Source organism: Bufo bufo, chromosome 2, assembly GCF_905171765.1.
Source record: "Bufo bufo chromosome 2, aBufBuf1.1, whole genome shotgun sequence".
NCBI lineage: Eukaryota > Metazoa > Chordata > Amphibia > Anura > Bufonidae > Bufo > Bufo bufo.
This window is the reverse complement of record NC_053390.1, coordinates 67,572,078-67,716,256: the sequence shown is the minus strand read 5'-3', so window position 1 is coordinate 67,716,256 and position 144,179 is coordinate 67,572,078.

The window sequence follows — 144,179 nt, the reverse complement described above, 5'->3', positions numbered from 1 at the left end:
GCTTACTGGTCCACGTATCTGTGGTTAGGTGGACCTTGCCACAGATGGCGTTGCGCAGTGCACACTTGATTTTATCCGATACTTGGTTGTGCAGGGAGGGCACGGCTCTCCTGGAGAAGTAGTGGTGGCTGGGAACGACGTACTGTGGGACAGCAAGCGACATGAGCTGTTTGAAGCTGTCCGTCTCCACCAGCCTGAATGACAGCATTTCAAAGGCCAGTAGTTTAGAAATGCTGGCATTCAGGGCCAGGGATCGAGGGTGGCTAGGTGGGAATTTACGCTTTCTATCAAAGGTTTGTGAGATGGAGAGCTGAATGCTTCCGTGTGACATGGTGGAGATGCTTGGTGACGCAGGTGGTGTTGTTGGTGGCACATCCTCTGTTTTCTGGGCGGCAGGTGCCAACGTTCCTCCAGAGGCGGAGAACGAGGCCGAGGCAGCAGCAGAAGAGGGAGCAGGAGAGGCCTGAGCCCTTTTTTGGTTTTGAAGGTGCTTGCTCCACTGCAGCCCATGTCTCGCATGTAGATGCCTGGTCATGCAGGTTGTGCTAAGGTTCAGAACGTTAATGCCTCGCTTCAGGCTCTAATGGCACAGCGTGCAAACCACTCCTTGAAGCTGCCTTTGGTGTGCTCGGTCACTGGTGACGGTGGCCAGTAGCAGGAGAACTGTTTTGGCGACGGCTGCTCTGCTTTTGCACCCTGCTCCCGCTTTTGCTACGCTGTTGGCTCGGTCTCACCACTGCCTCTTCCTCCGAACTCTGAAAGTCAGTGGCACGACCTTCATTCCATGTGGGGTCTAGGACCTCATCATCAACTGCATCGTCTTCCACCCAGTCGTCCTCCCTGACCTCCTTTTCTGTCTGCACACTGCAGAAAGATGCAGCAGTTGGCACCTGTGTTTCGTTATCATCAGAGACGTGCTGAGGTGGTATTCCCATGTCCTCATCAGGAAACATAATTGGTTGTGCGTCAGTGCATTCTATGTCTTCCACCCCTGGGAAAGGGCTAGGTGGATGCCCTTGGGAAACCCTGCCAGCAGAGTCTTCAAACAGCATAAGAGACTGCTACATGACTTGAGGCTCAGACAGGTTCCCCGATATGCACGGGGGTGATGTGACAGACGGATGGGCATGGGTTTCAGGCGCCACCTGTGCGCTTTCTGCAGAAGACTGGGTAGGGGGTAATGTGAACATGCTGGATCCACTGTCGGCCACCCAATTGACTAGCGCCTGTACTTAATCATGCCTTACCATCCTTAGAACGGCATTAAGCCCGACCAAATATCACTGTAGATTCTGGCAGCTACTGGGACCTGAAGTAGAAGATTCAGTAGGACGTGTAGCTGTGGCAGAACGGCCACGTCCTCTCCCTGCACCAGAGGCTCCACCAACACCACCACCACGACCATGACCGTGTCCCTTATTAGATGTTTGCCTCATTTTCATTCACAAAGCAAAGTAAAAAGTGGTTAAGTCTTAACCGCCAATAAAAACCCTGATGTAGGGTATTGCACTCAATATATTTTTTTTTAACTCTATATGACAGCGGTATTTGTGGCCTAAATTCCACAGTAACTTATGCACGTCTAATCCCAGATGTGCAGTATATTAGAGGGTTTTCTCACCCCAGTAACCAAAAAGCCGTATTACTTGCCTAAATGTGACAGTCACTTATGCACGTCTAATCCCAGATGTGCAGTATAATAGAGGGTTTTTTCACCCCAGTAACCAAAAAGCCATATTTCTGGCCTAAATGTGACACTCACTTATGCACGTCTAATCCTAGATGTGCAGTATATCAGAGGGTTTTTTCACCTCAGTAACCAAAAAGCTGTATTTCTGGCCTAAATGTGACAGTCACTTATGCACGTCTTATCCCAGATGTGCAGTATATTAGAGGGTATTTTTCATCCCAGTAAGCACAAAGCCGTATTTCTGGCCTAAATGTGACACTCACTTATGCACATCTAATCCCATATGTGCACTATATGAAACAGATGTATTTTCTTTACCCCAGTAAGCACAAAGCCGTATTTCTGGCCTAAATGTGACAGTCACTTATGCACGTCTAATCCCAGATGTGCACTATATGAAACAGATGTATTTTTTTCACCCCACTAAACAAAAAGCTGTATTTCTGGCCTAAATGTGAATATCACTTATGCACGTCTAATCCCAGATGTGCACTATATGAAACAGATGTATTTTTTTCACCCCACTAAGCACAAAGCCGTATTTATGGCCTAAATGTGACAGTCACTTATGCACGTCTAATCCCAGATGTGCACTATATGAAACAGATGTATTTTTTTCACCCCAGTAAGCACAAAGCTGTATTTCTGGCCCAAATGTGACACTCACTTATGCACGTCTAATCCCAGATGTGCACTATATGAAACAGATGTATTTTTTTCACCCCAGTAAGCACAAAGCCGTATTTCTGGCCTAAATGTGACACTCACTTATGCACTTCTACTCCCAGATGTGCAGTATATGAAAAAGATGTATTTTTTTCACCCCAGTAAGCAAAAAGCTGTATTTCTGGCCAAAATGTGACACTCCCTTATGCACGTCTAATCCTAGATGTGCACTATATGAAACAGATGTATTTTTTTCACCCCAGTAAGCACAAAGCCGTATTTCTGGCCTAAATGTGACACTCACTTATGCACATCTAATCCCATATGTGCACTATATGAAACAGATGTATTTTTTTCACCCCAGTAAGCACAAAGCCGTATTTCTGGCCTAAATGTGACAGTCACTTATGCACGTCTAATCCCAGATGTGCACTATATGAAACAGATGTATTTTTTTCACCCCACTAAACAAAAAGCTGTATTTCTGGCCTAAATGTGACAGTCACTTATGCACTTCTACTCCCAGATGTGCAGTATATGAAACAGATGTATTTTTTTCACCCCAGTAAGCAAAAAGCTGTATTTCTGGTCAAAATGTGACACTCCCTTATGCACGTCTAATCCTAGATGTGCACTATATGAAACAGATGTATTTTTTTCACCCCAGTAAGCACAAAGCCGTATTTCTGGCCTAAATGTGACACTCACTTATGCACATCTAGTCCCATATGTGCACTATATGAAACAGATGTATTTTTTTCACCCCAGTAAGCACAAAGCCGTATTTCTGGCCTAAATGTGACAGTCACTTATGCACGTCTAATCCCAGATGTGCAGTATATGAAAAAGATGTATTTTTTTCACCCCAGTAAGCAAAAAGCTGTATTTCTGGCCAAAATGTGACACTCCCTTATGCACGTCTAATCCTAGATGTGCACTATATGAAACAGATGTATTTTTTTCACCCCAGTAAGCACAAAGCCGTATTTCTGGCCTAAATGTGACACTCACTTATGCACATCTAATCCCATATGTGCACTATATGAAACAGATGTATTTTTTTCACCCCAGTAAGCACAAAGCCGTATTTCTGGCCTAAATGTGACAGTCACTTATGCACGTCTAATCCCAGATGTGCACTATATGAAACAGATGTATTTTTTTCACCCCACTAAACAAAAAGCTGTATTTCTGGCCTAAATGTGACAGTCACTTATGCACTTCTACTCCCAGATGTGCAGTATATGAAACAGATGTATTTTTTTCACCCCAGTAAGCAAAAAGCTGTATTTCTGGTCAAAATGTGACACTCCCTTATGCACGTCTAATCCTAGATGTGCACTATATGAAACAGATGTATTTTTTTCACCCCAGTAAGCACAAAGCCGTATTTCTGGCCTAAATGTGACACTCACTTATGCACATCTAGTCCCATATGTGCACTATATGAAACAGATGTATTTTTTTCACCCCAGTAAGCACAAAGCCGTATTTCTGGCCTAAATGTGACAGTCACTTATGCACGTCTAATCCCAGATGTGCACTATATGAAACAGATGTATTTTTTTCACCCCACTAAACAAAAAGCTATATTTCTGGCCTAAATGTGACAATCACTGATGCACGTTTAATCCCAGATGTGCACTATACGAACCAGATGTATTTTTTTTCACCCCACTAAACAAAAAGCTGTATTTCTGGCCTAAATGTGACAATCACTTATGCACGTCTAATCCCAGATGTGCACCATATGAAACAGATGTATTTTTTTCACCCCACTAAACAAAAAGCTGTATTTCTGGCCTAAATGTGACAATCACTGATGCACGTCTAATCCCAGATGTGCACTATATGAAACAGATGTATTTTTTTCACCCCAGTAAGCACAAAGCCGTATTTCTGGCCTAAATGTGACACGCACTTATGCACGTCTAATCCCAGATGTGCACTATATGAAACAGATGTATTTTTTTCACCCCAGTAAGCACAAAGCCGTATTTCTGGCCTAAATGTGACACTCACTTATGCACGTCTAATCCCAGATGTGCACTATATGAAACAGATGTATTTTTTTCACCCCAGTAAGCACAAAGCCGTATTTCTGGCCTAAATGTGACAGTCACTTATGCACGTCTAATCCCAGATGTGCACTATATGAAACAGATGTATTTTTTTCACCCCACTAAACAAAAAGCTATATTTCTGGCCTAAATGTGACAATCACTGATGCACGTTTAATCCCAGATGTGCACTATACGAACCAGATGTATTTTTTTCACCCCACTAAACAAAAAGCTGTATTTCTGGCCTAAATGTGACAATCACTTATGCACGTCTAATCCCAGATGTGCACTATATGAAACAGATGTATTTTTTTCACCCCAGTAAGCACAAAGCTGTATTTCTGGCCTAAATGTGACAGTCACTTATGCACGTCTAATCCCATATGTGCACTATATGAAACAGATGTATTTTTTTCACCCCAGTAAGCACAAAGCCGTATTTCTGGCCTAAATGTGACAGTCACTTATGCACGTCTAATCCCAGATGTGCACTATATGAAACAGATGTATTTTTTTCACCCCAGTAAGCACAAAGCCGTATTTCTGGCCTAAATGTGACACTCACTTATGCACGTCTAATCCCAGATGTGCACTATATGAAACAGATGTATTTTTTTTACCCCAGTAAGCACAAAGCCTTATTTCTGGCCTAAATGTGACAGTCACTTATGCACGTCTAATCCCAGATGTGCACTATATGAAACAGATGTATTTTTTTCACCCCAGTAAGCACAAAGCCGTATTTCTGGCCTAAATGTGACACGCACTTATGCACGTCTAATCCCAGATGTGCACTATATGAAACAGATGTATTTTTTTCACCCCAGTAAGTACAAAGCCGTATTTCTGGCCTAAATGTGACAGTCACTTATGCACGTCTAATCCCAGATGTGCACTATATGAAACAGATGTATTTTTTTCACCCCACTAAGCAAAAAACTGCATTTCTGGCCTAAATGTGACAATCACTTATGCACGTCTAATCCCAGATGTGTACTATATAAAACAGATGTATTTTTTTCACCCCAGTAAGCACAAAGCCGTATTTCTGGCCTAAATGTGACAGTCACTTATGCACGTCTAATCCCAGATGTGCACTATATGAAACAGATGTATTTTTTTCACCCCAGTAAGCACAAAGCCGTATTTCTGGCCTAAATGTGACAGTCACTTATGCACGTCTAATCCCAGAAGTGCAGTATATGAAACAGATGTATTTTTTTTCACCCCAGTGAGTAAAAAGCTGTATTTCTGGCCTAAATGTGACACTCACTTATGCACGTCTAATCCCATATGTGCACCTTATGAAACAGATGTATTTTTTTCACCCCACTAAACAAAAAGCTGTATTTCTGGCCTAAATGTGACAATCACTGATGCACGTCTAATCCCATATGTGCACTATATGAAACAGATGTATTTTTTTCACCCCAGTAAGCACAAAGCCGTATTTCTGGCCTAAATGTGACAGTCACTTATGCACGTCTAATCCCAGATGTGCACTATATGAAACAGATGTATTTTTTTCACCCCAGTAAGCACAAAGCCGTATTTCTGGCCTAAATGTGACACTCACTTATGCACGTCTAATCCCGGATGTGCACTATATGAAACAGATGTATTTTTTTCACCCCAGTAAGCACAAAGCCGTATTTCTGGCCTAAATGTGACACGCACTTAGGCACGTCTAATCCCAGATGTGCACTATATGAAACAGATGTATTTTTTTCACCCCAGTAAGTACAAAGCCGTATTTCTGGCCTAAATGTGACAGTCACTTATGCACGTCTAATCCCAGATGTGCACTATATGAAACAGATGTATTTTTTTCACCCCACTAAGCAAAAAACTGCATTTCTGGCCTAAATGTGACAATCACTTATGCACGTCTAATCCCAGATGTGTACTATATAAAACAGATGTATTTTTTTCACCCCAGTAAGCACAAAGCCGTATTTCTGGCCTAAATGTGACAGTCACTTATGCACGTCTAATCCCAGATGTGCACTATATGAAACAGATGTATTTTTTTCACCCCACTAAACAAAAAGCTGTATTTCTGGCCTAAATGTGACAATCACTGATGCACGTCTAATCCCAGATGAGCACTATATGAAACAGATGTATTTTTTTCACCCCAGTAAGCACAAAGCCGTATTTCTGGCCTAAATGTGACAGTCACTTATGCACGTCTAATCCCAGATGTGCACTATATGAAACAGATGTATTTTTTTCACCCCACTAAACAAAAAGCTGTATTTCTGGCCTAAATGTGACAATCACTGATGCACGTCTAATCCCAGATGTGCACTATATGAAACAGATGTATTTTTTTCACCCCAGTAAGCACAAAGCCGTATTTCTGGCCTAAATGTGACAGTCACTTATGCACGTCTAATCCCAGAAGTGCAGTATATGAAACAGATGTATTTTTTTTCACCCCAGTGAGTAAAAAGCTGTATTTCTGGCCAAAATGTGACGCTCACTTATGCATGTCTAATCCTAGATGTGCACAATATGAAACAGATGTATTTTTTTCACCCCAGTAAGCACAAAGCCGTATTTATGGCCTAAATGTGACGCTCACTTATGCACGTCTAATCACATATGTGCACTATATGAAACAGATGTATTTTTTTCACCCCACTAAACAAAAAGCTGTATTTCTGGCCTAAATGTGACAATCACTTATGCACGTCTAATCCCAGATGTGCACCATATGAAACAGATGTATTTTTTTCACCCCACTAAACAAAAAGCTGTATTTCTGGCCTAAATTTGACAATCACTGATGCACGTCTAATCCCAGATGTGCACTATATGAAACAGATGTATTTTTTTCACCCCAGTAAGCACAAAGCCGTATTTCTGGCCTAAATGTGACAGTCACTTATGCACGTCTAATCCCAGAAGTGCAGTATATGAAACAGATGTATTTATTTTCACACCAGTAAGTAAAAAGCTGTATTTCTGGCCAAAATGTGACGCTCACTTATGCATGTCTAATCCTAGATGTGCACAATATGAAACAGATGTATTTTTTTTTTACCCCAGTAAGCACAAAGCCGTATTTCTGGCCTAAATGTGACGCTCACTTATGCACGTCTAATCCCATATGTGCACTATATGAAACAGATGTATTTTTTTCACGCCAGTAAGCACAAAGCCGTATTTCTGGCCTAAATGTGACACTTACTTATGCACGTCTAATCCCAGATGTGCACTATATGAAACAGATGTATTTTTTTCACCCCACTAAACAAAAAGCTGTATTTCTGGCCTAAATGTGACAATCACTTATGCACGTCTAATCCAGATGTGCACTATATGAAACAGATGTATTTTTTTCACCCCAGTAAGCACAAAGCTGTATTTCTGGCCTAAATGTGACAATCACTTATGCACGTCTAATCCCAGATGTGCACTATATGATACAGATGTATTTTTTTCACCCCAGTAAGCACAAAGCTTTATTTCTGGCCTAAATGTGACAATCACTTATGCACGTCTAATCCCAGATGTGCACTATATGAAACAGATGTATTTTTTTCACCCCACTAAGCAAAAAACTGCATTTCTGGCCTAAATGTGACAATCACTGATGCACGTCTAATCCCAGATGTGCACTATATGAAACAGATGTATTTTTTTCACCCCAGTAAGCGCAAAGCCGTATTTCTGGCCTAAATGTGACAATCACTTATGCACGTCTAATCCCAGATGTGTACTATATGAAACAGATGTATTTTTTTCACCCCACTAAGCAAAGAACTGTATTTCTGGCCTAAATGTGACAATCACTTATGCACGTCTAATCTCAGATGTGCACTATATGAAATAGATGTATTTTTTTTTCACCCCAGTAAGCAAAAAGCTGTATTCCTGGACTTGCAGACATGCAGATAGCCTGTGCTGGTGCACTATCGTTGCATAAAATGGCTGTCGATTATGTATTGATATTGGCTAACTAAAGGAAAAAAAGTTTGTTTTCAGTAGTAGTTGGCTCAGGACAGGCTTAAAAAAATTGTGCACTGCACCCACAAAACACATTTGCTGTAGATCGCTGAGTAAAGAATCAGTTCTGAATCTTCATAAGATTTCTCCCTGATCTCTCCCTCACAGCAGCTGCAGCCTCTCCCTACACTAATCCGAGCAGAGTGACGGGCGGCGCTACGTGACTCCAGGTTAAATAGAGGCTGGGTCACATGCTGCAGTTGGCTAATCACAGCCATGCCAATAGTAGGCATGGCTGTGATGGCCTTTTGGGGCAAGTAGTATGACGCTGGTTGATTGGCTGCTTTGCAGCCTTTCAAAAAGCGCCATAAAAATCGCCGAACACCGACCCCGAACTTTTACGTAAATGTTCGGGTTCGGGTCCGGGTGCCAAAAACCCTAAAGTTCGGTACGAGCCCGAACTTTACAGTTCGGGTTCGCTCAACTCTAGCCATCCGCTCTAGGACTGCACATCACATTTGGTTTTTACAGAGAAACATTGATGAGTTTCATGCCTTTGGTCAATTGGGGAGAGACTTGAGAGTAGCACCATCGTAGCCACCTCCTATACATAGCCTCTTGGAAGAGGCTACTCTGTGAAATACATGCCTACTGCTAGTATTTGTATTGTGAACCTTAACATCTATTCAGTATATCAGATACTTTTTTTTATTTTAACAAAGTTGGCCTGGTCATTGGTCTCCCTACCCGAATCGGGTTTTTATTTCCTGTTATCCTGTCTCAAACCCTGCTGCTCACCTAACATCAAGGGCACTCCAGCCATCACCAGGCAGGTAACCCTGAAGTCCAGGGTGTGCCCTGAGAGGAAGAAGGGTTGTGCCCTTCCACTTTATGGCATATGCAGCCTGTGAGAGCAATGGAGCAGGGTTAGACTAAAACCACCCTCACCACCACTACCACTTCCATCCTCTCCACTACTCCCTATGTCCTTACACTGCTGGGCCGGGCCCTGCATCTGCCATGCAGTTATGACCTGTAAAGGTCATCATGCACCCTAGACATAGCAATAAAAATACTTAGAATGCATACTATCATTAATATCCCCAGTGCTATACAAGCATTATAAACAGAACAGACGAGCAGAAAGGATTTTTAATTTTTCAATAAGTGACATTTTCATAGTTAAACACTTGTTTCTTTTACAACTTCCATAGACAGCACAATGTAACCATTTCCATTTAATATGCATTAGTCCAGGGACGCTGGCGTTAAACTAATACACAATTGTTTGAATTAGAATATATTACATTGCATTGTTTGTATTGCTTTAGGCCTCCTGCACACGAACGTATTTTTTTGCGGTCCGCAAAAACGGGTCCCGTTTTTCCGTGATCCGTGACCGTTTTTTCGTCCGTGGGTCTTCCTTGATTTTTGGAGGATCCACGGACATGAAAAAAAAGTCGTTTTGGTGTCCGCCTGGCCGTGCGGAGCCAAACGGATCCGTCCTGAATTACAATGCAAGTCAATGGGGACGGATCCGTTTGACGTTGACACAATATGGTGCCATTTCAAACGGATCCGTCCCCATTGACTTTCAATGTAAAGTCTGGAGTCCCTTTTATACCATCGGATCGGAGTTTTCTCCAATCCGATGGTATATTTTAACTTGAAGCGTCCCCATCACCATGGGAACGCCTCTATGTTAGAATATACTGTCGGATATGAGTTAGATCGTGAAACCTCATTTCCGACAGTATATTCTAACACAGAGGCGTTCCCATGGTGATGGGGACGCTTCTAGTTAGAATATACTACAAACTGTGTACATGACTGCCCCCTGCTGCCTAGCAGCATCCGATCTCTTACAGGGGGCTGTGATTAGCACAATTGACCCTTCAGGTGCCGCACCTGAAGGGGTTAATTGTGCTATCATATCCCCCTGTAAGAGATCAGGGCTGCCAGGCAGCAGGGGGCAGACCCCCCCCCCTCCCCCCTCCCCAGTTTGAATATCATTGGTGGCCAGTGCGGCCCCCCCCCTTCCTCCCTCTATTGTAATAATTCCTTGGTGGCACAGTGTGCGCCCCCCCGCCCCCCCCCCCCTTCCTCCCTCTATTGTAATAAATCGTTGGTGGCACAGTGTGCGCCCCCCCCCCTTCCTCCCTCTATTGTAATAATTCGTTGGTGGCACAGTGTGCGCCCCCCCCCCCTTCCTCCCTCTATTGTAATAATTCGTTGGTGGCACAGTGTGCGCCCCCCCCCCCCTTCCTCCCTCTATTGTAATAATTCGTTGGTGGCACAGTGTGCGCCCCCCCCCCGTTCCTCCCTCTATTGTAATCGTTGGTGGCACAGTGTGCGCCCCCCATTGACCCCCCTCCCTCTATAGCATTAACAACATTGGTGGCCAGTGTGCGGCCTCCCATCTACCCCCCCGATCATTGGTGGCAGCGGGTTACTAGCAATAGTACAATAGTAAAAGATTCATACTTACCTGGGAGCTGCGATGTCTGCTTCCGGCCGGGAGCTCCTCCTACTGGTAAGTGACAGTTCATTTAGCAATGACACTTACCAGTAGGTGGAGCTCCCGGCCGGACACGAACATCGCAGCAGCCGGTAAGTATGAATCTTCTACTATTGTACTATTGCTAAGTAACCATGGCAACCAGCGTCCTGGTTGCCATGATTACCGATCGGAGCCCCAGCGATTAAACTGGGACTCCGATCGGAACTCCGCTGCCACCAATGATGGGGGGGGGGGAGATGGGAGGTCGCACACTGGCCACCAATGTTGTTAATGCTATAGAGGGAGGGGGGGCCGATGGGGGGCGCACACTGTGCCACCAACTAATTATTACAATAGAGGGAGGAAGGGGGGGGGCGGGGGGGCGCACACTGTGCCACCAAGGAATTATTACAATAGAGGGAGGAAGGGGGGGGGGGCCGCACTGGCCACCAATGATATTCAAGGGGTTAATTGTGCTGATCACGGCCCCCTGTAAGAGATCGGGTGCTGCCAGGCAGCAGGGGGCAGTCTTGTACAAAGTTTGTAGTGTATTCTAACTTGAAGCGTCCCCATCACCATGGGAACGCTTCTGTGTTAGAATATACTGTCGGTTCTGAGTTTTCACGAAGTGAAAACTCAGCTTTGAAAAAGCTTTTATACAGACGGATCTTCGGATCCGTCTGTATAAAAACTAACCTACGGCCACGGATCACGGACACGGATGCCAATCTTGTGTGCATCCGTGTTCTTTCACGGACTCATTGACTTGAATGGGTCCGTGAACCGTTGGCCGTGAAAAAAATAGGACAGGTCATATTTTTTTCACGGCCAGGAAACACGGATCACGGATGCGGCTGCAAAACGGTGCATTTTCCGATTTTTCCACGGACCCATTGAAAGTCAATGGGTCCGCGAAAAAAAGCGGAAAACGGCACAACGGCCACGGGTGCACACAACGTTCGTGTGCAGGAGGCCTTACACAGATGTTTTCCACTGAACAAAAGTAAAAGGTTGGCAGAGGTTGGCATACATTTTCCTGGCTGAGAACATATTGCTTTTTATCAAAACAGATTCAGTTCAGAATTATAATCTGTCAAAAAAAGGAATAGCATTGAGATTTAATGAAGGCATAGCTAAAATAAAAGATAGTGCTGCAATCCTGCTAGAGTGGTCTCACATTGCAAGTGGTCCTCGAGAACAGACTGCATGGTCCATTTTTGGAGATGAGTGAATTGTTTTGAGATTCTTTGCAAAGTGAGTGGTTGATAGAAATGCAATTTGTTTCACTTTGCTGGCAATAGATTGGGAATATCATCAACCAATCAGATGAATAAGGATTAGACATTCGAAATGATTAAGCATACTCACCTACTTGATGTCAGTGATGGATGTATTTTAAATATGCTCTAAGAAAACCTGGATTTATCTGGATCTTCTACATGTGCTGGGTTACGTTTTTGAATTTAGATATATCGTAGTGATGAGCAAATTTCTGGATAGTCGATTCAGGTCCGATTCTCCCAAATTGGGCGTACAATATGATTTGGACTTGAATCGATTCACCATTATTCAAAAAGTGCCTCAATATCTCCCTGAAAAGCTGTGAATATATTTTTTATTTTCTTTTTTTCTTTCTCTCCTCCTTTCATTTCCTTTCTTTCCTTTTTTTTTTTTATCGGGCCAAACAAAAACCACGTTTTTAGAACATATGATGCATAATGCAAAAGCACTATATAATACATTGCAATGTGGCTCAGGTACCACTGTATTTCCCCATGACATGACAAGACAAGACAAGAATCAGAGTCAGGCAGATTCCAGAATTTAGACCCTTCAATGTTCCCAAAGATCTCAGTCTCACATGCTGATCTTGCATACAGGACAAACAGCATATGAATTAGCATTTCATTTTTTTGCTAATAGAAATGCCCTTATGGCCAAATAGATTAAAGGAGTTGTCCCATCTGGGACATTGATGTCATATCGCTAGGCTATGCCATTAAAGGGAACCTGTCACGTCCAAAAACCATCTGAAGCCGCCAGCAGTACCTGAGAGTAGCGAGCAGTGCGTTTATGACGATTGTTTTGTTCCTGAAGGCAGATGCCGCAAAAGCTCTGAAAATGTTCTTTTATCCCCTGCCGGCGCGCTTCTCTAGTCATGCTCGAAGTCAAGGGGGCATCGGCCTCCTAGCTTCAAGTCAAGATAACCACGCCCCCTTTTTATGCAGAGTGTTCGGCAAAACCAGCCAAACTGACGGCTGTCAGTCACAGGGAAGGGGGCGTGGTTACCTTGACTTAAAGCAAGGAGGCCGCTGCACCCTTGACTTCAAGCATGTCTAGAGAAGCGCGCCGGCAGGGGATAAAAGAAAATTTTCAGAGCTTTTGCGGCATCTGCCTTCAGGAACAAAACAATCGTCAGAAACACACTGCTCGCATACTCTCAGGTACTCCTGCCGGGTTCAGATAGTTTTTTGAGGTGACAGGTTCCTGTTAATGTTAGATAGATAGAGGTCCCACCTCAGGGACCCGCTCCTATCTCTAGAAAAGGACCCCTGAAGTAAATAGGGAGCAGCGTCACATTCACAGCCACCCTCTATTCACTGCAATAGGAGTTCTAAAAATAGCTGAGCACTAGCTTAGCTATAGTCGGCAGGCTCAAAGCAGTCAATGGAGCAGCAGCTATGCTTGCATGGTGAACTCTCCATTTACTACTATAGTCACACTATGTCGACTATATTTTCAGAACTCCCATAGCAATGAATGGAGAGCACACCATGCATGCCTGATGTGTTTTCCTTTACTTCAGGGGCCAGTTCTGGAGATAGAAGTGTGTCCCAGAGGTGGGACTTACCTCTATCTGACATTGATGACATATCTTAGAAATATGCCATGAATGTTCCAGATGATGAACCCCTTTAAAAGTAAGTCTCATAAAGACATGTGTAAGAGGCGCATGGGAATTTATTGTCCTGTGCACCATGGGGAAGGGGAAGCGGGGTTGTTTTTCTACTGCGGGGTCCAACCTAGAATTTGGGAGAGGGACGGGAGGGCCTGGCCATTCGCCATAATTCTGTAAATGTCACGTATACTAACATGGAATGTCCGCGGATTGGCGGACAAACTTAAACGGAGGGTGGTATATGATATCATTTCTAGACATTTACCTGCTATCGTGGGGTTGATTGAGACGCATTTTACTGCTGAAAAATTTAAATATATGCGAAAACCTTGGACGCAGTACGAATACTACTACGGCCTATTCACGAGGTGTCAGTGTTTATATACATAGGAATGTGGACTATGAGCCATATGATCAATGGATTGATAAAGAGGGAAGATTTGTATTCCTATATGGCCGGTGGAAGGGACTGGTATGCGTGCTTGCGTTTGTATATATTCCTCCCCCTTTCTCCTTGGAAGTACTTAGGAAACTTGCAGAGTATTTATGTAAGTGGGATCCGTGTCCTATATTAGTGTCGGGAGATTTTAACTCTATTATGGATAATAGGGACAGGGTATCCGAGTATAGTGGAAGGGGGAGTATTAATGATCAACTTACGATCCTCAGCGGGATCTGCCAGGAGATGGGTCTTATAGCTTGTACGGGAAAAAAACAGCCTTTTCCTGCTTTAGTAGATCTTGCAGGGCCATGTCTAGGATAGATCTATTTCTAGCAAGTGCAGAATTTTTGGAATTGATTAAAAAAATGAAGTACGAACCACATGGTATATCTGATCACACTCCGATGTTAATTTCGAGGGCTGACTCTCTACCCTCTGTGGGGAAAAAACCCTTTAGGTTAAACCCACATTGGATACAGGTGGTCGGTGACCAAGAAAAAATTGGGAAAGATATTACAGAATTCTGGGCACTAAATTATGGATCCACACACATACATTATGTGTGGGATTCCTTGAAGGCCATGATAAGAGGGGCATATAGTATGAGGATTACGTGGAAAAGGGCGGAATATGCTAATACTGAAAAGGGATTGGTAGAGAGGGTCGGGGCGCTTGAGGCGGACTTTGTCCAAACAAAATGAGAACGGCACTCGATCATTACTATGAAAAGGCGCAACATAGACGCTTTTTCGCTGGACAGCAAGATTTTTTTGAGAAAGGCAAGACTGGTAGAATGTTGGCATCAGTGATTTCTAGTCAAAGGGCCCAAATCCCAATAAAGCAAATAAAACTTCCAACAGGTGTACTAACTAATGACAGCTTTAAAATCAAAACTGTAATCGTAGAACACTTCACTAAAGTATATCGGTCGGACCTCGGGGTGGATGACGGGGCCCAGGCTCTTTTCTTTGAAGGTATGGCACTCCCTTGCCTCTCCGGGCAGGATAGTGCCAAACTAAATTTGCCACTCTCTCTTGAAGAGGTGGAGAAATCTGTTGACAGCATAAAGGACAATACGGCTCCGGGAAGGGATGGCATACCCTTTGAATTTTACAGAGTATAGGCATACCCTTTGAATTTTACAGAGTATATCGTAAAACCGTATTGCCTCTTCTTTTGCAAATGTTTAATGAATCTTGGAGGAGTGGTTCACTCCCCCCCTCCTTGAGGGAAGCCTCCATTTCCTTAATCCTGAAGAAAGATAAAGATAAGACAGAGGTGGGGGCGTATCGCCCTATTTCGCTACTTAACGGCGATTACAAAATACTAGCGAAAGTGCTCGCAAATAGACTAAGGGGGGTTGTTCACCGTCTGATCCATCCGGATCAGACGGGTTTTATCCCAAAACGAGACATACAATCTAATATCCACAGGGCCTTTCTAAATGTATATGTTGGGGAGGGGGAGGATCGCTCCATCCTGTCTTTGGATGCCGAGAAGGCCTTTGACAGGGTGGAGTGGCCCTTCCTGTGGGCGACTTTGGATAAAATGAACTTGGGCGAACATTTCATTAAATGGATACAGTTACTTTATTCAGATTCTAGGGCCAGGGTTAAGATAAATGGGATTGACTCGGAACAGCTCCCCCTACAGCGAGGTACTCGACAGGGTTGTCACCTTTCACCTCTGATATTTGCCCTAGCTCTGGAACCTCTCGCCTGTAAAATCCGGCAGTCTAGTCAGATTGTAGGATTTGGAGGGAGAGGAGAGGAAGATAGGATTAGTCTATATGCGGACGACATTCTCGTATTTCTGAGGCAGGGATGAAAGGCCGTTACACCTGTAATGAATATCTTGAGAGAATATGGGGCGATATCGGGGTATAAAGTAAACTGGGATAAATCTGAACTTCTCCCTCTGGTTCGAGTGCCCCCTGATAGGTCATTAGGCATTAAGGTTCTTGGATTAAATGACTCCATCAGATACCTGGGTATCAGCATAAGCGCGGACTTGTCCCGATATAACTCCTTAAATATAACTCCTATGATTAATAAGATCAGGGAGAAGATCCGGTCCTGGCAGAAGCTGTCACAGGAGGAAAGGATTGCATTGATTAAGATGGTGGTCCTCCCTATTGCATTATACCCTTTGACAGCATGCCCGATATGGATTGATGACTCCACTTTTGGGTTAGTGGACAAATTGATGAACGACTTAATCTGGGGGAGGGGAAGGGTTAGGATTAAGCAAACATATCTTTGTATATCGGAGAGAAGGGGTAGCCTTTCCCTTCCATTCCTCCAGGGATATTATATTGCAGCACAGATAAAGTGGTGTTTGGGAGGGCAGAAAGTCAGGCCGCTTTGCTGTTGGGTATCCTTTCAAGGGATTTCCAGGGGCCATATGGGGACATTTTTTCTGTCTTGGAGACTGGCCATTTGGACATGAGGAAAAAACAATGTTTGATTAGTGATACACAAAAACAAGGTTTGGAATAAGATAAAAAAATTATTGGGTGAGATATTCCCTACACACTTTACTCCACTTTGGCACAATTATAATTTAAAAGAATTTAAGTCAATTGTAGACTATAAATATTGGAATTCACGCGGAATTAACCGCTTAACTCATATAATATCACATGGTAATATTATTCCCTTAGATGCACTAATAAAAGGTATACCGTCCTTTGTAGATAGATATAGGTATGCACAAATTAGTCACGCATATATGAGCACTCAGGACAAAAAATTATTGGCCATTAGGACAAGCCCCTTTTTGGACTATTGTTTTAGATTTAAGGATACTCAACTTACACTCTCTCAAATATATCATAAACTCCGGGACTGTTTGGGTGAAATAACCACATTTAAAAGTGAGGGAGGCTGGGAAGCTGAATTGGGCGAGGGGAACAGCTTGGAATGGGATATCGTATATCAAAACATAAAAAAAGTATCGATCTTTCAGAAATACAGATTGATACAGTTCAAGATTGTTCACCGCCTATACTACTCCCCCTCCTTCCTCGCCAAGATATACAAGGAAAGGAAGGACCTGTGCTGGAAATGTTCATCAGAAAATGCGGAGTTAAGTCGCCTACTATGGGATTGCCCGGAAGTGTGGGGGTATTGGACTAGCATCTATGAGGAACTATATAAAAGATATAAGATCAAATTGAAGCGAAGTTTTACGCAGGCAATATTGGGTCTTTTCCCCCGCTCTGAACTGACCCCCTACCAACTACGAGTTAGCATGGAAAGTTTTATGGTCACAAAGGCCTTGATAATTAAATATTGGGGTACGAAGAATAGTCCTAGCTTTAATGAATGAAGGGCTCGGCTAGATACTTTTGAGGCCTATAGAAGAATGACAAGGAAATTGGAGTGATTGCTCCTGCGGGGGCAGGCTCCCTTACTCGCTTCAGGCCCCCAGGATCCCTTATATTTGGAATTTCTGGAAACAGAAGTTAAGGTAGTTATTAAAATGCGGATGGACCCCGCAGCAGGGAAGCAAAAGGGATGGGGTGAGTTAAAAGGAACAAGTGTATTAACTTGTATAAAGTATATTTGTAAATTTTAACTGGTTGATATGAAAATTTGTATATTTGTTCCAGAAAATAATAAAGGATTTAAAAAAAAAAAAAAAAAAGTCTCATAAAGACAACTCTTTTATACTCGTATCATGTCTGATTTTCCAAATCTGTCAAAAAATGTGAATCGGGTCCAAACGGAATTTCCATAAAATCAAAAGTTCTCAGACTTGCCTGAAATTTGGTTTATAACATTCTGAGGTCTCCTAGGACTCATATTTTTCTCTCTTGTCTTTCTCTGTTTTTGTTTTATTTTGTGTGGGTTTTTTTATCCCTGCCAACACACACACACACACACACACACACTCTTTAGAGAAATGACAACAATGTGACACTCAAAGTCCAAATCAGACAGCCCACGATCCTCGTATTTACGTTCCACGGGAAAGGGGCAATCCCCACAAGAAACTTGAAGATGATAATCCCAGCAAATGCTGAGGAAGGCTGAACGGGCCAAAACGCGTCCTGTAAATTGATGATGTATTTGGAATAAAGTATACTATAAAAAATGGATACGTTTGCTGGGATTATCGTCTTCAAACAATATAACACTGACATCTATAGCTACTGTCTCTTGTCAGGGAACAGTGTCTTTTTAATCAGCAAGAAGCCATAATGGGAGCAGGTGCTTTCCCATGTTTATCCACTCAGAAGAAGCAGTCTCTTGGTCTCAACAAGTGTTCAAAAAGTTTGTCTTAACGGAGGCAGATTCCTGTCCCTGTTTATGTACATACAAGTGTTAATGTCAGAAGAAACAGTTGCTTGTTGTTAACAAGCCTAGAAAAACAATCTCTTTAATTTGGGAGCAGAAGCAGTATGGTGTGGATGTGACAGGGGAAAGGTGTGTATATTTACTAGTCGCATGTGGCAGCAATAGTAGTGGCAGCAGTAGCAGCACAGCATGGGGCAGACAAGGCAGTATAATTGTGTATGCAATTGTATAGTTTGTATAATAAATAAAAACAGAAGGTAATAATTTTTTAATCTCATGTACCCATATTTTAGTCATGATAGAACACAGAACACATATCAAATGTGAGACATTTTGCCATTTCACCCAAAAACTTTTTAAAACTTGATGGCAGCAATGTATCTCAAAAAAGTTGGGACAGGGGCAACAACAAAAGGCTGAAAAATGGTAGTCACATGACTGGATATAAAAAGAACACATTAGAGAGGCAGAATCTCGCTGAAGCAAAGATGGGCAGAGGTTCATCAGTCAGAGAAAAAGTGTGTCTAAAGGTTTGAGAACAATTTTAAAAAAATGTTCCTCAATGTAAAATTGCGAAGACTTTGAATATCCCACCATCTACAGTACATAATATCATCAAAATATTTATGGAATCTGCAGAAATTCATGTGTTCAAGAGAAAATGCTGGTCAAAATATTGGATGTTCGTGATCTATGGGCCCTTAGGTGCCAAAAAATTAACAAATTGCATAATTATGTACTGGAAATCATTGTCTGTGAACAGTTTGCCGTGCAATACACAAATGCAAATTAAAGCTGTATCATGCAAAGAAGTCAGATTTTAATGCGATCCAGAAATGACACCATCTTCTCTGGGTCGAAGCTCATTTTAAGGGTCCATTCACAAGACCGTATTTTTGATCCTCATCAGATACATATTTTTTGCGGATAGGATGCGGACCCATTCATTTCAATGGGTCCACAAAACATCTTTAACGCCAAGACACCATTAGTAATGTTAAAGTGACAGTGACATATATGGCTATGGGTGAACGAATGGTAGCCGGTGGTAACAAACAACCTGCACTGTCAGAATTTATTTTGAACCCTTTCATTACCGGGCCTAAAAAAAGACTGAATGTCCAGGTAATTTTTGTGATTTTGTGCGCGCGTTTGTTTAGTGACCCTAACTTTTTTATTTGTTTGACTGCTCAAATCATTTTTGAGATGTTTTTTGCTTGAAACTTAGGACTTTTTTTTAGCATGGTTATTCTTTAGATTTTTTTTCCTTTTTTAAAAGGAACCTGTCATCGGGATTTTGTGTATAGAGCTGAGGACATGGGTTGCTAGATGGCCGCTAGCACATCCGCAATACCCAGTCCCCATTGCTCTGTGTGCTTTTATTGTGTAAAAAAACTATTTGATACATATGCAAATTAACTTGAGATGAGTCCTGTCCCTGAGATGAGTCAGGGACAGGACTCATCTCAGGTTAATTTGCATATGTATCAAATTGGTTTTTTTACACAAAAAAATCACACAGAGCTATGAGGACTGGGTATTGCGGATGTGCTAGCGGCCATCTAGCAACCCATGTCCTCAGCTCTATGCACAAAATCCCGGTGACAGGTTCCCTTTAAGGTTTAATTTGGGGGAAAACCTCTTATTCTTTTTAAAAATACATTTTTTTTAATTATAGCATTTTATTTCTTAAATATTAAAACTGAAACAAAAATTATTATCATAATGGGTTCCATATTTTGTGGCGATCATTTTGATATGAAGCATGTATAGGTTTGAGTGAACAGGGTGACTATGGTGATGTTTTTTTAAACATTTTTTATTAGTATTTTTTTAACTTATATTTTAATTTATTTTTGGCACATAATATATCCCCCAGGAGGTCATTAAAAGACCCCTGGAGGACACTGACTAATAAACCGCTCCTGTCTTCTCCTCAGAGTCCCCCTGTGTCTGACAGCCAGGACCCGACCTGCTCCTGCTAAATTTCAGGAGCAGGAGCTTTAATCCGGTCGCTGTACAGCGTTGGGATTAAAGGGCTGCCTGACCGTTTATATATGTGCTCTCTGCACGGGGTATGTGCAGATAGGATATATACAGCCAGTGGGCAGTCGGGAAGGCGTTAATTAAAACCATGGTCCATAAATTAAGGAATAGCAGTGTAAAGAACAAAGCATCAACCTCTAATTGACACAGGAAGGATACCAATCCCCCTATCTTTCTTCATTTGTTTATGCTCCATTCATACGAAAGAACCGCCTTCCCAGAGCCCAGACATTAGGACCTGACAGAAACCAACCTACCCGTATCACGTGGGACGCCACGTGGGAGGTTTGGATCACGTTGGACGCCAAGTCGGATCTTGTAAAGAGAAGCAAGCGGGCACGGTTACAAGCGGCATGGACGGTGAATATACATGGGACTGGTAAAGTACCAATACCCTTCTAAGCCATAATAGAAAAGTGTATATATGTATAAATATAGAGGTTGATTGAGACATTAATAGAAAGTGTTATACACACTGGATGAAGGGCCCTCAGCATTTTTTTGCGACTTGAAACACTAAGTACCTTATACTATCTCTATGAACTGGACTTATCAATAACCTATAAACAGCGTCTCTTTGAGGCCGCTGAACATCAACAAAAAATAGAGACTATATATCGCCAAGACGCCAACTCCAAGGGTCCAAGTTATATATAACGTCTAATTAGGGAGGCTAGATAACACATATCCTTTACATTCTACTGTATGATTTGAGCCCGTCTCTATGTGTATTTTATTATCTATTTTATGTTTGCAATTTTACTGTATATATTTTTAGTGGTATTATCCAGGAACTACCAAATGGGTGGGGTGGATGTTTGATTGACGTGGCTGCGTCATCTAGCACCCACTTATCACGTGGAGGAGATCTCTGTATGTATTTGTCTTGTCGATAAATTGTTTTGGATTTTTTATCAGGTTTTAGCAACACACTATCTTAAAATTGCTATTGTTCAGCTATATCCAGAAGTTAGAGTGCCCCTCAAATTATTTTATAATGGTCCACAAATTATCCTTTTTTGGTGGCAGATGCCTTCTTCTCTGTCTTCTGACCTGTACATTGAGCGATTTGTCGAATTTGAGTCAAATTGCAAAAGACTGGGAGTTTATGGGAAATTCAAGACCAATTTGTATTGTTTAGAAACGACTTGCTAATCTCTAGATTTAACGAAAAACAATCCATATGGAGTGGGTATAATTTCATCTGAATTTGAGGCCATACTGCAGGTTTTCAAGTTTGCTGCATGCCCAATCCTTGACAGATTTCTTTACCCATTTTAACAGCCTCAGATTTTACTGCCCATTTCAGGCCATGTGCAAAGTAGAAATTCTCAATTGCCCGGGTACTGGTCTTCTCTTCGGCATATAAATGAGGGCCCTCAATAAGAATCCCCCTTTATTAGCACAGTTTCCTTGGACTTTCAGAGAGGAGTGTCAATCTATCTGCACCAATACAAAAACTCACATTGTACTGGAATCGTTATGGTATGCAGTCTGCATTCTACGAGTTGATCCTCAGCCAAGCATGAGGGTTTGACAAAAAGTGCCTGAAAATAATATCCCATCTTCCTAGAAAATGTCTAGCGTTATATATTGCGATCGTCGAGGTCATTTCTAGAATATATCTACGGCAATATTCCATATAAATGAATTATTTACATTAGTGCTGTTTTTCTTGGTTAGCTCGACTCAGTGCCCCGTTCACAGATACCTTCTCTAATGGGAGTAAAATAGGATTTAGCACATAGCGAATAATGTTTCTGTCTGCTTTATACTATAGATAAATTGGAGGAATTGACACATAAAGCTTCAGTTACAGTTTCATTCCATTGCCCTTTGAAAAGTAGCACAAGAGATGACTGGAGATGTAATAGTGTGCCTTTCTTTTAATTCCCTTGGAATTTAACACCTGATTCAGCAAAGCCTTCATTTGAAGAGTTTAAAGTGGAGCTAAACACAAAAAAATGAAAGCACTTATATTAATACACCTTGTAGTGGAGGAAGAATTTATTAATGGCTCTAAAAATGACAATGAGTAATACTGTATATGGTGATATACAGACAATGACTATGGCAGTAGATGGTTCAATGCTATGTGGTCGTAATCTAGGAAAATTCCTCTGACTATAAAATTAAAGCCTCTTTCCCTTTCAAGCTTCCAATGTAATTTACAGATAGCATAATGATACTCAACCAAGCACTGTTTCATTCTGGCGGGCACACCATATTTTTTACAGTCACTGGCACTATCAGGCCTTCACTTCCAGGATTTGTATGGTAGTACTCTATAACCGCCATGGTGATGGCTTTTCTGGGTAACATTATGCCACTATACTGTTTTAACCTTCTATTATCTTCTCTATATCTGAGGGTTTTCATTTTTTGCTATTTTGTAGCTTGTTAGGCCCCTTGCAGATGAGTGTGTCCGGATTAGGCCCCTTGCGTCTGCGATCAGGGAAAATCGTGCAAGTGCGTACACAATTTCCGCATACGCACTGCGATTGCATTGCTCAGTTTTTTCCGCGCGAGTGCAATGCATTTTGCACTCGCGTGAAAAAAAAAACTGATTGTGGTACCCAGACCCGAACCCGGACTTCTTCACTCAAGTTCGAGTTTGGGTTAGTGGTTCTATTCATTTTATTATTTTCCCTTATAACATAGTTATAAGGGAAAACAATAGCATTCTTAATACAGAATGCTTACTAAAATGTGGCATGAGGGGTTAAAAAAGAAAAAAATTAACTCACCTAATCCACTTGTTCGCGCAGCCAGCATCTTCTTCTTTCTGGACCTGCCAAAGGACCTTTGATGACGTAATCACGCTCACCACATGGTGAGCGCATTGACGTCAGCGCAGGTCCTGTTGAATGAAGATAGAAGATTTCTATCTTAATTCAGCAGGACCACATGGTGATCACAATTATGTCATCAAAGGTCCTTTGGCAGGTCCTGAAAGAAGAAGAAAGAAAACGATGCCGGCTGCGCGAACAAGCTGATGAGGTGAGTTAATTATTAAATTTATTTTTTAACTCCTCAAGCCACATTTTAGTAAGAATTCAGGATTAAGAATGCTATTATTTTCCATTATAACCATGTTATAAGGGAAAATAATACAGTAAATTGACTTTAATGGGGTTGCTCATCCCTATCATCTCCTAGCAACCATGCATGAAAATCGCACCGCATCCACACTTGCTTGCGGATGCTTGCGATTTTCACGCATCCCCATTCATTTCTATAGGGCCTGCGTTGGGTGATGGTAGTGATGATAAATAACAATACAGGACTCTTAAGATGCCCTGTTATTGGAATGTATAGGGAATGTCACTGTGGTATTTTGGATTTGGAAACGTTAGCCAGGAGAGGCCCTGCTGCTGCTTTTTTGACTCTAGATAACTTCTGCCTGATCGCACGTCCCTGTGACGTCCACGATTCATTTGGATATCTTCTCTATCAACTTTTGATGTTCTTTTCTGAGCCTACCATGTGGATCACGGTTATCGGCGAATCAGGGTTCCACGCCGGAGAGGGAGCGTGAGAAAGGGAGACCTCATCTAAGGGAGGTCAATGGTCAATGGCTGCAATGGGATAAAGCGGAAATGTGGGACAAGTTATTAAAGCAGATGGATCGAATGAAAGGGCCAATTAAAGACAAATTTTGGAAATTTAAGTCGCTGTCACCTATGCAGAGCAGGGCTTTTTCATCGCCAGAAATGGGTTAATGTCACCCAACAATGGAACAGATTATTTAAAAAAAATTTCGGGCTGTGTCACCTATGCAGAGCAGGGGTTTATTCAAGGCAAAAATTGTAAAATGTCAACCCAAGAATGTTACAGAAAAATTTGTGAAATTTATTAACCTGTCTACTAACTAGAGCAGGGGTCTATCACAGCCAAAAATTGTTGAATGTCTCCCAAAAATGTAACAGACAAATTAGTGATTTTTTTTTACCGGTCTACTAGGTAGAGCAGTGGTATATCACACTCAAAAATTGGTGAATTTCACCCGAAAATGTAATAGACAAATTAGTGAATTTTTTTTACCTGTCTACTAGGTAGAGCAGTGGTATATCACACCCAAAAATTGGTGAATTTCACCCAAAAAATTAACAGACAAATAAGTGAAATGACATAAAATAAAATTAAATATGTACAAAATAAAAAATAAAAATTGATTGATGAGGTTGAGATCCATATGGAATAGGAGTTTGAGGAGGCAGTGGACATAGTGGTGGAGGAGGACGAGGTAGCCAACACTGGTTTTTGGTTTTAATTTTTTAATTTTAATTATTTTTAATTAGGGTACACTGCAAAAGAGTGTGAAATATCCAAAATACAAGAATGAACAATTGCTCTGTAGTATAACAATGGCTGGTTAAGGCCAGTATACATGTTTATTCTGCACAAGGTACGGACAAGTCCTGTGGGATCCATGCCTGGTTCATTTTAACGAACGTGAGCTTGTCCACATTGGCTGAGGACAGGCGGATGCACTTGTCTGTGATAACGCCCCAGGCCGTGCTGAACACAAATTCAGATAATACACTGGCTGCAGGGCAGGCCAGCACCTCCAAGGCGTAAAGGGCAAGCTCAGGCCATGTGCCCAATTTGGAGACCCAGAAGTTAAAGGGGACAGACCCGTCATTCAGTACGTGTAGGCGTGTGTACACATACTGCTCCACCATGTTCGTGAAATGCTGCCTCCTGCTAAGACGTTCCATATCAGCTGGTTGTGCTGTGGCGTGTTGTCAAAGCTTATCCACATTTTGGCCGTGCTAACCCTGCCTTCTGAGGTGCTGGCGGTGCCCCAGCTGCGTTGGCGACCTCTTACTGCTCCTCTGCCTTTGCCTTGTGCTTCCACTGTGCCCCCGCTGTCAGGTGGGAATGCTACCAGCAGCGTGACTACGAGCGTGCGCTTGTACTCGCGCATCTTACGATCACGCTCCAGTAAGAGAGTTAAAGGGACACTGACAGGCCAAAACAGCATATATAGTTAGATATATCACATTACAGGTCTTATACAGTCTTTTAAAAGCATATAAGTATCCCCCCTGTCCACCTTATAAAGAGCGAAATATAAAGTTTTATAACCTGCTTCTCCTGTCAGCAATCTGCCCAAGGGGCGGCGTTTCATGTGAAAATGCGCCCAGCCAGCCTTCCCAACTGCCGTTCTTAAGCTGCAGCTGCCTCGAAGACGAAGGCTGGTGTGTGTACGCAGGCGCGATCTAACGGCACGGCGGAGCGCAGGCGCAGAAGATTGGGCATGAACGATGCCCGGAGTATTGAATTGCGCAGGCGCAGGATCGGGACTGGGGAGAGTTCTAGCCGCCGCCCAGCGAAGTGAATAATGATGAGCTGGGCGGGGCTTAAGAACGGCAGTTGGGAAGGCTGGCTGGGCGCATTTTCACATGAAACGCCGCCCCTTGGGCAGATTGCTGACAGGAGAAGCAGGTTATAAAACTTTATATTTCGCTCTTTATAAGGTGGACAGGGGGGATACTTATATGCTTTTAAAAGACTGTATAAGACCTGTAATGTGATATATCTAACTATATATGCTGTTTTGGCCTGTCAGTGTCCCTTTAAGGATGGTACGTTGTCCTTGTAATGGGGATACTGCAGCGTGGCCACCCAGTAATCAGCACAACTTAGAATGTGGGCAACTCGGCGGTCTTTGCGGAGACACTGCAGCATGTAATCGCTCATGTGTGCCAGGCTGCCCAGAGGCAACAAAAAGCTGTCCTCTGTGGGAGGTGTATCGTCTGTGTCCTCTGTATCCCCCCAGCCATGCACCAGTGATGGCCATGAGCTGGTCTGGGTGCCACCCTGCTGTGAACATGGTTCCCCCTCCTCCATCTCCTCCTCCTCATCATCCACCTCGTCATCCTCCAGAACTGTGCCCTGGCTGGACAATTGTATACCTGGCGTTTGTGGGTGCAGGAAGCCACTTGTGAATGACTAGCCCGAAACCCTATGAAATGATCCCTCTTCCTCCTGCTCCTGTGCCACATCCTCTTCCATCATCGCCAGCAGCGTTTTTTCAAGGAGGCATAGAAGTGGGATAGTAACGCTGAGAACTGCGTTATCGGCACTGGCCTGCTGTCGTTTACCCCTGGCTGTGCTGAAGTTGGTGGTGAAGGTGTTACGCTGACCGGATGAGGAGCAGGTAGAGGATGAGGAAGCAGAGTAGGAGGAGGAAGAAACAGGAGGCAAACTGAAGCGTCCTGCGACCCTCGGTGGTGGAGGGAAATGCGCCAAACTGCTATCCGACTCAGGCCCAGCCGCAACTGCATTTACCCAGTGTGCTGTTAGGAAAATATAACGTCCCTGACCGTGCTTACTGGTCCATTTTTTCTGTAGTGAGGTGCAACTTGCCACAGATGGCGTTGCGTAGAACACACCTGATTTTGTCCCCCACTTGGTTGTGCAGGGAAGGGATGGCTCGCCTGGAAAAGTAGTGTCGGCTGGGCACGACGTACTGTGGGACAGCCACCGCCATAGTAACATAGTATATAAGGCCGAAAAAAGACTTTTGTCCATCCAGTTCGGCCTGTCATCCTGCAAGTTGAACCAGAGGAAGGCAAAAAAAAATAAAAAAATGTGAGGTAGAAGCCAATTTTTCCCACTTTAGGGGAATAAAAAATTCCTTCCCGACTCCAATCAGGCAATCAGAATAACTCCCTGGATCAACGACCCCTCTCTAGTAGCTATAGCCTGTAATATTATTACACTCCAGAAATACATCCAGGCCCCTCTTGAATTCCTTTATTGTACTCACCATCACCACCTCCTCAGGCAGAGAGTTCCACAGTCTCACTGCTCTTACCGTAAAGAATCCTCTTCTATGTATGTGTACAAACCTTCTTTCCTCCAGACGCAGAGGATGTCCCCTCGTCACAGTCCTGGGGATAAATATATGATGGGATAGATCTCTGTACTGACCCCTGATATATTTATACATAGTAATTAGATCTCCCCTAAGTCGTCTTTTTTCTAAAGTGAATAACCCTAATTTTGTTAATCTTTCAGGGTACATAAGGCTTTTAAAACTCTCTGTCTCCACCAGACGGAATGACAGCATTTCAAAGGGCAGTAATTTTGAAATGCTGGCATTCAAGGCCAGAGATCGCGGGTGGGTAGGGGGGTACTTCCTCTTCCGCTCCAGTGTTTGGGAGATGGAGAGCTGAACGCTTCCGTGGGACATTGTGGAGATGCTTGGTGACTCAGGTGGTGGTGTTGCTGGCAGATCCTCTGTTTGCAGGGTGGCAGGTGGCACTGTCACTCCAGGGGTGGATGAAGAGGCCGAGAACTGCAGCAGAAGAGGAAGCAGGTGGAACCAGAGACCTTTCTTGGTTTTTGAGGTGTCTACTCCACTGCAGCTCGTGCTTTGCACTTAGATGCCTGGTCATGCAGGTTGTGCTCAGGTTGAAAACGTTTAGGCCTCGCTTCAGGTTCTGATTGCACAGCGTGCAAACCACTAGTGTCTTGTCGTCAGCACATTGTCTGTAGAACTGCCATGCCAGGCAACTCCTTGGGCAGTAGCAGGCGTACTGTCTAGGGGACGGCTGCTTCGCTTTTGCACCCTGCCCTCCTTGTCGGTCTGCACACTTTCGAAAGCCCCAGCAGTTGGCACCTGTGTTTCGTCATTATCCGAGATGTGCTGCGATGGTCCTCCCATGTACTCATCTTGAAACATAACTTGTTGGGCATTGGTGCACTCAATCTCTTCCACTTCTGGGGCAGGGATAGAGGGATGGCCCTGTGAAATCCTGCTTACAGAATCATCAAAAAGCAGAAGAGACTGCTGCATGACTTGGGGCTCAGACTGCTTGGCTGATTTGCAAGGGGGTCAGGTGAAAGACTGATGGACATCGGCTGCAGATGCCAACTCTGATCTTTCAGCAGGAGACTGGGTGGGAGACAATGTGAAGGAACTGGAGGCACTGTCAGCAACCCAATCTACTATCGCCTGTACTTGTTCTGGCCTCACCATTTGTAGAGCCGCTGTCACGAACCGGCAGGACAGGTAGTGAATCCTCTGCACCAGAGAGGCGATGGCACGGGTTGTACTAGAGGACCGGTTCTAAGCAGTTACTGGTCTTCACCAGAGCCCGCCGCAAAGCGGGATGAATTTGCCGCGGCGGTAACTACCAGGTCGTGTCCCCTAGTAACAACTCGACCTCTCTGGCAACTGATAAGGCGTGGTACACAGGGAGAAGGCAAGAGCGTAGTCGGACGAAGCAGCGGTCAGGGCAGGCGGCAAAGGTTCAAAGGCGAGTGGACGGTAGCAACGGGTACGGCAACAGGTAAGGCAAACTAACATCATAGGGAACGCTTTCTCTGAGGCACAAGGCACAAAGATCCGGCAGAAGGCTGTGGGAGGAGAAGGTATAAATGGGCAGTGCACAGGTGCAGCCTAATTAAGTCAGCACTGCCTCTCACAACCTTAACCCTTAATAACCCCTTTGGACCAGGCACCAATCACTGGTGCACTGGTTCTTTGAATCTAAGTGTCCCGGCGCGCGCGCGCCCTAGAGAGCGAGGACGCACACGCCGAGACGCTGCAGTGCTGCCTGGGGACATACGCTGTGAGCGCTCCGAGACCAGCAGGGGACCCGGAGCGCTCAGTTTAACAGCCGCATTAGGCCCAACCAAATACCGCTGAAGGTTCTGTCGCCTACTCGCACCTGAGGAAGGGGTTTCACTTGTGCGTGTAGCTGTCACAGATCGACCACGTCCTCCCCCTGCAACGGGAGCTCCACCAGCAGCACCACGACCGGGGCCACGTCCCTTATTTGACGTTCTCCTTATATTTCTCAAATTTAGGATCTTGCCCAAAATGGGTGTTTTTTTAATAGCAGAATAGAACAACAGTATCTAACGCGTGTATTTCACAATGACACATGCAGCAAAGGCTGCAAACTTAAGATTTTTACCCTAAATGGGTGTTTTTTTAATACCAGAATAGCACAGCACTATCTAAAGCGTGTATCTCACACGTACAGATGCAGACAAGGCCACAAATTAAGATTTTTGGCCAAAATGGATGTTTTTTTTATACCAAAATAGCACAGGAGTATGTAAAGGGTGTATCTCACAATGACAGATGCAGCAAAGGCTGCAAAATTACGTTTTTTCCCCTAAATAGTTTTTTTTTTTATAGCAGAATAGAACAACAGTATCTAAAGTGTGTATCTCACAATGACAGATGCAGACAAGGCTGCAAAATTAAGATTTTTGCCCTAAATGTGTGTTTTTTTTTAATACCAGACTATGACAGCAGTATATAAAGCTTGAATTTCACATGTACAGATGCAGACAAGACCGCAAATTAAGCATTTTGCCCAAAATAGGTGTTTATTTAATTCCAGAATAGCACAGCAGTATGTAAAGGGTGTATCTTACAATGACAGATGCAGCAAAGGCTGCAAAATTATTTTTTTTGCCTAAAATGAGTGTTTTTTTAATAGCAGAATAGAACAACAGTATATAAAGGGTATATCTTACACGTACAGATGCAGACAAGGCTTCAAAATTAAGATTTTTGCCCTAAATGTGTGTTTTTTTAATTCCAAGAATATGAGAGCAGTATATAACACTTGAATTTCACACGTACAGATGCAGACAAGGCCGCAAATTAAGTATTTTGCCCTAAATGGGTGTTTATTTAATACCAGAATAGAACAACAGTATCTAAAGGATGTATTTCACAATGACATATGCAGCAAAGGCTGCAAAATTATAATTTTTGCCCTAAATGGGTGTTTTTTTAATAGCAGAATAGAACAACAGTATCTAAAGGGTGTGTGTCACACGTACAGATGCAGACAAGGCTGTAAAATTAAGATTTTTGCCCTAAATGTGTGTTTTTTTAATACCAGAATATGAGAGCAGTATATAACGCTTAAATTTCACACGTAGAGATTAAGACAAGGCCGCAAATTAAGTATTTTGCCCAAAATGGGTGTTTTTTTAATACCAGAATAGCACAGCAGTATCTAAAGCGTGTATCTCACACTGACAGATGCAGACAAGGCCGCAAATTAAGTATTTTGCCCAAAATGTTTTTTTTTTAAAACCCAGAAAATTATAGCTGCAATTCTAGCTTAAATTGCACACTGACTAATGCGACAGAGGCCCCAGATGGAGAGTATTGCCCAAAATTTGTGTTTTTTCAAAGCCAGAAAATTATTTAAGTATTTCAAGATTGTTTTTAACAATCACAGATGCAGCAAATTAAGTATTTTGCCTAAAATGGGTGTTTTTTGAATAACAGAATATGACAGCAGTATATAACGCTTGAATTTCACATGTAAAGATGCAGCAAGGGTTGTAAAATTTAGTATTTTTCCCAAAAAGGGTGTTTTTTTTTAAACCCAGAAAACTAAAACTGTATTTCTAGCCTAAATTGCACACTGACTAATGCGGCAGAGGCTCAAGATGGAGGGTATTGCCAAAAATTGGTGTTTTTTCAAACCCAGAAAATTATTGAAGTATTTTAAGCTTGTTTTAACAATAACAGATGCAGCAAAGACTGCAATATTAAGTACTGTGCCCAAAATGGGTGTTTTTTTTTTACTAACAGAATATGACAGCAGTATATAACGCTTGAATTTCACACTGACAGATGCAGCAAGGGCTGTAGAATTGAGTATTTTGCCTAAAAAGGGTATTTTTTCAAAGCCCAGAAAAATAAAACTGTATTTCTAGCTTGAATTGCACACTGACTAATGCGGCAGAGGCCCAAGATGGAGGGCATTGCCAAAATGGGTGTTTTTTCAAAGCCAGAATTTTATTTAAGAATTTCAAGCTTGTTTTAACAATAACAGATGCAGCAAAGGCTGCAATATTAAGTACTTTGCCCAAAATGGGTGTTTTTTTATAACAGAATATAACAGCAGTATATAACGCTTGAATTTCACACGTACAGATGCAGCAAGGGCTGTAAAATTGTTTTTTTTTTGCCCAAAAAGGGTGTTTTTTAAAGCCCAGAAAAATAAAACTGTATTTCTAGCTTAAATTGCACACTGACTAATGCGGCAGAGGCCCAAGATGGAGGTTATTGACAAAAATTTGTGTTTTTTAAAAGCCAGAAAATTATTGAAGTATTTCAAGCTTGATTTTAACAATTACAGAAGCAACAAAGGCTGCAATATTAAGTATTTTGCCCAAAATGGGTGTTTGTAACTAACAGAATATGACAGCAGTATAGAACGCTTGAATTTCACACGTACAGATGCAGCAAGGGCTGTAAAATTGAGTATTTTGCCCAAAAAGGGTGTTTTTTAAAACCCAGAAAATTATAGCTGTATTTCTAGCTTAAATTGCACACTGACTAAGGCTACTTTCACACCTGCGTTCGGGTGTCCGCTCGTGAGCTCTGTTTGAAGGGGCTCACAAGCGGCCCCGAACGCAGCCGTCCAGCCCTAATGCATTCTCAGTGGATGCGGATCCGCTCAGAATGCATCAGTCTGCCAGCGTTCAGCCTCCGCTCCGCTCAGTGAGCGGACACCTGAACGCTGCTTGCAGCGTTCGGGTGTCCGCCTGGCCGTGCGGAGGCAAGCGGATCCGTCCAGACTTACAATGTAAGTCAATGGGGACGGATCCGTTTGAAGATGACACTATATTGCTCAATCTTCAAACGGATCCGCCCCCATTGACTTTCAATGTAAAGTCTGGACGGATCCGTTCAGGCTACTTTCACACTTAGAAATTTTTCTAAGTTATAATGCAGACGGATCCGTTCTGAACGGATGCAAACGTCTGCATTATAGGAGCGGATCCGTCTGATGCTCCGAACGCTAGTGTGAAAGTAGCCTCATGCTGAAAAAGCACCAGATGTAGGATATTGCCAAAAATTATTGCAGTATTTCAAGCTTGGATTTCAATGTCACAAAAGCACAGATGCAGTGCTGGTGCACTGAGCTTGAATAAAACGTCCGCCGCCACCCACCTAACTAACAGACGGATAAAAGATACTTTTCTTTGTCACTGGGCTCAGGGCTGGGTAAAAAGATTGTGCACTGCACCCACACAACAAAATCTAGGTAGATCGCTGAGTTCAATTGGAGTTCTGATTAAAGTTTCTTTCCTATTCTCTCCCTCACAGCAGCAGCATCCTCTCCCTACACTAGTAACAGCAGAGTGACGTGCAGCACTACGTGACTCCAGCTTATATAGAGGCTGGGTCACATGCTGCACTGGCCAATCACTGCCATGCCATTAGTAGGCATGGCTGTGATGGCTTTTAAGGGCACAGAGTTAAACGCTTGTTGATTGGCTGCTGTGCATCCATTCAAAAAGCGCTAAGAAATCGACGAACACCAAACCCGAACCCAAACTTTTACTGAAATGTTCGGGTTCGGGTCCGGGGTCCAAAAACTCTGAAGTTCGGTGCGAACCCGAACTTTACAGTTCAGGTTCGCTCAACCCTACTCATCTATCCATAAGCCTGTGGAAACTGTCAGTGATCCCTATGGTTGTACGCTCTAGGTCTACCAAATCATAACAGCCATGAATGCTTGTCGAAGGATGTAATGTAACTATAGTAAGAGGTCCATTTTATAGCTGCTTTTCCTAGCCCCTTCCCCTAAGTGATCTACACATTATAGAATCCACGTTTGATCTAATCATGGTTCAGTAGAAACCAGAGATATGGGAAACGGTAATTTTAGAGCAATGAATGTTGAAAGAATGCAGACATACACAGTCGAGTCACATTATTATGATCACCAGCACAGACAGCAGCTAGATGGCTGGGTGTGACTCAATAAGGTCCTGGTAAATTGTCAGAGGTATCTGGAGCCAGGCTGATTGCAGTGTATCCCACAGCTGCTGGAGAAGGCGTGGGGGAGGATTCATGGAGCGAACACGGCGATTGAGGTGGTCCCACAGATGCTGAATTGGGTTCAAGTCTGGGGAATTAGTGGGGCAGGGTAATACTTGGAAGTCTTGGTCATTATTTTCCAAGCAATGTCAGATATTTCTAACCATGTGACATATTGTCTTACTGGAAGATCCCATTCACTCCAGAAAAGATAATTAGCATTCATGGGTGTAAATGATTAAGGATGCAAGGATGGATTCATACCTAAATCGGTTGATTCTTCCACAGTGGGCACAGAGAATGCTTCAAAAACCTTCTCCTTTCCCAGACCATAACACTGCCGTGGGGGCAGCTTGTGTTCTTCCAGCAATGGTTGCATGGTTTTTCTTCGCTAATGTTTCTTGCCTTACACACCAACGTCCATCTGTTTGATGAAGCAGAAAATGTAACTCATTAGAGAAGGCAACCCTTTGCCATAAGCAGAGGTCCAATTCCGATACTAGAGTGAAAATGAAAGTCTTTTATGCTGATGCAACTTCATTAGCAGAGGTGCATTGACCATCAGTCTGCTTTGGAGTAGGATTCGCTGAACTGTTGTTTTAAACACGTCTTGTAGCCCCCTGATTTATTTTGGAGGTGTGCTGCTTGACTGTAGCATGTCAGTCCATCTTACGCCACCTTTGTAGCTGATATTCACTTCTCACGTCAATGGCACGTGGTACTCCACAGTTTCTATGTTGCTTCCTTGTTATGGTCCGATTTGTCCTCTCATGATACACTTGCTCCTCAGCAGCATACAAACAGTTCACAAACTGCACAGTTTAAGAAATATTGCCACCCTTGGCCCAAAAGCTGATCTCTTTTTGCAACTCTGATAAATCTCCCCTTTTTCCCATGACAGCAATAAGGAATATGTGGCAGACAGTCAATCACACCTTATATACCCACGAGCCAGCTCTGCACACCTTATATACCCACGAGCCAGCTCTGCACACCTTATATACCCACGAGCCAGCTCTGCACACCTTATATACCCACCAAACCAGCTCACCACGCATGACTTCCTTCATTAGCTACCCGCTGCCAATGTCGAAAGTAGGAAGTGGTCATCATAATTGGACTCGACTGTGTGTATGTTTTTAAAGATATAAAAAAATAAAAATAAAAATAAAACAAGCACAAAACCATTATAGCAAATCTACAATTATTTGGAGAATGAAGACCTTATCTGTATCCCGGTTTTGTCACAGTTTTAGTAAAGGAGCTTTTCGTTCCTGTCTGTTGGAAATTCTGCACATATTTACAGTGTGTCAATAGAGAACTCTCACTCCGATCTTAAAATCAGCATGAATTAATTTATTCATTTAATAAAGTTTTAATTTGCCTTTTGATCCCTCCGGATGATTATTGCTGTGTTTAATTAGTAGTTGAGTTGTTGAGCTTCTGTGATCTGAAATGAAATACAGTTGCATATATTTCAGGCATTTGGACTTTAGATTGACTTTATGCATAGAGGACCAGTCAAGCATTTAATATACTAGTAATGAAAGTAATTGTGATACATAAAATTCTAGAAAAATATACTGTGATTTATTGCACTCTTCTATGTTCATCAAATCTTCGATGCATACAAATGGAAATTATGTGTGTGGAGAGAAAGAGGCATAAGGTCCAAGCTATAAAAATACCTTGTGCTTCTTGCATACTTAAACCACTTTAAAGCAAATCTCTGTTTATAAGTAAGCTATCCTATGGATTTTACAGTATATGAGTTCCTTAAAAGGGTTTTCTGGGATTTTAATATTGATGACACAACCAAAGATACCTTTTTCAAATCAGCTATGACTGTCAAGTCAATGGTGCTGACTGAGCTACAGAAGATCTGCTAAACCAAGCACAACCCTTGCCTAAGATTGCTATGGTGCATTTGTAACATATACAGTCAGGTCCATAAATATTAGGACATCTACACAATTCTAACATTTTTGGCTCTATACAACACCACAATGGATTTGAAATGAAACAAACAAGATGTGCTTTAACTGCAGACTGTCAGCTTTGATTTGAGGGTATTTACATCTAAATATGGTGAACGGTGTAGGAATTACAACAGTTTGCATATGTGCCTCCCACTTGTTAGGGGACCAAAAGTAACATGGGACATAATAATCATAAATCAAACTTTCATTTTTTAATACTTGGTTGCAAATCCTTTGCAGTCAATTACAGCTTGAAGTCTGGAACGCATAGACATCACCAGATGCAGGGTTTCATCCCTGTTAATGCTCTGCCAGGCCTCTAATGCAACTGTCTTCAGTTCCTGCTTGTTTTTGGGACATTTTCCCTTCAGTTTTGTCTTCAGCAAGTGAAATGCATTCTCAATCGGATTCAGGTCAGGTGATTGACTTGGCCATTGCATAACATTCCACTTCTTTCCCTTAAATAACTCTTTGGTTGCTTTTGCAGTATGCTTTGGGTCATTGTCCACCTGCACTGTGAAGCGCCGTCCAATGAGTTCTGAAGCATTTGGCTGAATATAAGCAGATAATTTTGCCCGAAACACTTCAGAATTAAACCTGCTGCTTTTGTCAGCAGTCACATCATCAATAAATACAAGAGAACCAGTTCCATTGGCAGCCATACATGCCCACGCCATGACACTACCACCACCAAGCTTCACTGATGAGGTGGTATGCTTAGGATTATGAGCAGTTCCTTTCCTTCTCCATACTCTTCTCTTCCCATCACTCTGGTACAAGTTGATCTTGGTCTCATCTGTCCATAGGATGTTGTTCAAGAACTGTGAAGGTTTTTTAGATGTGGTTTGGCAAACTCTAATCTGGCCTTCCTGTTTTTAAGGCTCACCAATGGTTTACATCTTGTGGTGAACCCTCTGTATTCACTCTGGGGAAGTCTTCTCTTGATTGTTGACTTTGACACACATACACCTACCTCCTGTAGAGTGTTCTTGATCTGGCCAACTGTTGTGAAGGGTGTTTTCTTCACCAGTGAAAGAATTCTTCGGTCATCCACCACAGTTGTTTTCCGTGGTCTTCCAGGTCTTTTGGTGTTGCTGAGCTCACGGTGCGTTCCTTCTTTTTAAGAATGTTCCAAACAGTTGTTTTGGCCACGCCTAATGTTTTTGCTATCTCTCTGATGGGTTTGTTTTGTTTTTTCAGCCTAATGATGGCTTGCTTCACTGATAGTGACAGCTCTTTGGATCTCATCTTGAGAGTTGACAGCAACAGATTCCAAATGCAAATAGCACACTTGAAATGAACTCTGGACCTTTAATCTGCTCATTGTAATTGGGATAATGGGGGAATAACACACACCTGGCCATGGAACAGCTGAGAAGCCAATTTTCCCATTACATTTAGTCCCTAAACAAGTGGGAGGCACATATGCAAACTGTTGTAATTCCTACACCATTCACCTGATTTGGATGTAAATACCCTCAATTAAAGCACTTAAAGCACATCGTGTTTGTTTAATTTCAAATCCATTGTGGTGGTGTATAGAGCCAAAAATGTTAGAATTGTGTCGATGTCCAAATATTTATGGGCCTGACTGTAGGATTAGTTGTGGTTTGCCTCTAGAGGGAGCTCCACATGCCTGTAATTAGAGATGGTCTTGCGGTTCGCCCGGCGGTCGTTTTGCGGCGAACTTTGCTTGTTCGCTGTTCACCAAATGGGCGAACATATGGCAATATTCACGCCCGACATATTCTTTTACATTGTGAAGAACTTTACCCATGACACATCCATCAGGTGGTACAGGGCAGCCAATTGAGACATTTCAGCACATGGACATACCCCCTACCTTATAAATAAACCTGATCTGGGCGCCATTTTACATTCAGTCTTTTGCCAGTGTAGAGAGAGGTTGCTGTGTGGAGCAGGGACAGACTGATAGGGCCACAAAAGTCATTTTAAGGACTGGTATAGGTGTGCTATCGATAGGTGTGACTTACTGAGGGGTGTAAAATACTTATAATATACTTTCTAGCATAGAAAGTATATTATAGTGCATTTGTATTGTGCAGCAGTTGTGTGCGGTTCTGCTGCGATACTGCAGCCTCACAGAGTGCCAAACGCTATTGGAACTAATAATTTCTACTGGTGTGATTTAACAGTTGACCACCCAAAAAACTGATTGAAGCAGGGGTGTGATATACCAATAATATACTTTCTATGTATTGCATTTGGGTAATGCAGCATTTGTTTGCTGTTTTGCTGCGTTTCCGCATCTACACAGAGTGACAAACACTATTGGAACAAATAATTTCTACTGGTGTGATTTACCAGTTGCCCCCCCAAAAAACTGATTGAAGCAGGGGTGTTATTTACGCTAAAATCATTTGCAGTCATTTCTTATTAAAGAGCATAGAGCGGTATTTCAGTAATACACAAAACATTTAAACACACTGCACAGTTGCATTCATTTTTGGTAAAAGAGTATAGGGGTTTATTTAAAAAAATATATATATATATATATATACACACTGCTGGTGAAAGCGTAAAGTGGCCATAAAAAAAATACATTTTCAGTTCACTTCTGCAGTTATTTCTGTTGAAAGCGTTTAGTGGCCTATTTGAGTCCAACAAGAAATATATATTTTCAGGTCACTTCTGCAGTTATTTCTGGTGAAAGTGTATAGGGGCGTATTTCAGTAATAATAATAATATTAATAATAATAATAATAATAATAAAATGTATTTATATAGCGCCACCATATTCCGCAGCGCTTTACAAATTCATAGGGTTCATGTACGAAACAAAACTAACTGGCAAATATGCAACTGAAACACTAGGAGTCAGGGCCCTGCTCGCAAGAGCTTACAATCTATGATGAATTGGGGATGACACATAAGGTAGTTGATTGTGATAAGGCCAGAGGAGTTGGTGGGGGGGAGGTTTAGTCGGGGAATAGTCAGTTTAGGTAGCTTGATAAGCCTGCCTGAAAATATGTGTTTTTAAGGCACGTTTGAAGGTGAAGTTGTGATTTGACCTAGTATTCCGGGGCAGAGTATTCCAGAGAGTAGGTGCAGCTCGAGAAAAATCTTGAAGACAGGAGTGAGAGGTACGAATTATGGAGGTTATTAATCTTAGGTCGCTAACAGAACGGCAGAGAACACAAGTAGGGTGGTAGATGGAGATGAGGGAGGAGATATATGGAGGTGCAGCACTGTGGAGAGCTTTGTGGGTGAGGGTGAGAAGTTTGAACTGTATTCTGTGGTGGATGGGCAACCAGTGAAGTGACTGGCACAGACTAGTAGCATCAGTGTAGCGGTTGGATGGATAGATGAGCCTAGCTGCAGCCTTTAGAACAGACTGAAGGGGGGAGAGTTTAGTGAGAGGGAGACCGATTTAGTAATGTGTTGCAGTAGTCAAGACGAGAAAGAATCAAGGCAACAACAAGAGTTTTTGCCGTTTCCACCAGGGCCGGCGCCACCAGTAAGGCGACCTAGGCAGTCGCCTAGGGCGCCATTTAGCAGGGGGCGCCCGTTGCGGTGTAAAAAAAAAAAAAGTTGGTTATATAAGTTCGGCCGGCGGCGCCCCTCATGCTGCCCCTCCTGAATCTCCGGCCGCCGGCTCATTGCTGCGCAGCCTGCGCCTGCTGTGTGTCTGCTCTGTGCTTTTGTTAATGTAGCGTGGCCGAGCTCTGTTCGGTCCGCGGTACTGGAGCTTTTGTTTCCTGTACCCGGCCGGACTGACAGGAAGTGCTCACTTAGTGTACACTTCCTGTCAGTCCGGCCGGGTACAGGAAACAAATGCTCCTGTACTGCGGACCGAAGAGAGCTCGGCCACGCTACATTAGAGGTGTGTGTGTGGGGGGAATAATGAGATTGACAAGGGAGGGGGAGGACTAATGAGATTGACAAGGGGGGGGATAATGACATTGACAAGGGAGGGGGGGAATAATGACTGACAAGGGAGGGGGGGGAATAATGACATTGACAAGGGAGGGGGGAGGAGAATAATGAGAGTGACAAGGGAGGGGGGAGGGGGGGAATAATGAGAGTGACAAGGGAGGGGGGGTGGAATAATGAGAGTGGGGGGGAATAATGACTGACAAGGGAGGGGGGGGAATAATGACATTGACAAGGGAGGGGGGGAATAATGACATTGACAAGGGAGCGGGGGAATAATGACATTGACAAGGGAGGGGGGGGAGAATAATGAGAGTGACAAGGGAGGGGGGAGGGGGGGAATAATGAGAGTGACAAGGGAGGGGGAGTGGAATAATGAGAGTGACAAGGAAGGGGGGGTGGAATAATGAGAGTGGGGGGGAATAATGACTGACAAGGGAGGGGGGGAATAATGACATTGACAAGGGAGGGGGGGAATAATGACATTGACAAGGGAGGAGGGGGAGAATAATGAGAGTGACAAGGGAGGGGGGGAATAATGAGAGTGACAGGGGGGGGGGGGGCGGGGTGGAATAATGAGAATGACAAGGGAGGGGGGGTATAATGAGATTGACAAGGGAGGGGGGGGAATAATGAGATTGACAAGGGAGGGGGGGGATAATGACATTGACAAGGGAGGGGGGGAATAATGACATTGACAAGGGAGGGGGGGAAATAATGAGAGTGACAAGGGAGGGGGGAGGGGGGGAAATAATGAGAGGGACAAGGGAGGGGGGTCCCGGGGTGGAATAATGAGAGTGACAAGGGAGGGGGGGTATAATGAGATTGACAAGGGAGGGGGGGGGAATAATGACATTGACAAGGGAGGGGGGGAATAATGAGAGTGACAAGGGAGGGGGGAGGGGGGAATAATGAGAGTGACAAGGGAGGGGGGGTGGAATAATGAGAGTGACAAGGGAGGGGGGTGCCGGGGTGGAATAATGAGATTGACAAGGGAGGAAGTGGGGGAGAAGAGAGTGACAAGGGAGTCCCCAGAGCCAGACCAAGAGCCAGACTGCAGCCAGAGACCAGATCATCTTATTGTCCTGATGGTAAGTAGACAATGCAATATGTTTATTATGTAATTGTTTAGTTATTAATACTACATTGGAAACTAATTTACCTCACATTTAGGGTCCATTCACACATCCATGTGTGTTTTGCGGATCCACAGATCCGCAAAACACGGACAGCAGCAATGTGCGTTCCACATTTTGCGGACCGCACATTGCCGGCACTAACAGAATATGCCTATTCTTGTCCGCTATTGCAGACAAGAATAGGACATGTTCTATTTTTTTCCGGATCGGAATTGCGGATCCGCAATTCCGGATCGGGGCCGCACGTCATGCGGCCCCATAGAAATGTATGGGTCCGCAATTCCGTTCCGCAAAAAAAGACAGCTACAAGAAGCTGGATTAACCCTAAGGGAAACCTAGCAGTTCTTTTTATTTAAAAGCTGAGAAAGGGGTGGAACATATGTGATGTCATGATATGGGCAGATCATCTGATAAGGGGGGGCGGCAATTTTTATCTTGCCTAGGGCGGCAAAAATCCTTGCACCGGCCCTGGTTTCCACCATAAAAAAAGGGCGGATTCTGGTGATTTTCTTGAGGTGCAGACGACAAGAGTGTGTAAGTGATTGAATATGGGGAGCAAAGGAAAGATCAGAGTCAAATGTGGCCCCAAGACAGAGGGCATGTTGCACAGGAGTTATAATAGTGCTGCAGACCGAAATTGAAATATCAAATTTAGGTGAGTTAGTAGATCGGGGAAAGACAAGAAGTTCAGTTTTTGAGAGGTTCAGTTTTAGATACAGAGAGGACATGATGTTAGAGACAGCTGCCAGACAATTACTGGTGTTTTGGAGTAAAGCAAGGGTGATATCAGGGGATGAAGTGTACAGTTGGGTGTCATCAGCATAGAGATGGCATTGAAAGCCTGCAAGTGCTTCCCCTTAGACTGGGTCTATATTTATAGGAAGTGTGATCAGAGAACTAGGGGTAATTTAGCTCATTAATCAATTAATCACTGAAGTAAGGCACATGAGAAGAGATGCTATATGTAGGTAAACAAACAAAAGCTAAGGATCTGGATGGGCCATAAAATCACTACAGATCACAAGCATTACAACAGTCACGTAAATTACAGGTCAATTGGAAGAACATATCTAGGACTAATCGCAAGGATATCACACTTGCAGAAAATAGTATGCATTGATGAATATGCAGTTCTATACCAGGGGAGATGAAAGCTGCACTATTAGGCCCCTTTCACACGGGCGAGTATTCCGCGCGGATGCGATGCGTGAGTTGAACGCATTGCACCCGCACTGAATACCGACCCATTCATTTATATTAGGCTGTTCACATGAGCGGTGATTTTCACGCATCACTTGTGCGTTGCGTGAAAATCGCAGCATGCTCTATATTCAGCGTTTTTCACGCAACGCAGGCCCCATAGAAGTGAATGGGGTTGCGTGAAAATCGCAAGCATCCGCAAGCAAGTGCGGATGCGGTGCGATTTTCACGCACGGTTGCTAGGAGACGATTGGGATGGAAACCCGATCATTATTATTTTCCCTTATAACATGGTTATAAGGGAAAATAATAGCATTCTGAATACAGAATGCATAGTAAAATAGCGCTGGAGGGGTTAAAAAAATAAATAAAAAATGTAACTCACCTTAATCCACTTGCTGGCGCTGCCGACATCTCGTCTGTCTCCTTCTTTGCTGAACAGGACCTGTGGTGAGCATTCATTCCAGGACCTGTGGTGACGTCACTCCGGTCATCACATAATCCATCACATGATCTTTTACCATGGTGATGGGTCATGTGATGGATCATGTGATGACCGGAGTGACATCACCACAGGTCCTGGAATGAATGCTCACCACAGGTCCTGTTCAGCAAAGAAGGAGACAGACGAGATGCCGGCAGCGCCAGCAAGTGGATTAAGGTGAATTAAATTATTATTATTATTTTTTTAACCCCTCCAGCGCTATTGTACTATGCATTCTGTATTCAGAATGCTATTATTTTCCCTTATAACCATGTTATAAGGGAAAATAATACAATCTACAGAACACCGATCCCAAGCCCGAACTTCTGTGAAGAAGTTCGGGTTTGGGTACCAAACATGCACGATTTTTCTCACGCGAGTGCAAAACGCATTACAATGTTTTGCACTCGCGCTGAAAAATCGCGGGTGTTCCCGTAACGCACTCGCACATTTTCCTGCAACGCCCGTGTGAAAGAGGCCTTGGGCTTGTGGAAAGTTGGGTGAAGCAATATTGTCCAAATGCAGAGCAGACATACCAGGGGAGATGAAAGCTGCACTATTAGGGTCCATTCACACGTCCGTGTGTGTTTTGCGGATCCGCACATTGCCGGCACTTAATAAAAAATGCCTAATCTTGTCCGCAATTGCGGACAAGAATAGGACATATTCTATTTTTTTCGGGAACGGAATTGCGGACCCGGAAGTGCGGCCCCATAGAAATAAGTGGGTCCGCAATTCCGTTCTGCAAAATGCGGAACAGAATTGCGGACGTGTGAATGGACCCTTAGGCTTGTGAAAAGCTGGGTGAAGCAATATTGTCCAAATGCAGAGCAGACATACCTGTGTGAAGAGAGGAGAGAAGCATGTTATATAACTGCCATAATTAACTGCCAAGCGCTTAGACAAAATGGCGCTTTGGCAGGGATGGTGCTTTTGGCTAGTGCTGACCTCCTGCGAGTACTACAAGAAAAATATATTCTCACTTCACTGTTGCAGTTATATCTGGTAAAGCCTTTACTGGCGTATAGCAGTAGAAAAAGAAATATACATTCGCCATTTGCTGCTGCACTTATAGCTTGAAAAACATTTATTGACGTATATCAGTAGAAAAATATAAATATATTCAGCTTTCACTGTTGCAGTTATATGAGGTAAAGCCTTTATATGAGGTAAAGCCTTGTACAAAAATCAAGATATATTCAGCGTTAAGCACTGTAGTTATATGTGGGAAAGTCCTTTTTGCAGTATGGACTAAATTGCGTTGTGTTAATATTTTGTATTTACGTTTCATACACTGCGCACTTACGTTACGACGTCCATAAGAGCGGCGCACCAATACAGGTGAATATACTATGCACTAACCCTGAACAAAAATGCGAAATAATTCACACCAGCCCGCATCTATCTATGGTATTGCTAACTGGACACTACGGGGACTTTTCTGCAGCACAGAAACTGCACGAGGTCCGCGTCTCGCTCTTCCCGCGCGGACCTACTTCCTCCGCTACGTTCCGTTCACTTCAGAAAAAATCTTGTATTCAGCGTTAAGCGCTGCACTGATATTTTCGCTAAAATCTCTTTACAAATATTTGGGTGGCAAAAAAAACTTGTATTCGGCGTTAAGCGTTGCACTTATATGCGGTAAAATCTTTTGTGAATTATTTCAGTGGAAATAAAAATTTCCACCTCCTCCATTAACTTCCTCATCTCTTAACCCTTTCATGACCAAGGGTCATTGATGCCCCAGTGTCCAGGTCAAAATTTACAAATCTGACATGCGTCACTTTATGTGGTAATTGCTTTGGAACACTTTTATTTATCCAAGCCATTCTGAGATTGTTTTCTCGTGACATATTGTACTTCATGATAGTCATAAATTTGAGTCAATATATTTCACCTTTATTTATGAAAAAATCCCAAATTTACCCAAAAATTTTAAAAATTCACAATTTTCAGAATTTCAATTTCTCTGCTTCTAAAACAGAAAGTCATACCTAATAAAATATTTATTACTTAACATTTCCCATATGTCTACTTTATGTTGGCATCATTTTGGAAATGTCATTTTATTTTTTTAGGACGTTAGAAGGCTCAGAAGTTTAGAAGCAATTCTTCAAATTTTTAAGAAAATTTCCAAAACCCACTTTTTAAGGACCAATTCAGGTCTGAAGTCACTTTGTGGTACTTACAAAGTGGAAACCCCCCATAAATGACCCCATTGTAGAAACTACACCCCTCAAGTTACTCAAAACTGATTTTTACAAACTTTGTTAACCCTTTAGGTGTTCCACAAGAATTAAAGGAAAATGGAGATGAAATTAAAAAATTTCCCTTTTTTGGCAGATTTTCAATTTTATTAAATTTTTTTCTTTAACACACAATATTTATTACCCTGATTCTGCGGTTTACACAAACACCCCACATGTGGTTGTAAACTGATGTAAGGGCGCACGGCAGGGCGCAGAAGGAAAGGAATGCGGTATGGTTTTTGGAAGGCAGATTTTGCTGGACTGGTTTTAGATGCCATGTCCCATTTAAAGCCCCCCTGATGCACCCATACAGTAGAAACTCCCAAAAAGTGACCCTATTTTGGAAACTAGGGGATAAGGTGCCAGTTTTATTGGTACTATTTTGGGGTGCATATGATTTTTAATTGCTCTATATTAAGTTTTTTGTGAGGCAAGGTAACTGAAAAATGGCTGTTTTGGCACAGTTTTTTTTTACAAGATTCATCTGACAGGGTAGATCATGTGCTATTTTTATAGAGCAGGTTGTTACGGACGCAATGATATCAAATATGTCTACTTTCTTTGTTTGTTTGTTTCAGTTTTACATAATAAAGCATTTTTGAAAAAGAAATTATGTTTTTGTGTGTCCATTTTCTGAACGCCATATGTTTTTTATTTTTCTGCCGATCGTCTTGTGCAGGGGCTCGTTTTTTGCAGAAAGAGTTGAGGTTTTTATTGGTACCATTTTTGGGTACATAGGATTTTTTGATCATTCATTATTACACTTTATGGGGCAAGGAGATCAAAAAATTGGCTGTTTTGTAACAGTTTTTATTTATTTATTTTTACAGCATTTATCTGAGGGGTTAGGTCATGTGACAATTTTATAGAGCAGATCGTTACGGATGTGGCAATACCTAATATGTTTTCTTTTTCTTATTTATTTAAGTTTTACACAATAATAGCATTTCTGAAACCAAAAAAAATGATGTTTTAGTGTCTCCATAGTCTGAGAGCTATAGCTTTTTTATTTTTTGGGAGATTGTCTTAAATAGTGTATCATTTTATGCGGGATGAGGTGACGGTTTAATTGGTACTATTTTGGGGGTCATAAGCCTTTTTGATCACTTGCTGTTGCACTTTTTGCGATGTAAGGTGACAAAAATGGCTTTTTTGGCACCGTTTTTTTTACGGTGTTCACCTGAGGAGTTAGGTCATGTGAGATTTTTATCGAGCAGGTTATTACGGATGCGACGATACCTTATATGTACACTTTTTTTTCATTTCACTTTAACACAATAATAGCATATTTGAAATAAAAAAATTATGTTTTAGTGTCTCAATGTTCTAAGAACTATAGTTTTTTTTATTTTTTGAGCGATTTTCTTATGTAGGGTCTCATTTTTTGCGGGATGAGGTGACTGTTTTATTGGTACCATTTTGTTTGATATACACCTTTTTGATCACTTGGTGTTGCACTTTTTGTGATGTAAGGTGACAAAAATGGCTTTTTTTACACAGTTTTTATTTTATTTTTTTATGGTGTTTATCGGACGAGGTCTATCATGTGATATATTTATAGAGATGGTCGTTATGGACGTGGTGATACCTAATTTGTGTATTTTTATTTTTATTTTTATTTTTTATAGGAAAAGGCAATTTATTTTTTTAATTTTACATTTTTATTTATTTATTTTTACTTGTATTATTTTCACATTTTTTTTATCAAGTCCCTCTTGGATCTTGAAGATACAGTGGGGATGATGGCTGTACTATACTTTGCAATTCTCTTGCATTGCAAAGTATAATACTATCAGATGCCCTGTAGGTGGCAACACTGGACGCTTTTGCAGCGCGGCAGCCCCGATGGTGGAGAGAGGGAGCCCCCTCCCTCTATTAACCGCATGGATGCCGCTGCCGCTGTCGCGGATTCTATGGGGTTACAGCAGAGTGTCAGCATAGAGATGACACTCGCTGCTGATGGCGGCGGCTCAGGAATGGATCCGCCGCCATCAAACACAGTAGGGGGACCGCATCGGAGGCAGGGGGCAGCGCTGGAAAGGGGGGTGTACGGGCAGCATTGAGGGAGGCAGCACAAATGGGGGCAGGAGGAATGTATGGGGCGGGGAGGGGGTGGACCGCATCAGGGTAGGCTGCATGAATATGGAGTTGAGCGGGGGAAACTGCATCAGTGGCAGGCGGAGACAAGGGGGGGCTTGGAGGCGCACAGGAAGGGGGCACAGATCGGGGGGCACAATGACACTCCCTGATTTCAGGCTCTGATCTGCAGAGCGCAGATCAGAGCCTGAAACCGGCATTTTTTCACTGCCGCGATTCGATTGGTTAGTCTGCATAGACTAACCAATCGGATCGATTGCCGGCAAGGGGCCACTCTGATTGGTCCCTTGCTGGCATTACTGAACTGTATGCTGTCCGTGACAGCAGCAGGACAGGGGCAGAAGCTTTAATACAAGCGCTTTGCAGTGCTTGGATTAAAGAGCTGGCTTGATGTTTATACACGTGGTAGCTGCACGGGGCATGTGCAAATATCACGTATATAAACGGATTACAGTTGGGAAGGGGGTTATTACCATCGGACACACTAACTTTACACCACCTAGGAGAGAATAAAGGTAAATGACACTGCCAGCCTGTTAAAGGTAACTACAGCATGATACCACAATACATTTGATATGACATTTATCAAGAGTTTTAAGTGCCCACATATAGCACATAGTGGGACACTGCATCAAGATGAAATAAGGGGTGGATCAGCCAGGACACCAACATAACAATGCCTGATGCATCAGACTAGATCATCCATGGTGCCACACCAACAATTTGACAAAAGAGACCTTTTTCTTCTGGCTACCTGCCTCAGCTACTATTCTGATGCTGTTAGCCGCCTGATGCCAAACATCTGATGCCATGTGCTCCTTCTTTTACCCACCATCTTCAGCGAGTACTAGTATTGCCACCCACCTCCACACTGTCACTTACTGATGCTGCCATGTCCACACTATGTCACCTTGCCCCTCTGTGGCCTCCTTGTGCTGCCACATCTACACTATGTCACTGTGCCACTCTGCTGTATCATGCTGCTGCTGCTGCCATGTCCACACTATGTCACAGTGCCACTCTGTTGTATCATGCTGATGCTGCTGCCGTCTCCACACTATGTAACCTACCCACTCGCTAGCCTCCTCATACTGCTGCCACCTCCACACTGTCATTGTGCCACTCTGTGGCCTTCTGATGCTGCCGCCACCTCCAGACTTTGTCATTAGGCCACTGTGTGGTCTCCTCATGCTGCTTCCACCTCACCACTCTGTCATAGGGACTTCACATGTTGTTCACACCCTCCCCACTTCATGACTGGGCCACTATTTTGGCTTTCGGCCTGGGTTATTGTTCTGACGGATCAGAGGAAGGGCAAATTAATCAGTGATGTCAACAAAAAATTATTGCTGACACCCTCTCTACTCTGTCAGGGGGGCTCTACTTGTATAAGCATGTATTAGAACATGTTCTGTAGACATCTATGTGGAATTAGCTGACAACGGTGTAAAAGGAGTGCGCTTCTTCTTGGTGCTAACATCAAACTATAAGGCAGAGTTCTTAGTTGAGTTATTAGTAGAGTTGAGCAGACACCTGGATGTTCGGGTTCGACGGGTTCGGCCGAACTTCACAAAAAAGTTCGAGTTTGGGACCCGAACTTGACCTGAACTTGACCCCGAACCCCATTGAAGTCAATGGGGACCCGAACTTTTGAGCACTAAAATGGCTGTAAAAATGTCATGGAAAGGGCTAGAGGGCTGCAAATGGCATCAAAATGTAGTTAAGAGCATGGCAAGTGCTCTGAAAACAAAAGTGGATGACTTTAAATAACATAAAATACGTAAAAATAAAAAATAATAATCTTGATCTAGGAGGATGAGGTCCATATGGAGTAGGAGGTTAAGGAGGCGGTGGATGTGGCGGTGTATGTGGAAGCGGCGGTGGAGGAGGAGGAGGAGGTAGCCTACACTGCTTTTTGGTTTTAAATTTATTTTATTTTTTTAAATTAGGGTACACCCCAAAACATTGGGAAATATAACCTGTGATAACCCCCTCCAGTCGTGCTAAACACACGTTCAGACAATACACTGGCTGCAGGGCAGGCCAGCACTTCCAAGGGGTAAAGGGCAAGCTCAGGCCATGTGCCCAATTTGGAGGCCCAGAAGTTGCAGGGGCTGACCCCTGTCAGTCAGTTTGTGTAGGCGTGTGCACACTTACTGCCCCACCATGTCACACGTCCCCATGATGTTCACAATCCAATTGGATATCTGCTCTATCAACTTTCAATGTTCTTTTATGCGCCTACCATGGTGATCACAGGTGGCGGGGAATCGGGGAGAGGGAGCCTGAGAAAAGGATACCACATGCAAGGGAGGTCAATGGATGAAATTAAATGTAATTGAGCGAAAATGTGGGACAAAGTATTGAAGCATAAGCTTCCAAGTTAAGGAGGGGGTGCGCAGCAATTACCCACTCCCGACTCGGGGAGCTAGTGACGATAAATAACAATACAGGACTCTTAAGATGCCCTGTTATTGGAATGATTAATAAAAAATTATAGGGAATGTCACTGTGGTATTTTGGATTTGGAAATGTTAGCCAGGAGAGGCCCTGCTACAGCTTTGTTGACTGTAGATAACTTCTGCCTGATCGCACGTCCCTGTGACATTCACCATCCATTTGGATATCTTCTCTATTAACTTTCGATGTTCTTTTCGGAGCCTACCATGTTGATCACAGTTATCGGCGAATCAGCTTTCCAGGCCGGAGAGGGAGCGTATGAAAGAGAGACCACATCCAAGGGAGGATTAATTGTTTCAAATTAAAAATGATAGAGTGGAAATATGGGACAAAGTATTAAAGCGTAAATGTGGGACAACTTTTTAAAGTTTAAGCATTGAATGAAAGGATGTGGCGCGCATCAATTAATAAAGAATTTCGTAAATTTTATTCCCTATCAACTATGCAGAGCAGGGGTTTCTATCCAGCAAAATTTGAAAAATGTCACCTGACAATGTAACAGATGATTTTTTTTAATTTATGTTCCTGTCACCCATGCAGAGGTGCCCCAGTGACATCCACCATCCATTTGGATATCTTCTCTATCAACTTTCGATGTTCTTTTCTGAGCTTACCATGTTGATCACTGTTATGGGCGAATCAGGGTTCCACGTCGGAGAGTGGGAGTGAGAAAGAGAGACCACATCCAAGGGACATAAATGGATTACATTTTTTTGGGATCAAGCAGAAATATGGGAAAAGTTATTGAGGCGCAAATGTGGGACAAAATACTGAAGCGCAAATGTGGGAAAAGTTATTGAAGCGCAAATGTGGGACAACTTGTTAAAGTTTAAGCATTGAATGAAAGGAGGTGGCACGCATCAATTAATGAAGAATTTCTGAAATTTTATTCCCTGTCACCTATGCAGAGCAGGGGTTTATTCATGTCCAAAATTGTAAAATGTCAACCTAATAATGTAACAGAAAAATTACAGAAATTTATTAACCTGTCTACTTGATAAAGCAGGGGTCTATGAAAGAAAAAAAATAGGTGAATTTCACCTGAAAATGAAACAGACAAATTTTATTTTATTTTTTACCTGTCTACTAGGTATAGCAGTGGTACATCACACCCAAAAATGTGTTAATTTCACCCGAAAATGTAAAAGACAATTATTATTTTTTTTTAAAACATGTCTACTAGGTAGAGCAGTGGTACATCACACCCAAAAATTTGTGAATTTCACCAGAAAATGTAACTGACAATTATTTTTTTTTTTACCTGTCTACTAGGTATAGCAGTGGTACATCACACCCAAAAATTGGTAAATCTCACCTGAAAATGCAACAGACAAAGTAGTGAAATTACATAAAATAAAATAAACTTTGTACAAAAAAAAAAAAAAAATTATTTATGAGGTGGAGCTCCATATGGAGTAGAAGTTTGAGGAGGCGGTGGACGTAGCTGTGTAGGTGGAAGCGGCGGTGGAGGAGGACGAGGTAGCCAACACTGGATTTTGGTTTTAAGTTTTTTTATTATTTTTTTATTAGGGTACACCTCAAAAGAGTGTGAAATATCCAAAACAATGGCTGGTTAAGGCCAGTATACATGTCTATTCTGCACAAGGTACGGACAAGTCCTGTGGGACCCATGCCTGGTTCATTTTAATGAACGTGAGCTTGTCCACATTGGCTGTGGACAGGCGGCTGCGCTTGTCTGTGATGACGCCCCCTGCCTTGCTAAACACACGTTCAGATAATACACTGGCTGCAGGGCAGGCCAGCACCTCCAAGGCGTAAAGGGCAAGCTCAGGCCATGTGCCCAATTTGGAGACCCAGAAGTTGAAGGGGGCAGACCCGTCATTCAGTACGTGTAGGCGTGTGCACACATACTGCTCCACCATGTTGGTGAAATGCTGCCTCCTGCTAAGACGTTCCATATCAGCTGGTGGTTCTGGTTGTTGTGGTGTGCTGACAAAGCTTTTCCACATTTCGGCCATGCTAACCCTGAGGTGCTGGCGGCGCCCCAGCTGCGTTGGCGACCTCTTCCTCTGCTTCGCCTTGTGCTTCTACTGTGTCCCGCTGTCAGGTGGGAATGCCACCAGCTGCGCGTCTACCAGTGTGCACTTGTACTCGTGCATCTTACGATCACGCTCCAGTGACGGAATTAAGGACGATACATTGTCCTTGTAACGGGGATCCAGCAGCGTGGCCACCCAGTAATCAGCACAAGTTAGAATGTGGACAACTCGGCAGTCGTTGCGGAGACACTGCAGCACATAATCGCCCAATTTGGGGACCCAGAAGTTAAAGGGGACAGACCGGTCATTCAGTACGTGTAGGCGTGTGCACACATACTGCTCCACCATGTTCGTGAAATGCTGCCTCCTGCTAAGACGTTCCATATCAGCTGGTTGTTCTGTGGCATGTTGACAAAGCTTATCCACATTTTGGCCATGCTAACCCTGCCTTCTGAGGTGCTGGCGGTGCCCCAGCTGCGTTGGCGAACTCTTACTGCTCCTCTGCCTTCGCCTTGTGCTTCCACTGTGTCCCCGCTGTCAGGTGGGAATTCCACCAGCAGCGCGTCTACCAGTGTGCGCTTGTACTCGTGCATCTTACGATCACGCTCCAGTGACGGAATTAAGGACGGTACATTGTCCTTGTAACGGGGATCCAGCAGCGTGGCCACCCAGTAATCAGCACAAGTTAGAATGTGGGCAACTTGCCGGTCGTTGCGGAGACACTGCAGCATATAATCGCTCATGTGTGCCAGGCTGCCCAGAGGCAACAAAAAGCTGTCCTCTGTGGGAGGTGTATCGTCTGTGTCCTCTGTATCCCCCCAGCCACGCACCAGTGATGGCCATGAGCTGGTTTGGGTGCCACCCTGCTATGAACATGGTTCCTCCTCCTCCCTCTTCTCTTCCTCATCATCCACCTCATCATCCTCCAGAACTGTGCCCTGGCTGGACAATTGTGTACTTGGCGTTTGTGGGTGCAGGAACACACCCTCGGAGCCACTTGTGAATGACTGGCCGGAAACCCTACGATCCCTCTTCCTCCTCCTCCTGTGCCACGTCCTCTTCCATCATCACCAGCAGTGTTTTTTCAAGGAGGCATAGAAGTGGGATAGTTACGCTGAGAACGGCGTTATCGGCACTGGCCATGTTGGTGGAGTACTCGAAACAGCACAACAAGGAACACAGGTCTCGCGTGGAGGCCCAGTCATTGGTGGTGAAGTGGTGCTGTTCTGCCGAACGACTCACCCGTGCGTGCTGCAGTTGATACTCCACTATCGCCTGCTGCTGCTCGCACAGTCTGGCCAGCATGTGCAAGGTTGAGTTCCACCATTTGGGCACATCGCATATGAGGTGGTGAGCGGGAAGGCCGAAGTTACGCTGCATCGCTGACAGGCGAGCAGCAGCAGGGTGAGAACGCAGAAAGCGCTCACAGATGGTCCGCACTTTATGCAGCAGCTTTGACATATTGGGGTAATTTTTAAGGAATCTCTGCACCACCAAATTCAGCACATGCGCCAGGCAAGGGATGTGCATCAAACTGGCTAGTCCCAGAGCTGCTACGAGATTTCGCCCATTATCGCACACCACCAGGCCGGGCTTGAGGCTCACTGGCACCAACCACTCATCGGTCTGTTGTGCAAGGCCCGTCCACAGCTCCTGCGTGGTGTAGGGTTTGTCCCCCAAACAGATACGTTTTAAAACTGCCTGCTGTCGTTTACCCCTGGCTATGCTGAAGTTGGTGGTGAAGGTGTTACTCTGACCGGATGAGGAAGCGGAGTAGGAGGAGGAAGCAACAGGAGGCAAACTGAAGCACCCTGCAATCCTTGGTGGTGGAAGGACATGCGCCAAACTGCTATACGCCTCAGGCCCAGCCGCCACTGCATTTACCCAGTGTGCTGTTATGGAGATATAATGTCCCTGACCGTGCTTACTGGTCCACGTATCCGTAGTGAGGAGCAGCTTGCCACAGATGGCGTTGCGCAGTGCACACCTGATTTTGTCCCCCACTTGGTTGTGCAGGGAAGGGATGGCTCACCTGGAAATGTAGTGGCAGCTGGGCACAACGTCCTGAGGGACAGCCACCGCCATAAGGCCTTTAAAACTATCTGTCTCCACCAGACGGAATGACAGCATTTCAAAGGACACTAATTTAGAAATGCTGGCATTTCGGGCTAGGGATCGCGGGTGGGTAGGGGGGTACTTCCTCTTCCTCTCCAGTGTTTGGGAGATGCAGAGCTGAAGGCTTCCGTGGGACATTGTGGAGATGCTTGGTGACCCAGGTGGTGGTGTTGCTGGCAGATCCTCTGTTTGCGGGGTGGCAGGTGGCACTGTCACTCCAGAGGTGGATGCAGAGGCCGAGACTGCAGCAGAAGAGTAAGTAGGAGGAGCCAGAGACCTTTCTTGGTTTTTGAGGTGTCTACTCCACTGCAGCTCGTGCTTAGCACTTAGAAGCCTGGTCATGCAGGTTGTGCTCAGGTTGAAAACGTTTAGGCCTCGCCTCAGGCTCTGATTGCACAGCGTTCAAACCACTTGTGTCTTGTCTGAAGAACTGCCACGCCAGGGAACTCCTTGGAGCTGGCTTTGGTGTGCTTGGTCCCTTGCTGCGGTGGGCAGTAGCAGGCGTACTGTCTAGGGGACGGCTGCTCCGCTTTTGCACCCTGCTCCCTCTTCTGCTGTTCTGGTGGCTCTATGCGACCACCGCCTCTTCTTCTGAACTACATAAGTCACTCGCATGACCTTGATTCCATGTGGGGTCGAGGACCTCATCGTCCTCCACATCATCTTCCACCCAGTATTCACCCCTGCTTCCTTGTCGGTCTGCACACTTTTGAAAGCCCCAGCAGTTGGCACCTGTGTTTCATCATCATCCGAGACGTGCTGCGATGGTCCTCCCATGTACTCATCTTGAAACATAAGTTGTTGGGTATTGGTGCACTCAATCTCTTCCACTTCTGGGGCAGGGATAGATGGATGGCCCTGGTAAACCCTGCTAACAGAGTCATCAAAAAGCAGAAGAGACTGCTGCATGACTTGGGGCTCAGACTGCTTGGCTGATTTGCAAGGGGGTGAGGTGAAAGACTGATGGACATCGGCTGCAGGTGCCAACTCTGATCTTTCAGCAGGAGTCTGGGTCGGAGACAATGTGAAGGAACTGGAGGCACTGTCAGCCACCCAATCTACTATCGCCTGTACTTGTTCAGGCCTCACCATTCGTAGAGCCGCATTAAGCCCGACCAGCAGGTTCTGTCGCCTACTCGCACCTGAGGAAGGGGTTTGACTTGTGCGTGTAGCTGGCACAGATTGACCAAGACCTGTGCCACGTCCCTTATTTGATGCTCTCCTCATATTTCTCAAATTTAGGATCTTGCCCTAAATGGGTGTTTAATTGATAGCAGAATAGAACCACAGTATGTAAAGGGTGTACCTCACACTCCCTGATCCAGACTAGGCCGCAATGAAAGATTTGTGCCCAAAATGGATGTTTGTTAAATAACTGAATAGAACCACATTATGTAAAGGGTGTTTCTGACACGCCCTGATCCAGACTAGGCAGCAATTAAAGATTTGTGCCCAAAATGGCTGTATTTCAAATAACTGAATAGAACCACAGTATGTAAAGGGTGTATCTCACAATGACATATGCAGCAAAGGCTGCAAAATAACCTTTTTTGCCCAAAATGGGTGTTTTTTTAAAGGGCTTCTGTCAGCCCACTAAACTGTTTTCTTTTTTTTTTTTGTTTACTAATAATCCCTATACTGCGAGCTCTGCATACATAAGTTAAATAATCATTTTGGTTCAGTAGAATTTGATAAAAAGCTATTTTTAAAATATGCAAATTACCTTGCTACCAGCAGGTAGGGCGGCTACTTGCTGGTAGCAGCCGCATCCTCCGATCCTAATGACGCCCCCTCTGCATTGTGATTGACAGGGCCAGGGAACGGAATCGTTCTCTGCTGGCCCTGCCTGTTAGTATTCAAAATCTGGCGCCTGCGCCGCGGCCGTACCTATCTTCAATCTGCGCAGGCGCACTGAGAGGCGGCCACTCGCTCGGCCGCTCCATCCTCAATGCGCCTGCGCCGATGACGTCACATCTACACCCGGCGCAGGCGCATTGAAGAGCGAGCGGCCGCCTCTCAGTGCGCCTGCGCAGATTGAAGATAGGTACGGCCGCGGCGCAGGCGCCAGATTTTGAATGCTAACAGGCAGGGCCAGCAGAGAACGATTCCGTTCGCTGACCCTGTCAATTACAATGCGGAGGGGGCGTCATTAGGATCGGAGGATGCGGCTGCTACCAGCAAGTAGCCGCCCTACTTGCTGGTAGCAAGGTAATTTGCATATTTTAAAAATAGCTTTTTATCAAATTCTACTGAACCAAAATGATTATTTAAGTTATGTATGCAGAGCTCGCAGTATAGGGATTATTAGTAAACAAAAAATATAAACAGTTTAGTGGGCTGACAGAAGCCCTTTAATGACTGAATATGACAGAAATATATTGAATTTCACACGTGCTGATGCTGCAAGGCCAGAAAAATTGTGTATTTTGCCCAAAAAAGGGTGTTTTATTAATAGAAGAATATTACCACAGTATCTAAATGGTGTATCTCACACCGACTGATCCAGACTAGGCCGCAATTAAATTTGTTTGCGCAAAACGGCTGTATTTCAAATAACTGAATAGAACCACAGTATGTAAAGGGTGTATCTCACAATGACATATGCAGCAAAGGCTGCAAAATAAACTTTTTTGCCCAAAACGGGTGTTTGTTTAATGACTGAATATGACAGCAGTATATAACCCTTGAATTTCACACGTGCTGATGCTGCAAGGGCAGAAAAATTGTGTATTTTGCCCAAAAAAGGGTGTTTTATTAATAGAAAAATATAACCACAGTATATAAATGGTGTATCTCACACCGGCTGATCCAGACTAGGCCGCAATAAAATTTGTTTGCCCAAAATGGCTGTATTTCAAATAACTGAATAGAACCACAGTATGTAAAGGGTGTATCTCACACGTACTGATCCAGACTAGGCCGCAATCATGGGTGTAGGAACCCCCAAAAATCTGGGGGGGACAGCATTTTTGCTCGCCGGGTATATTCTTATTCAGTAAACTGTGAGTTGTTTATATCGTTAAATTTTAAGTGTGTGTGTGTGTGTGTGTGTGAACCCCCCCCCCCCCCCCACACACTTACAGTTCTGAAGACTCAGGGGTGCTGGCTGGCTTGGCCGGGCAGAAGGAGTGTGGGAGACTGTGAGGCCTTTTTCTCCAAGCTGCTCCGGATCAGTGCTCTGGGCAGCTGGGCTCCGGGCTGGAAGTGGGCACAATAAGAAAAAAATATTTTTCATTACACCTCAGGTCAGACCATCAATCAGACCCCCAATGTTAATCAGACCTCAGCTAACAGTCCCAATAAGATCCCCAATGTTAATAAGACCTCAGATGACACCTCAGCTCAGACCCCAATATGAATGACCCCCAATCAGACCTCAGATAAGAGCCCCAGTGCCTCTCATCAGCCCCCCAGTGCCTCTTATCAGCCAGTAATAACAGCCGCCCCAATCATGTGCCAGTAATAACAGCCTCCCAATCATGTGCCAGTAATAACAGCCCCCCCAATCATGTGCCAGTAATAACAGCCACCCCAATCATGTGCCAGTAATAACAGCCCCCCAATCATGTGCCAGTAATAACAGCCCCCCATCATGTGCCAGTAATAACAGCCCCCCCAATCATGTGCCAGTAATAACAGCCCCCCCAATCAGGTGCCAGTAATAGCCCCCCCAATCAAGTGCCAGTAATAGCCCCCCCAATCAAGTGCCAGTAATAGCCCCCCCAATCAAGTGCCAGTAAAACAAAGTGTTGTATACAGTATATATAAAAAAAAAAATTAACACTTATACTTACCTCTTTGGAGCGATGCAGGCCTCTTCCGGCCTGTCACTGTGTCCTGACTCCAGAGCTGTACGGCTCAGGCGGCGTGATGACGTCATCGCGCCGCCTACGCCGGCCTCTGATAGGCTGCCGGCCTAGGAGTGCCGGCAGCCTATCAGAGGAACAGGAAAGGGACACACCTCCCTGCCCTGCTCCTCCGCAGCCTTCTGTTTGTATCGCTGTCCTGAGGACAGCGATACAAACAGATCACTATGGAGATGAGCGCTTCGCTTCCACAATGGAAGCGCTCATCTCAGTGCCTGCCCCGCCGCCGCCGCACACATTGCCCTGCTGCCGCTGGGGGGGATTTGACCATACCTGTACCCCCCGCACTATTTCCTGGGGGGGATCCGTCGTCCCCCGCTTCCTGCGCCCATGGCCGCAATTTAATTTTTTTGCCCAAACTGGGTGTTTGTTTGATAACTGAATATGACAGCAGTATATAACCCTTGAATTTCACACATGCTGATGCTGCAAGGGCTGTAAAATTGGGTATTTTGGCAAAAAAGTGTGTTTTTAAAAACCCAGAAAATTAGGGCTGTATTTCTAGCTTAAATTGCGCACTGACTAATCCAGATGTTGGATATTGCCAAAAAAAAAAAGTTTTTCTACTAACTGTATATGAAAGCTGTATATAAACCTTGAATTTAAAACGTGCTGATGCTGCAAGGGCTGTAAAATAGTGGATTTTGCCAAAAACGGGTGTTTTTAAAAACCCAGAAAATTATGGCTGTATTTCTCGCTCAAATTGCACACTGACTAATCCAGATGTTGTATATTGCCAAAAAAGTGTCTTTTTTTAGTAACAGAATATGAAAGCTGTATATCTTAAATTTGAATTTCACATGTGCAGATCTGTAAAATAGCAGATTTTGCCCAAAAAGGGTGTTTTTAAAAACCAAGAAAATTATGGCAGTATTTCTAGCTTAAAATGCACACTGACTAATCCAGATGTGAGATATTGCCAAAAAAGTGTGTTTTTTTACTAACTGAATATGAAAGCTGTATATAACCCTTGAATTTCACACGTGCTGATGCTGCAAGGGCTGTAAAATTGTGTATTTTTGCAAAAAAGTGTGTTTTTAAAAACCCAGAAAATTATGGCTGTATTTCTAGCTTAAATTGCACACTGATTAATCCTGTAAATGCACCAGATGTTGGATATTGCCAAAAAAGGGTGATTTATTTAAAACCAGATTATTAGTGCAGTATTTCAAGCTTGGATTTGAATGTCACAAAAGCTCAGATGCAGTGCTGGTGCACTGAGCTTGCATAAAATGGCTGCCGCTGCCGCCCACCTACCTAACAGACGGATAAATGTAATTTTTTTCTGTCACTGGGCTCAGGGCAGGGTAAAAAGATTGTGCCCTGCACCCACACAACTAAATGTATGTAGATCGCTGAGTTAGATTCGAGTTCTGATCACAGATTCTGTCCTATTCTCTCCCTAAAATCACCAGCAGCATCCTCTCCCTACACTAGTAACAGCAGAGTGACGTGCAGCTCTACGTGACTCCAGCTTATATAGAGGCTGGGTCACATGCTGCACTGGCCAATCACAGCCATGCCATTAGTAGGCATGGCTGTGGTGGCTTCTAAGGTCAGACAGTTAAACGCTTGTTGATTGGCTGCTCTGCAGCCTTTCAAAAAGCGCTAAGAAATCGCCGAACACCGAACCCGAACTTTTACTGAAATGTTCGGGTCCGGGCCCTAAAAATCCTACAGTTCAGGTTCGCTCAACCCTAGTTATTAGGCCAGGTTTGGCAAATTTAAGTATACTTTCTTATAATTTTAATGAAATTTTTGGTTTGACAAAAAATAATGTTAAGATATTTAATAAATCTAATAATAAAAATTAAATGTTGCGTAAAACAGGAGAGAATCGGCCAGTCTTCTGTTTATTCAACGACGTGGTGTTGCGATGGAGAAAGCAGTCCAAAAAAAAAGGACTCTTCACCTCTAGCCGAATCCTGTCAAGATTGATGAAAGTGCAGCATTGGCTGCTCATCCAGCAAGATACTTCTGGGGGAACCTGCCTGCCATGCTTAGGCCTCTTTCACATGGGCGTCGTGTGTGAGGGCTATATAGGATGCGGGTGGGTCGCGGGAAAATGCACGATTTTCCGCTCGAGTGCAAAGCTTTTAAATGCGTTTTGCACGCGCGTGAGAAAAATCGGCATATTGGTACCCAGACCCGAACCCAGACTTCTTCACAGAAGTTCGGGTTTGGGTTAGGTGTTGTGTAGATTTTATTATTTTCCCTTATAACATGGTTATAAAAAATTTAAAATTAAACTCACCTCATCCACTTGTTCGCGCAGCCTGGCTTCTCTTCTTTCTTCTTCTTTGATGACCTAGGAGGAAAAGGACCTTTGGTGACATCACTGTGCTCATCCCATGGTCCATCACATGATCCATCACCATGGTGATGGATCATGTGATGAGCACAGTGACATCACCAAAGGTCCTTTTCCTCCTAGGTCATCAAAGAAGAAGAAAGAAGAGAAGCCGGGCTGAGCGAAAAAGTGGATGAGGTGAGTTAAATTTTTTATTTTAAATTTTTAACCCCCCCATCCCTAATTTATTTAGCATTCAGTATTAAGAATGTTATTATTTTCCCTTACAACCATGTTATAAGTAGAGATGTCCCGAACTATTCGCCGGCGAACAGTTCCCGGCGAACATAGCTTGTTCACGTTCGCCGCGGCGGGGGCGAACATATGCGATGTTCGGTCCGCCCCCTCTCCGTCATCATTGAGTAAACTTTGACCCTGTACCTCACAGTCAGCAGACACATTCCAGCCAATCAGCATCATACCCTCCCTCCCAGACCCTCCCACCTCCTGGACAGCATCCATTTTAGATTCATTCAGAAGCTGCATTCTTAGTGAGAGGAGGGACAGTGTAGCTGCTGCTGATTTAATAGGGAAATCGATAGCTAGGCTAGTGTATTCAGTGTCCACTACAAAAAAAAAAAACAATATTGACTGTAAAATAATAGCAGTCATTTGCCTGCACGCGTTTTTTTTTACAGGCCCTGCAAGTGCAGAGTGTCACCAGCGCAACTCATATCTGGTGTCAAAGTAGATTACATTTTTTTAAAAACAACAATTTTGACTGTGAAATAATAGCAGTCAGTTGCCTCTACGCGTGTGTGTGTTTCAGGCCCTGCAAGTGCATAGTGTCACCAGCGCAACTCATATCTGGTGTCACAGTAGATTACATTTAAAAAATATATATAATTTGGACTGTGAAATAATAGCAGTCAGTTGCCTGCACGCGTGTGTGTGTTTCAGGCCCTGCAAGTGCATAGTGTCACCAGCGCAACTCATATCTGGTGTCACAGTAGATTACACATAAAAAAAAAAATAATAATTTTGACTGTGAAATAATAGCAGTCAGTTGCCTGCACGCGTGTGTGTGTTTCAGGCCCTGCAAGTGCATAGTGTCACCAGCACAACTCATATCTGGTGTCACAGTAGATTACATATAAAAAAAAAAAAAAACTATTTTGACTGTGAAATAATAGCAGTCAGTTGCCTGCACACGTGTGTGTGTTTCAGGCCCTGCAAGTGCATAGTGTCACCAGCGCAACTCATATCTGGTGTCAAAGTAGATTACATTTAAAAAATATATAAAATTTGCACTGTGAAATAATAGCAGTCAGTTGCCTGCACACGTGTGTGTGTTTCAGGCCCTGCAAGTGCATAGTGTCACCAGCACAACTCATATCTGGTGTCAAAGTAGATTACATTTTTTTAAAAACAACAATTTTGACTGTGAAATAATAGCAGTCAGTTGCCTGCACGCGTGTGTGTTTATTTTTGTGCCCTGCAAGTGCATAGTGTCACCAGCGCAACTCAAATCTTGTGTCACAGTAGATTACATTTTTAAAAAAACAACAATTTTGACTGTGAAATAATAGCAGTCAGTTGCCTGCACGTGTGTATGTGTTTTGTGCCCTGCAAGTGCATAGTGTCACCAGTGCAACTCAAATCTTGTGTCACAGTAGATTACACTTAAAAAAAAATAAAAAATTTGACTGTGAAATAATAGCAGTCAGTTGCCTGCACGCGTGTGTGTGTTTCAGGCCCTGCAAGTGCATAGTGTCACCAGCGCAACTCAAATCTTGTGCCACAGTAGATTACATTTAAAAAATAATAATATTTTGACTGTAATAGATTGAATAGCAGTTAGTTGTCTGCAAGCGTGTGTGTCAGACCTACAGCGTCTACTCTGCCAACTTCTTCCAGTGCACAGTGCCACTAATATCTGGTGTCACAGTAGCTTGCACGCATAGTACAACTATACTAATCTAAAAAAAATGACAGGTAGAGGCAGGCCACCCCGCAGGGGCTGTCGTGATTGTGGTGCTGTGATTCCCTTTGGCCCTAGAATAATGCCCAGTGTTCAGAGGCCACGTACCCTGAACTCGAAAAGTTCTGAGGACATAGTTGACTGGCTAACACAGGACACCCAATCTTCTACAGCTTCCGTCTATGGGATCAACACATGAGTACAAGCAGAACACAAACTCAAAGCTGCCATCCTCCTCCTGGTCCAGCATCTTCAGCCACGTCAACCACTGCTGTCCTCCTTGCCCCCTCTCAACCATCCGCCACTCCGTCTCTCGCCTTGAGCAGTTCCTGCTCATCTGCCCACAGTCAGGTGTCTGTTAAGGACATGTTTGAGCATAAGAAGACAATGTCACAAAGTTACCCCCTTGCCCGGTGTCTGACAGCTGGCTTCTCGGAACTCTTAGACCGCCAGCTTTTACCATACAAGCTGGTGGAGTCTGAGGCCTTCCAAAAATTTGTAGCTATTGGGACACCGCAGTGGAAGGTACCCAGCCGAAATTTCTTTGCACAAAAGGCAATCCCCAACCTGTACTCGATTCTGCAAAAGGAAGTGATGGCATGTCTGGCACACAGTGTTGGGGCAAGGGTCCATCTGACCACTGATACCTGGTCTGCAGAGCACGGTCAGGGCAGGTATATCACCTACACTGCGCATTGGGTAAACCTGCTGACGGCTGCCAAGCATGTAATGCGTGGCTCTGCAGAGGAGTTGGTGACACCGTCACGACTTGCAGGCAGGTCTGCTGCCACCTCCTCTACTCCTCCTACTCCATCCTCTTCCATAACCTCCTCGGCTGAGTCCTCTTCTTCTGCTGCGTCTTGCTCCACATCAACTGCACCCCCCCAGCTCCCCAGGGGCTATTCCACATCCCGGATACGACAGTGTCACGCCTTCTTGGGGTTGACTTACCTGAAAGCAGAGAGTCACACTGGACCAGCACTCCTGTCCGCCCTGAACGCACAGGTGGATCAGTGGCTGACTCCGCACCAACTGGAGATCGACAAAGTGGTGTGTGACAACGGAAGCAATTTGTTGGCGGCATTGAATTTGGGCAAGTTGACACATGTGCAGTGCATGGCAAATGTGTTGAATCTGATTGTACAACACTTTGTGCAAAAGTACCCAGGCTTACAGGACGTCCTCAAGCAGGCCAGGAAGGTGTGTGGCCATTTCAGGCGTTCCTACATGGCCATGGCGCACTTTTCCGATATCCAGCGGCGAAACAACATGCCAGTGAGGCGCTTGATTTGCGACAGCCCGACGCGTTGGAATTCAACACTCCTAATGTTTGACCACCTGCTCCAACAAGAAAAAGCCGTCAACGAGTATTTGTATGACCGGGGTGCTAGGAAAGCCTCTGCGGAGCTGGGTATTTTTTTGCCACGTTACTGGACGCTCATGCGCAATGCCTGTAGGCTCATGCGTCTTTTTGAGGAGTTGACAACCCTAGTCAGTCGCACCGAAGGCACCATCAGCGACATCATCCCATTTGTTTTCTTCCTGGAGCGTGCCCTGCGAAGAGTGCTGGATCAGGCCATAGATGATCGTGAAGAGAAAGAGTTGTGGTCACCATCACCACCAGAAACAGCCTTATCAGCATCTCTTGCTGGACCTGTGGCAACGCTGGAAGAGGAGTGTGAGGAAGAGGAGTCAGAGGAGGAATGTGGCTTTGAGGAGGAGGAGGAAGACCAACCACAGCAGGGATCCCAGGGTTGTCACCTATCTGGTACCCGTGGTGTTGTACGTGGCTGGAAGGAAGAATAGACTTTCAGTGAGATCACTGAGGGGGACATGAGTAGCTCGGCATCCAACCTTGTGCAAATGGGGTCTTTCATGCTGTCGTGCCTGTTGAGGGACCCTCGTATAAAAAGGCTGAAGGAGAACGACCTGTACTGGGTGGCCACGCTACTAGACCCCCGGTATAAGCAGAAAATGCCTGAAATGTTACCGAATTACCGCAAGTCGGAAAGGATGCAGCAGTTCCAAAATAAATTTAAAAGTATGCTTTACACAGTGTATATGTGTGATGTCACAGCACAACGGGAATCTAACAGTGGAAGAGGTGAAAGTAATCCTCCTACCACGACCACGCCGGCAAGGACAGGATGCTTTACAGACATGATGTTGATGGAGGACATGCAGAGCTTTTTACGCATCGCCACAGCCCTTCGGGGTCAACCCACAGAGAACGACTCGACCGACAGGTAGCAGACTACCTCGCCTTAACTGCAGATATCGACACTCTGAGGAGCCATGAACCCCTTGACTACTGGGTGTGCAGGCTTGACCTGTGGCCTGAGCTATACCAATTTGTGATAGAACTTCTGGCCTGCCCCACTTCAAGTGTCCTGTCAGAAAGGACCTTCAGTGCAGCAGGAGGTATTGTCACTGAGAAGAGAAGTCGCCTAGGTCAAAAAAGTCTAGATTACCTCACCTTTATTAAGGTAAATGAGGCATGGATCCTGAAGGGACTGACAGTGGGCGAGTCATTTGACTAATAAAGGCCTGGTGATGAGATGAGCTGCCTTGGGCTAAAAATGGTCCACACGCTGCTGTATTTTATCTCTGCATGCCGAAAGACTTGCGTGACTTATCTGTCACCAACTAGGGTTCAAGCCAAAATGTTTTAGTGCACTTTCTGCCTGGAAAACATAAATTTTTCTGGCCGCAGCTACAGCAGCGGCTGCAACAATGCCTAATTTTTCAGGCATGTGCACATGCCTAATTTTTCTGGCCTCTGGTGCTGCACTATGGCTGCAAAAACAAAACAAAAAAGGCACATACATGTGTCAATTCCCCTTCGTGATCGTTACCTTGTTGTGGTCAAGGGGCTTGCGTATCACAATAAAGTGACCACCTCTATGAGTGTGTTGGCAATGGCAATGTTGGCACACCCCAGATGATAAGGTGGTTGCTTCATTGTGAACAGACCAAAAGTGATCGGCTGGATAATTTTGCATAGAAAAAACATTAATTTTCTTTGTGATCATCTAAGGTGATCATTAAAGCCTACTAGGCCAACAATGCGCCCACACTGCAGAATCATTGTTTTCTGGTTCACTTAACTGTCACTGAACTACCTCAGTCAGCACGACCATAGGCTTTGAAAAAACCCCATCGCCTGCAATCTCCCAAACGTGCGCATGAGAACAGTCATCACTACACCAAGATTGACGCATAGAGGAATAAAATTTATGTCATGAGTGTGTCAACTATTGACAACTCTTTGCGGTTGTCTAAAATCTATTCCATACACGTCCCATGATAGGGGACGTAACAGGGATTAAACTGATAGGAATAGTACTACTTAACACACCACTCATATCTGGTGGCACAGTACATTGCACGGCCACGCTCAGTGCCCCAAATTGGAAGTAGGAGGACCAACCAAGCATCTTTTTCCATCTCCCAGTTCCTAAAATCTATTTCATACACCGGCCCCTGATAGGGGACGTAACAGGGATTAAACTGATAGGAATAGTACTACTTAACACACCTTATAATAATAATAATAATAATAATACTAGTGGACGTAACAGGGATTAAACTGATAGGAATAGTACTACTTAACACACCACTCATATCTGGTAGCACGGTACATTGCAAGGCGTACGCGCAGTGCCCCAAATTGGAAGTAAGAGGACCGACCAAGCATCTTTTTCCATCTATTCCATACACCGGCCCCTGATAGGAGACAAAACCGAGATTAAACTGTTAAGAACAGATTTTTTTTAATTAAAAAAAAAGAGGACCACCTATTCGGAGCTGGGTATTTTTTGGCCGCTCATGCACAATGGCTGTAGGCTCATGCGTCCTCTTGCGGAGGTGACAAACCTGGTCAGTCAAACCCAAGGCAACATCATCGACCTTATCCCATATGCGTTTTTTCTGGAGCGTGCCCTGCGAAGAGTGCTGGATCAGGCCGTAGATGAGCATGAAGAGGAAGAGTTGTGGTCACCATCACCACCAGAAGCAGCCTTGTCGTCGTTGATTGCTGGACCTGCGACAATGCAGAGAGAGGAGTCTGAAGAAGAGGAGTCAGAGGAGGAAGGTGGCTTTGAGGAGGTGGAAGACCAACCACAGCAGGCGTCCCAGGGGGCTTGTTGTTACCTTTCAGGGACCCTTGGTGTTGTACGTGGCTGGGTGGAGGAAGAGACCTTCAATGACGTCAGTGAGGACAAGGAACGGGACATGACTAGCTTGGTATCCAACCTTGTGCAAATGGGGAGTTTGTGGTTGTGCAAATGGACTGTTTGCGGTTGTTTGCAGTGTGTTAAACGGGGAGTTTGGTCTGTCACTGTGAAGCGGGCGTAACCCTTACACTACCTGATCGATACAACATCATACCTGATGTTTTAAAGCACATTATTCCAAACAATTTAGGAATGTTAGGTGATTTATGCCCTTTATGGATTAAAACCCGACTCTGCGTCAACTATGTAATTTTCCATGGGAGTTTTGCCATGGATCCCCCTCCGGCATGCCACAGTCCAGGTGTTAGTCCCCTTGAAACAACTTTTCCATCACTATTGTGGCCAGAAAGAGTCCCTGTGGGTTTTAAAATTCGCCTGCCTATTGAAGTCTATGGCGGTTCGCCCGTTCGCGAACATTTGCGAAAATTCGCGTTCGCCGCTCGCGAACAGAAAATGTTATGTTCGCGACATCTCTAGTTATAAGGGAAAATAATAAAATCTACACAACACCTAACCCAAACCCGAACTTCTGTGAAGAAGTCTGAGTTCGGGTCTGGGTACCAACATGCCGATTTTTCCATCACACGATCCATCACCATGGTGATGGATCATGTGATGGACCATGTGATGAGCACAGTGACGTCACCAAAGGTCCTTTTCCTCCCAGGTCATCAAAGAAGAAGACAGAAGACGAGCCGGGCAGCGCGAACAGGTGGATGAGGTGAGTTTAATTTTTAATTTTTAACCTCTCCATCCCTAATTTACTTAGCATTTTGTATTAAGAATGCTATTATTTTCCCTTATAACCATGTTATAAGGGAAAATAGTAAAGATCGGGTCCCCATCCCAATCGTCACCTAGCAACCATGCGTGAAAATCGCACCTCATACGCACTTGCTTGCGGATGCTTGCGATTCTCTTGCAGCCCCATTCACTTGGGGCCTGCGGTGCGTGAAAAACAATATAGAGCATGCTGCGATTTTCATGCAACACACAAGTGATGCGTGAAAATCACTGCTCATGTGCACAGCCCCATAGAAATGAATGGGTCCGGATTGAGTGCGGGTGCAAAGCATTCACCTCACGCATTGCACCCGCACGGAAAACTCGCCCGTGTGAAAGAGGCCTTAGGCCTCTACTAGCGACAGACAATGAGAAGAAGACAAAGCTTCAAGATTGCTTGGAGCCTGGAAGAGTTGCGAATTTAATCAAGATTCAAACCAACAAGGGCCTAGTCTCTTCGTCAGGGGTTCCCAGTCATCATGAAATGGAAAGGAGGGCATCCTTATTATATTTAATAAATTTAATAATAAAATGTTTAATACATTTTATAATAAAAATTACATTTTTCCTAACACAGGAGGAGGAGGACATCCTGTGGTGCACGGAGATGGAGATGGTCTTCGGATTCCCACACGGATGTCTCAGAAATGAACCTCGGCTTCCAAAAGCAGCTCCTTGGAAGATCATGGAGCGTCCCGATCATTCATCATCTATTCGTCCCACTTTATTTTGGAAGTGTGTAGAACCCATGTGTGGGACCCCAACGCTGCAGATTGATCATGGAGACACCGAATTTTATAATATATATGGAATGAATTTCATAATAAAATGTTTAATGAATTTAATAATAACATTTCATTTTTTAAATCGGCGAGTATTCAGTTTATTCAACAACGTGGAGGGTGTTGTGATGGAGAAAGCATTCCAAAAAAACAATTCCTCTAAACCTGAAGCCGAATCCTGTCAAGATTGATGCAAGACTGGCTGCTCATCCAGCAAGATACTTTTGGGGGAACCTGCCTGCCATGCTTAGGCCTCTACTAGCGACAGACAATGGGAAGAAGACAAAGCTTGTTCTTTTCTATACATTGAATGAATAATTTTTGCGGCCTGTACTCCACTGTCCTGCAATAAAATTGATATCTAATGACCGTCTAATATACCTCCAGCCACATAATCACTTGATGTTTTCTGTCCGGTGAATGCCTAATGTTTGGGGCCTGTACTCCCATGGCCTAAAATCTAATTTTTAAAGGCTCCAGCATGGCATATTTTTGAGAGTTTCAATTTAAGACGCATAAAAATGGCTCCTGATTAAAATACATATTTTTTGTGGGAATTTTTGACATTGATCCCCCTCTGGTATGTCACTGTCCATGTTGTGGGACGATTTGTGCACTTCTTGTAGTTATTTGTTGACTGCAAATATGAGCTGAAGGTTTTTCAGGTTCTCCTGCCATTAAAGTGAATGGGGCCCGCCGCGAACTTGAGGTTTGCAAACATTCGATCGCGTTTGCGAACCGTCCCGGCCGATGTTCGTCCATCACTACCTGTAAATACTGGTATACCTGTAACATATGGTAATGGTAATTTTACACGTGCCAGAATTTTTTCCACCATAAAGTCACTTCAAAATTCACTGGAAAAAACAAGCAAAAACACAGCATGCCCAAAAAATAGCACAAAGGGGCACATTTATTAAGACGCTATTATTTTAGTAACTGGTCTTAATAAATGCCCTGTGCTAGTGGTGGATCCGTCGAAGTTATGAAGAGGTGCCGGCCTGTACATAACTTCGCCGCATCCAGAGCCAGTTCTAAATGTATTAATTAATGTATTAAATTAATAAAGGTACAATTTTTGAGTTTCTTTTGAAAAGTTATACTTTATTACGCAAGGACAGTCACAGATGCACCAAATTTATTAAATGGGACTGGTCATATTCATAGAGAAATACAACTGGCTGAATTCCTTTGCAGTTATATCTTCCATGGCTGTTATCTCTTAGCCTCTTCCATATGGCCGTTATTGGTGTTGCAGCGTCCCACTACGTGTGTGTGGGCACTGCTTAAAAGCACTTTTTACCTTGTCAATTGCATTATGTTGTATTGTGGTACTTTGTATTAATGTATCTACAAAATCCCTGTTACCAGGCAGATTAGGTGTAATTTATACATCCCACCACTAGATGGGGATATAGCTTAGGTCTTATATATATACCTAGTTCAGGCCTAGTAAGATAGGATAGGGACAGGTCAGTGGTTGTTGACTGATTATTCAGTCTGCTGAGAGTGAGAGAGTACAGATCTAGCACTTCTGCTCTAATGAAAGTTTAGTCCAGAAAGGGACAAGGGAAAAGGACTTATCTATCCAAAGGATAAAAGCCACAAGTCAGGCATCAAGGACTTTTGGGATATTCAGGTGAAGGATACCATAGCCTCCGGCCACCTCACCAAATTACACTGATATAGAAAATATCCGGCTAAGCTCCAAGTCAAACCTGAAAAGCCTAGAAACAGTGGATTTGCAGACCTACTCTGTTAACATCAAGAGACTGGATTTTTGTACTGCTGCAACCAAAGACATCAACAGTAAAAGTTGTGAGTTGCATCTTACCACTGTCTACCTCATTATTACTACTAATGGTTGTACCACCATTAATGGTACTGGCATCATGACAAAAACCATCAAGGGACTCAGCCGCAACAAGCACCCTAAGCACCCCTAACATCAAGGGCACCTCAACCACCATCTTGGCTGATGCTTCCTACCACAGAGCGTGCCCCGGAGGATTTCGTGCTGTCTACCTCAACACTGTGCTGCCAGCCCAGGGAGGCTATCTGCTAACCGTGAGTAAACTGATGAACTGTGTGTTATATTATTTGGCCCCTCATCGTTCCACCATGCACCTTACGTGTTGCCCCTGCGCTACTGGCTGGCTGCAGTGTCATAAGTTTTGGCGCCTGATGGCAGTGTATTTTCAGGTGGGTATTCTACAGTGCTCAGTGTCATTGGCTAAGTGTTTTGGACAGTCCACTTGTCAATTCACTGCTTAAAGGATAACTGTCGTTTTTTTTTTTTTTTTGGAGTATTGGATTGTGGTGATTAATATCACCTTGGTGGCCCTATTTCATCTTTTCACTGTGTATTCAATTACCCCATAATCCCACATTTTTGTTCCCTGTACTGCCTATTTTTACCTGTGCTTAAAATAGGGTTGCTAGGCATGGTCCGTCTATCTGTTGAAGGATGGAGCATGCTGCGTGCAAGGTCACATTACTGACAGCCAGGGACTGTATGTAAATAGGGATGAGCGAACCCGAACTGTATAGTTTGGGTTCGTACCGAATTTTGGGGTGTCCGTGACACGGACCCGAAACCGAACATTTTCGTAAAAGTCCGGGTTCGGTGTTCGGCGCTTTCTTGGCGCTTTTTTGAAAGGCTGCAAAGCAGCCAATCAACAAGCGTCATACTACTTGCCCCAAGAGGCCATCACAGCCTTGCCTACTATTGGCATGATTGTGATTGGCCAGTGCAGAATGTGACCCAGCCTCTATATAAGCATAGGGAGAGGTTGCTGCTGCGACGCTAGGGCGAGATTAGGCAGATTAACTCCTCCAAAAGACTTCATTCTGTGATCGATCTCCAGCTGTGGATCATTGAAGTGCTAATATCGACTTGCTAACTCTTTTTAGGCTGCCCAGAGCGTTTTTAGATCACTTTTTTCTGGGGTGATCGGCGGCCATTTTGTGCTTTTAACCATCAATAGTGTGGTTATTTTTTGCTATATCCTACATCAGCTGCAGGCTGAGCCTGTGTCACCGAAGTGCATTTAACCATCAACAGTCTGGTTATTTTTTGGCCATATACTACATCAGGTGCAGGCTGAGCCTGTGTCACCCAAGTGCATTTAACCATTAACAGTGTGGTTATTTTTTGGCCATATACTACATCAGGTGCAGGCTGAGCCTGTGTCACCCAAGTGCATTTAACCATCAACAGTGTGGTTAATTTTTGGCCATATACTACATCAGGGGCAAGTTGAGCGTGTCACCCAGCGCCTAAAAAAATAGACCTGACATTTCTATTCAACCAAATCTGTACTGTTTTAGCTGGTCAAGTTATTTGTAGTGACCGTAAAAGCACAGTTTTTGTTCTGGGTTGAAAAACTATTCCCAAATTTGCCATTCTCAAAATAACAAAGTAGTTTATGTTATATGAGGCCTACTTGAAATCTATCCCAAAAAGAATATCTTACATTGAAGGTGCTGATAGTGTCATTCAGAAAAACTTAACACACACGCTACCGTGCAGATACACGTCTAATTCTGTGATTAAACGTATACCTGTCACACAGCGCAAAAAAAAATAGGCCTCACATTTCTATTCAACCAAATCTGTACTGTTTGAGCTGGTCAAGTTATTTGTAGTGACCGTAAAAGCACAGTTTTTGTTCTGGGGTGAAAAACTATTCCCAAATTTGCCATTCTCAAAATTGTGGTGAACGGGAACAATGAGGAAAACATCTAATAAGGGACGCGGACGCGGACGTGGACATGGTCGTGGTGGTGTTAGTGGACCCTCTGGTGCTGGGAGAGGACGTGGCCGTTCTGCCACAGCCACACATCCTAGTGAACCAACTACCTCAGGTCCCAGTAGCCAGCAGAATTTACAGCGATATTTGGTGGGGCCCAATGCCGTTCTAAGGATGGTAAGGCCTGAGCAGGTACAGGCATTAGTCAATTGGGTGGCCGACAGTGGATCCAGCACGTTCACATTATCTCCCACCCAGTCTTTTGCAGAAAGCGCACAGATGGCGCATGAAAACCAAGCCCATCGGTCTGTCACATCACCCCCATGCATATCAGGGAAACGGTCTGAGCCTCAAGTTATGCAGCAGTCTCTTATGCTGTTTGAAGACTCTGCTGCCAGGTTTTCCCAAGGGCATCCACCTAGCCCTTCCCCAGGGGTGGAAGAGATAGAATGCACTAACGCACAACCACTTATTTTTCATGATGATGAGGACATGGGAATACCACCTCAGCACGTCTCTGATGATGACGAAACACAGGTGCCAACTGCTGCGTCTTTCTGCAGTGTGCAGACTAAACAGGAGGTCAGGGATCAAGACTGGGTGGAAGACGATGCAGGGGACGATGAGGTCCTAGACCCCACATGGAATGAAGGTCGTGCCACTGACTTTCACAGTTCGGAGGAAGAGGCAGTGGTGAGACCGAGCCAACAGCGTAGCAAAAGAGGGAGCAGTGGGCAAAATCAGAACACCCGCCGCCAAGAGACTCCGCCTGCTACTGACCGCCGCCATCTGGGACCGAGCACCCCAAAGGCAGCTTCAAGGAGTTCCCTGGCATGGCACTTCTTCAAACAATGTGCTGACGACAAGACCCGAGTGGTTTGCACGCTGTGCCATCAGAGCCTGAAGCGAGGCATTAACGTTCTGAACCTTAGCACAACCTGCATGACCAGGCACCTGCATGCAAAGCATGAACTGCAGTGGAGTAAACACCTTAAAAACAAGGAAGTCACTCAGGCTCCCCCTGCTACCTCTTCTGCTGCTGCCGCCTCGGCCTCTTCTGCTGCTGCCGCCGCCTCGGCCTCTTCCTCCGCCTCTGGAGGAACGTTGGCACCTGCCGCCCAGCAAACATGGGTTGTACCACCAACACCACCACCTGCGTCACCAAGCATCTCAACCATGTCACACGGCAGCGTTCAGCTCTCCATCTCACAAACATTTGAGAGAAAGCGTAAATTCCCACCTAGCCACCCTCGATCCCTGGCCCTGAATGCCAGCATTTATAAACTACTGGCCTATGAAATGCTGTCATTTATGCTGGTGGACACAGACAGCTTCAAACAGCTCATGTCGCTTGCTGTCCCACAGTATGTTGTTCCCAGCCGGCACTACTTCTCCAAGAGAGCCGTGCCTTCCCTGCACAACCAAGTGTCCGATAAAATCAAGTGTGCACTGCGCAACGCCATCTGTGGCAAGGTCCACCTAACCACAGATACGTGGACCAGTAAGCCCGGCCAGGGACGCTATATCTCCCTAACTGCACACTGGGTAAATGTAGTGGCGGCTGGGTCCCAGGCGGAGAGCTGTTTGGCGCACGTCCATTCGCCGCCAAGGATCGCAGGGCAACATTCTTTGCCTCCTGTCTCCTCCTCCTCCTACTCAGCTTCCTCCTCCTCTTCTTCCACCTGCTCATCCAGTCAGCCACACACCTTCACCACCAACTTCAGCACAGCCCGGGGTAAACGTCAGCAGGCCGTTCTGAAACTCATATGTTTGGGGGACAGGCCCCACACCGCACAGGAGTTGTGGCGGGGTATAGAACAACAGACCGACGAGTGGTTGCTGCCGGTGAGCCTCAAGCCCGGCCTGGTGGTGTGCGATAATGGGCGAAATCTCGTTGCAGCTCTGGGACTAGCCGGTTTGACGCACATCCCTTGCCTGGCGCATGTGCTGAATTTGGTGGTGCAGAAGTTCATTCGCAACTACCCCGACATGTCAGAGCTGCTGCATAAAGTGCGGGCCGTCTGTTCGCGCTTCCGGCGTTCACACCCTGCTGCTGCACGCCTGTCTGCGCTACAGCGTAACTTCGGCCTTCCTGCTCACCGCCTCATATGCGATGTGCCCACCAGGTGGAACTCCACCTTGCACATGCTGGACAGACTGTGCGAGCAGCAGCAGGCCATAATGGAGTTTCAGCTGCTGCACGCACGGGTCAGTCGCACTGCGGAACAGCACCACTTCACCACCAATGACTGGGCCTCCATGCGAGACCTGTGTGCCCTGTTGCGCTGTTTCGAGTACTCCACCAACATGGCCAGTGGCGATGACGCCGTTATCAGCGTTACAATACCACTTCTATGTCTCCTTGAGAAAACACTTAGGGCGATGATGGAAGAAGAGGTGGCCCAGGAGGAAAAGGAGGAATAAGGGTCATTTTTAGCACTTTCAGGCCAGTCTCTTCGAAGTGACTCAGAGGGAGGTTTTTTGCAACACCAGAGGCCAGGTACAAATGTGGCCAGACAGGGCCCACTACTGGAGGACGAGGAGGACGAGGATGAGGAGGAGGTGTAGGAGGATGAGGGTGAAGCATGTTCACAGCGGGGTGGCACCAGAAGCAGCTCGGGCCCATCACTGGTGCGTGGCTGGGGGGAAACACAGGACGATGACGATACGCCTCCCACAGAGGACAGCTTGTCCTTACCTCTGGGCAGCCTGGCACACATGAGCGACTACATGCTGCAGTGCCTGCGCAACGACAGCAGAGTTGCCCACATTTTAACGTGTGCGGACTACTGGAACACGGGAGCGTGATAGGAAGATGCGCGAGTACAAGCGCACATTGGTAGACGCGCTACTGAGAGCATTCCCAAATGTCACAGGGGAACCAATGGAAGCCCAAGGCGAAGGCAGAGGAGGAGCAAGAGGTCGCCAACGCAGCTGTGTCACGGCCAGCTCCTCTGAGGGCAGGGTTAGCATGGCAGAGATGTGTAAAAGTTTTGTCACCACGCCACAGCTAACTGCACCACCACCTGATACGGAATGTGTTAGCAGGAGGCAACATTCCACTAACATGGTGGAACAGTACCTGTGCACACCCCTCCACGTACTGACTGATGGTTCGGCCCCATTCAACTTCTGGGTCTCCAAATTGTCCACGTGGCCAGAGCTAGCCTTTTATGCCTTGGAGGTGCTGGCCTGCCCGGCGGCCAGCGTTTTGTCTGAACGTGTATTCAGCACGGCAGGGGGCGTCATTACAGACAAACGCAGCCGCCTGTCTACAGCCAATGTGGACAAGCTGACGTTCATAAAAATGAACCAGGCATGGATCCCACAGGACCTGTCCATCCCTTGTGCAGATTAGATATTAACTACCTCCTCTTAACAATATATTATTCTACTCCAGGGCACTTCCTCATTCAATTCTATTTTTATTTTCATTTTACCATTATATTGCGGGGCAACCCAAAGTTGAATGAACCTCTCCTCTGTCTTGGTGCCGGGGCCTAAATGTGTGACAGTGGCCTGTTCCAGTGGTGGGTGACGTGAAGCCTGATTCTCTGCTATGACATGAAGACTGATTCTGTGCTGACATAAGGCCAGATTCTCTGTTACGGGACCTCTCTCCTCTGCCTGGGTGCCTGGGCCTAAATATGTGACAGTGGCCTGTTCCAGTGGTGGGTGACGTGAAGCCTGATTCTCTGCTATGACATGAAGACTGATTCTGCGCTGACATAAGGCCATATTCTCTGTTACGGGACCTCTCTCCTCTGCCTGGGTGCCTGGGCCTGAATATGTGACAGTGGCCTGTTCCAGTGGTGGGTGACGTGATGCCTGATTCTCTGCTATGACATGAAGACTGATTCTGCGCTGACATAAGGCCAGATTCTCTGTTACGGGACCTCTCTCCTCTGTCTGGGTGCCGGGGCCTAAATATGTGACAGTGGCCTGTTCCAGTGGTGGGTGACGTGAAGCCTGATTCTCTGCTATGACATGAAGACTGATTCTGTGCTGACATGAAGCCAGATTCTCTGTTACGGGACCTCTCTCCTCTGTCTGGGTGCCGGGGCCTAAATATGTGACAGTGGCCTGTTCCAGTGGTGGGTGACGTGAAGCCTGATTCTCTGCTATGACATGAAGACTGATTCTGTGCTGACATGAAGCCAGATTCTCTGCTATGGCATGAAGAGACTGATTCTCTGCTGACATGAAGCCAGATTCTTTGCTATGGCATGAAGAGACTGATTCTCTGCTGACGTGAAGCCAGATTCTCTGCTATGGGACCTCTAATTTTAATTCATTTCCCTATCCACATTTGTTTGCAGGGGATTTACCTACATGTTGCTGCCTTTTGCAGCCCTCTAGCTCTTTCCTGGGCTGTTTTATAGCCTTTTTAGTGCCCAAAAGTTCGGGTCCGCATTGACTTCAATGGGGTTCGGGATGAAGTTCGGGTCGGGTTCGGATCCTGAACCCGAACATTTCCGGGAAGTTCGGCCGAACTTCTCGAACCCGAACATCCAGGTGTTCGCTCAACTCTATATGTAAATGATTAAAGCCAGGTCCTCCCCAGCAGCTGATAACAGTGCCTGGGCTGTGTGCACTTCTCTCTGTCCCTGCGCTTGGCAGACGCTCCTTCACTCAGCAGAGCTGGAGGATGCAGAGTTGAACCAGCGCACAACAGGGAAGGGAGATCTGCCATCTGCTCAGTGTATAAATGAAAGCAACATGTGGTAAGAGGACCCCTTTGTGCTGCAGGAGATTAACCCTTTAGGGGGGAGGGCTCTGGTTACTGACACTTTTGGGGGGCTATTGTTACTGGCTAGTGAGGGCAGGCGGGATTAGCCTCAGGGTGAGGGCAGTGGCGGCCATCTTAACTGAATAGTCAAATTGCAGTTTTATGCAGACTGGTTGCTAAGGGCTGAATCTTATTAAATATGGGGTAATTCAGTCTAATAGTAACTGATTCTGGAATATCATGTTATTACTAACTATATATATGAAAATTGAAATTAGGGTCTAAATGTGACAGTTATCCTTTAAGGTGTGGGAGCTATTCTTAAAGGAGCTGACTCATCTGGGATATTTAACAAATATTGCTAGGATATGCAATCAATGTCAGCTAGTCTCCCAAATGGGGCTCCCGAAGTGAACATAGAGCAGGCTCCCTCTGTTCACTGTTAATGGATTTCTGAAAATAGCCAAGAGCTCGCTCGACTCCCATTGCACTGAAAGGAAAGCACACCACAATTGCATGGCATGCTCTCCTCCACTTTGCACGCCCCGTTCTGGACATAGGAGCGGGTCTTAGAGGTGCGACCCAGACCTATCTGATGTTTATGTCATATCCTAGATTTTATGTGCCACGTAAAAATCAGTAACAAGCTTTTTTTTTTTCATTTGTTGAGTGATTATGACATTTTTGGACTGGCCAAATATCAGGAATGAACATCATTTGAAAATTCATCTAAGTTAAAAGCTTAGAAGTGGAAGACCCAACAACAGTATCAAAAAAGTTACCCATACTGTACATACAACATACATTTTTAAATGCTTTTTCCATGCATTTTTCAGTAGCATAGTGAAACCTATAGGAAAATGTGGGGAAAAAGCACCTATCACATGCTGCATTTTGAAAAAGAATGCCAGTATTCAAAAAACACATCCAAATGTTAATCTAACATCTGGCAACAGTCTTTTTTAATAATGCAAGAAAAAGTCTAGGAAAAACGTATTTTTCCCCCAAAAATACTTTGTCTGAAACCACCAGTAGGATAGGTTCACCTAGACAAATATATAAAATTGCTTCAGAACTGAATTTCTTTGGCAAAATGTTTTGAAAATCAAGGCAAAGTCTACAGGTAGACAGTGCCATGTCAATGCAGCCATATAGTAGAGGTCTCCAACTTGAGGTGCAAAACTACAACTCTCAACATGCCTAAACAGCTTGTAGAAGCATTGCTTTTAGGGGATCATATTCAGTGTTCAGTCTGCATGACTATTCAGCTGACCTCCTCATAATCTTCTCTACAGGCTTCATGCCTATGTTTGTAGACAAGCCCTTAGATACTTGGCACACTATTGCTCACATCAACTGAACCCACCCCATTGTATAACTTGTACAGCATTCATTTTTTCCCAAATTGTTGACTTGAATTTAATCATATTCTTTGCTTTTTCTATACATCAAAGCATCTATTTTCATTTCTGTAAACCAAGCTAAATCAAGTAAATCCTTCAATACCGATAAAAAATTACACTTCTAAATGAAAAAAGGAGGAATTCCATAATATATGTGCGGCTGGATGGAGGCCAAGGTTATCCGCAAGGTAAAACATTGTGTTGTAGCTGCTTTGATCTGTTATTGTACTTAACTATATTCTCAATATTCATTATATGGAGCAGCTACAACGTAAAGATTGACTCCATGACCTTGTGTGATGGAATATTTACAAATAACATGATGAAGTTGTAGACATGACAATTAATTTTACATAAATTTCTCATTCCCTCTTGGCTACAGAATGTTTCGAGACCACAAGTTAAATGAAAAGAAATTGGAGTTTATATATATATACACACAGTATTAGCCTTGATACATGTTAGCCTCAGTGTATTTAAAACGTGGAGGAAGTCAATTTCAGAATTGGATTGTCTTCTAAGAAAAAGAAAAGGAGTTGGAAATGGATGCATTATAGCTATGCACTATATATATTGTTTTTTATGAGTTTTTTTCAAAACGTTCTGATTCTACCAAACCAAATTTGGAAGGATTCAATTTGGTAGAATCAAGGAGAGAGAGAGAGAGAGAAGCGAAAGAGAGAAATACTTTTCCAGGCAATCAGAACACTTTTGATTTGGGTTGAATTTATTTGGAACAAAAGGAAAAGGATGGTGAATTTGGCCAAATCACACTTGAAACAAATTTTAAGAAATTCACTCATCTCTACTTTCCATGTAGATTGGCCATTAATATCAAATAGTTGGGTAAAATATAATATTCAGTTTTCACCAATTAATTGGTATAAGTTGTACTATTTAAGTGCACCATTCAATTTACCATGTCTGTTATTGGAAAATGGAGAAAAAAAAAATTCTTTATGGGGTTAAACTAAAAAAATAAATAAAAAAACACTACAATTCTGCCAATATTTTTGAGGTTTTGACATCATGTCGTTCACTGTGAGCTAGAAATGTCATAACATCCTTATTCTGCAGCTCAATGCAAACACGTCAATACAAAACCTTGAAAAAACATAAAAACCTTGTGTAACATGACGGCAGACACGCACGCCGTGTCCTGCTGAAGCATCGAGCGGAGAGCCGCTCGGCTGCTGGGGTAACGGGGGGTGGAGCGCGCCCGGTCGCACGCTTCCTCTCTGTGCGGCCGGTGTCCCCCATTCCCATAGTAATGCTTAAGGGGCTGAGCGCCGAGCTGGGCACTCAGGGCTCGGCTTCAGACATGGTGGGAGGTCATGTGGCGCAGGCCACGTCACATGACCTCTCCTCTTCAGTATATGAACAGGCAACCTGCTAGCCACAGGTTGCCTGTGATCATCTACTATTGAGTTACCTGCGCTATCTGGATTTGACCCGTGCCTGTTTTTGACCCGCTACTGCTTGCTCCTTGTTCCTGACGTGACCTCTTGGCTTGACCTTCGGCTTGTGACCTGACCTGTTCTTTCTCATTCCTGTGGTACCTTATTACTCTCCTGGTATTTGACCCCGGCTTCTCCTGACTATTCTTTGCTTACTCCATTTGTACTTCGTCGCACTCTTGGTTTTGACTCGGTCCGTTCACTATCCGTTGTTCGTCTTTTCTATCCTCCCATCACGTATTCTAAGCTAGGCACTGCCGTCCAGTTGTCCCCTGTCATTAGGACTTGCGAGGCAAGTATGCAGGGCAAGGGGGAGGGTGGAGCGCAGTGTTCACTTTCCTCCCCCCTGCGTGTGTGTGTACGTGACCGTGACAGAATCACAGGCCATACATCATTATGGACCCTTTACAGAGTCTCACTGACCATGTACAAAACCTGTCACAAATTGTTCAAGAACTAGGAGAGAGGTTACTGGCCCAAGAATCTGCCTGTACGCAACCTATACCTTCTATGCCTTCACCAGGCAGAATCTCGTGTCAAGTTGCCGGATCGATTTTCAGGAGACCGCAAGTGCTTCTTGGCTTTTAAGGAAAGCTGTAAGCTATATTTTTGCTTGCAGCCTCATTCGTCTGGCTCTGACCAACAGAGGGTCGGAATAATTATCTCCCTCCTCCAGGGAGACCCTCAGGAGTGGGCATTCTCCTTGCCTCCTGACTACTTGTCTTACATCCATTAACACATTTTTTCAAGCTCTGGGGGTTCTGTATGATGAACCCGACAGAGCGTCTGTAGCCAAGTCACATTTGAAGTCCCTCAGTCAGGGTGATCAGCCAGTTGAGGACTACTGCACCCAGTTCCGTAAGTGGTGCATACCTTCCGGCTGGAATGAACTGGCCCTCAAGAGCCAGTTCAGGTCAGGCCTGGCTGAGAATTTTAAAGATTTTCTAGTCTGCTACCCCTGTACCGAGACCTTAGAGGAGACCATTACTTTGGCCATTAGATTGGACAGACTTGTCAGGGAGAGACAGCGGGAACATCTGTTTTCTCCACAGGGTATTTTCAAACCTGAACCCGCTCCTATGGGACTCAAGTCGGAGGCACAGATGGACGAACCTATGCAGCTCAGTATGACCCATAGAGAGCAATTTCGCCGATGGGGCACCTGTTTCTACTGCGGCGACTCCGAACATTTGGTTCATCAGTGCCCCAAGATTCCTCCTTCCGGAAGATCATCCAAGTTTGAAGGAGCCAAAGACAAGGAACTTCCGGAGGTGGTAAGAAAGAAGTTGTTGCTACCCATTTCTGTGGTCAATGGGACCCTCAAGGGGTCAGGTAGAGCTTTCGTTGACTCTGGTTCTGCCTTTAGTTTCATGGATCTTAAGTTTGCAGTACAGGTGGGAATACCCATGTTGAATTTGTCCACTCCTTTCTATATTGTCACCATTGACTCCACTCCCCTGCTGGGAGGAACTGTCAAGCTCTGTACTCCTGAAATAACCTTGTCAGTAGTGGTGTGTCACTCAGAGAGGTGTTCGTTTTTTATTCTCGAAAATCTGCCCATAGAAGTGGTGTTAGGGATGCCTTGGCTTCAGATACACAACCCGGTCATTAACTGGACCATGGGTGAGTTAGAATAATGGGGCCCCAATTGTAACTCCTGTTTGACCTTTGTCCAGGCAGGGGTTTCCTCCAATTCCATGTTGGTCCCTCCGTATATTGAAGAGTTCCAAGATGTTTTTTCCACGTCCGAGTTCGAGACTCTTCCTCCCCATAGACCCTATGACTGCGCTATAGATTTAGTGGCAGGGTCTAGATTTCCCAAGGGACGTATTTACAACCTATCTGGTCCTGAGCGCAGCGCTATGAACGAATATATTAGACAGAGCCTTAAAAAGGGACATATTCGACCCTCCACCTCTCCCATGGGTGCAGGGTTCTTTTTTGTTAAAAAGAAGGACGGTGGTCTCAGACCCTGTATCGACTATAGAAGGTTGAACAAGATTACCATTAGGAATCAATGACTTGTTCAACCAGGTTTTGAGAGCATCCTGGTTTTCCAAACTTGATTTGAGAGGAGCTTATAACCTGATACATTTTAAAGAAGGGGATGATTGGAAAACTGCCTTCAACACCCCAGAGGGGCTTTTTGAGTATTTAGTCATGCCATTCGGACTCAGCAATGCCCCGGCAGTTCTTCAGAATTTAATGAATGACATCTTCAGGGAGTTTTTCGGCAGATTTAGGATCGTACGTATATCTGGACGACATTTCAATTTTCTCTTCGGACTGGGAGTCTCATGTCTCTCATCTCAGACTTGTGCTTGGAATCCTCCGGGAAAATCAATTGTCGGTCAAATTAGAGAAATGCTTGGAGTACAGGAGATTTTATATCTAGGGTATATCCTTACTCAACACTCATTTAAAATGGATCAGGTGATTCAAGACTGGGTGAGACCATCCTCCCTAAAAGCATTACAACGCTTTTTAGGATTCTTTATCGTAAGTTTATCAAAAGTTTTTCTATAATTGCCAAACCTTTGACAGACCTAACGAAGAAGGGGGCGGATCTTGTTAACTGGCCACCTGAGGCTCACAAGGCTTTTGAGACTCTTAAAATGTGTTTTCAGAATGCCCCAGTCTTGATTCAGACGGATTCAGAGGAACCCTTTGTAGTAGAGATGGACCCATCTGAGGATGGGGTGGGGGCTATTCTTTCTCAGGGATCTCCCAACCTCATTAATTTAAGACCGTCCCACGGAGAGGAATTATGACATTGGGAACCGCAAACTACTGGCCATAAAATGGGCTTTTGAGGAATGGAGACATTTTTTAGAAGGGGCTAAACACTGTGTCACGGTTCTTACTGACCATAAGAATTTGGTATTCCTTGAAGCTGCTAAACGCCATAATCCTAGGCAAGCCAGGTGGGCCCTGTTTTTCACACGTTTAAATTTTTCTATTAATTTCAGGCCAGGAAGTAACAATATCAAGGCGGACGCCTTGTCCCGAAGCTTTTGTGCCTTCCAGCCTCCTGACACTCCTCCTGAACCCATCCTGCCGACTAATATAATTTTGGCATCAATATCTGCAGACCTCTCTTTTGAAATCGCTTCAGCACAACATCTTGCCCCTGCACGGACACCCTCAGATAAGTTATTCGTTCCTGGGCACTTCCGTCTCCGCCTGTTGGGTGAGTGCCATGACTCTGTTTTGTGCGGCCATCCCGGCATCGATGCCACTAAGGAACTCCTGTCTGGGTCTTTCTGGTGGCCCACTTTATCTAGAGATGTCCATTCTTACTGTATGTGTCTGCTTGTGAGGTATGTGCCAGATCTAAAACTCTGACAACGCGTCTTGCTGGTGAATTACGACCCCTACCCATTCCATGCAGGCCATGGTCACATATTTCCATGGATTTTATTACAGAGTTGCCAACCTCCGAGGGGAAGTCAGTGGTTTGGGTAGTGGTCGACTGATTTAGTAAAATGGTGCACTTTGTCCCTCTGATTAAGCTCCCTAATGCCAAGACTCTAGCATCTTTGTTTATTGACCACCTTGTACGCTTGCATGGAGTTCCCAAAAATATTGTCTCTGACAGGGGTGTGCAGTTTGTCTCTAAGCTTTGGAAGGCCTTTTGTCAAAAGTGCAAAATTTCTTTGTCATTTTCGTCAGCCTTTCATCCTGAGACCAGTGGGCAGACGGAACGGTTGAATCAGGCGATTGAACAATTTCTGAGATGTTATGTGTCTGACAATCAGCATCAGTGGGTGAGATACCTTCCGTTGGTGGAGTTTGCCATCAACAATCGGGGGTGTCTCCATTTTTCTGTAACCTGGGCTTTCATCCTCATTTTAGTTCCAGTCCTTCAGTGTCCGGACCCAACCCGGAGGCAGATAGTTTTACTTCAGAACTGTGCACAGTCTGGGCCCAGGTTATAACAAACCTGGAAAAGGCCCAGGAGAGTCAGAGGGAGCAAGCTGATAAGAGACGCTCCAAGGAAGTTAATTTTGAGGTCGGTGACCAGGTGTGGCTGTCCACCAAGAATCTTTCCTTGAAAGGGGTTTCCAGAAAGTTTGCGCCGCGTTTCATTGGACCCTATGAGATTATTGATATTATTAATCCCGTGTCTTTTAGATTGAAACTACCTGATTCCCTTCGCATCCAAAGTGCATTTCACAAATCACTGTTAAAGAGATACATTTCACCCGTGGTTCCTTCACAAGGACCTCCTTCTCCTGTAGAGGTAGAGGGCCAAGACGAATTTATCATCTCTAAGATTATTGATGTCAGGAAGGTTCAGAACTCTTTACAGTACCTGGTCCATTGGAAGGGTTTAGGACCTGAGGAGAGGTCCTGGGTACCAGTGCATAGGATGCATGTGACTAATTTAATGAAAGAATTCCACCGTGAACACACGGAGAAGTCGCTCCCGTGCTCCTTGGGTCCAGAGGCCCCTCGTGGAAGGGGGGTACTGTCACAGGGCGCCGGCGACGTGCTTCTCCTCTCCTGCGCCGCCGGCGCACTGGTGTAACACAGCAGCAGACACGCAAGCCGTGTCCTGCTGGAGCGCCGAGCGGGGAGCCACTCAGTGTCTCAGTTGCTGGGGTAACGGGGGGCGTAGTGCGCCCGGCAAGCACGCTTCCTCTCTGTGCGGCCGGCATCCCCCGTTCCAATAGTAGCGCTTAAGGGGCTGGGGGCCGAGCTGGGCACTCGGCGCTCGGCTTCAGACATGATGGGAGGTCATGTGGCGCTGGCCACGTCACATGACCTCTCCTCTTCAGTATATGAACAGGCAACCTGCTAGCCACAGGTTGCCTGTGATTAATTGTCCAAGGCTATCTACTATTGAATTACCTGTGCTATCTGGATTTGACCCGTGCCTGTTTTTGACCCGCTACTGCTTGCTCCTTGTTCCTGACGTGACCTCTTGGCTTGACCTTCGGCTTGTGACCTGACCTGGTCTTGCTCATTCCTGTGGTACCTTATTACTCTCCTGGTATTTGACCCCGGCTTCTCCTGACTATTCTTTGCAAACTCCATTTGTACTTCGTCGCACTCTTGGTTTTGGTCCGTTCACTATCCGTTGTTCGTCTTGTCTGTCCTCCCAGCACGTATTCTAATCTAGCGACTGCCGTCCAGTTGTCCCCTGTCATTAGGACTTGCGAGGCAAGTATACAAGGCCAGGGGTGAGGGTGGAGCGCAGTGGTCACTATCCTCCCCCCTGCGTGTGTGTGTGTACGTGACCGTGACACTGATAAGGAGAATAATTAGACTGAAAAAGACATTAGGGAAGCCAAAAAATGGTCCTTTACAGTTCTGATTGTACAAAGAAGCACAGCCATTATGCAAACTCAGGTATGCTTTAAAGATCAGTTTTTTTTTTCCTGTAAGACTCTAATCACAGCTCAATTTTTGGCCACATCAAGGATTCCTCAAAGTATTCATTAAAGCATACCTTTGTTTTATGCCCCTGTGCAGTAGCAGACATAGGCCATTGATTACCATATCCCAGAGTATACCAAAAGTACAGTCTCAGGTTATACCGGTATTACCATGTGTTTTGCGTGCAAGGAGCTTTCACGACACACGTGTTAAATGTTTGGAAGAAATTAGATGTATACTGAGCCTAATACAGGCCTAAAGGAATTGTCTAGGATTTATTATGCTCAGGATAGGTTGTCACTATCTAATTGGTGGGGGTCTGACACCCTACATTTCTGCGGATCAGTTGCTCTGCAGTAACTCTACACAGCTCTGGACTAAACTGGTTATTGTAGCACTGGTCCCATTAAATTGAATAGAAGCAGTGCTGCAGTTTTTCGTTCCATCCACTATGCAATGGACAGAGCTGTTTATTTTTTTTTTGTTCTGGCTTCGGACATCAGAGCTACTGCAGAACAGCCGATTGGTGTTGGTGTAGGGTGTTATATCCCCATCAATGAGATATTGATGGCCTATCCTGTAGATAGGTCATCAATAGTAAAATCATGGACAACCTCTTTAATCACCAACTTTTCATCACTTTTTGACAATTGAGCTTCCCCTATTTAATATATGGTAATATCAATCACACAATTGCTGATTGTTCCCTCAATTGACTGTTATACTAATCCCAAAGACTTGAACACGTATCTTCCTGTTCCTCCTCTCACCACACATCTGTGCGTTCATCATCTCTTGCCCTTTTACCATTGATATCAGCCTTGGGTCTTCCCCATAATAACCGAACAAGGAAATATGCTTGGATACAGTACTGTGACCACCATAATTAACCTGTTCAGTGCTTACAAAGGGAGAAAGCTCTCTTTATCACTTTCCCACTAGCAATAGCATTTCGTTTGTCAGATCTGATAGTTTTATATGAACAGCCCAGGGCCTCAGAAACACCTCCAGGGCTGTATAGAAAGGTCAATAATAATATAATTTCATACAGAATTAGGACTAGATATGAGCGAATTTGTCAAACATTTGATTTGGCCGGTTCACCAAATTTTCTAAAAGATTCAATTCGATCCGAATTTATTTGTGGTGAATTGCTTTAAAAAACAGCTATTTCCTGGCTTCAGAAACCCTGTATAGTGTTGTAGAACACTGTGCCTTGCAGTAACACGCATAGGGAGTCTGCTGTGGTAGTGAACCGATACTGTGAGTAATTATGACAAGCGGATGACAGGAGTCGTTCTTAGAATCAATGCACACTTCCCTTATTTGGGTAGTTACGGGGCAGGTCAATATTAGCGTCAAGAAGAAGCACACTCCTTTTACAACTTTGTCAGCTGATTCCATATAGATGTCTACAGAACCTGTTCTATTAAGCGCTTATACAAGTAGAGCCCCCCCTGACTGAGTGGGGAGGGTCAAGAAGAAAGTAAACTCCAGTTTGTGCGATATAGTAGATTTCATTTAATCAGAAGTGCGGTAAATCATATACATGTGTGACGTTTCAGCCATGTATATGATTTACCACACTTCTGATTAAATGAAATTTACTATATCGCACAAACTGGAGTTTACTTTCTTCTTGATACAACGGGGTAGGAACCCGACCTCCAGTAGCGTACCTGCAAGAGAGTGCCACAAGTTTTCTCATCAATACAGAGTGGAGAGGGTGTCAGTAGTAAGTTTGTGTTCACGTCACTGGTTATTTTGCCCTTCCTCTGATCCGTCAGAACAATAACCCCCAAAAAGATGGATCCTTTCTGTGGAGCATCCGCCCTCACTCAGTCAGCATTTGGTCAGTAATCCATTAGTATTGCTAAAGCCAAAAAAACAAGAGTGGATCCAAAACAGATATGACACGTAAATGGAAGATTTATCTTCTGTGTTTTGTACCCACTCCTGCTTTTGGCTACCAAATCATAAGCCAATTCTGAGGCGACCATATAGGCCTTACCGCTGCTACAAAGACAGGATTTATTTTGCGTCTCATTTTTCCTTCTCACTGACATATTAGAAGGAGGGTCAAATAAATGATCATGTCAACCAGGCCAAAAAGGCAAAATAGTGGCCCAGTCATGAAGTGGGGAGGGTGGGAACAGCATGAGAAGTCCAAAGATTGGCCCAGTGACATAGTGGTGAGGTGGCAGCAGTATGAAGAGACCACAGAGTTGCCCATAGACAGAGTTGTGAGTTGGCAGCAGCATGAGGAAACTACAGAGTGGCACAATGACAGAATTTGAAGGTGGCAGCAGCAGGAGCAGCAGCATGAGGAAACCACAGAGTGGCACAATAACAGAATGTGAAGGTGGAAGCAGCAGTGTGAGGAGACCATGGAGTGGCCCAGAGACAGAGCTGTGAGTTGGCAGCAGCATGAGGAGACCACAGAGTGGCACAATGATTTAGTGTGGAGGTGGCCACAGCAGCAGCAGCATGAGGAGAACACAGAGTGGCAAGGTGACATCAGCATGAGGAGACCACAGAGTGGTACAGTGACATCAGCATGAGTAGACCACAGAGTGGCACAATGACATAGTGTGGAGGTGGCAGCAGCAGCAGCATGAGGAGGCCACAGAGTGGCACAATGACAGAATGTGGAGGTGGCAGCAGCAGGATGCGGATACCACAGAGTGGCCCAGAGACAGAGTTGTGAGTTGGTAGCAGCATGAGGAGGCCACAGAGTGGCACAATGACATAGTGTGGAGGTGGCAGCAGCAACAGCATGAGGAGGCCAAAGAGTGGCACAATGACAGAGTGTGGAGGTGGCAGCACCCTGAGGAGACCACAGAGTGGCAAGGTTACATCAGCATGAGGAGACCACAGAATGGCATGGTGAGTTCAGCATCAGGAGGCCACAGTGTGGCACAACGACAGAGTGTGAAGGTGGCAGCAGCAGCAGCATAAGGAGGCCACAGATTGGCACAATGACAGAGTGTGGAGGTGGCAGGAGCATGAGGATGCCACAGAGTGGTTCGATGACAGAGTGTGGAGGTGGCAGCAGCATGAGGAGGCCAAAGAGTGCACAATGATAGAGTGGTGAGTTGGCAGCAGCATCAGGAACCACAAAGTGAACCGGTGACAGACTGGGGAGGTGGGTGGCAATAACAGTACACGATGACGATGGTGGGTGTAAAAAGGAGCGTTTGGCATCAGATGTGTGGTATCAGGTGGCAGCATCAGAATAGTAGCTGAGGCAGGTAGCGAGAAGAAACCGGTCTCTTTTGTCAAAGTGTTGGTGTGGCACCATAAATGATCTAGTCTGATACATCTATATCAGGCATTGGTGTTTGAAAATCCGTGCTGATCCACGCCTGATTCATCTTGACAAAGGTCAGTCTCTCCACATTTTGGGTGGACAGGGGAGTTCTCCTTGGGGTAACTATGGCCCCCGCCGCACTAAACACCCGCTCTGATGCCACACTATTGGCTGGGCAGGACAGCTATTCCAGGGCAAACTCGGGCAGTTGCGGACACAAATCCAGTTTGGCTGCCCAGTAGTCCAGCAGATCTACAATGTGGGGTGGCAGGATGCTGTCCAAGTATGCCATCACCTGCTGGTTCAGGTTCTGCTCCAGTTCTAGCTGCTGGTGAGTAGGTTCTTTACTAGGCGGGTGAAGAAAGATGTTCATCAGCGACTCTAGACTCAAGTTGCTGCTGATGGAGCTGGTACTGCTTCTACCCCCCACCCCAGCCATGGCACCCCAGCCTACCCCCCAGCAGCCATGGCAGTGGAACGTGAGCGCAGAGGGCCCCCCCCAGTCAGACCACGGCGCACATAGGCAGCGGCCAACTGACTACATAGGATGTCTCTGTAGCAGTTCAATTTGTCCTCCATTTCAGCTGTTGTAAAAAAGTCCCCCATTTTGGATCGGTATTGAGGGTCCAACAAGGTGGAGAACCAGAAGTCACCCCTCTGCCAAATAGTGACAATTCGGCTGTCACTACCCAAGCAAGTGAGCATGCAGCCGGCCATTTACGCAGGTGACTCGGAGGGACTCCTTGCCTTCATTTGCACTGCATACTGCCACGGTGTGCCTGGGTCATCTGCCTCGTCTTCCTTATCTCCCTGTTGCTCCTCCGGGTGCTCCTACTCCTCCTCTGTCACCTGTGTAAAAAAAAACACCCATTTCACTACACATTGTTTGTGCTCCAGTGTCCTCCTCCTCCAGTTCAGCCCCCACAGGGCTCATGTGGCCATGAGCTGTAGGTGCCACATCTCCAGTCCCCTGACCAGACAGATTTACCAGCATCTGTTCCAGGATATAAAGCAGTGGAATGACATTGTTCATCCCATAGTCCTGGCGATTGACAAATAACGTGGCATCCTCAAAGGGCCTGAGCAAACGGCAGGTGTCACGCATGAGCTGCCACTGGCTAACATCGAAGTTAAACAGGGGAGTACTCCTGTCTGTCTAAATCATCAATAAATCGTTTATGGCCTTTCTCTGTTCGTATAGTCGGTCCAACATATGGAGGGTGGAATTCCAATGGGTGGAAACGTTGCATATCAGACTATGTTGGGGGATGCTGTTCTGCCGCTGCAGCTCAAGGAGGGTGTGCTTGGCAATGTACGAGTGGCTGAAGAGCATGCAAAGTTTCCTGGCCATTTTTAGGATGTTTTGCAAATGGGTGGAAGACTTCAGGAACCGCAGTCAGTCAGTATGTAGCGTTTGAGGGTAAAATCACCTACTCGGCGGTGTGGCATTTTTTTTTAAAGCTGCTGGAGGAAGGGAACATGGCCATATGTAGAATATGTGGGAAGAAGGTGAAGCGTGGCAGGGGTGCCAATGTTGGCACCACGGCCCTGCGTCAACATATGCAGCATCACCATAAAGTGGCCTGGGACAACCGTGGCTCCGATGTGGTGGTCCAGCCTGCCGCAGCAACTACTGCATCACTCAGTGGCACGCTCCTGGTTTTGGGCAGTCAAGGCTCCACCACCTCAGCCGAACGGAGCTCTCTGTCCTTCCCATAATCTACCGGTCCTGATCCTCCTGATCCTCGTCCTCCTCCTCCTCGTCAGTCATTCCGTCCGCAATCAATCACCGAAGCGATTGCCAAGAGACAACAGTATGTGTGCACTCATCCAACAGCACAGAAGCTGAATGTGCTCCTTTCCAAGTTGCTGGTGCTGCAGTCCCTTCCTTTTCAAGTTGTGGACTCTGCCTCCTCACCTTATACTGTGTCCTCAGCCTCCACTGCAGGGACAATTCACAGTTTCCCTCCAGCATACCACATGTGCAGGGCACGGCGGTGTCACGCTGTTCTGCACCTTGTTTGCCTGGGTGAACAGAGTCACACAGGGGAGAAACTGCACTGTGTCCTTCATCAAGAAATTGAATCCTGGCATTCTCCGCGACAACTGAAAATCGGAACCATGGTGATCGACAACTGCAAGAACATTGTGTCGGTGCTGCGTCAAGGAGGGCTGAGCCATGCGCCCTGCATGGCCCACGTGTTCAATCTGGTTGTCATGCATTCCTGAAGTATTCCACCCATCTGCAAGATTTCCTAAAAATGGCCAGGAAACTTTGCATGCACTTCAGCCACTCATACACCGCAAAGCACACACTGCGTGAGCTGCAGCAGCAGAACGGCACCCCCCAACATAGTCTGATATGCAACGTTTCCACCCGTTGGAATTCCTCCCTCCATATGTTGGACCGACTATACGAACAGAGAAAGGCCATAAACAATTTTTTTGATGATTGAAGGGGACAGGAGTACTCCCCTGTGTAACTTCGATGTCAGCCAGTGGCAGCTCATGCGTGACACCTGCCATTTGCTTAGGCCCTTTGAGGATGCCACGTTATTTGTCAGTCGCCAGGACTATGGGATGAACAATGTAATTCCACTGTTTTATATCCTGAAACAGATGCTGGTAAATCTGGCTGGTCAGGGGACTGGAGATGTGGCGCCTACATTTCACGGGCCACGTGAGCCCTGTGGGAGCTGAACTGGAGGAGGAGGAGGACATTGGAGCACAAGCAATGTCTAGCGAAATGGGTGGTTTCGCTACACAGGTGACAGGAAAGGAGGAGCAGGAGGAGCAAGAGTTAGATGAGGAAGACGAGGCAGATGACCCAGACACACCATGGCAGTATGCAGTGGCGATTGAGGCAGGGAGTCCCTCAGAGTAACTTGCATAAATGGCCCTATACATGCTCACTTGCTTTCGTAGTGACAGCCGAATTGTTACCATTCGGCAGAGGGATGTTTTCTCCACCTTGTTGGACCCTCGCTACCGATCCAAAATTGGGGGCTGTTTTACACCCGCTGAGATCGAGGACAAATTGAACTACTATAGAGACATCCTATGTAGTCAGTTGGCCGCTGCCTATCTGCGCCATCGTCCATCCTCTCGCAGGTCTGAACGGGGGGCCCTCTGCGCTCATGTTCCACTGCCATGGCTGCTGGGGAGGGGTGGCAGGAGCAGTACCAGCTCCATCATCATCAGCAGCAGGTAGACCTGAAGCAGGACCTGAACCAGCAGGTGGTGGCATACTTGGACAGGACCCTGCCACCCCACATTGAAGATCCGCTGGACTACTGGGAAGCCAAACTGGATTTGTGGCAGCAACTGGCCGAGTTTTCCCTGGAAAAGCTGTCCTGCCCGGCCAGTAGTGTGGCCTCAGAGCGGGTGTTTAGTGCGGCGGGGCTATAGTTACCCCATTAAGAACTCGTGGAGAGACTGACATTTGTTAAGATAAATGAGGCATGTATCATCCAGGATTTTCACCCACCAATGCCTGATGCATCAGATTAGATCATCCATGCTGCCTCACACAAACCTTGACAAAAGAGACAGGTTTCTTTTCACTACCTGCCTCAGCTACTATTCTGATGCTGCCACCCACATGATGCCACACATCTGATGCCAAGTAACTTATACCCACCATCGTCAGCGGGTGCTGTTAGTGCCACCCACCTCCCCAGTCTGTCACCGGGTCACTCTGTGGCCTCCTCATGCTGCTGCCACCTCCACACTATGTCACCTTGCCACTCTGTGGCCTCCTTATGCTGCTGCCACCTCCACACTATGTCACCTTGCCACTCTGTGGTCTCCTGATGCTGCCGCCACCTCCACACTGTCATTGTGCCACTCTGTGGCCTCCTCCTGATGTTGCTGCTGCTGCCGCCACCTCCACACTATGTCATCTTGCCACTCTGTGGCCTCCTCATGTTGCTTCCATATTCGTTATATTCTACGTTGTTTTTTTTACTCGAAAAATCTGCAAGGTAATGACAGTGTAATATGCGAATTTTCTTAATGCAAATTTTTATTGCAAATTTTTCAACTTACAACTATTAGACAAAGAAGATTAGCTAAATTGTTCTATATTCATTTTTTTTTTAAATATTCGCTATATTGCTATAACTTCGTTTTTTCGAATATTCGTAATATTCAAAAACAAGACTATATAGCAATATTCGAAAAAAAACGAATATAGAACAATTTAGCTAATATAGTGCTATAATCTTCTTTGTCTAATAGTTGTAATTTTTTTCTCATCTGAAGCTCAGATTGGAAAAAAATTACAACTATTAAAAAAAAAGATTATAGCACTATATTAGCTAAATTGCTCTATATTCGGGTTTTTTCGAATAATCGCTATATTGCTATAACTTTGTTTTTTCGAATATTCGTAATATTCTAAAACAAGAATATATAGCAATATAGCGAATATTCGAAGTAAAAAAACGAATATAGATCAATTTAGCTAATATAGTGCTATAATCTTCTTTGTCTAATAGTTGTAAGTTGAAAAATTTGCAATAACAGTTTGCATTACGAAAATTCACATTACGAAAATTCGCAAACACCACTCCTAAAGTCAAATATACTGCAGCCTTCTCATTGGCCCACAAGCTAGAAGCATGGAGGGATCATGTGTACTGATTAAAAATAAATTTGAACATTCGAAATTACGAATATATATCACTATATTTGAAATATTCGTGAATTTTCGAAGTACCTATATTCGCGATAAAAATTCGAAATTCGAATATTCGTGATCAACACTAGTGAGAAGTAGCCTGGACAGAGGGGCGCCTGTGGATGTAGCGTTTCTTGATTTTGCTAATTTTTTTGATACTGGCCCTCATAGACGTTTAATAGGTAAAGTAAGGTCTATAGGCTTGGAAAGTATAGTTTGTAATTCGATTGAAAACTGGCTGAAGGACCGTGTCCAGAGAGTTTTGGTCAATGATTCCTATTCAGAATGGTCCCGGGTTATAAGTGGTGTACCTCAAGGTTCAGTGCTGCGCCCTTTATTATTTAATTTATTTATTAATGATATTGAGGACGAGATTAATAGCACCATTTCTATTTTAGCAGATGATACTAAGCTATGTAGAACTGTACAGTCTATGGAAGATGTCCATGTACTACAAGCTGATTTGAACACTCTGAGTGATTGGGCATCAACTTGGCAAATGAGGTCCAATGTGCACAAATGTAAAGTTATGCATCTTGGTAGAAATCATATCTGTGCTTCATATGTCCTAGGTGAGGTAACACTGGGAGAGTCACTTATAGAGTAAGAATTGGGTGTCCTTTTGGATGGTAGATTAAATTGCAGCATAGAATGTCAATCAGCTACTTCTAAGGCCACCAGGATACTGTCATATATTAAACGAGGCATGGACTCGCGGGGCAGGAATGTAATATTACCACTTAACAAAGTGTTGGTGCGGCCTCATCTGGAATATGCAGTTCAGTTCTGGGCACCAGTCCATAGAAAGGATGCACTACAGCTAGAAAAAGTACAGAGGAGAGCGACTAAAATGATAAGGGGCATGGAGGGTCTTAGTTATGAAGAAAGATTAAAAGAATTTAATTTATTTAGTCTTGAGAAGAGACATCTAAGGGGGGACATGATTAACCTATACAAATATATAAATGGGCCATAGAAAAAATACAGTGAAAAACTGTTCCATGTAAAATGCGCTCAAAAGACAAGGGGGCACTGCCTCCGATTGGAGAGGAAAAAGTTCAGTCTCCGGAAGCGTCAAAGCTTCTTTACTGTAAGAACTGTGAAGCTGTGGAATAGACTTCCTCAGGACGTGGTCACAGCAGGAACAGTGAACAGTTTTAAAAAGGGTTTAGATGAATTCTTAAAAGTAAACAACATTAATGCTTATGAAAACGTGCAGAAATCTGAGTCTCAATTCCTTCTGGGATTCACGTCCCCACCTGTCCCTTGGTTAAACTTGATGGACTTACGTCTCTTTTCAACCGTATTAGGGTACTTTCACACTTGCGTTTTTCTTTTCCGGCATAGAGTTCCGTCCTAGGGGCTCTATACCGGAAAATAAGGGCTCTTTCACACCTGCGTTATTGTCTTCCGGCATAGAGTTCCGTCGTCGGGGCTCTATGCCGGAAGAATCCTGATCAGGATTATCCTAATGCATTCTGAATGGAGAGTAATCCGTTCAGGATGCATCAGGATGTCTTCAGTTCCGGTACGGAACGTTAGTTGGCCGGAGAAAATACCGCAGCATGCTGCGCTTTTTGCTCCGGCCAAAAATCCGGAACACTTGCCGCAAGGCCGGATCCGGAATTAATGCCCATTGAAAGGCATTGATCCGGATCCGGCCTTAAGCTAAACGTCGTTTCGGCGCATTGCCGGAGCCGACATTTAGCTTTTTCAGAGTGGTTACCATGGCTGCCGGGACGCTAAAGTCCTGACAGCCATGGTAAGTGTAGCGGGGAGCGGGGGAGCAGTGTACTTACCGTCCGTGCGGCTCCCGGGGCGCTCCAGAGTGACGTCAGGGCGCCCCAAGCGCATGGATCACGTGATCGCATGGATCACGTCATCCATGCGCATGGGGCGCTCTGACGTCATTCTGGAGCGCCCCGGGAGCCGCACGGACTGTAAGTATACCGCTCCCCCGCTCCCCGCTCCTACTATGGCAACCAGGACTTTAATAGCGTCCTGGGTGCCATAGTAACACTGAAAGCATTTGGAAGACGGTTCCGTCTTCAAATGCTTTCAGTACACTTGCGTTTTTCCGGATCCGGCAGGCACCTCCGGCAACGGAAGTGCATGCCGGATCCCAACAATGCAAGTGTGAAAGAGGCCTAACTGATTAGTTTTATCCCCATGCATTCTGAATGGAGAGCATTCCGTTCAGGATGCATCAGGATGTCTTCAGTTCAGTCTTTTTGACTGATCAGGCAAAAGATAAAACAGCAGCATGCTACGGTTTTATCTCCGGACAAAAAAAACGGAAGACTTGCCTGAATGCCGGATCCGTTTTTTTTTTTTACATAGGAATGTATTAGTGCTGGATCCGCCATGCGCAGACCGGTAAAAATGTGAAAAAAAATCGAAACAGATCTGTTTGTCCGTATGACAAACTGACAGACAGATCTGTTCTTGCAATGCATTTGTAAGACGGATCAGGATCCTGATCAGTCTTAAAATGCAATCAGTTGGCATACGCATTGCCGGATCCGGCAGGCAGTTCCAGCGACGGACCTGCCTGCCGGATTCCTCTGCCGCAAGTGTGAAAGTAGCCTAAACTATGTAATTAACTATGTAACTTCACTGCACCATGTCTAATAAGCCCTTTTTTTTTCACTAATACCCCCCAAAAATGGCTTCAGAACATATAACTGCACCGCTGAACAGTAAATACCACTTTTCTTTCACTAATACACCCCAAAAAGGGCTGTAATTTTGTCATTTCACCGCACAACAGCTAAAAAGCCTTTTTTTCCACTAATACACCACAAAAAAGGCTGTAATTTTGTAACTTCACCGCACAACGGCATATAAGCCCACATTTTATGTCATCACATTATTGACACTTTCGACAATAACTGATATAGGTCACTTAAAGTCAACTGACAAAACAATGACCAAAATGCTCTTTAAATGCATTTTGCAATTACAAAAAAAGTATTAATATCTAACATTAACTTATATGACCCAAAATGATTCCTAGAAAAATTATTACTTTCACTTGCAAAACCAACCTCAAGTAAGCATATTAACAGTTACAGGTGACTGAATACATAATGAATAAAAAAATTAATAAGTTTCAATTCCTTGGTCTGCTTTTCTAATTAAAACCATATAGTGAAATATATATTTTTTAATCTTTTATTTTATTTTAATTGTAGATATTTTTATCCTATTTTCTGCACGTGGTTCTGGGGGTGTCAATCTTGCCTGGTCTGCTGCATTTAGAGATATGCTTATCAGCAGACCATAGGCACCTGTAGAATGGAGATGTTTATTGACTTGTGGTGTCGTGGTCATGCCTTACCTATTACCTATTCAGAGGTCATCGTATGGGGAAGGGAAGTAGATAAGATGTACCCATCATCTATGGTGAATGGTTGTGAAGTGATCTCCGAGCAGAAGGTATCAGCCTATTATAAGGCTCAGTGGACGAAATGAAAAGTGCAATGATCTAAAATTCTGTAATATAGGAAGATGTTTATGACTAAACTTCTGAAAATCTTTCAGTTATCTTCATTCAAGGAAAGCTAATTATTGCGAATCCTTGGAGGAACAATAATTTAAGCTCATATATCAGCAGCTGCTATCGAATACTTCAGGGTCAGCCACCAATGGCCAAGAAGGAGTAATGGTGGAAAGTTATCAGATGAAGCAATACTTATATTATTAATTTTGTCCTGTCCAGTAAAACAACAGCTTAATAATAGCACTCAGTCCATAATTTACTGATCAATCTAAATGATTCAGTGCATCTAAACATATTACAGTTTCATTTTATGTTCTATGAACTCGCTAGTGATCCCATTAGTTTGCAACCTTTTCGGGATTGCTTTTAACAGTTCTTGCCTAGTCCAGAGATACATTTAATAAAAGTTCATTGAAGATGGACGATCTGCAATATCTCCGGGTTACGTTTTATTGCTGGCCTATTACTATGCATTTAAGCATCCCAGTGCTGCATACTGAACTTATACATCCAGGAAAAAGATACTATTAAAAAGACAGTGAAGCAGTTGCTGTGGTTTGTGCTTATGGTTTTTGTGGTACAGCACTGTGGTTTACTATATCCCACTGGTATAGAATTATTATGTGAAAGGGACATTTCCATGGACAGCGTGACATATCCACATAATGTGTACTTCCGTATGTTCCCCTTGGATAAAAAATATTTTGTAATAAGTGGCATGATATCAGCGCCAGGACAATGTATTTTGGTGCCAGAGATGGAGCAACCAAGAATACATTTATAGTGACTCTACTCTAATAAACAGATTAAAAAACATTTGAAAAGAAGAAGTCAAGGGCAAATCCAGTAACTTATTGGTAACACCTCAATGGATTTAAGTTGTTAATTTCTCAATTTGGTCCAGACCATCATGGGCAGACATCTTTAGTCAGGGGTGTGCAGCCCCATCTGACACATAAGAAGACACCACAATAATAATACTGCCCCTACAGTACCCCCAGTAGTAATAATATAACCATTGTGCTCCCAATATTTATAAAGCCCCTCCTGTAGTGCTCCATGTAGTAATAATGCTTCCTGCTGTTGTAACTCCCCTATAACGCCCCATGAAGGTGCCAATATACTGCATAATGCTATATAAAATAAAATATGGCTGGCTCACAATGCACTTAGTCAAACTCATATCTGAACAACAAGAGTATTGTTGATGGGAGACAGGATATTGTCCTGTGGGTTGTGGCAGTTAATTGGGGGCACCCCAGTGCCGGCAGGAAAAACTTACCAGAGCACAGAGGAAAGTCAGGAGAGAATATGGCCGCACTACCCTCAACGAGACTCTGTTTGATCTTGGCTTCACCCATCCTACTATGCGGCCATAGTCTCGCGAGACCTCGTGTGACTTTTCGCTCCACACAGGTGCACTACGCCTACTTAGACGCTGCACCCGGCGTCTTCTCCCCACCCTTGCCTACAGCCTCTCCCACAGCGCGTCCACGCTGTACCAGGGGAGTCCTCCATACATCTCCTGAATTTCCTCTGGTAAGATTTTCCTGCCGCCACTTGAGTGCCCCCAATTAACTGCCACATCCCACAGGACAGTATCCTGTCTCCCATCAACAATACTCTTTTTGTTATTATATTACCTCAATTGTGCTTGAATCTTGGCCCATTTCATTTATTTCTAGAGACACCCATTATTTCCCTCTACAATATTTTCTACATTTTTGCACCAGTGGTGCATTATACACCACTACATTACTAGCCTCTTACAGCCCAGGTTCCACACCGTAGTTCTTATCTCTATGGCCACTTTTATACATCCATATAGACTTCTACCCTTATCTCTCACACTTTGTTATATATCGGTCTCCATTCTACCTGGCCATTTAGCTAGCCTATTATGCATGTGAGGCAGTGACAGGCCTCATAGTTGATAAGGAAGAATTATGGCAGGAGTTTCTGTGTCTTCCCTGTCAGTCATCAGGTCTGAGGCAGCACCAGGTGCCACAATCAGTCTGGGATAAAAGCCCAGCTAAAAAGAAGGAAAGCACCAGTGAGCTCAACAACACCAAATGACCAGGTAGACCATGGAAAACAACTGTGGGGGATGACTAAAGAATTCTTTCCCTGGTGAAGAAAACACTCTTCACGACAGTTGGCCAGATCAAGAACACTCTCCAGGAGGTAGGTGTATGTGTGTCAAAGTCAACAATCAAGAGAAGACTTCACCAGAGTGAATACAGAGGGTGCACCACAAGATGTAAACCATTGCTGAGCCTCAAAAACAGGAAGGCCAGATTAGAGTTTTCCAAACGACATCTAAAAAAGCCTTCACAGTTCTGGAACAACATTCTATGGACAGATGAGACCAAGATCAACTTGTACCAGAGTGATAGGAGGAGAAGAGTATGGAGAAGGAAAGGAACTGCTCATGATCCTAACCATACCACCTCATCAGTGAAGAATGGTGGTGGTAGTATCATGGCATGGGCATGTATGGCTGCCAATGGAACTGGTTCTCTTGTATTTATTGATGATATGACTGCTGACAAAAGCAGCAGAATGAATTCTGAAGTGTTTCAGGCAATATTATCTGCTCATATTCAGCCAAATGCTTCAGAATTCATTGGACGGCGCTTCACAGTGCAGATGGACAATGACCCAAAGCATACTGCAAAAGCAACCAAAGAGTTTTTTTAAGGGAAAGAAGTGGAATGTTCTGCAATGGCCAAGTCAATCACATGACCTGAATCCGAATGAACATGCATTTTGCTTGCTGAAGACAAAACTGAAGGGAAAATGCCCCAAGAACAAGCAGGAATTGAAGACCGTTGCAGTAGAGGCCTGGCAGAGCATCACCAGGGATGAAACCCAGCGTCTGGTGATGTCTATGTGTTCCAGACTTTAGGCTGTAATTGACTGCAAAGGATTTGCAACCAAGTATTAAAAAGTGAAAGTTTGATTTATGATTATTATTCTGTCCCATTAATTTTGGTTCCTTAACAAGTGGGAGGCACATATGCAAACTGTTGTAATTCCTACACGTTCACCTCATTTGGATGTAAATACCCTCAAATTAAAGCTGACAGTCTGCAGTTAAAGCACATCTTGTTTGTTTCATTTCAAATCCATTGTGGTGGTGTATAGATCCAAAAATTTTAGAATTGTGTTGATGTCCCAATATTTATGGACCTGACTGTATATTTAAACATAAGCATAGCCTTAACAAAATAGGCCTAAACAAACAAACCCTGCTTGGCTAAGCAAGTACCTAATACAAAAGACTATACATGGGACCGGCTACCCAGACCATGGGTACAAATGGCAAGTATTGGGTGGAACATGCAATACCTTCTGTAATTCAGCAGTCAGCTCTCCAGGTATGGCCACACTGCTGAGCTTTATACTGAGCTTTAAATTAGGCCCTAATGACCCATGTCACTCACAGCCCAGGATCGAAGTGCGGGTGAGCGTCCCACTGGCAACCTCACTCACTCCAGTATAATTAGGTCCCAGTATGTATTTTAACAATATGTCAATGATAGCTATGGCTAATATAGACAAACAGACTATCAACCCTGCTTATCCTGTGTCTGGGTTAACCTCTCGGTTCCCAGAGACACACCCAAGGCTGGCTTACCACACACAGTTTAACCGTTTCAACGGCAGATATCAGTTCTCCCAAACCATACCCTTCTCACATACCCTCCCCCTCAGTTCAGACCCACTGGGGCAAACTCCTGACATCCAGCAATGCGTCCGGGATAAGGCATTGCCTTGCCTTGCAGTCTCCCGGCTTGGTGCTCCACTGAGAAACTAAAATTTTGCAGGGACAAGAACCACCTTGGGACTCTGGCATTCCTCTCCTTGGATCTACTCATCCAAGTTAGGGGTGAGTGGTCAGTTATCAGATGGAACTGTCATCCCAGCAAGTAGTGCCTTAACGCCCCCAATGCCCACTTTATCGCCAGAGATTCCTTCTCTACGATACCATAATTTTTTTCGTCCGGCGTGAGTTTCCTGCTCAGGTAGGTAACGGGGTGCTCCTCTCTGTTCACCTCCTCAGACAGGACAGCTCTACGTCTGACTTATCCGTCTGCACAATAAATTATCTCTTGAAGCTTGATGTAATGAGGATGGTGGATCCACACAACGCCAACTTCAAGGCCTGAAGGCCTGTTTTCTGCCTGTGCGTTGCACCAAACCATGACGGACCATTTTCCTTTCAAAAGGTCAGTCAGGGGAGCGGATACTGTGGCAAAGTTGGGTATTAACCACCTGTAATACCTACCAATGCCCAGGAATGTTCTGAGCTGTTTGGTGCTCACAGGTTGAGACCATCCCTATATAGCGTCAACCTTGTTGACCTGGGGTTGTATGCCTCGCCCGATCATATACCCCAAGTAGCGCGTCTCCTCCATCCCGACAGAACACTTCTTGGGGTTTGTGGTCAGGCCGGCTGCCCTTAGAGAGTTCACTACAGCCTGTACTTTGGTCAAGTGACTCTCCCAGTCATAGCTGAAGTGGATATCATCCAGATGAGGCGTATCTCCTGTGATGCTTCAGCACTATGTCCATTAAAGGTTGGAACGTTGCGGGGGCCCCGTGAAGCCCGAACGGTAACAGAACATACTGAAAAAGACCCTCAGGGGTGATGAAGGTTGTCTTCTCTTTAGCACGGTCAGTCAGGGGTACTAGCCAGTATCGCTTGGTGAGATTGAGCGTAGTGGAATACCGGGCTCCTCCCAGTCTCTCAATAAGCTCGTCTACATGCAGCATGTGATAGGTGTCAAATTTGGATACCTCATTCAACTCAGTGAAATTGTTGCAAAAATGTAATGTCCCATCTGGTTTGGGAACCAGAACAATGGGACTGGCCGATTCACTTTTAGACTCCTCTATGACTCCCAACTGTAGCATTTTCCGTACCTCCTCTGCAATGGCCTGTTGACGAGCCCCAGGGACTCGATATAGTCGTAACCGAACTTTCACCCATGGCTCGGTGACAATGTCATGCTTGATTATGGACGTGTACCCGGGTAACTCCGAGAACATGTCTGTATTCCTAGCTAAAAATTCCCTAGCCTCTTGCCGTTGTCCTTTTGTGAGGGTATCCCCAATTGTCACCTCTGCGTCCACCGCCTCCTCAGGCTTGACCGTAGCCTGAGGGGGTAGTACAGAAGGGAGATTAGACGGAGACCTATCTGTAAGCAGACTCTCTCTGTTCTTTCATGCTTTCAGTAAATTGACATGGTACGTCTGCTCGGGCCTCCTCCTAACGGGCTGACGTACAGTGTATTTCACTTTCCCCACCTTCTCTAATACCTCATACGGTCCTTGCCACTTGGCTAGAAACGTACTCTCCACAGTAGGAACTAGAACCAAAGCCTTGTCACCGGGTTTAAAGGTCGCTGACCTGTTATAGATCTGGCTTTGAGCCTTTTGAGCAGACTACCGTACATGTGCTCTTTGACGATTGGCATAACGGCTTCCACCCTGTACTGCATACTGGTGATGTGGTCTATAACACTTTTGTGGGCGATGGGTTCCTGTTCCCACGTCTCCTTGATGATAATTCAGCAGGCTCCTGGAATGACTGCCATAGACCAATTCAAAGGGAGAAAATCCAGTAGAAGCCTGTTGTACCTTATAGATTGAAAACATTAAATAGTGTAACATAACATCCCAGTCCCTCCCATGCTTGTTTACCACCTTTTTTAGCATACTCTTTAAGGTTTTATTAAACCTCTTTACTAACCCGTCTGTCTGAGGATGGAATACCGACGTGCGTAATTATTTTATGTTAAAGAGTTTACACAGTTCCTTGGTGACCTTGGACATGAAAGGGGTACCCTGATCCGTGAGGATCTCTTTGTGTAGACCCACTTGGCAAAACATGGGGAATAGCTCCTTAGCTAATGAGCTTCGCCGATGTGTGTCGCAATGAGATGGCTTCACAATAACAGGTAGTGTAATCCATCACTACCAGTATATGCTGATGCCCCCAGGCAGACTTAACCAATGGACCTACCAAGTCCATGTCCATCCTTTCAAATGGGACCTCGATAATGGGTAGAGATACTAGCGGATTACGTCAATGTGCCATAGGAGCATGCAATTGGCATTCGGGAAATGACTGACAATATCGTTTAACCTCACTGTATACCCCTGGCTAATAAAACCCCCTCAGGATGCAGTCCAGTGTTTTTGTGGAGCCGAGGTGCCCCCGAGCACATGTTTATGGACTAACACCAGCATCGTTCGGCAATAAGGCTGGGGTACCAGCAATTGCTCCCAGTTGTCACCCAGCAGCCTGTCAACCTGGTATAATAGTTCTTAGTCAACCATGAAGTGAGGAAATCTGATCAGCGTCGGCGTGCTGCGGCACCCTATTAATCACCGCAACTTATTCTCTAGCCCGGACCAGAATGGGGTCCTGGAGCTTGCAGAAGTTGTCACGGGATACCTCCAATCGGCCCGGTCACTAACTACTCACTCTCACCAGCCATTACGTCTAGGGGAAATACGGAGCTGACATTAGTTTCTGGATGGCGACAACCGCGGTAGGATAGTCTTTTAACCCCTTAAGGAACGGGCTCATTTTCACCTTAAGAACCAGGCCATTTTTTGCAAATCTGACCAGTGTCACTTTATGTGTGAATAACTTTAAAACGCTTTTACTTATCCAGACGATTCTGAGATTGTTTTTTCGTCACATATTGCACTTCATGACACTGGTAAAATGGAGTAAAAAAAAAATAAAAAAATTATAAAAAAAATACATTTACCAAAAATTTTGAAAGATTAGCAAATTTCCAAGTTTCAATTTCTCTACTTATATAATACATACAAAACCTATAAAAGAAACGAAGCTGACTCCGTACTATTGTCAATTATCATAAATACTTTATTAATTACAAAAAATTATATATATCACGGACCTAAACATTAAAAACCAAATGGGCAGAAAAAACACCATCCTGAAGCGACACAGGCTATAGGCAACATTATCATAAATTGATATATGAGTGAGTAATAAATAAATTTGTATATAAATAAATCATGAGTATCATAAAGGTAGGTCATGAATCATACCACACTGTATGTTGTGGGGAACCGCAGGTGAAGAGAATAATAACTACCGGTCCAGAGAGAGGATCCAAAAAGTATAATCACCCACCTTTACCCATGCAACCTGAGCAGCATAGAAAAAAAGTAAAGGAGAACCTACCAGGACAAGTGCCGTGTGTCAACCAACAAGGATGGCGTTACCCCAATGCGCGTTTCGGCGTGCCTTTCACTAATGGTAGCTTGGGCATGAGGATCCCTTTTGGTTGTTTTGTTTTTGTATATTTATATAATACATAGTAATGCCTCCGAAAATAGGTATTAAGTTACATTCCCCATATGTCTACTTCATGTTTGGATCATTTTGTGAATGCCATTTTATTTTTTGGGGACGTTACAAGGCTTAGAAGTTTAGAAGCAAATCTTGAAATTTTTCAGAAAATTTCTAAAACCCACTTTTTCAGGACCAGTTAAGATATGAAGTCACTTTGTGAGGCTTGCATAATAGAAACCACCCAAAAATGACCCCATTTTACAAACTACACCCCTCAAGGTATTCAAAACTGATTTTACAAACTTTGTTAACCCTTTAGGTGTTCCACAAGAATTAATGGAAAGTAGAGATACAATTTCAAATTTTCACTTTTTTGGCAGATTTTCCATTTTAATAATTTTTTTCCAGTTACAAAGCCAAACAAAACTCAATATTTATGGCCCTGATTCTTTAGTTTACAGAAACACCCCATATGTGGTCGTAAACTGCTGTACGGACACACGGCAGGGCACAGAAGGAAAGGAATGCCATACGGTTTTTGTAAGGCAGATTTTGCTGGACAGTTTTTTTGACACCATGTCCCATTTGAAGCCCCCCTGGTGCACCCCTAGAGTAGAAATTCCAAAAAAGTGACCCCATTTTAGAAATTAAACCCCTCAAGGTATACAAAACTGATTTTACAAACTTTGTTAACCCTTTAGGTGTTCCACAAGAATTAATGGAAAATAGAGATCAAATTTAAAAATTTAACTTTTTGGGCAGATTTTCCATTTTAATATTTTTTTTCCAGTTACAAAGCAAGGGTTAACAGCCAAAAAAAACTCAATATTTATTGCTGTGATCCTGTAGTTTACAAAAACACCCCATATGTGGTCAGAAACAGCTGTACGGGCACACGGCAGGGCACAGAAGGAAAGTAATGCCATACGGTTTTTGGAAGGCAGATTTTGCTGTACAGTTTTTTTGACACCATGTCCCATTTGAAGCCCCCCTGATGCACCCCTAGAATAGAAACTCCAAAAAAGTGACCCCATTTTAGAAACGACGGGATAGGCTGGCAGTTTTTTTGGTGCTATTTTAACAAAAAAATTGCTTTTTTGACACAGGTTTTTTTTTTTTTATGGTGTCTATCGGACGGGATGGATCATGTGATATATTTATAGAGCCGGTCGTTAAGGACCCGGCGATACCTAATATGTGAGGTTTTTTCATTTTTTTAATATTTTTTATTAGAAAATTAGGGGAAAGATGAGTGTAAACAGCATTGCCGGCGGATACAGCATGGGCCTGGCTACTAGGAACTGTCAGACCCCTGCAGTGATCGGGCTCGCACCGCTCCGGTGCCCGCCAGATCATCCCACCGTGCATGTACGGCGGAATGCATTCTGGCAATGCATCCCTCGCCGTACATTCACGGTGTTCTGCGTTAAGTGGTTAAGTCCCCATGAATACACAGGACCCCATGACAGTTTTGGTGTCGATATGGGACCCATTAACTAGGGTCATCCGACTTCCAGAGTCCAACAGGGCCGCCACCTGGCTCCCTGCAACGATCACCCGGCAGAAGTGGCGCTCATTGTCAGAGTCTGGGGTGGCAATCATGTAAACCAGGGTTGCATAAAGGGACACCCTCCGGGCAGATATGCAGTCCATGGGCTCGGAGTTGTGGGGACAATTGGCTGCAATATGGCCGGGTTCCTGGCAGGACCAACAGGTGGGAACCTCCCCTCCTCCTGCCCTTGGGTATCACCTTGATATGGGGAGTTGCACCGTCTCGGGAACTTGTGGGAATTATGGGCCTTTGGGCCTTGGGGTTGGACAGGGATTGAGGGGCCTTCTTCCCGAGAGCTTTAGTAGCCCAGTAACTCTCCACCATTCCCACCAGAACATTGGCATCAGCCGGGTCCCCATGTCCTACCCACTGCTATATCTCACCCAGTAAGGCCCTCAGAAAGCAGTCCAGAACAATCTTCTCCACCATCTAGGCCGAGGTTGATGTCTCTGGCTGAAGCCACTTGCGGACCAGGTGGACAAGGTGGTGCATCTGGGTCCTTAGTGGTAAAGCCTCCTCATACCTCCAGCTATGAACTCTTTGGGGGCGTAGGTGTAGTCGACTCCCAAGCAGGCCAGGATCTCTGCTTTTACCGTAGGCTAGTCCTAGGCTTCCTGCTTGCTTAGGTCGAAATAGGCCTGCTGGGGCTCTGTGACAAGGAAGGGTACCAACACCTCTGTCCAGTATTGCTGCAGCGGCCTTTTTCGGGTGGCCACTCTTTCGAACCCCATCAGAAAAGCCTCTACGTTGTTCTCTGGTGTCCTCAAAAGCTAATTTGATGGCCAACAACTCCCTATCTCCCACATTGTAATTTCTCTCTGCAGAGGAGAGTTTCCTTGAGAAAAAGGCACACGGTCGCCATTTGGCAGGAGAGGGACTCTGAGATAAGACCGCACCCACACCCACCTCAGAAGCGTCCACCTCAACAATAAAAGGTAGAGAGACATCAGGTTGTACCAAAATGGGAGCGGAAGCAAAACTCTCTTTGATACTAGAAAAGGCATCTACCGACCACGAGGAAAAATCTACCCCCTTTTTAGTCATATCCGTGAGTGGCTTAACAACAGAGGAATAATTCAAAATTAACTTTCTGTAATAAATGGCAAAACCCAAAAACCGCATCAGCGCCTTCTGATTCTCAGGAAGCTCCCAATCAAGCATAGCGCGGACCTTCTCAGGGTCCATGCGAAAACCAGAAGCGGAAAGAAGAAAACCAAGAAATTGAATCTCCGGAACCGCAAACACACATTTTTCCAGTTTAGAGTACAATTTATTCTCCCGCAAAATCAGCAAGACCTGACGTAGTTGGTCCCGATGAGTCTTGAAATCAGGAGAAAAAATCAAAATGTCATCTAGATACACCAGAACAAATTTCCCCATTAAATGATAAAAAATGCTGTTCACAAAATGTTGGAAGACGGCCGGAGCATTCATCAAACCAAAGGGCATAACCAAATTCTCGAAATGACCCTCAGGGGTATTGAAGGCCGTCTTCCATTGGTCCCCTTCCCTGACCCTGACTAGGTTGTATGCCCCTCTTAAATACAACTTAGAAAAAACTTTAGCCCCAATAATCTGGTTAAACAGGTCCGGGATCAGAGGATGCGGATATGGGTCACGCAGATATAAGTACGCATAGCGACTCTTTCAGGTTGGGAGAGATTGTATAAACGTGATTTTGGCAGCTTGGCGCCTGGGATGAGATTAATAGGGAAGTCGTACTCCCGGTGAGGGGGCAACTCCTAGACACCACTCTCGGAAAACACATCCGAAAATTCAGAGAGAAAAGATGGTACAGTCTTGGCAGAAACCTATGAAAGAGACGCCGAGAGGCAATTCTCTCTGCAAAACTCACTCCAACCATATATTTGCCTTGCTTGCCAATCAATGGTGGGGTTAGGTTTAGTGAGCCAGGGTAGCCCCAACACTAGAGGAGTAGGTAATCCGCTTAGGACGAAACATGACATATCCTCAACATGAGCGTCACCCACAGTCAAACGGATATTGTGAACTATGCCCTTTAACGATCTTTGAGAAAGTGGAGCGGAATCAATAGCAAAAACAGGTATATCCTTTTCCAAAATGCATACCTGGAAACCATGCGTTATTGCATACCAAAAGCAGGTATATCCTTTTCCAAAGTGCATACCTGGAAACCATCTCATTGATTATCAATGAGATTGACAGCTGCTCCACTATCTACAAAAATCTCACAAACAATGTTCTTGCTTTCTAGCGAAACCCTGGCAGGTAGACGAAAACGGGAACTACAAGCAAACGGCAAACCTTCAATTTCCGCATCAACCTTGCCAATAGTAACAAATGGATAGTTTTTAGAGTTTTTTATTTTATTTTTTTATTACCCTCAGAAAACTCCATGAATCTCCTAGAGGAGCCAAATGATTTATACCCAACAGAAACAAACCCTCCTCTGAGAGCTGAATCCTCTACTATCAGAGACAAGCAAACCCAGCTGCATGGCCTCCTCCTCAGAGGGGATTGAGAGAGACTGAGACCCCTGCGCACTGAATGAGACAGCCCCACTGTCCTTGGGCTGAATATGACAGGAAGGAGTAGTCTCCTCTCTCTCTCTAAGACGCCTGTTAATACGAACAGATAGAGACATGGCAGACTCTAACGAGGCTGGTCTCTCATGAAAAGCAAATGCATCTTTCAATCTTTCCAAAAGACCATGGCAAAATTGATGCAGTTTAGATTCAGCCAGAGAAATACGATCTGGGTCATCATATATCTGCCCCAGGGCTACAAAAAATTCATCCACCGATCGGAGGGGCTGTGCCCCCACCGGCAGTGAAAAGGCCCAAGACTGAGCGTTATCCCTGAGCAGCGAGATGATGATCCCCACCCTCTGTTCCTCATCACCAGAGGAATGGGGAAGTAGGTGAAAATGGAGTTTGCAAGCCTCTCTAAAGCGAACAAAATTCTTACTACCCCCGGAGAACGTATCCGGAAGCGAGATCTTAGGCTCGGAACAAACTCCATGAACGCCAGCAGAACCGGTCCCCTGAAACTGAGACACAGTTTTACGGAGGTCTGCTACCTCCAACGAAAGACCTTGCATGCGGTCAATCAAGGCTGAAACCGGATCCATGCTTAAGACGGTTACGGCAGTTTATAATGTCACGGATGATGTTGCAGATAGCTGGAACTTATGAATAAACGTCCGACTGGCTTGATTCCCAAACTAAGGAGCATATAGGTGAGCCCTATAAAACCCTAAGAGCTCTCCCTGACTGCTATGCCCAAGCAAGGGTCTCAATGGTAGACGATTGCATGCCCACGTACCTATGACTGTGTGACACCTGAAAACCCTATAATAGTGAGGGGACACGACCACCGGCTCCCTGCACTTAATATGGACGGAGTCAGGGTCACCTAGAATCAAGCCAGCAAGGAAACACAATACATTAAAAGACTATTCTGAGCAAACAGCAGCAGCAGCCTCCAGCAGTGAACACTTCATCCAGGAAGTAGTATAAACTGCAAAGTGAGGCAGTATGGGAGGGAATATAAAGGGAGACGATTAGTCTAAATAGGTGACACCTGGGAGAAGGAAAGGAGATGACAAAGTGAAACCAAAACAAAGAAAGTCATGCAAGAGGTAGAGAAGGACGTCTGCCAGACCTTCTCACAGAACTGGCGGTGACAGCTCTCCAGGTATGGCCACACTGTTCAGCTTTACATTGAGCTATAAATTAGGCCCTAACGACCCATGTGACCTGCAGCTGTGGGCTATGGAAGCCCAGAACCAAAGCTCGGGTGGAGTGAGCGTCCCACTGCCAACCTCACTCACTCCAGTATAAGCAGGTCCCAGTAAGTATTTTACAAATCTGTCTATATTAACTATGACTAACATAGACAAAACAGACTATCAACCCTGCTTATCCTGTGTCTGGGTTAGGCCTCTTTCACACGAGTGTGACGGATTAGGTCCGGATACATTGAGGGTGCGTTCAGTGAAACTCGCACAATTTTGCAAGCAAGTTCAGTCAGTTTTGTCTGCGATTGCGTTCAGTTGTTCAGTTTTTTCAACGCGGGTGCAAGGCGTTTTGATGCGTTTTCATGTACGCAATAAAAAACTGAAGGTTTACAAACAACATCTCTTATCAACCATCAGTGAAAAATGCATTGCATCTGCACTTGCTTCCGGATGCAATATGTTTTTCACTGAAGCCCCATTCACTTCTATGGGGTTAGGACTGCGTGAAAAACGCAGAATATAGAACATGCTACACTTTTCACGGAGCACAGAACTGATGCGTGAAAAAAACACTCATGTACACAGACTCATTGAAATGAATGGGTCAGGATTCACTGCGGGTGCTATGCGTTCACATCACGCATTGCACCAGCGCGGAAAACTCGCTCGTGTGAAAGGGGCCTTAAACTCTTGGTTCCCAGAGACACACCCAAGGCTTACCACACACAGTTTAATCGTTTCACCGGCAGACGTTGGTTCTCCCAAACCATATCCTTCTCACTATATATATATATATATATATATATATATATATATATTTATATATATATATATATATATATATATATATATATATATATACAGTGGATATAAAAAGTCTATACACCCCTGTTAAAATGTCAGGTTTCTGTGATGTAAAAAAATTAGACAAAGATAAATCATTTCAGAACTTTTTCCACCTTTAATGTGACCTATAAACTGTACCACTCAATTGAATAACAAACTGAAGTCTTTTAAGTGGAGGGAAGACAAAAAAACTAAAAACTAAAATAATGTGGTTGCATAAGTGTGCACACCCTCTTATAACTGGGGATATAGCTGTGTTCAGAATTAAGCAATCACATTCAAAATCATGTTAAACAGGAGTCAGCATATACCTGCCATCATTTAAAGTGCCTCTGATTAACCCCAAATAAAGTTCAGCTGCTCTAGTTGGTCTTTCCTGAAATTTTCTTAGTCGCATCCCACAGCAAAAGCCATGGTCCACAGAGAGCTTCCAAAGCATCAGAGGGATCTCATTGTTAAAAGGTATCAGTCAGGAGAAGGATACAAAAGAATTTCCAAGGCATTAGATATACCATGGAAGACAGTGAAAACAGTCATCATCAAGTGGAGAAAATATGGCACAACAGTGACATTACCAAGAAGTCCCTCCAAAATTGATGAAAAGACGAGAAGAAAACTGATCTGGGAGGCTACCAAGAGGCCTACAGCAACATTAAAGGAGCTGCAGGAATATCTGGCAAGTACTGGCTGTGTGGTGCATGTGACAACAATCTCCCTTATTCTTCATATGTCTGGGCTATGGGGTAGAGTGGCAAGACAAAAGCCTTTTCTTACGAAGAAAAGCATCCAAGCCAGGCTACATTTTGCAAAAACACATCTGAAGTCTCCCAAAAGCATGTGGGAAAAGGTGTTATGGTCTGATGAAACCAAGGTTGAACTTTTTGGCCATAATTCCAAAAGATATGTTTGGCGCAAAAACAACACTGCACAAAAGAACACCATACCCACAGTGAAGCATGGTGGTGGCAGCATCATGCTTTGATGCTGTTCTTCCTCAGCTGGAACTGGGGCCTTAGTTAAGCTTGAGGGAATTATGAACAGTTCCAAATACCAGTCAATATTGGCACAAAACCTTCAGGCTTCTGCTAGAAAGCTGAACAAGAGGAATAATTTTATCTTTCAGCATGACAACGACCCAAAGCATACATCCAAATCAACAAACGAATGGCTTCACCAGAAGAAGATTAAAGTTTTGGAATGGCACAGCCAGAGCCCAGACCTGAATTCAATTGAAAATCTGTGGGGTGATCTGAAGAGGGTTGTGCACAGGAGATGCTCTCGCAATCTGACAGATTTGGAGTGTTTTTGCTAGGTAAAAATGTGCCATGCTGCTAGACTTATACCCAAAAATAAAATCAAAAGGTGCTTCAACAAAGTATTAGTTTAAGGGTGTGCACACTTATGCAACCATATTATTTTATTTTTATATTTTTTCTTCCCCCCACCTAAAAGATTTCAGTTTGTTTTTCAATTGAGTTGTACAGTTTATAGGTCAAATTAAGGGTGGAAAAAGTTCTGAAATGATTTATCTTTGACTCATTTTTTTACATCACAGAAACCCGACATTTTAACAGGGGGGTGTAGACTTTTTATATCCACTGTATATATATTGTGGGGATCAGCTCAAACAGTGACTTCAGGTGTCATTTAAACAATAGTCTTTTATTTTGTTCAACACAGACTTAACAAATGCTCTCTTACTTCAGCAGGTAAACACAAAGAAACACAGTCCATATGAAATGGTACAACTCACAGTCCTCTGTAGTTCCAGAGTTCCACCACCCGCTGGAGAGGGGGGGAAAGAGTAGGCAACGGCAGGCTTATCCACAGCAACACACCACACAGCTTTACTTCCAGACTAGGAACCACACCCCCAGCTCTCCTGGGATTCCTGGCTTAAATAGGCCAGCCAACACCTGGCCTGGATACGTGGGAGTAGTCATCCAACTCTGCTCTATGACTACTCCAATGAAACCCGGCCTGGATCAGCTGCAGCTAGCAGCTAAACTACTTCTAGCAACTGTCAGTAACCTAGGGTTACTGACAAAACATTACCGGTTCATTTCCCTGAGGCCAGGCACCTCGGTGACACGTATCTATCATCTATTATGGCACATTGTGCCTTCTCACAATATATATATATACAGTCCTGATCAAAAGTTTAAGACCACTTAAAAAATGGCAAAAAATCATATTTAGCATGGCTGGATCTTAACATGGTTCCAAGTAGAGCTTCAACATGCAACAAGAAGAAATGGGAGTGAGACAAAACATTTTCTGAGCATTCAATTTAATGAAAACAACGAATAAACTGAAACAGGCTGTTTTTCAGCTGATCAAAAGTTTAGGACCACACCTCCAAAAAAAAACTAAACCCCCCCAAAACAGAACTCCAACTTCCAAACATGAACTCAGTAACATGAACGCCGTTATTGTTTATCACTTCAAAAATTTGTTTTGGCATGCTTGATGCAAGCGTTTCCATGAGGTGAGTGGGAAGATTTCTCCAAGTGGAGAAAACGGCCGCACGAAGGCCATCTACAGTCTGGAACTGTTGTCCTGTTTTGTAAACTTCCCTTGTTATCCACCCCTAAAGGTTCTCAATTGGATTTAGATCAGGGGAACACGCAGGATGAGCCAAAAGAGTAATGTTATTCTCCTGGAAGAAGTCCCTTGTCCTGCGGGCATTCTGTACTGTAGCATTGTCCTGTTGAAAAACCCAGTCGTTACCACACAGACGAGGGCCCTCAGTCATGAGGAATGCTCTTTGCAACATCTGGACATAGCCAGCGGCCGTTTGACGCCCCTGCACTTCCTGAAGCTCCATTGATCCACTAAAGGAAAAAGCACCCCAGACCATTATGACCCCCCTTAACTGTTGCGCGTAGAAAACATCTCAGGTGGGATCTGCTTGTCATGCCAGTAACGTTGGAAACCATCAAGGTTAAATTTTTTCTCATCAGAGAATAAAACTTTCTCCCACCTTTGAATGTCCCATGTTTGGTGCTCTCTTGCAAAGTCCAAACGAGCAGTTCTGTGGCGTTCAAGTAGACGAGGTCTTTGAAGACGTTTTTTGTTTTTGAAGCCCTTCAGTCTCAGATGCCGTCTGATGGTTATGGGGCTGCAGTCAGCACCAGTAAGGGCCTTAATTTGGGTCGAGGATCATCTAGTGTCTCGACGGACAGCCAATTGGATCCTCCAACTCAGTGCTGAATTTTTTTTGGGTCTTCCACTTGACTTTTTTGTTCCATAATCCTCAGGATCATTTAAGAAATTCCAAATGACTTACTGCGTCCCACCTCAGCAGCGATGGCGCGCTGTGATAGACCCTGCTTATGCAGTTCAACAACCCGACCACGTTCAAAAAGGGAGAGTTTTTTTGCCTTTGCCATCACAATGTGTGACTACCTGACAGAAAATGACAATGAATCCACATCTTTGCACAGATTTGGCCTTTTAAAGGCATGTGGTCCTAATATTTTGATCAGCTGAAAAACAGCCTGTTTCAGTTTAATTGTTATTTTCAATTAATTGAATGCTCAAAAAATGTTTTGTCTGACTCTTATTTCTTTATGTTGCATGTTGAAGCTCTACTTGGAACCTTGTTAAGATCCAACAATGTAACAATGTAAAATAAGATTTTTTGCCATTTTTCAAGTTGTCTTAAACTTTTGATCAGGACTGTATATAATAATGCCCTCCTTGTAGTGGCAGTAGATAATGCTGCCATTCTAATATCAGTAGATAATACCCCCTGTAGTGCTACCACTAGTAGCAGTATATAGTTTCCCCCTCTGTTGTGCCAGGTATGTATAATGCTTCCCCACTTTACTTGTGCCCCCAATAGATAATGCACCCTATATAATGCCAAATTAGCTGTCCTTCCAAAAAGAAAATAACACAAGAAGTTTTTTTACTATCTGATTATTAACTCCTTAGTGACCAGCCTCTTTTGGGCCTTACTGACCAAGCATTTTTCTTCCTTTTTCATCGTCGCGTTCCAAGAGCAATAACTTTTTTATTTTTCCGTCTATATAGCTTTCTGAGGGCTTGTTTTTACTTTATAAATTTTACCGCGTTCATTTTTCGGAATAAATAACATAATATCTTTCTTCTCTGGGTCAGTATGATTACAGTGATACCAAATACCAAATTTTTAGGTTTTACTACTTTTTTGCAATAAAACCCCTTTTTTTTTTAAAGAAAAAAATGTTTTTACATTGCCGCTTCCCAAGACCCATAACTTTTTTATTTTTCTTTCTATCGAGTTGCGTGAGGGCTTGATTTTTGCGGGACGGCTTGTATTTTTCATTGGTATAATTTCGGAGTAAATGGTGCTTTTTGATCACTTGGTATTAAATTTTTTCGGTGGCAACTAAGAATAAATGAGCAATTCTGTATTTTTTTGTATTTTTTTCTTTTCTACTGCATTCACCGTAGAGGATAATTTATGTGATATTTATGTAGTCTTAATCGTTATGGACGCGGCAATACCAAATATACGGGGTAGATTTTTCTTTCTTTTTTTTTTTTTCATTGAAAGCGTATTTTCAATGGAAAAAAGTGTAATGGAATTTTATTTAATAAATGTGTTTTTTTTCTCCTTTTTTTTTACCATTTAATGGTCCCACAAGGGGACTATAACAGACAGTAATTTGATTGCTTTTAAAATGCAATGCATTATCCCTATAATGCATTGCATTTTAATAGCAATGCTATTTTAACATTGACCAGCAGGCTGTGCCAGAGAGGCGCAGCCTGCTGGAAATTACTACAGGAACAGGGCCTACATCAGACCCCAGGTAGCTTTCAAACACATCGGCACACCGCGATCGCATTTGCGGGGTGACGATGGGAGACAAAGGGAGTCCGCTCCCTCTGTCACCGCTTTACATGCGGTGGGCGCCATTGCCCAAGGCATGTATAGTGTTAAACAGCCTGTATTGGCACTCCTGCCAGTCCGGGCTGTTAGAGCAGGGCAGTGGCTCTCATGTGAAAGCTGGGTCCCCGCTCCCTACTGCACGGCTTAGACAGGGCCGCCGTAAAAAAAATTAAATTCTTTTGTTGTCCGCGCTTTCCTAAAAAAAGTGCCTGACTGCAGAACACCTAGGCCTTGGCAAGGGATATTGCCGCAAGGGGGTGCTCCGGGGTACAGTTGCGGGCATGTTTGGTGTGGCCCGCTTTCTCCCTTTTGCCACCCCACTGCCTCTTCCAGCCTCTTGCGGTGCTGTGGACCCCTCTGTACTGCTGTCCTCGCTCGGCTTGCCACCTTCCCAGGTTTGGTCAGTGATTTCATCGTCCACCACCTCCTCTTCCACTTCCTCACTCTGCTCATCCTCCTGACTTGTTGACCTAACAACAGCCTCAGTTATTGACAACTGTGTCTCATCCTTATCATCATCCTCCCCGTGAAACACTAATTGCCGTTCCACACCATCATCTTCTTGTGACTGTGGATGCTCAAGAGTTTGGGAATCAGGGCACAAGATCTCATGTCCCTCTTCAAGCGGGCTTGTCAAGAGGTCCAAATGAAGGAATGGCGCTGAAAAGAGCTCTTCGGAATATTCGAGTGTGGGATCACTTGTTTGGCAAGACTCTCCATGGTGGGAGGAAGGAGGATCAGGGTGAGGATTGTGTTGACCAGACTCTTGGCTACTGGACTTGGTGGAAGACAGGGTGGTGCTTAACCGACTGGAAGCATTATCTGCTGCAATCCAACCGACCACCTGGCCGCACTGGTCTGACTTCGGGAGCGTTGTCCTGCGCCGCCCTGCAAACTGGGACATGAAGCTAGGTATTGTGGATGATTGTTTTTCTTGTGCTCTGACAGCAGGCACAGTTTTAACATGCCCAGGGCCACGGCCTCTGCGTGCACCATCAACATCACGGCCACTTCCCTGTCCCTTATTTCTCGCCTTCTTCCTATTAAATGTTTTATATGCTTGAAAGTATGTCACACGTACAGTAGCGTAGGATTTGTAAGTGTATACGCAAAAAAATAAAAAAAGGTATTTGGGATGTGGAAACATCTCACAGGAGATATACTGTACTGCAGGTAATGTCACTGTCTGCAGCAGACACTGTCTACAGAGAAAGTACACTGGATGTCATAGATATTTTTGGGATGCGCACACCTTACACAAGAGAAATACCGCAGATAATCACGTTATGTTTTTACATAATAAGCCAAATAATAAAATCAACAAAGGGTAAGAAAAAAGGGGGGGGCGGGGAAGAAGAGAGGATAGGGTATATGAGTAGAACACGAAAATCATCGATATCACATCACTACATATGAACTTATTCAGAGTAGACATGCCAATTATGAAAATAACTAAATGGGTAATTTCGAGGAGACATCTTAAGGTACGATCTGGCTCGGAGTGTTTCTATGTATTGTAGGAAGGTCTATCAGGGGGAGTTTGGATAACCTCCCATTTGGCCCACTCCTTCCATTATCTCTGTTAGGGTTGGTATTTTAGTGCTTTTCCAATTGGTCACTATACGTAATTTCGTAGCTAGAAAAATATGTAAGCTGATCACTCTTGCTTCCCTGGGGATCTCATTTATATTTAAGAATAAAAGGGCGAGAGCAGGGTCTGGCAAAATTGGGCTATTGGTCAAAAGAGAAACTGTTTGAAAAATCTGGTTCCATAGCTCCCTAAGGTTAGGACAATCCCAAAGGATATGAAACAAGGACCCTTTCCCACCACACCCCCTCCAGCAAGTGTGTGAAGCGCCTGGGTAAATTAGCCTAAGTCTGAGGGGAGTGAAGTACCACCTTAGCATAGTTTTCATATATGATTCCAGGTGAGTGGCACAGTGAAGGTGAGCCGTGGCAAATCCAATGGCGGTGGTCCATTGGGTGTGAGAGAAAGACTGACCCAGCTCCTTCTCCCAGGCCAGGAATGGGGCAGATTTGATGAAGGAAAGTTTATTTCCTAGGAGGTAGTATATAGATTTAATTCCTGATGAGGTAGTGTTGGGGAGGTTCCAATTGACATGGGAGTATCATTCAAGATATGCTTAACTCTCAGATACTTAAAAACTTCTCCACCAGAAATGGTCTGTCTGTTGTATATCTGCAAAAGGTATGGGCGATGAGTTTACCAACAAATCACCTACTGTAAGAATTCCCTTCTCTTTCCAGGACGTCAATGTCAGATCGGGAGTTAACAAAGATAGACATTCTATAGGAGCCAAGTGTGTATATGAAACTGGATTATTTGCCACTTTATTGACATACAGTTGCAAGAAAAAGTATGTGAACCCTTTGGAATGATATGGATTTCTGCACAAATTGGTCATAAAATGTGATCTGATCTTCATCTAAGTCAATACAATAGACAATCACAGTCTGCTTAAACTAATAACACACAAATAATTAAATGTTACCATGTTTTTATTGAACACACCATGTACACGCTCACAGTGCAGGTAGAAAAAGTATGTGAACCCTTGGATTTAATACCTGGTTGATTTGGAAGCAATAACTTCAACCAAACGTTTCCTGTAGTTGCAGATCAGTCGTGCACAACGGTCAGGAGTAATTCTTGACCATTCCTCTTTACAGAACTGTTTCAGTTCAGCAATATTCTTGGGATGTCTGGTGTGAATCGCTTTCTTGAGGTCATGCCACAGCATCTCAATCGGGTTGAGGTCAGGACTCTGACTGGGCCACTCCAGAAGGAGTATTTTCTTCTGTTCAAGCCATTCTGTTGTTGATTTACTTCTATGATTTGGGTCGTTGTGCTGTTGCAACACCCATCTTCTGTTGAGCTTCACCTGTTGGACAGATGGCCTTAAGTTCTCCTGCAAAATGTTTTAATAAACTTGGAAATTCATTTTTCCTTCGATGATAGCAATCTGTCCAGGCCTTGACGCAGCAAAGCAGCCCCAAACCATGATGCCCCCACCACCATACTTCACAGTTGGGGAGAGGTTTTGATGTTGGCGTGCTGTGCCTCTTTTTCTCCACACATAGTGTTGTGTGTTTCTTCCAAACAACTCAACTTTGGTTTCATCTGTCCCCAGAATATTTTGCCAGTACTGCTGTGTAGGGATGAGTGAACCCGAACTGTATAGTTCGGGTTCGTACCGAATTTTGGGGTGTCCATGACACGGACCCGAACCCGAACCCGAACATTTTCGTAAAAGTCCGGGTTCGGGTTCGGTGTTCGGCGCTTTCTTGGCGCTTTTTGAAAGGCTGCAAAGCAGCCAATCAACAAGCGTCATACTACTTGCCCCAAGAGGCCATCACAGCCATGCCTACTATTGGCATGGCTGTGATTGGCCAGTGCAGCATGTGACCCAGCCTCTATATAAGCTTGGGTCACGTAGCGCTGCACGTCACTCTGCTGTTACAAGTGTAGGGAGAGGTTGCAGCTGCGATGTTAGGGCGAGATTAGGCAGTGATTAACTCCTCCAAAAGACTTCATTCAGTGATCGATCTACAGCTGTGGATCATTGAACTGCTGCTATTCAATTGCTCACTGTTTTTAGGCTGCCCAGAGTGTTTTTCATTCACTTTTTTCTGGGTTGATCGGCGGCCATTTTGTGTCTTGTGGTGCGCCAGCACAAGCTGCCACCAAGTACATTTAACCATCAATAGTGTGGTTATTTTTTGGCTATATCCTACATCAGGGTCAAGCTGTCATCAAGTGCATTTAACCATCAATAGTGTGGTTATTTTTTGGCCATATACTACATCAGGGGCAAGCTGAGCCTGTCACAAAGTGCATTTAACCATCAATAGTGTGGATATTTTTCGGCCATATACTACATCAGGGGCAAGCTGAGCCTGTCACGAAGTGCATTTAACCATCAATAGTGTGGTCATTTTTGGGCTATATCCTACATCAGGGTCAAGCTGTCATCAAGTGCATTTAACCATCAATAGTGTGGTTATTTTTTGGCCATATACTACATCAGGGGCAAGCTGAGCCTGTCACAAGTGCATTTAACCATCAATAGTGTGGTTATTTTTTGGCTATATCCTACATCAGGGTCAAGCTGTCATCAAGTGCATTTAACCATCAATAGTGTGGTTATTTTTTGGCTATATCTTACATATGGGGCAAGCTGTCACACCAAGTGCATTTAACCATCAATAGTGGGGTTATTTTTTGGCTATATCCTACATATGGGGCTTGGCTGTGCTTGCTATTTTATTGAGGGGTGAAATACAATTGCCAAAATAGCAGTACCCTAAATCTGGTGTTTCAGCTATGGCCAGCCAATAGTAATACTGTCTGCTGTCTGGCAAAGGATATATTTTTGTTCAGGGTTGAAATACAATTCCCAATTTTGCAATTCTCTAAATTAGTGGTTTCTGCTGTATCAGGCCTACTTTAAATCTATCCCTAAAAGGGTATATTAGAGTTATTCTCAATAACTTCACACACACGCTACTGTGCAATTCCAAGTCTAATTCTGTGTGTAAACGTATACCTGTCACCCAGCGCCTAAAAAATAGGCCTCCAATTTATAGTCATCCAAATCTGTCATTATTGCTTTAGCTAATCAAGTTATTTAGTGTCCGTCAAAGCACGGGTTTGAAATACAATTCCCAATTTTGCAATTCTCTAAATTAGTGGTTTCTGCTGTATCAGACCTACTTTAAATCTATCCCTAAAAGGGTATATTAGATTCACGGTGCTGATAGGGTAATTCTCAATAACTTCACACACACGCTACTGTGCAGATCCAAGTCTAATTCTGTCCGTAAACGTATACCTGTCACCCAGCGCCTAAATAATAGGCCTCAAATTTATATTCATCCAAATCTGTCTTTATTGCTTTAGCTGGTCAAGTTATTTAGTGTCTGTCAAAGCACAGTTTTTGTTCTGGGTTGAAATACAATTCCCAATTTTGCAATTCTCTAAATTAGTGGTTTCTGCTGTATCAGGCCTACTTTAAATCTATCCCTAAAAGGGTATATAAGATTCAAGGTGCAGATAGGGTTATTCTCAATAACTTCACACACACACTACAGTGCAATTCCAAGTCTAATTCTGTGTGTAAACGTATACCTGTCACCCAGCGCCTAAAAAATAGGCCTCCAATTTATATTCATCCAAATCTGTCATTATTGCTTTAGCTGGTCAAGTTATTTAGTGTCCGTCAAAGCACAGTTTTTGTTCTGGGTTGAAATACAATTCCCAATTTTGCAATTCTCTAAATTAGTGGTTTCTGCTGTATCAGACCTACTTTAAATCTATCTCTAAAAGGGTATATTAGATTCAAGGTGCTGATAGGGTAATTCTCAATAACTTCACACACACGCTACTGTGCAGATCCAAATCTAATTCTGTCCGTAAACATATACCTGTCACCCAGCGCCTAAATAATAGGCCTCAAATTTATATTCAGCTAAATCTGTCATTACTGCTGAGCCTGTATTAGTGTAATACGGTACCTAAATAGATAGCCAGATAGTGTTAGGTGTCTGTAAAAAAAGGCCTGAATTTGAATTCAATACATTGGGCCAAATATTTTTCTTATTGTGGTGAACGGTAACAATGAGGAAAACATCTAGTAAGGGACGCGGACGCGGACATGGTCGTGGTGGTGTTAGTGGACCCTCTGGTGCTGGGAGAGGACGTGGCCGTTCTGCCACAGCCACACGTCCTAGTGTACCAACTACCTCAGGTCCCAGTAGCCGCCAGAATTTACAGGGATATTTGGTGGGGCCCAATGCCGTTCTAAGGATGGTAAGGCCTGAGCAGGTACAGGCATTAGTCAATTGGGTGGCCGACAGTGGATCCAGCACGTTCACATTATCTCCCACCCAGTCTTCTGCAGAAAGCGCACAGATGGCGCATGAAAACCAAGCCCATCAGTCTGTCACATCACCCCCTTGCATATCAGGGAAACTGTCTGAGCCTCAAGTTATGCAGCAGTCTCTTATGCTGTTTGAAGACTCTGCTGGCAGGGTTTCCCAAGGGCATCCACCTAGACCTTCCCCAGCGGTGGAAGACATGCACTAACGCACAACCACTTATGTTTCCTGGTGATGAGGACATGGGAATACCACCTCAGCACGTCTCTGATTATAACGAAACACAGGTTCCAACTGCTGCGTCTTTCTGCAGTGTGCAGACTGAACAGGAGGTCAGGGATGAAGACGATGCAGGGGACGATGAGGTCCTAGACCCCACATGGAATGAAGGTAGTGCCACTGACTTTCACAGTTCGGAGGAAGAGGCAGTGGTGAGACCGAGCCAACAGCGTAGCAAAAGACAAAGAGGGAGCAGTGGGCAAAAGCAGAACACCCGCCGCCAAGAGACTCCGCCTGCTACTGACCGCCGCCATCTGGGACCGAGCACCCCAAAGGCAGCTTCAAGGAGTTCCCTGGCATGGCACTTCTTCAAACAATGTGCTGACGACAAGACCCGAGTGGTTTGCACGCTGTGCATCAGAGCCTGAAGCGAGGCATTAACGTTCTGAACCTTAGCACAACCTGCATGACCAGGCACCTGCATGCAAAGCATGAACTGCAGTGGAGTAAACACCTTAAAAACAAGGAAGTCACTCAGGCTCCCCCTGCTAACTCTTCTGCTGCTGCCGCCTCGGCCTCTTCTGCTGCTGCCGCCTCGGCCTCTTCCTCCGCCTCTGGAGGAACGTTGGCACCTGCCGCCCAGCAAACATGGGATGTACCACCAACACCACCACCTGCGTCACCAAGCATCTCAACCGTGTCACACGGCAGCGTTCAGCTCTCCATCTCACAAACATTTAAGAGAAAGCGTAAATTCCCACCTAGCCACCCTCGATCCCTGGCCCTGAATGCCAGCATTTCTAAACTACTGGCATATGAAATGCTGTCATTTAGGCTGGTGGACACACACAGCTTCAAACAGCTTTATGTCGCTTGCTGTCCCACAGTATGTTGTTCCCAGCCGGCACTACTTCTCCAAGAGAGCCGTGCCTTCCCTGCACAACCAAGTATCCGATAAAATCAAGTGTGCACTGCGCAACGCCATCTGTGGCAAGGTCCACCTAACCACAGATACGTGGACCAGTAAGCACGGCCAGGGACGCTATATCTCCCTAACTGCACACTGGGTAAATGTAGTGGCGGCTGGGCCCCAGGCGGAGAGCTGTTTGGCGCACGTCCTTTCGCCGCCAAGGATCGCAGGGCAACATTCTTTGCCTCCTGTCTCCTCCTCCTCCACCTCAGCTTCCTCCTCCTCTTCTTCCACCTGCTCATCCAGTCAGCCACACACCTTCACCCCTGCTCATCCAGTCAGCCACACACCTTCACAACCAACTTCAGCACAGCCCGGGGTAAACGTCAGCAGGCCATTCTGAAACTCATATGTTTGGGGGACAGGCCACACACCACACAGGAGTTGTGGCGGGGTATAGAACAACAGACCGACGAGTGGTTGCTGCCGGTGAGCCTCAAGCCCGGCCTGGTGGTGTGCGATAATGGGCGAAATCTCGTTGCAGCTCTGGGACTAGCCGATTTGACGCACATCCCTTGCCTGGCACATGTGCTGAATTTGGTGGTGCAGAAGTTCATTCGCAACTACCCCGACATGTCAGAGCTGCTGCATAAAGTGCGGGCCGTCTGTTCGCGCTTCCGGCGTTCACATCCTGCCGCTGCTCGCCTGTCTGCGCTGCAGCGTAACTTCGGCCTTCCCGCTCACCGCCTCATATGCGACGTGCCCACCAGGTGGAACTCCACCTTGCACATGCTGGACAGACTGTGCGAGCAGCAGCAGGCCATAGTGGAGTTTCAGCTGCAGCACGCACGGGTCAGTCGCACTATGGATCAGACCCACTTCACCACCAATGACTGGGCCTCCATGCGAGACCTGTGTGCCCTGTTGCGCTGTTTCGAGTACTCCACCAACATGGCCAGTGGTGATGACGCCGTTATCAGCGTTACAATACCACTTCTATGTCTCCTTGAGAAAACACTTAGGGCGATGATGGAAGAGGAGGTGGCCCAGGAGGAGGAGGAGGAAGAGGGGTCATTTTTAGCACTTTCAGGCCAGTCTCTTCGAAGTGACTCAGAGGGAGGTTTTTTGCAACAGCAGAGGCCAGGTACAAATGTGGCCAGACAGGGCCCACTACTGGAGGACGAGGAGGACGAGGATGAGGAGGAGGTGGAGGAGGATGAGGATGAAACATGTTCACAGCGGGGTGGCACCCAACGCAGCTCGGGCCCATCACTGGTGCGTGGCTGGGGGGAAACGCAGGACGATGACGATACGCCTCCCACAGAGGACAGCTTGTCCTTACCTCTGGGCAGCCTGGCACACATGAGTGACTACATGCTGCAGTGCCTGCGCAACGACAGCAGAGTTGCCCACATTTTAACGTGTGCGGACTACTGGGTTGCCACCCTGCTGGATCCACGGTACAAAGACAATGTGCCCACCTTACTTCCTGCACTGGAGCGTGATAGGAAGATGCGCGAGTACAAGTGCACGTTGGTAGACGCGCTACTGAGAGCATTCCCAAATGTCACAGGGGAACAAGTGGAAGCCCAAGGCGAAGGCAGAGGAGGAGCAAGAGGTCGCCAACGCAGCTGTGTCACGGCCAGCTCCTCTGAGGGCAGGGTTAGCATGGCAGAGATGTGGAAAAGTTTTGTCACCACGCCATAGCTAACTGCACCACCACCTGATACGGAACGTGTTAGCAGGAGGCAACATTTCGCTAACATGGTGGAACAGTACCTGTGCACACCCCTCCACGTACTGACTGATGGTTCGGCCCCATTCAACTTCTGGGTCTCCAAATTGTCCACGTGGCCAGAGCTAGCCTTTTATGCTTTGGAGGTGCTGGCCTGCCCGGCGGCCAGCGTTTTGTCTGAACGTGTATTCAGCACGGCAGGGGGCGTCATTACAGACAAACGCAGCTGCCTGTCTACAGCCAATGCGGACAAGCTGACGTTCATAAAAATGAACCAGGCATGGATCCCACAGGACCTGTCCATCCCTTGTGCAGATTAGACATTAACTACCTCCCCTTAACCATATATTATTGTACTCCAGGGCACTTCCTCATTCAATCCTATTTTTATTTTCATTTTACCATTATATTGCGGGGCAACCCAAAGTTGAATGAACCTCTCCTCTGTCTGGGTGCCGGGGCCTAAAAATCTCTGACAGTGGCCTGTTCCAGTGGTGGGTGACATGAAGCCTGATTCTCTGCTATGACATGAAGACTGATTCTCTGCTGACATGAAGCCTGAATCTCTGTTATGGGACCTCTCTCCTCTGTCTGGGTGCCGGGGCCTAAAAATATCTGACAGTGGCCTGTTCCAGTGGTGGGTGACATGAAGCCTGATTCTCTGCTATGACATGAAGACTGATTCTCTGCTGAGTCGCTGACATGAAGCCTGAATCTCTGTTATGGGACCTCTCTCCTCTGTCTGGGTGCCGGGGCCTAAATTATATGACAATGGACTGTTCCAATGTTGGGTGACGTGATTTATGATTCTCTGCTATAACATGAAGACTGATTCTCTGCTGACATGAAGCCAGATTCTATGTTATGGGACCTCTCTCCTCTATCTGGGTGCCGGGGCCTGAATTATATGACAATGGCCTGTTCCAATGTTGGGTGACGTGAAGCATGATTCTCTGCTATGACATGAAGACTGATTCTCTGCTGACATGAAGCCTGAATCTCTGCTATGGGACCTCTCTCCTCTGCCTGGGTGCCTGGGCCTAAATATCTGACGATGGACTGTTCCAGTGGTGGGTGACGTGAAGCCTGATTCTCTGCTATGACATGAAGCCTGATTCTCTTCTATGACATGAAGACTGATTCTCTGCTGACATGAAGCCAGATTCTATGTTATGGGACCTCTCTCCTCTGCCTGGGTGCCGGGGCCTAAATATCTGACAATGGACTGTTCCAGTTTTGGGTGACGTGAAGCCTGATTCTCTGCTATGACATGAAGACTGATTCTCTGCTATGGGACCTCTCTCCAATTGATATTGGTTAATCTTTATTTGTTTTATTTTTATTTTTATTTATTTCCCTATCCACATTTGTTTGCAGGGGATTTAACTACATTTTGCTGCCTTTTGCAGCCCTCTAGCCCTTTCCTGGGCTGTTTTACAGCCTTTTTAGTGCCGAAAAGATCGGGTCCCCATTGACTTCAATGGGGTTCGGGACGAAGTTCGGGTCGTGTTCGGATCCCGAACCCGAACATTTCCTGGAAGTTCGGCCGAACTTCTCGAACCCGAACATCCAGGTGTTCGCTTAACTCTACTGCTGTGAAACATCCAGGTGCTCTTGTGCAAACTGTAAACGTGCAGCAATGTTTTTTTTGGACAGCAGTGGCTTCCTCTGTGGTATCCTCCCAAGAAAACCATTCTTGTTTATTGTTTTAAATATCGTAGATTCGCTAACAGGGATGTTAGCATATGCCAGAGACTTTTGTAAGTCTTTAGCTGACACTCTAGGATTCTTCTTCACCTCATTGAGCAGTCTGCGCTGTGCTCTTGCAGTCATCTTTACAGAACGGCCACTCCTAGGAAGAGTAGCAACAGTGCTGAACTTTCTCCATTTATAGACAATTTGTCTTACCATGGACTGATAAACAGCAAGGCTTTTGGAGATATTTTTATAACCCTTTCCAGCTTCATGCAAGTCAACAATTCTTAATCGTAGGTCTTCTGAGAGCTCTTTTGTGTGAGGCATTATTCACATCAGGCAATGCTTCTTGTGAAAAGCAAACCCAGAACTGGTATGTGTTTTTTATAGGGCAGGGCATCTGTAACCATCACCTCCAATCTCATCTTATTGTTTGGACTCCAGTTGGCTGACACCTCACTCCAATTAGCTCTTGGAGATGTCATTAGTCTAGGGGTTCACATACTTTTTACTCCTGCACTGTGAATGTTTACATGGTGTGTTCAATAAAAACATGGTAACATTTAATTCTTTGTGTGTTATTAGTTTAAGCAGACTATGATTGTCTATTGTTGTGACTTAGATGAAGATCAGATCACATTTTATGACCAATTTATGCAGAAATCCATATCATTCCAAAGGTTTCACATACTTTTTCTTGCAACTGTATGTCTTCCATAAAGTTATCGAAGATGAGATGAAAAATGGGTGAGTTGGGATGGGTGATTTAGTACCAATAGAGGCTAGTAGTAAAGCTTTAAGGTTATGTGAGGGAGCTTGGGACTGCTCAATGTGGACCCAGTGTGGACCCAGTTTATGGACTTATCGCGCACCCACCATGCCCGTAGTTGATTGACTCTAGAGGCTAGATAATAGTCAAAGATGTTAGGTAGACTGAGGCCACCTTTATTCCTGTTTCTGTTCATGGTGGTCCTGGCTATCCATGGTGGGCCTTTTTGCCACACAAACTTGTTAAGCATTTTATTAGTCAGCTTAAAGAAGGAGTCGGGGATCGGAATGGGGATGGTTCGGAACACGTATAACATTTTTGGGAGGATGTGTTGCTGGAAAGCAGCTATCCACCCTAACCATGATAATTCAGTTTTCGCTATATTGTTAAGTTCAGATTGTAGTGTTTGGATTAATTGAGAAAAGGTAGCTTTGTACAGGTTCTGAGGGGTAGAGCAGAGATGAATCCCTAAATACAGGATATTGTCTGATCGCCAGTCGAGGGAAAATTTCTGCTGTAGATGAGCTAGTTCGTCTATGGGTAAACCCAACGGGAGGACCTGTGACTTGGTCTCATTGATCTTATAGTATGAACGGGCACCAAATTCATGTATTAGGTTCATCGCCGCAGATAGTGAAGTAGAAAGGTTAGTGAGAGTAAGAATGCTGTCATCTGCATACAGTGAGATGCGGTGCTGTCTATCTCCTATTTGAATGCCCGTTATGTCAGTGGCCCTCCGGATAGCTTGGGCTAAAGGTTCTATGGATAAAATAAAAATGAGTGGGGATAGAGGACACCCCTGTCTCGTGCCATTTGACAATGTGAATGGGTCAGATAGTATGCCGTTTGCTAAAACTTTTGCTGAGGGGTCCTTGTATAGTGCCCTAATAGCATTTAAGACAAATGACCAATTGACCCGGTCGAATGCCTTCTCGGCATCTAGGGTGATGAAAAGCGCCTGTTTTGAAGACCTATTGGCGAAGTCTATTAGGTTAAGAACTCTCCTCGAGTTGTCTGTGATTTGTCTCTGCTGCACAAAGCCCACTTGGTCTGGATTGATTAAAGATGGAATAATAGGGGCCAATCTATTTGCAATTAGTTTTGCATAAATTTTGAGATCCACATTTAAAAGTGAGATTGTTCGGAAATTTTGTGGAGTAGTTGGTCCTTTTCCAGGCTTCCAACATCTCTTTTGGCATCTTGCCCTCCGATGCGGCACGAGACAGGGATGCCTGAAGGTGGGGTACTATCGTTGAGGCGTATAATTTGTAGTACAAGTTAGATAGGCCGTATGGACCTGGGCTCTTGTGACTTGGAAGTTGGCGAATTATGCAAGAGATTTCATCTACGGTGATGGGAGAGTTAAGAGAGTCTTTGTGTGTCGCATCTAGAGCAGGAAGAGAAAGGGAGTCCAGAAATGTATCTATATCTTTAGGTGAAGGCTGGGTGACAATGGGGTCCTTTGACAGGTTGTAGAGATGGGAGTAAAAGTCCATGAACCTATTGGCGATTCGTTTAGGATCATAAAGTTTTTGGGATTTAGTGGTATTCCATAGGTATGCTATCCGAGTTTTAGAGGTTCTTGCCTTTATTCTATTTGCTAATAAGCTACCTGCCTTATTAGCTTGGGAGTAGTACAGAGCTTTAGCTTTTTTCAGGGAATGTTCATAAGAGTGCAGCAAGCATTCCCGTAGTTTAGGTCTGAGAGACCTCAAAGTACCTGATGTATTTTCGTTGGGAGAAGCTTTATTAACGTTTTCTAAATGTTTTATTTGGGTGATTAGATCCTTTTGGACTTTTTCCCTCAGTTTTTTGTCAGTGTGACCTAATTTGATTAAAACTCCTCGTATGTATGCTTTATGCGCAAGCCACAAAACTGAGGGGTCGGCTAAGGAGGCGGTGTTAAAGAGAAAATATTCCTCAAGTGCTTTGGTAATCTCTTTTGTATATTGGGAATGAGCTAGAATATAATCGTTCGCTCTCCAAAGTTGACTGGGAGGGTTTTGGAACTGTTCCTTAATTTCAACGGTAATCGGCGCTTGGTCAGACCACGTGATCAGACCTATGTCCGCTTTTTGTATCAGATTTATGGATCTTCCATCAACTAGAATTAGATCAATGCGGGAATAGGAATGGTGGGAGGGCGAGAAGTATGAATAGTCCCTTTCCGAGGCGTGCAATATACGCCATATGTCATAAAGGGAATTGTGTGATAGTAATTGAGCAAAGTAAGCCGAGGCATTTCTGGTGGAGGAGGTGGTGTCGAGAGAAGGGTCTGGGATGGTGTTGAAGTCGCCACAAATAATGACCCTGCCTTTTTGTAGGGAATTTATTTTGTTGAGTATTCTGTGTAGGAAACAATAGGGTTTCCGGTTTGGGGCATACAGTCCCACCACAGTGAATAACACATTGTTTAAGTAGCATATATGAATGATATATCTACCTCTCTGGTCTATAAGGGTGGAGACTTCTGAGTGAGCTACAGTGTTTTTAAAGGCTAGGCTTTTTCGTATCATGTGATTGTATAATCACTGGAAAACTATGATGTTTGAGCCTGTAGGCGTCTTTTTCAAGTACGTGCGTCTCCTGCGCACAGAAGATGTCACATTTAAGGTTGAGGGCCTCCTTCCATAGCATGCGACGTTTAAATGGGCTATTCAAGCCTCTGACATTAAGGGATCCCAATTTTAGCACCATGATAGTGGTACATATGCTTAATTTTTCGATTACTTAAATATCCCAGTGAGAGGAAACCGCTCCCCTCAGCCCCATACATATAAGATATGTCACATTTTGGCTCACATCTACTCAGAAATAGAAACACAGGAAAAGAAAAGGAAAAAACAGAACATAAAATTAACATAACTATCTGAACTTGAGGCGCCCTTAAATCTGGGAGGTCAGGTTGAGAGGTTAGAGGCAGATGGAATTGCCTCTCATATATAGTGGGGGTTAAAATAGTCATCCAATACAGAGTAGTGAATACTCATCCACTCCTGTGTCATCAGAATCAAGATGGTGGCAAGTCCTTCAACGGTTCTTTTTCTTGCGCCTGCCTTCCACCAACTGCCATTCCTCCTCTGTCGAGATTCTATTTCGAGTCGGCAGATCGTGGACAGGATTCGTCTGGATATTCCAAGTAGAAAGCAATTTATTTCCTTCCTCCACAGATTTAATCGCTATAAGAGAGTCATCCTTGCGAATCAGCAATTTGACTGGGAATCCCCAGCGATATGCGATGGAGTGCGCCCGCAAGGCAGACGTTATGGGGAGTAGCGTGCGACAGAGTTGTAAAGTGGCTGCTGATAAATCTGCAAAAAGTTGAACTGACTGATAAGGAGCTGGCATACAGTCCCGCTTCCTGGCATTCGCCAACACACTTTCTTTTATGTGATAAAAATGAATCCTTGCAAGGACGTCTCTGGGAGTTTCTTCAGGAAGGTGTTTAGGTTTAGCAATTCTATGTGCTCTATCAATGATCAGATCGCAATCTGTGCATCACAATCTGTGCAAGAGGGTAACAGCAATTTGAGTAGACTCTTGATATAGTCAGACATATCCGCTGGGGTAATGCTTTCTGGGATCCCCCGCAGTTTAAGGTTATTTCTGCGGGATCTATCTTCTAGATCCGCAACTTTGGCTTTGAGGTGTGACACTTCAGCAGCAAGTGTTTCATGCTCATCAATCAGGTTGTTATGTGATGATGCAAACTCCCCCATTTTTTCCTCTACGTGTTGTGTTCTGTTACCCAGATCTATGACTGTAGCCTGCAACGGTGTGATCAGGCGTGACATGTGTGTGGTCATAGAATGGTTAAATGCTAGTAGCATTTGTTTAATTAAACTGCTGGATGCGGGTATCCAGCAGTTCCGGCATCTCCAAGGGGTCCGCTGAGTTGCTCCCAGGTTGACAGGATTCCTGTAGCTTGGGCCTCCGCTTTTCTGGGCTGGCCGATGGTGAGGTCTGTGCGGTGTGCACTGCGAGCGGGGAGCCCGTGCCAGAACTAGGCCGACTGACCTGAGAAGTTGAACGGGAGGATTGAGACGTCAGTGCTGGGGAGACATCGTCCCTGTCTCAGCTCCGATGTACGATCGCCCCAGCCTCCGCCCGTCCTGGGGATGGTGAGTTGGCGCATTGAGGATAGCTTGAGTTCGAGGTGATGGAGGAGGCCTCCCCGTCAGCACCATCTTGGCTCCAGTCTTTGCTGAAGAAAAACTCTAGCTTTCCTTGCGCTTTGGACGCTCTTTTACCCCGAGTCATCATGAGGGTATATGCCAGGATTCTGGCTGTCAGTGTGCTCTGAAAAACAACCACTGTTGAAGGGCTTTTGCAGTGTTAGTCGCAGTGCAGGAGCGGGAGCTCTGGTTTATGCGTCCATCTCCCTCGGCAGCTTGGCCACGCCACAAGTTTTAGCAATTAAGCGCAGGTTTCTCTAAAAATATATATTGCTGCTGCCACATACAACAATAGTCATTAAAAGGACTTTTGGGTCTGTAAAGTTTTAGCAATTTAGCGCAGTTTGCGCTAAAAATATATATTGCTGCTGCCACACACAACAATAGTCCTTAAATGGACTTTTGGGTCTCTGACAAGTTTTTTAACTGAAAAAAAGAAAATTTCACTCCTTTCACTATCTTTTCCTCCTTCAGCACAGCTTTTCCTGACTAACACTGAGCCGAACACTTGTCATCGGGTGCTATATCGCACCCGATGACGCGTCCCGGCCTGCCAATCACTGTAATGCCAGTAACCAAAATGGCTATGGAATTACAGCGAAGAAAAATTACTTACCTGCACGTTTTTTTGGCTGCGTAGCAGCCAACAAACGTGCGGGGAGGTGACTCGAGCATTTCGCTCTAGCACTGCGGTATTCGGCCGAGCATGCTCGATCAACACTAATGGGGATCTGATGTGTTATCCTGTTATGGGGGTGTGGGGGATGTAATGTCTTGGGGGTCTAATTTGAGGCTCTGATATGGGGGTCTTATCTGAGAATTTGATATGGGGGTCTGATCTGAAGATCTGATATGAGGGCTGATTAAGAACATTTTTTCTTAGTTTCCTCCTTTAAAACCTGGGGTGCGTCTTATCAACAGGTGCATCTTATAAAGTGAAAAATATGGTATATGTACAGTAGATATTGAAAGGAAGGACATAGAGAGTAAAGTTTTGCATCCTGGTTACAAATGCTGAAAGATGCAGTTATTCTGATGCTTATGTGAAAAATACTTCACCTACAGTGCAAACAAAAAAAAACTCTAAATGCAAGGAAGAAAAAGATGATTTCTAGAGCAAACCTGTTTTGCTAAATTATGGAGATGCCTAATTGTTGGCTTACACATAGCCAATTAAGTAATAATCTGCGCACCAACCGCACTAATTATCATCAATGAAGACATGCCAAGATTTAACTACATTACATTCTAGTAGAGGTTTACTTTTCAGTTTTCGAAAAAACTGCCTTTTATATAAAAAAAAATGTGAATTATACATCTGGTATAAAAGAGTTGTCATTCCACATAAAAGACAATATTAGATAGTTTATGAATGTTCACATTTTAATGGCTCTAAAGTCTGGTTAACCTTCACTGTAAGCCGCTGTAGTTCTGTGCTTATGGTATGTGTAAAAACTAGGGTTGAGCGAACCCGAACTGTAAAGTTCGGATTCGGTGTTCAGTGATTTCTCAGCGCTTTTTGAAAGGCTGCAGAGCAGCCAATCAACAAGTGTTTAACTCTTTGTCCTTAGAAGCCATCACAGCCATGCCTACTAATGGCATGGCTGTGATTGGCCAGTGTAGCATGTGACCCAGCCTCTATATAAGCTGGAGTCACGTAGCGCTGCACGTCACTCTGCTGTGCTTAATGTAGGGAGAGGATGCTGCTAGTGATTTCAGGGAGAGAATAGGAGTAGGGATGAGCGAACCCGAACTGTATAGTTCGGGTTCGTACCGAATTTTGGGGTGTCCGTGACACGGACCCGAACCCGAACCCGAACATTTTCGTAAAAGTCCGGGTTCGGGTTCGGTGTTCGGCGCTTTCTTGGCGCTTTTTGAAAGGCTGCAAAGCAGCCAATCAACAAGCGTCATACTACTTGGCCCAAGAGGCCATCACAGCCATGCCTACTATTGGCATGGCTGAGATTGGCCAGTGCACCATGTGACCCAGCCTCTATTTAAGCTGGAGTCACGTAGCGCCGCACGTCACTCTGCTATGATCAGTATAGGGAGAGGTTGCAGCTGCGACGTTAGGGCGAGATTAGGCAGATTAACTCCTCCAAAAGACTTCATTCTGTGATCGATCTGCAGCTGTGGATCATTGAAGTGCTATTATTGACTTGCTCACTTTTTTGAGGCTGCCCAGAGCGTTTTTAGATCACTTTTTTTCTGAAGTGATCGGCGGCCATTTTGTGACTTGTGGTGCGCCAGCACGAGCTATCACCAAGTGTATTTAACCATCGATAGAGTGGTTATTTTGTGCTATATCCTACATCAGCTGCAGGCTGAGCCTGTGTCACCGAAGTGCATTTAACCATCAACAGTCTGGTTATTTTTTGGCCATATACTACATCAGCTGCAGGCTGAGCCTGTGTCACCCAAGTGCATTTAACCATCAACAGTCTGATTATTTTTTGGCCATATACTACATCAGCTGCAGGCTGAGCCTGTGTCACCCAAGTGTATTTAACCATCGATAGTGTGGTTATTTTGTGTTATATCCTACATCAGCTGCAGGCTGAGCCTCTGTCACCCAAGTGCATTTAACCATCAACAGTCTGATTATTTTTTGGCCATATACTACATCTGGTGCAGGCTGAGCCTGTGTCACCCAAGTGCATTTAACCATCAACAGTCTGATTATTTTTGGCCATATACTACATCTGGTGCAGGCTGAGCCTGTGTCACCCAAGTGCATTTAACCATCAACAGTGTGGTTATTTTTTGGCAATATATTACATCAGGGGCAAGTTGAGCCTGTCACCCAGCGCCTAAAAAATAGACCTGACATTTCTATTCAACCAAATCTGTACTGTTTTAGCTGGTCAAGTTATTTGTAGTGACCGTAAAAGCAGACTTTTTGTTCTGGGTTGAAAAAGCATTCCCAAATTTGCCATTCTCAAAATAACTAGTTTCTGGTATTTGAGGCCTACTTGAAATCTATCCCAAAAACAAAATCTTACATTGAAGGTATTGATAGTGTCATTCAGAAAAACCTAAGACACACGCTAGCGTGCTGATAGAAGTGTGATTCTGTGATTAAACCTATACCTGTCACACAGCGCAAAAAAAAAACAGGTCTCACATCTCTATTCAACCAAATCTGCACTGTTTTAGCTGGTCAAGTTATTTGTAGTGACCGTAAAAGCAGACTTTTTGTTCTGGGTTGAAAAAGCATTCCCAAATTTGCCATTCTCAAAATAACTAGTTTCTGGTATTTGAGGCCTACTTGAAATCTATCCCAAAAAGAAAATCTTACATTGAAGGTATTGATAGTGTCATTCAGAAAAACCTAAGACACACGCTAGCGTGCTGATAGAAGTGTGATTCTGTGATTAAACCTATACCTGTCACACAGCGCAAAAAAAAACAGGTCTCACATCTCTATTCAACCAAATCTGCACTGTTTTAGCTGGTCAAGTTATTTGTAGTGACCGTAAAAGCAGACTTTTTGTTCTGGGTTGAAAAAGCATTCCCAAATTTGCCATTCTCAAAATAACTAGTTTCTGGTATTTGAGGCCTACTTGAAATCTATCCCAAAAAGAAAATCTTACATTGAAGGTATTGATAGTGTCATTCAGAAAAACCTAAGACACACGCTAGCGTGCTGATAGAAGTGTGATTCTGTGATTAAACCTATACCTGTCACACAGCGCAAAAAAAAAAACAGGTCTCACATCTCTATTCAACCAAATCTGCACTGTTTTAGCTGGTCAAGGAACTGTACAAAAAAGATGGTTTGCATCTTTCTCTCAAAGGAACAAATGTACTCAGTGAACAACTCCAAGAATTTGCGAAAGAGTATTTAAACTAGGAAGGGGGGGCAAAAGAGTGAAAATAAAAGAGTCCAATTGCCCCCCGAAACAATGCCAGAACAGGTCAGAAGCACAGAGGTTAAGAAATTATAAGCTCAGAGTCCTGTCTACAAATGCTCGCAGTTTAGGTAAAAAAATCAATGAACTTGGGTCAATAATGGCATCTGAGAATGTAGATTTAGTGGCTGTTACGGAGACATGGTTTAATGAAAGAAATGACTGGGACATAACCATACCAGGGTACTCTTTATACAGAAGAGACAGAGAAGGCAAGAAAGGAGGAGGAGTGGCCCTGTATGTGAAAGATAGCATTAAATCTAACCTAATACAAGTTGGTGAGGCCAACATAGAGTCAGTTTGTATTACGTTGCAGTTTGCTAACCATGCAGTAACTCGTGTAGGTGTGATATATAGACCACCTGGTCAAGTTAAAGAACTAGATGATCTACTAGTTGAAGAAATAGCTAAAATGACAATGAAAGGAGAAGTTATCATTATGGGAGATTTCAATCTTCCAGATATAGACTGGAAAACCAAAATAGCAAGTTCTACCAGGAGTACAGATATTCTAAATTCCCTACTGGGGTTATCTCTACAACAAGTGGTTGAGGAGCCAACCCGGAGGGAGGCCATTTTGGATTTGGTATTCACAAATGGGGATTCGGTATATGATGTCATTGTAGGCGAAACCTTGGGATCTAGTGATCACCAGTCAGTGTGGTTTAATATAAGAACCGTGAAAGCGTCCCACCACACAAAAACAAAAGTTTTAGATTTTAGAAAAACAGACTTTTCAAAAATGAAATTAGTCATAAATGAGTCCTTATCAGACTGGAACGGATTACATGGAGTCCAGGAGAAATGGGACTACTTAAAAGGTGCATTATTGAAGGCAACAGAAAATTGCATTAGACTTGTCAGTAAAAGCAAAAAAAGGAAGAGACCACTGTGGTACTCAGCAGAAGTGGCCCAAATCATTAAAAATAAAAAGCTAGCATTTTGTAATTATAAAAAAACCCAGAGCAATGAAGATAAGGAAATCTACAAGATTAGGCAGAGAGAGGCCAAGCAAGTTATAAGAACTTCTAAAGCGCAGGCAGAAGAAAAACTAGCTCAGTCTATGAAAAAAGGGGATAAGACATTCTTCAGATATATAAATGAAAAAAGGAAATTAAAACAGGGAATAACTAAATTAAAAACAAAGGACGGAAGGTATGTTGAAGAGAATAAAGGGCTAGCCGACTGCCTTAATGAATACTTCTGTTCAGTTTTTACAAAAGAAAAAGAAGGAGAAGGACCTCCACTAGAAAGGATGACTAATAAATCATTTGATGCATGTATCTTTACAGAGGAAGATGTTCTAAGTTTGCTGTCTAAGGTGAAGACAAATAAGTCACAGGGGCCTGATGAGATACACCCAAAATTATTAAAAGAGCTTAGTGGTGAGCTGGCAAAACCGCTAACAGATTTATTTAACCAATCATTAGTAACAGGAGTCGTCCCGGAAGATTGGAAATTGGCAAATATCGTGCCCATTCACAAGAAAGGTAGTAGGGAGGAATCGAGCAACTATAGACCAGTGAGTCTGACATCAATAGTAGGCAAATTAATGGAAACCCTATTAAAGGATAGGATTGTGGAACATCTAAAATCCCATGGATTGCAAGATGAAAAACAACATGGGTTTACTTCAGGGAGATCATGTCAAACAAATCTTATAGATTTTTTTGACTGGGTGACTAAAATAATAGACGGTGGAGGTGCAGTAGACATCGCATATCTAGATTTTAGTAAGGCTTTTGACACTGTCCCACATAGAAGACTTATCAATAAACTGCAGTCATTGAGCATGGACTCCCATATTGTTGAGTGGATTAGGCAGTGGCTGAGTGACAGACAGCAGAGGGTTGTAGTCAATGGAGAACATTCAAAACAAGGTCATGTTACCAGTGGGGTTCCACAGGGATCTGTACTGGGACCAATTTTGTTTAATATCTTCATAAGTGATATTGCAAAAGGCCTCGATGGTAAGGTTTGTCTTTTTGCTGATGACACAAAGATATGTAACAGGGTTGATGTTCCTGGAGGGAAACGCCAAATGGAAAAGGATTTAGGAAAACTAGAAGAATGGTCAGAACTCTGGCAACTGAAATTTAATGTGGATAAGTGCAAGATAATGCACCTGGGGCGTAAAAACCCAAGGGCAGAATATAGAATATTTGACACAGTCCTGACCTCAGTATCTGAGGAAAGGGATTTAGGAGTAATTATTTCAGAAGACTTAAAGGTGGGAAGACAATGTAATAGAGCAGCACGAAATGCCAGCAGAATGCTTGGATGTATAGGGAGAGGTATAAGCAGTAGAAAGAGTGAAGTGCTTATGCCGCTGTACAGAACACTGGTGAGACCTCACTTGGAGTATTGTGCGCAGTACTGGAGGCCATATCTCCAGAAGGATATAGATACTCTAGAGAGAGTTCAGAGAAGAGCTACTAAACTAGTACATGGATTGCAGGATAAAACTTACCAGAAAAGGTTAAAGGACCTTAACATGTATAGCTTGGAAGAAAGAAGAGACAGAGGGGATATGATAGAAACTTTTAAATACATAAAGGGAATCAAGTCGGTAAAGGAGGAGAGCATATTTAAAAGAAGAAAAACTACCACAAGAGGACACAGTTTTAAATTAGAGGGGCAAAGGTTTAAAAGTAATATAAGGAAGTATTACTTTACTGAGAGAGTAGTGGATGCATGGAATAGGCTTCCTGCAGAAGTGGTAGCTGCAAATACAGTGAAGGGGTTTAAGCATGCATGGGATAGGCATAAGGCTATCCTTCATATAAGATAGGGCCAGGGACTATTAATAGGATTCAGATATATTGGGCAGACTAGATGGGCCAAATGGTTCTTATCTGCCGACACATTCTATGTTTCTATGTATGTCAAGTTATTTGTAGCGACCGTAAAAGCAGACTTTTTGCTCTGGGTTGAAAAAGCATTCCCAAATTTGCCATTCTCAAAATAACTAGTTTCAGGTATTTGAGGCCTACTTGAAATCTATCCCAAAAAGAAAATCTTACATTGAAGGTATTGATAGTGTCATTCAGAAAAACTTAAGACACACGCTAGCGTGCTGATAGAAGTGTCATTCTGTGATTAAACCTATACCTGTCACACAGCGCAAAAAAAAACAGGTCTCACATCTCTATTCAACCAAATCTGCACTGTTTTAGCTGGTCAAGTTATTTGTAGTGACCGTAAAAGCAGACTTTTTGTTCTGGGTTGAAAAAGCATTCCCAAATTTGCCATTCTCAAAATAACTAGTTTCTGGTATTTGAGGCCTACTTGAAATCTATCCCAAAAACAAAATCTTACATTGAAGGTATTGATAGTGTCATTCAGAAAAACCTAAGACACACGCTAGCGTGCTGATAGAAGTGTGATTCTGTGATTAAACCTATACCTGTCACACAGCGCAAAAAAAAACAGGTCTCACATCTCTATTCAACCAAATCTGCACTGTTTTAGCTGGTCAAGTTATTTGTAGTGACCGTAAAAGCACACTTTTTGTTCTGGGTTGAAAAAGCATTCCCAAATTTGCCATTCTCAAAATAACTAGTTTGTGGTATTTGAGGCCTACTTGAAATCTATCCCAAAAAGAAAATCTTACATTGAAGGTATTGATAGTGTCATTCAGAAAAACCTAAGACACACGCTAGCGTGCTGATAGAAGTGTGATTCTGTGATTAAACCTATACCTGTCACACAGCGCAAAAAAAAACAGGTCTCACATCTCTATTCAACCAAATCTGCACTGTTTTAGCTGGTCAAGTTATTTGTAGTGACCGTAAAAGCAGACTTTTTGTTCTGGGTTGAAAAAGCATTCCCAAATTTGCCATTCTCAAAATAACTAGTTTCTGGTATTTGAGGCCTACTTGAAATCTATCCCAAAAAGAAAATCTTACATTGAAGGTATTGATAGTGTCATTCAGAAAAACCTAAGACACACGCTAGCGTGCTGATAGAAGTGTGATTCTGTGATTAAACCTATGCCTGTCACACAGCGCAAAAAAAAACAGGTCTCACATCTCTATTCAACCAAATCTGCACTGTTTTAGCTGGTCAAGTTATTTGTAGTGACCGTAAAAGCAGACTTTTTGTTCTGGGTTGAAAAAGCATTCCCAAATTTGCCATTCTCAAAATAACTAGTTTCTGGTATTTGAGGCCTACTTGAAATCTATCCCAAAAAGAAAATCTTACATTGAAGGTATTGATAGTGTCATTCAGAAAAACCTAAGACACACGCTAGCGTGCTGATAGAAGTGTGATTCTGTGATTAAAGCTATACCTGTCACACAGCGCAAAAAAAAACAGGTCTCACATCTCTATTCAACCAAATCTGCACAGTTTTAGCTGGTCAAGTTATTTGTAGTGACCGTAAAAGCACACTTTTTTTTCTGGGTTGAAAAAGCATTCCCAAATTTGCCATTCTCAAAATTGTGGTGAACGGGAACAATGAGGAAAACATCTAATAAGGGACGCGGACGCGGAGGTGGACATGGTCGTGGTGGTGTTAGTGGACCCTCTGGTGCTGGGAGAGGACGTGGCCGTTCTGCCACAGCCACACGTCCTAGTGAACCAACTACCTCAGGTCCCAGTAGCCAGCAGAATTTACAGCGATATTTGGTGGGGCCCAATGCCATTCTAAGGATGGTACGGCCTGAGCAGGTACAGGCATTAGTCAATTGGGTGTCCGACAGTGGATCCAGCACGTTCACATTATCTCCCACCCAGTCTTCTGCAGAAAGCGCACAGATGGCGCATGAAAACCAAGCCCATCGGTCTGTCACATCACCCCCATGCATATCAGGGAAACTGTCTGAGCCTCAAGTTATGCAGCAGTCTCTTATGCCGTTTGAAGACTCTGCTGCCAGGGTTTCCCAAGGGCATCCACCTAGCCCTTCCCCAGGGGTGGAAGAGATAGAATGCACTAACGCACAACCACTTATTTTTCCTGATGATGAGGACATGGGAATACCACCTCAGCACGTCTCTGATGATGACGAAACACAGGTGCCAACTGCTGCGTCTTTCTGCAGTGTGCAGACTGAACAGGAGGTCAGGGATCAAGACTGGGTGGAAGACGATGCAGGGGACGATGAGGTACTAGACCCCACATGGAATGAAGGTCGTGCCACTGACTTTCACAGTTCGGAGGAAGAGGCAGTGGTGAGACCGAGCCAACAGCGTAGCAAAAGAGGGAGCAGTGGGCAAAATCAGAACACCCGCCGCCAAGAGACTCCGCCTGCTACTGACCGCCGCCATCTGGGACCGAGCACCCCAAAGGCAGCTTCAAGGAGTTCCCTGGCATGGCACTTCTTCAAACAATGTGCTGACGACAAGACCCGAGTGGTTTGCACGCTGTGCCATCAGAGCCTGAAGTGAGGCATTAACGTTCTGAACCTTAGCACAACCTGCATGACCAGGCACCTGCATGCAAAGCATGAACTGCAGTGGAGTAAACACCTTAAAAACAAGGAAGTCACTCAGGCTCCCCCTGCTACCTCTTCTGCTGCTGCCGCCTCGGCCTCTTCTGCTGCTGCTGCTGCCTCGGCCTCTTCTGCTGCTGCTGCCGCAGCCTCGGCCTCTTCCTCCGCCTCTGGAGGAACGTTGGCACCTGCCGCCCAGCAAACATGGGATGTACCACCAACACCACCACCTGCGTCACCAAGCATCTCAACCATGTCACACGGCAGCGTTCAGCTCTCCATCTCACAAACATTTGAGAGAAAGCGTAAATTCCCACCTAGCCACCCTCGATCCCTGGCCCTGAATGCCAGCATTTCTAAACTACTGGCCTATGAAATGCTGTCATTTAGGCTGGTGGACACACACAGCTTCAAACAGCTCATGTCACTTGCTGTCCCACAGTATGTTGTTCCCAGCCGCCACTACTTCTCCAAGAGAGCCGTGCCTTCCCTGCACAAACAAGTGTCCGATAAAATCAAGTGTGCACTGCGCAACGCCATCTGTGGCAAGGTCCACCTAACCACAGATACGTGGACCAGTAAGCACGGCCAAGGACGCTATATCTCCCTAACTGCACACTGGGTAAATGTAGTGGCGGCTGGGCCCCAGGCGGAGAGCTGTTTGGCGCACGTCCTTCCGCCGCCAAGGATCGCAGGGCAACATTCTTTGCCTCCTGTCTCCTCCTCCTACTCAGCTTCCTCCTCCTCTTCTTCCACCTGGTCATCCAGTCAGCCACACACCTTCACCACCAACTTCAGCACAGCACGGGGTAAACGTCAGCAGGCCATTCTGAAACTCATATGTTTGGGGGACAGGCCCCACACCGCACAGGAGTTGTGGCGGGGTATAGAACAACAGACCGACGAGTGGTTGCTGCCGGTGAGCCTCAAGCCCGGCCTGGTGGTGTGCGATAATGGGCGAAATCTCGTTGCAGCTCTGGGACTAGCCGGTTTGACGCACATCCCTTGCCTGGCGCATGTGCTGAATTTGGTGGTGCAGAAGTTCATTCGCAACTACCCCGACATGTCAGAGCTGCTGCATAAAGTGCGGTCCATCTGTTCGCGCTTCCGGCGTTCACACCCTGCCGCTGCTCGCCTGTCTGCGCTACAGCGTAACTTCGGCCTTCCCGCTCACCGCCTCATATGCGACGTGCCCACCAGGTGGAACTCCACCTTGCATATGCTGGACAGACTGTGCGAGCAGCAGCAGGCCATAGTGGAGTTTCAGCTGCAGCACGCACGGGTCAGTCGTACTGTGGATCAGACCCACTTCACCACCAATGACTGGGTCTCCATGCGAGACCTGTGTGCCCTGTTGCGCTGTTTCGAGTACTCCACCAACATGGCCAGTGGCGATGACGCCGTTATCAGCGTTACAATACCACTTCTATGTCTCCTTGAGAAAACACTTAGGGCGATGATGGAAGAGGAGGTGGCCCAGGAGGAAGAGGAGGAAGAGGGGTCATTTTTAGCACTTTCAGGCCAGTCTCTTCGAAGTGACTCAGAGGGAGGTTTTTTGCAACACCAGAGGCCAGGTACAAATGTGGCCAGACAGGGCCCACTACTGGAGGACGAGGAGGATGAGGATGAGGAGGAGGTGGAGGAGGATGAGGATGAAGCATGTTCACAGCGGGGTGGCATCCAAAGCTTCTCGGGCCCATCACTGGTGCATGGCTGGGGGGGAAACACAGGACGATGACGATACGCCTCCCACAGAGGACAGCTTGTCCTTACCTCTGGGCAGCCTGGCACACATGAGCGACTACATGCTGCAGTGCCTGCGCAACGACAGCAGAGTTGCCCACATTTTAACGTGTGCGGACTACTGGGTTGCCACCCTGCTGGATCCCCGGTACAAAGACAATGTGCCCACCTTACTTCCTACACTGGAGCGTGATAGGAAGATGCGCGAGTACAAGCGCACGTTGGTAGACGCGCTACTGAGAGCATTCTCAAATGTCACAGGGGAACCAGTGGAAGCCCAAGGCGAAGGCAGAGGAGGAGCAAGAGGTCGCCAACGCAGCTGTGTCACGCCCAGCTCCTCTGAGGGCAGGGTTAGCATGGCAGAGATGTGGAAAAGTTTTGTCAACACGCCACAGCTAAGTGCACCACCACCTGATACGGAACGTGTTAGCAGGAGGCAACATTTCACTAACATGGTGGAACAGTACCTGTGCACACCCCTCCACGTACTGACTGATGGTTCGGCCCCATTCAACTTCTGGGTCTCCAAATTGTCCACGTGGCCAGAGCTAGCCTTTTATGCCTTGGAGGTGCTGGCCTGCCCGGCGGCCAGCGTTTTGTCTGAACGTGTATTCAGCACGGCAGGGGGCGTCATTACAGACAAACGCAGCCGCCTGTCTACAGCCAATGTGGACAAGCTGACGTTCATAAAAATGAACCAGGCATGGATCCCACAGGACCTGTCCATCCCTTGTGCAGATTAGATATTAACTACCTCCCCTTAACAATATATTATTCTACTCCAGGGCACTTCCTCATTCAATACTATTTTTAATTTCATTTTACCATTATATTGCGGGGCAACCCAAAGTTAAATGAACCTCTCCTCTGTCTGGGTGCCGGGGCCTAAATGTGTGACAGTGGCCTGTTCCAGTGGTGGGTGACGCGAAGCCTGATTCTCTGCTATGACATGAATACAGATTCTGCGCTGACATAAGGCCAGATTCTCTGTTATGGGACCTCTCTCCTCTGCCTGGGTGCCTGGGCCTAAATGTGTGACAGTGGCCTCTTCCAGTGGTGGGTGACGTGAAGCCTGATTCTCTGCTATGACATGAAGACAGATTCTGCGCTGACATAAGGCCAGGTTCTCTGTTTTGGGACCGCTCTCCTCTGTCTGGGTGCCGGGGCCTAAATGTGTGACAGTGGCCTGTTCCAGTGGTGGGTGACGTGAAGCCTGATTCTCTGCTATGACATGAAGACAGATTCTGCGCTGACATAAGGCCAGATTCTCTGTTACGGGACCGCTCTCCTCTGTCTGGGTGCCGGGGCCTAAATGTGTGACAGTGGCCTGTTCCAGTGGTGGGTGACGTGAAGCCTGATTCTCTGCTATGACATGAATACAGATTCTGCGCTGACATAAGGCCAGATTCTCTGTTACGGGACCTCTCTCCTCTGCCTGGGTGCCTGGGCCTAAATGTGTGACAGTGGCCTGTTCCAGTGGTGGGTGACGTGAAGCCTGATTCTCTGCTATGACATGAAGACAGATTCTGCGCTGACATGAAGCCAGATTCTCTGCTATGGCATGAAGAGACTGATTCTCTGCTGACATGAAGCCAGATTCTTTGCTATGGCATGAAGAGACTGATTCTCTGCTGACGTGAAGCCAGATTCTCTGCTATGGGACCTCTGTCCAATTGATATTGGTTCATTTTTATTTTTTTAATTTTAATTTTAATTCATTTCCCTATCCACATTTGTTTGCAGGGGATTTACCTACATGTTGCTGCCTTTTGCAGCCCTCTAGCTCTTTCCTGGGCTGTTTTACAGCCTTTTTAGTGCCCAAAAGTTCGGGTCCCCATTGACTTCAATGGGGTTCGGGTTCGGGACGAAGTTCGGATCGGGTTCGGATCCCGAACCCGAACATTTACGGGAAGTTCGGCCGAACTTCTCGAACCCGAACATCCAGGTGTTCGCTCAACTCTAAATAGGAGAGAATCTTTGCTCAAAACGTGAATCTAACTCAGCGATCTACATACATTGTGTTGTGTGGGTGCAGGGCACAATTTTTTTTATCCTGCCCTGAGCCCAGTGACCGAAAAAAAACAACTTTTATAATTCAGTTAGGTGGGCGGTGGCGGCGGCCATTTTATGCAAGCTCAGTGCACCAGCACTGCATCTGAGCTTTTGGGACATTGAAATCCAAGCTTTAAAAACTTTTAAAAAATAAAAAAAAAATTTGGGGCAATTTACAACATCTGGTGTATTTGTAGGCTTAGTCAGTGTGCAAATTAAGCTAGAAATACAGACATCATTTACTGTGTTTTTAAAAACACACTATTTTGCCAAAAAACACTATTTTCCAGATCTGCAAGTGTTAAATTCAAGTTTAACCGCCTCCGGACCGACTAACGCAGGATCGCGTTCCGGAGGCGGCTAACCCAGGCAGAGTCACGCATATACGCGTCATCTCGCGAGACGCGAGATTTCCTGTGAGCGCGCGCACACAGGCGCGCGCGATCACAGGAACTGCAGGTAAGCGAGTGGATCTACAGCCTGCCAGCGGCGATCATTCGCTGGCAGGCTGTAGATGCGATTTTTTTAACCCCTAACAGGTATATTAGACGCTGTTTTGATAACAGCGTCTAAAATACCTGCTACCTGGTCCTCTGGTGGTCCCTTTTGCTTGGATCGACCACCAGAGGACACAGGCAGCTCTGTAATAAGTAGCACCAAGCACCAGACTACACCACACCCCCCCTGTCACTTATTAACCCCTAATTACGTATCACTTATTAACCCCTAATTACGTATCCACGGATCCATGGATCCGTGGATACGTAAAACACATACGGACGTCTGAATGGAGCCCTACAGGGGGGTGATCAATGACAGGGGGGTGATCACCCCATATAGACTCCCTGATCACCCCCCTGTGATTGATCACCCCCCTGTAAGGCTCCATTCAGACGTCCGTATGTGTTTTGCGGATCCGATCCATGGATCCGTGGATCCGCAAAACACATACAGACCTCTGAATGGAGCCTTACAGGGGGGTGATCAATGACAGGGGGGTGATCACCCCATATAGACTCCCTGATCACCCCCCTGTCATTGATCACCCACCTGTCATTGATCACCCCCCCTGTAAGGCTACATTCAGACGTCCGTATGTGTTTTACGGATCCACGGATCCATGGATCGGATCCAAAAAACACATACGGACGTCTGAATGGAGCTTTACAGGGGGGTGATCAATGACAGGGGTGTGATCACCCAATATAGACTCCCTGATCACGCCCCTGTCATTGATCACCCCCCTGTCATTGATCACCCCCCTGTAAGGCTCCATTCAGACGTCCGTATGTGTGGTTTTCGGATCCGCAGATCCGTGGATCCGCAAAACACGGACACCACGGATCCACAAAACACATACAGACGTCTGAATGGAGCCTTACAGGGGGGTGATCAATGACAGGGTGGTGATCACCCCATATAGACTCCCTGATCACCCCCCTGTCATTGATCACCCCCCTGTAAGGCTCCATTCAGACATTTTTTTGCCACAAGTTAGCGGAAATAGATTTTTATATTTTTTTGTTTTTTCTTACAAAGTCTCATATTCCACTAACTTGTGACAAAAAATAAAATCTCACATGAACTCACCATACCCCTCACGGAATCCAAATTCCAGACTTCTTCTCACGCTTTAGGGCCACTAAAATGCCAGGGCAGTATAAATACCCCACATGTGACCCCATTTCGTAAAGAAGACACCCCAAGGTATTTGCTGAGGGGCATATTGAGTCCATGAAAGATTGAACTTTTTGTCCCAAGTTAGCGGAAAGGGAGACTTTGTGAGAAAAAAAAAATAATAATCTATTTCCGCTAACTTGTGGCAAAAAAAAAATCTTCTATGAACTCGCCATGCCCCTCATTGAATACCTTGTGGTGTCTTCTTTCCAAAATGGGGTCACATGTGGGGTTTTTATACTGCCCTGGCATTTTATGGGCCCTAAAGCGTGAGAAGAAGTCTGGGATCCAAATGTCTAAAAATGCCCTCCTAAAAGGAATTTGGGCCCCTTTGCGCATCTAGGCTGCAAAAAAGTGTCACACATGTGGTATCGCCGTACTCAGGAGAAGTTGGGCAATGTGTTTTGTGGTGTCTTTTTACATATACCGATGCTGGGTGAGATAACTATCTCGGTCAAATGCC